General features: G+C 53.9%; 6 protein-coding genes across 12 annotated transcripts; 3 read left to right on the top strand and 3 right to left on the bottom strand.

Moving 5' to 3' along the window:
- The first annotated feature begins 14,344 nt into the window (after positions 1 to 14,344).
- Positions 14,345 to 38,146, top strand: RASA4B (RAS p21 protein activator 4B). Of its 5 annotated transcripts, none has more exons than XM_047089415.1 (22): positions 14,418 to 14,466; positions 18,339 to 18,543; positions 19,313 to 19,369; positions 21,399 to 21,507; positions 22,026 to 22,087; positions 23,236 to 23,368; positions 24,940 to 25,021; positions 25,541 to 25,672; positions 25,918 to 26,009; positions 27,275 to 27,392; positions 27,648 to 27,798; positions 28,054 to 28,118; positions 28,428 to 28,540; positions 28,782 to 28,974; positions 29,191 to 29,328; positions 29,870 to 30,014; positions 30,373 to 30,539; positions 32,592 to 32,729; positions 33,730 to 33,865; positions 35,390 to 35,510; positions 37,298 to 37,362; positions 37,503 to 38,146. In XM_047089415.1, exons 3-22 carry the CDS (start codon positions 19,354 to 19,356, stop codon positions 37,622 to 37,624), a joined length of 2,298 nt encoding a protein of 765 aa, XP_046945371.1. In that variant the 5' UTR covers positions 14,418 to 14,466; positions 18,339 to 18,543; positions 19,313 to 19,353; the 3' UTR covers positions 37,625 to 38,146. The 5 variants fall into 5 exon arrangements, with proteins under 5 accessions (XP_046945370.1, XP_046945374.1, XP_046945372.1 ...); XM_047089417.1 differs by having other exon boundaries at positions 21,394 to 21,507; XM_047089414.1 differs by lacking the exon at positions 18,339 to 18,543 and having other exon boundaries at positions 14,345 to 14,466; positions 21,394 to 21,507.
- A 1,865-nt stretch (positions 38,147 to 40,011) lies between these two features.
- On the top strand, positions 40,012 to 43,494 carry POLR2J (RNA polymerase II subunit J). Its single transcript, XM_047089428.1, has 4 exons — positions 40,012 to 40,118; positions 41,232 to 41,321; positions 42,523 to 42,697; positions 43,289 to 43,494. The coding sequence occupies exons 1-4, from the start codon at positions 40,066 to 40,068 to the stop codon at positions 43,322 to 43,324; spliced, it is 354 nt and encodes a 117-aa protein (XP_046945384.1). The 5' UTR covers positions 40,012 to 40,065; the 3' UTR covers positions 43,325 to 43,494.
- A 279-nt stretch (positions 43,495 to 43,773) lies between these two features.
- Positions 43,774 to 54,605, bottom strand: LRWD1 (leucine rich repeats and WD repeat domain containing 1). 2 transcript variants are annotated; one of them, XM_047089422.1, is made up of 16 exons: positions 54,535 to 54,605; positions 50,301 to 52,853; positions 49,499 to 49,733; positions 49,282 to 49,398; positions 48,695 to 48,835; positions 48,350 to 48,454; positions 47,968 to 48,090; positions 47,766 to 47,880; positions 47,459 to 47,568; positions 47,065 to 47,272; positions 46,488 to 46,560; positions 46,260 to 46,400; positions 44,873 to 44,964; positions 44,337 to 44,492; positions 44,123 to 44,235; positions 43,774 to 44,042 (listed from the first exon to the last, which is right to left on the bottom strand). In XM_047089422.1, exons 2-16 carry the CDS (start codon positions 50,771 to 50,773, stop codon positions 43,902 to 43,904), a joined length of 2,343 nt encoding a protein of 780 aa, XP_046945378.1. In that variant the 5' UTR covers positions 50,774 to 52,853; positions 54,535 to 54,605; the 3' UTR covers positions 43,774 to 43,901. The 2 variants fall into 2 exon arrangements, with proteins under 2 accessions (XP_046945378.1, XP_046945377.1); XM_047089421.1 differs by lacking the exon at positions 54,535 to 54,605 and having other exon boundaries at positions 50,301 to 51,080; positions 52,117 to 52,773.
- A 1,244-nt stretch (positions 54,606 to 55,849) lies between these two features.
- On the bottom strand, positions 55,850 to 71,030 carry ORAI2 (ORAI calcium release-activated calcium modulator 2). Its single transcript, XM_047089424.1, has 4 exons — positions 70,723 to 71,030; positions 67,219 to 67,506; positions 58,759 to 62,737; positions 55,850 to 58,519 (listed from the first exon to the last, which is right to left on the bottom strand). Exons 2-3 carry the CDS (start codon positions 67,441 to 67,443, stop codon positions 62,198 to 62,200), a joined length of 765 nt encoding a protein of 254 aa, XP_046945380.1. The 5' UTR covers positions 67,444 to 67,506; positions 70,723 to 71,030; the 3' UTR covers positions 55,850 to 58,519; positions 58,759 to 62,197.
- Positions 56,175 to 56,979, top strand: ALKBH4 (alkB homolog 4, lysine demethylase). The gene has a single exon (XM_047089427.1). It carries the CDS (start codon positions 56,175 to 56,177, stop codon positions 56,667 to 56,669), a length of 495 nt encoding a protein of 164 aa, XP_046945383.1. The 3' UTR covers positions 56,670 to 56,979.
- A 7,891-nt stretch (positions 71,031 to 78,921) lies between the features above and the next one.
- Positions 78,922 to 112,212, bottom strand: PRKRIP1 (PRKR interacting protein 1). Of its 2 annotated transcripts, none has more exons than XM_047089425.1 (6): positions 112,047 to 112,212; positions 111,267 to 111,345; positions 109,898 to 109,998; positions 102,400 to 102,485; positions 101,040 to 101,107; positions 78,922 to 80,069 (listed from the first exon to the last, which is right to left on the bottom strand). In XM_047089425.1, exons 1-6 carry the CDS (start codon positions 112,170 to 112,172, stop codon positions 79,966 to 79,968), a joined length of 564 nt encoding a protein of 187 aa, XP_046945381.1. In that variant the 5' UTR covers positions 112,173 to 112,212; the 3' UTR covers positions 78,922 to 79,965. The 2 variants fall into 2 exon arrangements, with proteins under 2 accessions (XP_046945381.1, XP_046945382.1); XM_047089426.1 differs by lacking the exon at positions 78,922 to 80,069 and adding an exon at positions 94,061 to 95,150.
- Between the last annotated feature and the right edge of the window lie 11,725 nt (positions 112,213 to 123,937).

Genomic DNA, 123,937 nt, shown 5'->3' with positions numbered 1-123,937 from the left:
CCTGCGCATGCTCTGTCTCTCCCTTTCTCTCAAACATAAATAAATGTTAAGAAGAAGAAGAAGAAGCTCTCTGAACCCCATCGACTAGGGTCTTTCTGGAGGCTCCATCACGGAGGCATGGTTGATTCAATCACTGGCTCAACTTGCAGCCCCTCGATCCTCGCCAGCGGTTGTCGCGGGGTGGGGGTGGGGCTGGAAGTTCCAACCATCTAAGCGCATGGCTGGTGCCTCTGGTGACCAGCCCCATCCCGAAGCCACCCAGGGCCCCCCCAAGAGTCACCTCATTAGCATGGGCTCAGGTGTGGTTGAAAGAAGCTTGTCTGAAAACAAAGGACCTTCTTGTCTCCCCTAACATTCAAAAACTTCTAAGACTCTTAGGAGCTCAGTGCTGGGAATCAGGAACAAAGATAATTAAATAAATACACACATTAGTTTGAGAGAGAGCAAGTGTGAGAATGGGAGGGGTGGAGGGAGAAAAAGAGAATTTTAAGCAGACTCCATGCTCAGCGCAGAGCTCGATGCGCAACTCGATTCCATGAACCCCGGATCGTGACCTGAGCCGAAATCGAGAGTCGGGTGCTCAACTGACTGAACCACCCAGGCACCCCAATATCATGATGATATCAGAGAGGGTCACAGACCGCCTTTGTGCCAAGCCTGTGGAATCAGACCCTTCCCCACCTTTGTGGTCTCCAGACTGGACAGAAGGGCAAACAGGTGACCTGAAAGTCCTGTCCCAGACAGAAGGCTGCCTGAGGCCAGAGTGGGGGTGGGGGCGTGCAGAGGGGACGCTGCAGGAGCGCATCCCAGAGGCTTGGAGGACAGGGACCTCTGACGGGACATCCCAGAGGCCCCCAGGGCCACCATACAACCTCCATAGCCAAACCTAGATCTGCCCCCAGACCCCCACCTCCTCCTGGTGCCCTGGTCCTCCAGGCCTCAGGCCAAATGTTGAAGCCCCTGATGAACCTCTCCCCTTAACTACAGGCCCCCGCTGAGTACACGCACCGTTTTTGGTGACAGGCACAGCCAGGCCCCGAAGCCGAAGCCATCTCCTCGGGTCCTGCCCGGTGCTGAGCTCAGAGCCCAAGCTCAGGGATGCGGAGAGCCCAGCACGTGTAGGCGGGATTCTCTCCCACCCGAGCTCCCGTGGAGCCTCAAACAGGCCTGGGTTTGCTTCCCTGAGCTCTTCCGGGGCCTGGAGCTCGGGGCTGGCTGGAGGGGGAGGCCCGAGCCAGGGTGGCCCCGTAAAGCTGCTGATCACGATCCACATGCAGCAGACAAGGAACCTCAGCTCTGGAGCTGTGTCGTGGGACCCGCTGTCGGGGAGAGTCACTCGACGGTCAGGGCCCTGGGAAGGTCTGTGCCCTGGCCCCAGCCCCAGCCCCGGCCCCCTGCCTGACCCTCCTGGCTCTTTTCGTCCATGAGAAGGACAGAAGAGACGGGCCACAGGCTCCCATCATCCCCTTCCCCGATCACCCACTCCTACACCCAGCAGACCCTCACTGACTTCAGGCTCGCCGGCACGAGACATGGAAACCTGGCCTCGTGGGGGCTAGGTATGCACAGAGGTAACAAGGGGACCTTTATGTGACGGAGCAGGAGCTGGTGGGGTGACACTGACCGCTGACCCACTCAGCATGCCTGCTGTCAGGGGCATAAACCTGGGGAACACGGGCTTGGGGACAATCGTCTTGAGCCATGAAATGATGTCCAGTGGGTCCCCATGTCACCTGCTATCAGGCTGAAAAACAGACAAATGGATCTGGGCAGGGGCCTTTTTCTGCCTTGCTAGCTGTTTCACTTTTTCTTTTCTTTTCTTTTTTTTTTTTTTTAAGTTTATTTTTGAGAGAGAGAGCGAGCTTGAGCGGGGGAGGTGCAGAGAGAAGGGAACAGAGGATCTGAAGCAGGCTCTGCACTGACAGCACGGAGCCCGACGCCGGGCCCGAACTCACAAACGGTGAGATCACGACCTGAGCTGAAGTCAGACGCTCAACCGACTGAGCCCCCCAGGACAAGCCATGGGAACTTGGCTCGCTTCCTGGAGGAAGCTGTCTGAGCCGGCCCAGAGACGGGCATGACCGTCTCCCAGTGGACACGGGATAAAATCAGAGAGCTGGCTTCTGTTCCCGGGTTGGGCTCAGTACAGGAAGAGGACAAAAATGGAGCAGACACCCAGACACCCAGCTGTCCCCTGCAGCAGGAACCCAGGTGGCCCTCGTGGACTGTCACGGGAATGTAGACGGCTCCACCCCCTCCTCCCTGCCCGTGGGTATTTGCACCCCATCTTTGGCACAGGACCCAGCTCCGCTGGGAACACTGGCTCGCACAGAGGGGTCTGAAGGCCTGGGTGGTGCCAGAAGCCAGGCAGGCAGGAAGGGCTGCGAGGCCCCGGAGAGGAGGGAATCAGCTAGTCCTGGAGTCCGGAAGGGGGCTGCTTCTGCATCTGACCCTAGCCTCTTAAACTCCCTGGGGGATGTTTCCACCCTGAGCCGCCAAAATGCACCCCAACTTGAGAGAGGGGTCTCTCTAGGGTCCCAGTCACCCAGTTGGGAGGCCTCTCCCAGGGAGGACAATCCAGCCAGGGGGGTGGTCTCCTCCACCCTCCCAGGATCCGTTGGTGAATCCCAGGCCAAGGAGCAGGTGCTCCTGGGATCCCCCTGGGGATGTGCTGTTTCAGGGGCCAGAATCTCTGCTTGCTGGGTGGGTCTGAGCCGCCCAGAGTCGGGTCTAAGGTTCCTATCAAGATGGCCCAGGGGCTCACATGTGATGGTCCCCTTGCCCTGCTGATGCTGTTCCCGCCTCCTGCCACCTTCATGGAGACCCCAAACCCTCCTGGCCCTTCAAGCCCAGCTTGTACGTCTCCCTTCTCCTTGTGGCCACCTGTGACCCCTTCACTGCAAGTTATTTGTCCCCCCTGAATCTCAAGGACTCCAAGAATATTCCCTGGTTGTCCATCCATCCCTAGTGGGGTGAAGGGTCCAAGAAAGATAGACGCGGAGCAGGGGAAACAGACAGGAGACGCAAACCACCCTTGTCAGCCACCCCTGGTCACTCCAGCCCAACCCAGCGAATGCCACCCACAGAGGGCTCGGTGAGTCACAGGAGGGACTGACCCATGGCACAGCACTTACTGGGTCCCAGGAACGGGCCGAACAATTCCCAGACGTGAACCCCTAAATCCTCAGGCAAGCCCGTGATAAACTCATTTTACAGATGAAGAAATGGAGGCATGGTGAGAGCCACCAGGGCAGGAAACACAGGGGAAGGGAACCCAGCTTGGGGTGGGGCAGGGAGGGTCTCAGAGCTTGGCTGGCGGGGATGGGGCTGGAGGGCTCCTGGAGGGGACTCAGGGTGCCCAAGGCTCCCACCCCTGCCTCTGATCTAGACAGCAGCTTGGGTGGTCCCCTTACCACACCCAACTCCCTCCCCCAGCTTCCTCAGCGGGAGGATGGGGCAGGGCTTTCCACTCCTTTCGGAAAGGTTCAAGAGGTTAATGAGAGCCAAGCACGGAACTGCAATCAGGAGATGAACATCTCGGAAGACAGGAACCTGGATCTGGGCTGAAGGCCAAGGGTGGGGTGGCCAACGGCATCTCTGGTCACGGAGCCTGACTACCCGCTGTCCCAGGGCCACAGCTGAGCCCCTCTGACCAGCCAAGGGCCCCCACGGAATCCCCAAGAATGTCAGAGACCCCTTCTCTTCCACTGCGCACCTGCTCCAATCAGGGTTATTTGGGAGGTGGGCCCTCAGGGCTGACAGACTCTGCTTGTCCCCAACTCACCTGCCTTGAGTCTAAGGCCTGGTTGACAGGGGTAAAGGGGAGAACAGGTTCGGAATCCCGCCAGGACCCTGGAGGGATCCCAGGCCTGTGTTAAGGTCCCAAGGCGTTAAGAGCGGCACACAGACTGGACCTTGAGTCTCCGTCTTCAGGCTTGGTCCCCAAGGTGGGGACATTTATCTCTTGACCTTTCTCCATGTCCCCAGCTGCCTGTTGTCCTTCCCAGGCTGCATGCTGGGCACCGGGGGCAGAAACAGCTTAGCCACAGTCCCTGTCCTAGGGGGCAGAGGGTAGCCAAGACAGAGGGGTGTCCTTTTGGGGGTAAGGAAGCGCTCTGTCCTTGCTGACCAGTCAGGCGGGCCCTTTGGCTGGGGGGGGGGGTGGGTTCATGAGGTGGCCGGAATGATGCCAGAGGTGTCCTTCTCTGCCAGACAAGGCTGAAGAATCTGGGCCGGTGGAGGAGACATCTGGTAGGTCCACTGGGCAGAGGTGGGGACAGGCGTGAAACGCCCTGGGAAGGACCTTAAGAGTTGACCCGTTTAGGATTCTACCCTAGGACCTCGCAATTCCACTCGGAGGTATTTCCCCAAGGGAAGTGAGCACTCGTGTCCAGCAGAAGACACACGAGCTATGTTCACCACCGTCTTACTCGTGACAGCCCCCAAACTGACCACGGCGCGGGTGTCTCTCCACGGGCCAAGGGAGAAGAAATTGGAGGAAATTGTGGGAAGCCAGGAACACAGTACATTCTGTATGGTTGCATCCATCTGAAGGTCAAAAGCAAGCAAGACTGTCAGGATAGCTGTTGTCTCTGGGGGAGGCAGTGACTGGACGGGGGCGCGAGGAAACCAGCTCGGGGCTGGGAATGTTCTAGATCTCTGTCTCGGGGATGGTTACCCAGGTGTGTGCATGTGTGAAAAATTAAGCTGCTCGCTCAAGATCTGTGTGGGTTTGGTGGCACCTGGCGGCTCAGTGAAGCGTTAGATTTCTGGCTTGTGGCTCAGGGCATGATCTCGCGGTTTGTGAGTTCGAGGCCTGCGTCTGGCTTTGTGCTGAGAGCTCGGAGCCCGCTTGGGATTCTGTCTCTCCCTCTGCCCCTCCCCAACTCGCTTGCACATGCTGTCTCTCTCTCTCTCTCTCTCTCTCTCTCTCTCTCTAAAGTAAATAAACATTAAAAAAGAAGAGATTTGTGTGTTTTACTGTAGGAGAAAGGGTCCGTGTTTATTCATGAGCCTCTACGGACGGCACCGCGGCCACAAGGCCCTGACCCAGAGAGGAACTGGTCCCCCCCCCCCCCCCCGCCCCAGGCCCGCCCTCACCATCAGCCAGGCTGCCCCTCCCCCCAGGCTCAGGCCAGAGAGACGTGGGCCAGGAAGAGAGCGCGTGGGGTCCGGCAGGGGAAGAGGGGACAGTCACACAGAAGGTGTAGGAGGACGGTGGAGATCCTGCAGGGGGCGGCTAGGGCAGGAGACCCCAGTGAGGCCGGGGGCCCGAGTGCCCGCTAGGCCCCAGGAGCAACCGGAGTGGAGGAGGGGGAGGTGGGGAGCACTGCCCGTGGTTGGGAGTGAGGGGTGTGCTGGAGCCTCTGGGCAAGAGTCAGGCTGAGAACCGGGAGCCGCCTCCACCTCCTGTGTCCCCCCCCCAACCCTGCACCTCCCTTCTTTACCCCAAGACCCCTGGTTCCTGTCAGCCCAGCCAGGGTCCTGTGCGGAGCGGAGCGGGGAGGCGATGGCGCCAGAAGCCACAGCAGGTTTATGTCCTGGCTGCGGCTGCCCTGCTCTCAAGCCAAGTTCCTGTCTCACACATACATCCTTCTCCCCTTGGAGCCGGAAGAGGCCCGGTCGGGGCCCAAGAGGCCAGGGTCTCCCCGCGATCATGCCGTCCCCACAATCTTGGGCCATTTCTGTTCAGGGGACACCCCGAGAGCTGGGCCTGGCCCCTTCATCCCTACTTCCTGGCCCCATCTCTACTCCTTCCAATCCAGCCCGGTGTCACCCCTTCCAGGAAGCCCACTCGGAACGCCGCCACCCTGTGTTAGGAAGGGTGTGCTTTGGTTTTCTTAGAGGCCCTGGCGGAGATCTGGACCCAAGACCGTGGACTCCTGGCCTTCAGCTTGCAACACCCAGGACTCCTGGTTTCTCACTCGCCTTGCCACGCCTCAGTTGCCCACTTTGGGGGTGGTGGGAAAGTAGTTTTTACCCACAGGGGCTGAGGCTGAGGGGGTTCACAGAAAGGGGCCTCTGAGCTCCCTGCTGGCAGCCACCCTCTGTCACTGGTGGGATCTCCATGCCCACAGGGTGCCTGAGGGACACCTGTCACCAGCCCTGTGCCTGCCTCGGCCCACCTTGGCTTCTTGCCCAAGACCACTCTCAGCCACTTTGGAAAGCCCAGAGGGACCCGCAGCCTGTTCCCACCCCAGCCCCCAACAAGGGGTCCCTGGGGAGAATTGAGGGGCCATATCGTCCTTCCCTCTGTCCCCACCTCAGTCCGGGGGCTAGGACGGTCCCCTCTCTTTCTGTATTTTCTCTTTCTGACTTCCTGTCTCTCGCGCTCTGTTTCTGAATGTTTTTCTCCACCTATTTCTCTCTCTGCCTTTCACTCCGGGCCGGGTCTTCTCTCTGTCCTGCCAAGGACAAGGACAGGGCCCCGCTAGGAGAGGACAGCTTTGTCAAAGCGACATCGCAGCTCCTTGTTTATACAGCAGATGTGATGCCAGCACTTAGGCCCGAGTTGTCTGTCTGTGGTTTCCTCATCCCCTCGCACTGAGAAAAGAATGTCCCTGACGTGCTCCGCACTGGAAGGTGCCTCCTGAGGTCTGGTGACATCAGCATGCCGTCTTCACAGCCACTCACTCTACGGGGTGCAGCCGCCACTGTCCCACTTTACAGATTAGGCAAGTGAGGCCCAGAGAGGCAGAGTTACTCGCCTAAAATCACACAGCAAGTCCTATTGGAGCAGTGGATTCAGGATTTGAACTCAGTGCTACAGCTCCAGTGTCCACACTCTTCACCACGGGTCTCAGTTTTAAAAACCGTATTTAAAAAAATATATTTTTTTAAATATTTATTTATTTTTGAGAGACAGAGCATGGGTGAGGGAGGGGCAGAGAGAGAAGGAGACACAGAATCCGAAGCAGGCTCCGGACTGTGAGCTGTCAGCACAGAGCCGACGCGGGGCTCGAACCCACGGACCGTGAGATCCTGACCTGAGCTGAAGTCGGACGCTTAACCGACTGAGCCGCCCAGACGCCCCTTAAAAATTGTATTTAATGTTCTCTGTCTACATGGGGTGGGTGGGGTGTCAAGGCCAGCCGAAAGAGGGGAAGCTGGGAACAGAGCCCCATCTGGCCTGTGAATGCCCTTCCACCTGCCCCCCAAGACTTCTCATGGCTGCTGAGTCCACACTGCCTGGCACACGGCTTCACTCGGCCCAGAGCCTGCCAGGGCTCCCTGCGGCCCCGGGCTCAGTCCAGAGCCCTGCGCCCGGAATTTGCGGGTGCCCAGCTGGGCCTCTCTGACCTTTGTGTGGGGGCGGCCCTCCCCACCTTCAGCACATCTGCCCAGCTTCTGGGATCCGCATTCCCTCTCCTTCCTCTGACCCACCGTCTCAGCACCCCCTTTGAGCTGCAATGCCCGAGTGCCATTGCCCCCGTCCTGTCTCCTCCCCGTAGAAGGGACGGTACCAGCAGCCACTGTGTGGGGGGTGGGGGTCGGGGGTGGCAGGGTGGCATGACAAGCCCTTTCCTCTGGGCAGTGACAGTTTTCCCCAGGAAGTGCTGTGGGCGTGGGCCTCCAGCTCAGGAAAATCCACAAGGTCTGGTTGGGGCAAATGCAATGGCTCCAAAATATTGAAACCACAAAACCGAAAACAATAGTAAATGTTTACTTAAGTTTCTTCTAGAAGTAACACTCCGTCAGCCTCACCCACTGTTACACTTAGTATTTTAAAACATGTCACTGTGCGTGAAAACAATTTGTAGGTCACATTTTCTCACTTTGGAAAAATCCCCAAGATTCCCAAGAATGCATGGCGTTTGTAGAAAAATCAAGGCCAGCAGCAAATCACAAGAGCTACTTGTACCCAGATAGCTTCAAAAACTAAGTTAGAACATTATTTTCAAATATGTTTATGGCCAAAATATACATATAAAGTTGGGGTCTATTTGCAATTTTTATTTTTTATTAAAAAAATTTTTTTTCATTTATTTTGAGAGGTAGAGAGCAAGGGAGGGGCAGGCAGAGAGAGGGAGGGGGAGAGAGAGAGAATCCCAAGCAGGCTCTGCCCTGTCAGCGCAAAGCCCGACTCGGGGCTTGAACCCGCGAACTGCGAGATCGTGACCTGAGCTGAAATCAAGAGTCGCCTGAGCCACCCAGGCGCCCCTGAACCAATTTTTTTTTTAAGCGCACTCTTCAGCGGTATCAAGTGCATTCACATTGTTGGGCAACCCATCTCCAGAACGTTCTCATCTTGCAAAACTGAAACTCTATACCCATGAAACAACAACTCCCCATCCCCCCTCCTTCCACCTTCCGGTCCCTGGCAGCCACCATCCCACTTACTATTTCTAAGAATTTGACGACCCCAGGTATCACATATAAGTAGAAGCATGCCGTGTTTGCCTTTTCATGGCTGGTTGATTTCACCGGGCGTGATGGCCACAAGGTTCATTCGTGTGGTAGCATGTGACAGGATTTCCTTCTTTTCTTTTTTTTAATGTAAACACTACCCCCAACGCGGGGCTCGAACTCACAGCCCTGAGATCAAGAGTTGCATGTTCAGGGCGCCTGGGTGGCTCAGTCGGTTGAACGTCTGACTTCGGCTCAGGTCATGATCTCTCGTTCGTGAGCTCGAGCCCCATGTCGGGCTCTGTGCGGACAGCTCAGAGCCTGGAGCCTGCTTAGGATTCTGTGTCTCCTCCTCTCTCTGCCCCTCCCCTGCTCATGCTGTCTGTCTGTCTCTCTCAACAATAAATAAACTTTTTTTTTAAATTAAAATTAAAAAAAGAGTTGATATTCTCCTCTAGCCTCCAGGAGTCCCTTCTTTGTTTGAGGCAGAATAATATTCCTGTGTGTGAGTGTGCATGTACGCGTGTGTGTAACATATTGTCTCTGTCCATTCTCCTGCCGATGGACATTCAAGTTGCTTCTATCTCTTGGCTATTACCAAAAATGCTGCAATGAACTTGAAGGTACAGATACCTTTTCAAGACCCTGGTTTCAGTTCTGTTGGCTAGATACCCAGAAGTGGGATTGATGAATCCTGTGGTAATTCTATTTTTAATTTTTGGAGGAACCTGGTATGGGTGCGTTTAATCAATTTTGTTCCAGTTTTACAAGGATGTGAGCGACTTATAACCTCGTATTCGTTTTTGGTACACAACACGATGATGTAACACAGGTATGCATTGTGAAGTGATCACCACCAGAAGTTTCCTTAACGCCCACTACCTCACGTAATTATCATTTTTTTTTTCTTGTGATGAGAACTTTTAAGATCTACGCCCTTTGCGACTTTCAAATACGCTACACGGTATTGTTAATTACAGTCACCAGGCCGTACGGTTAGATCCTCAGGGCTTATTTGACCTTATGTCTGGAAGTTTGGAACTTTTGACCAGCTTCACTCATTTCACCTGCCCCACACTGGGTGCATTTTTAAATGTTTTTATTGGGATGTGGAGTGGAGCCCTGGCTGAGACAGGTGTAAAAATAGCCCTGTGTGTGGGCAAGGCATTCAGCGTGCAAGCTGGGGGGGTGGTTCCCCAAGTAAAACTATTTTTCTATCACTCAATGTCATCTTAAAGTTTTTAAATTCATTTTGACAGAGGGAGAGAGAGCAAGTGGAGGAGGGGCAGAGAGAGGAGACAGAGAGAGAGAGAGAGAGAGAATCCCAGGCAGACTCCTACTGCCAGGGTGGAGTCCTATGTGGGGATCGAACCCACAAACCATGAGATCATGACCTGAGCCAAAACCAGGAGTCGGACACTTAACTGACTGAGCCACCCAGGCGCCCCATCACTCAATGTAATCTCGATCGAACACTCATTTTTGATCTCAAGGCTGTCCCTTGTCCAGGGCTCTTTCCCTATCCCTGTGGAGCCCGGAGGCCGTCACTGGTCCTGCCGGCCCCTTGCAAGGCTCCTCTGAAGCTCCAACATCCAGACTCTGCAACTCCAACACGTTCTTCTTCCCACCTTTCTGGTCCGCCGTGAATTGGCTTTCATGAGCCCTGGACACTTTTGACTGGCATGGGTCAAGATATTAAAACCTATTTAATGACCGGGCACCTGGGTGACTCCGTCGTTAAGCATCTGACTTTGGCTCAGGTCGTGATCTCACAGTTTGTGAGTCCAAGCCCCACACGGGGTGAGCTTGAGCCCCACATGGGGTGAGCCCTGCTTCTCTCTCTCTCTCTCTCTCTCTCAAACAAAACAAAACAAAAACCAAAAGACGTATATTTTATGACTGCTTTGGTATAAAGATGAACACAGTCCTGACTGGACTCATTTGTTATATATTCACTAGATTATATTCATTTTTTTGTCCTTCTAAAACATTTCTGTGGGTTCCTAAAAACAGGTGCGTGGAGATACTCCATTCGCCCGACCACGTGGGGCAGGGGCACAGAAGTTCAGGGTGGGAGGGAGACCCGTACGCTAACGCCTCAAAATGTCAGCCTCCTGTATCTCCAGCACCCACGTCCACCCACGTCGCTCCTCTGCTCCAAACCTTCTCTCCACGGGGAGCATTCCCCTCCCACCTGTGACCGCATCATGCACCGCCTCCCCATCCTTCCAGACCGGCTCAGTGTCACAGCCTCCGCGAGGTCTCCTGAGCCCACACCACCTCCATACCTCTCATTCATTTCTCCGCCCTCCACTTACCCACCCCTGCATGTCCATTTCTTCCCTTCAGCTGTGAGCCCCTTGAGGGCACGGACCGCAGCTGGCTGTTCTCTGGGTCCCCAGTGCCCAGCAGGCGGCCTGGCACACAGCACTCAGTGAATGCCGAACACATAAGCGGGCGGCCGAGTGAATGAATGAGTGAGTGAGCAAGGAGGATGGGAAAGGAGGGCAGTGGTCTGCTCCACAAAGGGGTCCGCTCTGCAGGCCTCCACAGACGGAGGGTCTGGGCCGATGGGGGAGCCAGGGCTGGGCTCCCCTCCCGGCCCCGCCCTCTGACTCACCCCTCCCCAGAGACCGATTTCTGGGAACACGCCGACAGCTTGGCTGGCCTCCCTGGCTGAATCCTCCGTGTTGACCATGTTCTGCCCCGGGAGTCCCCGCGTTCAGAGGCTGTGCTCCCAGGCTGCAAGGCCAAGGCCAAGGTGGCGCAGAGGGAGAGCAGTCATGTGTCAGCAGGGGGGGCGGGAGCAGCCCCCATACAGCCTCCTCCTTCCTTGTAAAGTGGGTGCGCTGCAGGACGCTGAGCACCCCGCGGGCGACTCTGGGGAAAGGGGGTGACAGCACCTGAGGCTCGGGGTGTCACGCGAATCAAATGAGAAACCTGTGTGGGTGGCATCTAGAGAAACCAGCAACATGGCAATTCGAGACCGTGAGGTGAATATCGTCACTCCCGGGGATGCCCAGCCCCTCAAGCCCCTTCCTCTCCGCAAGCCCCTCCTCCCTCCCCCCCCCAACCCATCTTCTGAGGTAGGTCCCTCCCAGGACAGATGTGTGCTGTCATTGGCTTTCCCAGCCCTGTGGTGACCAGGGGGGATGCCACAGTTCAGTGCAACACCCTGGCTTCCGGTGTCAGTGTGAGATGAGGGGTCTGTGGTTAGGGCCGGCGCTGGGGGTGTCTGCACAGAGTCACTTCCGGCATGTGCTTTGGGGCGTAGTTTTCGGCTGGGTGTGGCCTTTGGGCCTGGTTCTCTGGCCCTCCCACAGAATCTGTGACACGCTCAATGGCCTTCTAAGGAATCCCTTTCTGTTTAAATTAGTCAGAGCTGGTTTCTGTTGTTTGGAAGTAGAAACCAGGGCAGTACGGCCCAAAAAAGCTAAGGGGGGGGGGGTTGTGGGTGGTATCATTAAAGGTCTAGAGCCCAGACAAAAGGAGGGTTTGGTCTGTTCATGTTTGCTCTGCGTGGCACAGCACAGCAAGGAGGCCCAGCCCCTCTCTGAAAGCTCCATTCCAGAAAGGCCTGTGACAAACTGGAGGCTTTCTAGGGACAGTGACCAGGGCAGCGTGGGATCTAGAACTCATGGCAGGGGAGGGGAGCCTGGCTTGGGGCTGAGGCGGCTGGGGAGAACAGCCATGGTTTAGGCCTCGAGGGCCACTCTGGCAGCTCGGAGGGGTGGGGATCCAGGCCTTGTTCACATCTGGAACAGTCTTTGAAGATGGACAGGGCTGCCTGTGGAGGAGGTGGGCTCCCCAGCACTGGGGGTGAGCAGGGACTAGATCCTGAAGTGGACAAGAGAAGCCTGGCTTCAGGGCACCTGGGAGGCTCAGCAGGTTAAGCATCTGACTTCAGTTCCGGTTACGATCTCGCAGTTCGTGGGTTCGAGCTCCGCGTCGGGCTCTGTGCTGACAGCTCAGAGCCTGGAGCCTGCTTCAGATTCCGTGTCTCCCTCTCTCTCTGCCCCCCGCCAGCTTGCACACACACGTGCGCTCTTGCTGTCTCTCACTCTCTCTCAATAGTAAACTCTAATTTTAAAAAATAAAGAAAAACATATATGTCTGCTGTACCATTGTGACAGAGACTGTCTCCAGTAGGCAGTACAAAGAATTAGGGATGTGGATTCGTTGGAGGAGGGGATTTGTGGCTGGGAGAGAAGAAAGACTGACTCTTCATTGAAAGCATTAAAAATTTTTTTTTAATGTTTATTTTGGAGAGAGAGAGAGAGAGAGACAGAGTGTGAGTTGGGGAGGGGCAGAGAGAGAGGGAGCGAGAGAGGGAGACACATAATCCGAAGCAGGCTGCAGACTCCCAGCTGTCAGCACAGAGCCGGATGTGGGGCTTGAACCCACAAACTGTGAGATCATGAACTGAGCTGAAGTTGGGTGCTTAACTGACTGAGCCACCCAGGCTCCCCAAATGCATTTTTGTTATGTTTGTTTTTTATGTTTGAGAGAGAGGGGGAGAGAGAGAGAGAGAGAGAGAGAGAGACAGAGAGAGAGAGAACAAGTGGGGGAAGGGCAGAGAATAAGGGAGACAGAGGATCTGAAGCAGATTCTGCGCTGACAGCAGAGAACCCGATGTGGGGCTCGAACTCACAAACCGTGAGCTTGTGACCTGAGCTGCAGACGCTCAACCGACTGAGCCACCTAAGCACCCCTGAAAGCATTTTTTTAAAAAGCAATCTCTACACTCAAGGTGGAGCTTGAACTCAAAACCTCCAGGCCAAGAGTCACATGCTCTACCAACTGAGCCAGCCAGGCACCCTCTTTCTTTTTCTTTTCTTTTTTTTTTTAAAGGAAGCATTGTAAATATCCAACGGCTTTTGAACTTGGTAAATTGTGCGTGTGTTGTACAAATAACAAAATAGGAAAAGAAAACAGAAGGTAAGAGAAAATAGAACCTGTGCTAGGCACCCACACATAGTGTTTCCTGGGCATCCTTGACAGGTGTCACTGCGCCCTTGTTGCTGGTGATGAAATGAAACCAGCTCATGGCAGTTCAGAAAGCCACCCAGAGTGACCCAGCAAGGGAGTGGTGAAGCTGGGTCTAGGATCCAAGTGTGCAGTGATGTTTCAGACGATGCCCTCGGAGCAGGAAGGGCGGGGGGAGGGGGGACAGATGCCTAGGGCCAGTTATGGCTGTGCCAGTCCCAGGACTGTGACCTCTAGATCTGGGAGAAAACCGCGAGGGGCCAATTCTAGAAACCTGAGCTCCTCATCCAAGTTCCCACCTCGGGGGAGGGAGGAGGCGTTAAGTGAAGTGATCACTGAGAAAGCCCCCTCCTCACAAACAGGTTCTCAAAAAGAATCCTGGTCTTTCAGACTCAAATACACTGTCCCCAAAGCTCTGGACTGCCCTGGCTCTGGCTGCCTCCTTCTGTGTCCAGGTGGCTCTAACATAAACACACATATTGTTTGCTAAGTTCGTCCGATTGTTCATTCATTCATCTTACACCTACGCAGCGCGTCCCACGCTTCAGGCTCCGGTGGCCAGGGCTGTCCTCCTCGCGCGTCCCCTGCCCGCGTGTCCCCGCACTTGCCCGCGCCTCTGAGTACACACTAGGGCCCACTGCCCCCGTGCACCTGGGAACTGGCATTGGGACCACGCCCGCCGCCCACACATACCCGTGGCACGGGCCACCCGGCGCCGACCGTCGCCCCCTAGCCCCACGGCGCCCCCGAGCCAGCAGGGCAACAGATCTCGGCTCAGGCCCCTCCCATCCCCCCAGGCAGCCAATGAGCGCGGCGGCCTGGGCAGGCCCCGCCCACGCCGGGGAGTCCCGGTCGCCGATTGGCCCTCCGGGGAGCACTGGCCCCCGCACGTGGGGAGGGGGCGGGGGTGAATGAAGTGGAAGCGATTCCCCCGCCCCCGCGCTTACCTCCCGCGCCCGGCGCGGCTCGCCCCCCCGCCCCCCGGCGCCCAGTCCCGCGCTGGCCGCCCGCTGCAGCCGACCCCGGCGTCCGGCTTTCCCGGACCCGCATCCCGCGTCGCGGACCCGCGATGGCCAAGCGCAGCTCGCTGTCCATCCGCATCGTGGAGGGGAAGAACCTGCCCGCCAAGGACATGTGAGCGCTGCCGCGGGTGGGGGCCCCAACTTTCTGGGGAGGGGCGCTGCCCCTTGTGCCTGACCTTGCTGGGGTCCGCACGGCCCGCCCACAAGTGGAGCAGCGGCGAGGGTGTGGCGAGTGTGGCCGCGGTGGGGGACTGGAAGGGAAATGGGGACAGTTAAGATTTGTTGCAGGCACCGGGCAGGGGGTGACAGGGAAGGGCTGTGGACTGGGGAGGGGACGGGGGTCTATAGGGGCCTTAGTTAGCAGGGAGACAGCGAACGGCGGCTCAAGAAAGGAAGGGTAGAGCTTTAACAGGACAGGGGCTGAGCGTGGGGGAGACCTCGCTAGGAGATGCCTCAGTGAACTGCGGGGGGTGTGGCTGGGGGGGTGGGGGTGCCCCCTGGAAACTAGGGGTCTTCCTCAGTAATTCCGAAACCTTTAGTACCCGGGAGTGTGCACCTGAAACACGCCCCCAGGGCGGGGGGCTGTCCCGGGGCTTCCAGCTGCGCGCTGGCGTGGAGGGTGAACCTGCAGGTCAGGAGGCCGGTACCGTGCAAAGATGGGGTGGCTGAGCCATGCGGTGGCTTTACCTCCTCACAACTGCCCAGCAAGGCCGTTCTCATCGTTCCATTTTACAAATAAGGAAACTGAGGCTCAGAGACGTGAAATGCTGGCTCCAAACGGCTGGGCACCATCTTGGGGCCAGAGCTCCTAACCAACACCAACATCTAGGGCTCTCCCTGGTCCCTGGCCAGATTTGAGGAGGTTTTAGGGGCTCCTTGTCCCAGCCCCTTTCTCAGTAGGTTCCAGAGCTGAGTTGCCCCATCCAATCCTTGCCTCCCTCGCATACAGCCTTAGACAGCATCTTATCTCTGAAGCCTCAGTTTCCCCTTCTGTAGACTGGAGGTCAGAATCCCTTAAGCACAGGGGTGTCTGGCTGGCCCAGTCAGCAGAGCATGTGACTCTTGATCTCGGGATTGTGAGTTCTAGCCCCAGGTAGGGTGTAGAGTTCACTTAAAAATGAAATCTTAAAAACATAAAATCAAATCTCTTAAGCACAAAGCTCCAGGTGCGCTGGCTGCCTGGAGCAGGGTGTGGGGGAAGGGGAGCCCAGAGGCGGCACTGGGTCCAAAGTCTACTGTCCACTGGGTCCAAAGTCTACTGTCGGGAGCCCCCCTCCACACCCCTCCTCTGCCCAACCCCGGCTCCTCAGCAGGCACCTGGATGCGAATGGGGAGGGGTGCAGGAGGCTGGGGCGCGGGCATCTCTCCCATAGGCCCCTGGCCCCCGTGAATTTCCCCGCTCTCTCAGCGCCTTGAGCAGTTCTAGTTCAAGGCCCCCTGGGCCAGGCGAGGCCAGACTCAGCAGTTGCTATGGCAATGGGTGAGGGAGGGGGCTGCGAGGGCCATCTCCAGGTGGGTTTCTGAGCTTGTAGGTGGGGCGGGAGCTGAGCCTGCGGTCTCTGGGGAGAGCAGGCAAATGAACTCCGAGGAGGGTCTTAGCCTCCGGGCCCAGCCTCTGAGCACCCCCCTTGCTGGCACTGGTAACTAGGTCAGCTGGGCCTCCTCTGGCTGGTGGCTGCCGGGAGGAGCATCCCCTCCGTCTGTCACCTCCCCCCCCCCCCCCCCCCCCCCGCCATCCCCGCAGGCCCTAGTGCCTGGCCATAGGCTTTCCCCAGCCCTGGGTGGTGAAGCCGTGGACTTCGTCTACCAGGGGGCCAAGGTTCCGGCTTCTCTGGCCAGCCCTGCCTCTGCACAGCCGAGGGGCCTTGGGTCTCCTTCCCCGGGGGAGTGGCCACCGAGGCCTGTTGGTTTGCCTCCGGGATCTCTTTCCTTGTCCTGCCCCCCTCCCTACTCACCTCCCCTCACCTCCTTTCCTCCGCCCTCCCCTTAGTGGCTCTGACCTGTCACCTGGCTCTTAAATCTAGCTGTGACCCCGCCTCCCGCCCCCCGCCAGCCTCTCCTGGTTGGGCTCTTCCCCGCCCTGCTTTTGCACACGTTTAGGATCTTCTGCCTTCAAACACGCCCCTTCAGAGTCCTCCAGAAAACTCCTGGTCATCCTTCAGGACCCCTCTCAGACGTCTGCTCTGGCTTTCCCTGGTGCCCTCCGGCAGGGCTGTTCATTTGCTGTTTTGTGTCCTCCAGCGGTTTGGGGGCAGTTAGGATGAAGCCCTTGGTGGCAGCTGCTGCTTCTTGGCAGCCTGGGGGTGAGGGTAGGAACCGGGACACATTCATCTTGGCATTCCTGGGGCTCTGGGGTCGCCTGGTCCACAGTAGGGGGGGGGAATAAGGGGTGTGGAGGACCTTTCCATTTAATCCTTTTATTTGTCCTATAAAGTAGATATGCTCAATTTGTAGAAGGGGAAACTGAGGCTCAGGGTGTGCAAGTCACCTGCCAAGGCCACACAGCATTTGGGTAGGGAAGTCAGCATTCAAACCCACTCTTTCTGCTGCTGACAAGCCAAGAATCCTGGCTGGACCAAGGTTTCAGGCCTGCTGTGGGGCTCTGTGGGGACTGAGCCTTGCAAATGCCATGCAAATGATTTAGCTCCCGGATGTCAGGGGTTTGAAGATCACCGGAGGCCCCGCACTGAGTGCTGGAGGCAGGGGTGGTGGTGAGCCTGCCTCACTGTGCCTCATCGGCCTGTCTCCTGAGTAGCATCTCTTCCAGCCGGGACTCGCACACCTCTGAGGACGGGGAGCTCACTACCTTTATAGTGGCCCATGTTGACTGAGACTGTTCTAAGGAGGGAGACATCATCACACGGCCGTGGCCTGCCTCCCTGCCACCTCCACTCATGGGCTTTTCGTTCTCTTAAGGGCACAGAGCACAGCTGTGCTCCCCATCACCGACAGCTTTTAGAGCCCACCTGTTCCTGTTTTGTTTCCCTCTACCGTCTCCCATCCTTGGGTGCCTGGGTCAGCCAGACAGGAGCTAAGTCTCATAATGACTGGTGACTGGCTCCCACGCCCAGTGGCCCTGGGGACGGGCCCGGAACTATTTCAGGGTTTGCCCTGATCCTTCCCCTTCCACAGCCTGGAAACTGCCAAAGGCCTAAATATAGAGACCCTGCAAGTAGCCAGGCTGGGGAAGGAGAAGTCAGACAGGGGACCAGCCCAGGGGCCTCATCAGGGCAGAGGGCACTGGGCAGGGCCACAGGTCCCAGCAGCTGGCCAGGGATCGTGGTCGGGCCTCTGGCTTCAGCCCGCTCTTGACACCGGCCCCTCTGCCCCCCTGTGACCCAGCCACCCAGCTCACCCTGCCCCTGCACACGCAGGTCTGTCCCAGCCTCCGGGCCTTTGCCCACTCCAGCGACCTTGCCTGTAACACAAGCCACAGACCTCACTCTTCATTCAGAGATTCATTCGCTGAGTGAGAACTGCGCTGTGGGCAGAGCTGGGCTACAGGGGTGCCAGGGGTGAGGGCAGAGGCGGGGTAGAGGGGGTCCACCCCCCAGAGGCCTCGGCCCACACCGATGTCTCCCTCCTTCGGAGTTCCGGTGCAAACATGCACGCAGCTGCCGGGGCCCTGCCGCCCAGCCCAGCTCCTGGGGCGCACAGGGCCCTGATTGCTGGAGGCCTACGGCCCCCTGGCTTTGGGGTGGTGGGATGCAAGCTGGGGTGTTCCCCAGGGGCTCTTTGGAGGAGGGGGCTCCTAAAGGACAAGGGGAGGGGCTACAGGAAGAAGAGCAAGGCGTCTAGGGCGGTGCCAACATTTACTGAACCTCTCCCACTGGCTGGCCCTCTTCGAAGGTCAGGGCCCGAGGCAGCCGTGAGCCACCGTCGTGGCCCCACCGTGCCATGTGGGGAACTGAGTCTTGGCAGACATTTCCGGTCAGCATCAGGAGGACCTTTGGAGATGTTTGCATCTCGTGGCTTCCTCTGCAGGAAGGGCCCCTTCTGAGAAGGGAAGCAAGACTTGGAACTTCCCCAACCTCCAACAAGCAAATACACTTCCTTTTAATGGACACTGGTCCTGAAAGGCACTTCTGGAGACAGTCCTCACCCCCTTACTTGCCTGGGACCAGCCCTAGGCCTAGACCACCCCAGGAATCCCCCACCAACGGAGACCAGGGCGCCTGAGCAGTCCCAGGTTGGTCTGCCCCTTCCTTCTTTCCCGGGTGGCCGAGAGCTCGGGGGCAGACTTACATTTGTTCATTCATTCGTGTATCCAGGAAACATTCCTGGGACCCCTGTCCTCGCCCCTGGGGGGATGCAGAAGTGGCCCCTGCGCTCAGGTAGTCAGGTGGGGATGGCAGCTGAGGACAGTACTCACGAGCAGTCCCGGGATGGAGAGAAGATGGAGAGTTTGTAGGCAGTGGGACCCAAGGGGAGACCTTACTTCCTGCCTCTGGGACGGGGCAGGGCTCTTGGGGGGGTAGGTCGGGGGGGGGGGTTGGGGGAGGCTGAGGCTGGGAGGTGGGCCTCGCTGTCCAGGCTGGGGAGCAGCAGTAGCAAGGGGTAAGGGTTCAAGGGCTCAGAGGAGAAAACCGGCTGACTTGGGTGTTGAGGATAGGGGTTTCTCCAGCTTGCCCGGGGCTGTTCCTTGGGCACCGTTACAGGGCGGGGCGGGAGGAAAGGGTGGCAGGAAGAGGCATCCATTCATGAGCGGGGGGGGGGGGGGGCAGTGAGCCATTTCTCCCCTTCCCCTGCATCTGGGCAGGGGAGCCTCGGTGCCTCCCACACTGATGGCGGGGCACACGTTTTGGCCTGAGAGGCCTTCAGGCACCAGCCCGGGCCCTGGTACCTCAGACTTGATTGTCTTTCTCCTGGGGTCACCGAGGGGAGGGCTGGGAACCCCTACCCTCACCCTGCCTGCAGCTGGACGCCAGTCCGCCCCTCCCTGGCCTTCTGTCTTGCAGCACCGGCAGCAGCGACCCCTACTGCATCGTGAAGGTGGACAATGAACCCGTCATCAGGTACGGGGGTGGGGGTGGGGGTGGGGGGTAGAAGGGGGAGGTCTCGGAGCATCTAACCCCTGTCCCCCGCCCCCACCCCCAATGCCCTGACACACCCGCTTGGAGGGGAGAAAGACCCGACCCGACCAGGAACTCCTCATGCTAATGACTGACCTTGACGCCCATCCAGGGATTATATCCAAGGGCTTCTCACCAACTCTGCCCTTTTTTTTTTTTTTAACGCTTATTTATTTATTTATTTATTTATTGATTTATTATTTTTTTATAAACATAGGGGCACATGTGTCCCTTTGTTTTTTTTTTTTAATTTATTTTTAATGTTTATTTTTGAGACAGAAAGAGACAGAGCATGAGTGGGGGAGGGTCAGAGAGAGAGGGAGACACAGAATCTGCACAGGCTCCAGGCTCTGAGCTGTCAGCACAGAGCCCGATGCAGGGCTCGAACTCACAGACCGTGAGATCTTGACCTGAGCCCAAGTCGGAAGCTCAACCGACTGAGCCACCCAGGCGCCCCTAACGTTTATTTATTTTTGAGAGACAGACAGTGAGCGGAGGAGGGGCAGAAAGAGAGGGAGACACAGACTCCGAAGCAGGCTCCGGGCTCCGAGCTGTCAGCACAGGGCGCGACGTGGGGCTTGAACGCACGAACCGTGAGGTCATAACCTAAGCCGAAGTCGGCCGCTTAACGGACCGAGCCACCCAGGCGCCCCGTTTACAATCTTTACAGCCCTCAAAAGGGACAGAGGATGATGATTAGGACCAGCAGCTGTCATTTACGGAGTACAGTCTGCCGGGCCCTGTGCTACACCTTTTGCAGCCCGTTTGAAAGCTTACAACGAGCTGGCTGTGATATTATTAAATCGCGTTTGCAGATGAGGAGCCCGGAGGCTCAGAGAGACTAAGTAACCTGCCCAGGGTCACCTACCTAGGAGGTGGCAGATTCGGACTGGAACCCAAATCTGGCGGAGCCCAAAGCCAGAGCTCCTTCCCCCTCCCCGGCCCTTGCTCCCGCTTCCTGAGAGACTCCCACAGTGGTTGTACCCCAGAAAGGCTGCTCCAGCCTGGGGGCCCCAGCCTGTACCCAGAAGGGCCACGTCCCCTGGGTGTGGACAAAAGGGCTCCACGATTCTGGGCAGGGCCTTCGCGGTCTCGTGCCCTCCGTGTCCCGGACTTCGTGGCCAGAGCCGCCCCCCTGTTCCGCCCACCTGAGCGCCCACGGCTGACCGCCAGCCAAGGCTGACAGACTCGCGGTTCTTCCCCCCACTGCAAACAGGACCTCAAGTCTTTTGCCTCATTCCCTCCAAACCACGATACCAAGAGGGGGCAGGCAGGATGGCTCTGGTTGTCTCTGTGACAGACAGGGAAACCGAGGCTCCAGAGTTCAAGTTACCTGAGAAGTGGTTGGGGTGAAGGTGACGCCCTGAGCCTTCATCCGGGTCCTTGGGGGTTTCAGCTCTGCCCCACCCCCACCCCCACATGCCCTGCTGAGTCCCGAGAGCTGAGGGGCGCTGCCCTGGGGGTTTGGCCAGAGCTGGGTGAGGCTCTGCCCACGCAAGACCTCTCTGGGTCAGGCTCTGGACCGTGGCTCCTAGGCCCCCCCAGGAGGATTGTCTAGCTCCAGGGTCAACTTGGCCATCCCCCTGTTCCCACCCTTAGTAAGTCTGTTCAGCATCAGGAGCCAGGGTGAGGCTGGGAGGCCGGGCTTCTGGTCCCGGCTCTGCCACTGCCCCGTCACGGGACCTGAGGCCAGCTACGGCCACCTGTGGTCTCAGTTTCCCCAGATGGAAAATGGCCTGATGGATGCGGCCCTGTGCCCTGCCCAGAGCAGCAAGGAAGGTCAGGAAGGAATGATTAATGGTGGGCAGTAGGGTCTAGGACGAGGAAAACCATCCACTGGCAGAGCACTTGTTCCCGGGAGTGGAAGGAGATGTGAGGAAAGGTGGACTTAGGTCACACGGCCCCGTCTTGCCGTGGCCTGGGTCCTGCGGGGGGCCCAGACAGGTGCTGAGGGTCCTCTCCTGTAGGACAGCCACCGTGTGGAAGACCCTGTGCCCGTTCTGGGGTGAGGAGTACCAGGTGCACCTGCCGCCCGCCTTCCACGCGGTGGCCTTCTACGTCATGGATGAGGATGCCCTCAGGTGGGTGGGCCCCCACTCTTTGGCTGGGGCCCAGACCCCACCACCTGCGCATTTCACTGCTGGGACTGCTGGTCGCTTTGCATCCTCTTTACAGCCTGGCGGGAGGGGGAGCCCAGAAGGGTCTGGAAGGGATCGGGGTTTGAGCGTGTGGGTGTCTGTGGGGGCGGAGGGTTCACTGGGCTCACACCACATCGTACGTGTGCGTGTGCGGGGACACAGGCGCGGGTGTGCTGGGCCGCGCGTGGGGGCTGCGAGCTAGAGAACCCACAGAGCATGAGCTCGGCAGATGCGTGGGCACACGTGTCCATCCGTGCGCAGAAACAGGGCACATACATACCCACGAGAGGGTCCAGAATGCAGGGCCTACGGGAGGGTCATGGGTCCTGCTGCAGTAGGCTCCTGTAAGTGACGAGCGTCAGCCTCCCTGCTTCCCACAGGGCCCCTGAACTGGGCAGGAGGGGGGGTCCCGAGCCCCCTGCAGAGCCCTGCCCAGCTCTGGTTCCCTCTTCATCCTCCAGCCGGGACGACGTTATTGGGAAGGTCTGCCTTACCAGGGACACCCTGGCCGCTCACCCTAAGGGTAAGACCCCCGGGAGGGAGCCTGTGGCCCACTCTGGCCTCCCTCCTCTCTTGCCCCACTGCTCTGCTTGTCCCTGGCCTTCCCCCATTTCAGAGACGCTTCTTCTAGGCTGCTTCAGGGCCCATGCTCACGGAGAGCCATGTCTGCCCTCCCTAGAAGGGCCTCTGGCCAGCTCCGGCACCCTGGCCTCTGTGCCCTGGGCCCCATTCTGCCCCCTGGCTGGGACTGCACCCCCCTAGGGCCGAGGGGGGCTGCTAGCAGTGGGATCTGAAGCCTCGGCAGGCAGAAGAAGGGCCTCTCTGTGCTCCATTGCTGAGGTGTAGAGGCCCCCTCCTCCCGATCGGGCTGGCTCTTTCTGTACCCCTGGAGTCCCCCCAGCTTGGGCCCCAGTGCCACCGTGTCCTAAGCCTGTGAGGGGTCAGCCTGTGGCTGGGCTGGGCCCCTTTGGTGACTGCCGGGATGCTGACATTGTTTCCAGGGTCAGCTCTTTCCCAGCCTCACTGTGTGACCCGGGGCCTCCTCTGGGCTGGGTCCCTATCTGCCAGGGAGGGTTCAGGCCAGGAGCTCTCAGACAGTACAGGTTCCGCTTGTCTGAGTCCCCGGGACTCTCCCGGGGCCTTCCCGGCACGCACCTGCTCCTGTCTGTGAGGCCGGGCAGGCATGCGGGCGTGGGGGGGACTTTGCTGACTCATGGAGCCTCTTGGCCCCTGCCAGGCCAGAGGCCTTTCCTGCCCGCTGCCCCCAGCAGCCCCTCAGGGTCCAGTGGCCCAAGTGATGCTGTTCCCTTGCTGCTTCCCCGTCTGGCCTTAGTTCCTCCTCCAGCAGCCCTAGACAAGAGCCACTGTTTTAAGTTGGAGAAACTGAGGACAGAGAAGGCAGTCCCGTCGTGAGTCAGGGTCAGAGCCGTCACATGCCTTGTGACACAACAGTAAGGACACAGGGGTCACCGGATTTGGATGCTCATCAAGCCTCTTCCAAGTGCTGTTGCTCAGCTGCTGAGCCTCAGTTTCCTCATCTGTCAGTAGGGACAACAGCCCCCGCCTCACGGAGCTTGAGGGGACCCCGAGGGGCCTGCAGAGGGGGCCGGGTGGCGCCTGGCGGGGCTGAGGGAGAGGGCCAGGCCCCCGGCTGAGCCACCAGCCCTACAGGTTTCAGCGGATGGGCGCACCTGACGGAGGTCGATCCCGATGAGGAGGTGCAGGGCGAGATCCACCTGCGCCTGGAGGTGGTGCCGGGGCCGCGGGCCCGCCGGCTGCTGCGCTGCTCTGTGCTGGAGGCCAGGTGAGACGGGAGGCGCCGGGGAGCGGGGCGGGGGGCCCCACACAGCTAGGGACACCGGCTAGGACTCCCGGTGTGCCGTCCCCCCCTCCATGTCCTGGCCCTGCACCTCCTCCCACGAGGAGGGCCTCGGACCCGAAGAGGTTTCCTGGGTGACCGCACACGGAAGGCTATGTCTCTTGGAGAAAGGGGTGAGGTTCTAATGGTGGAGCTTCGGGCATCACAGAGGGGACCCCAAACTCTGAACGTGCAGGCCCAGTGCTAAGACTGGGCTTCCGCTGCCTTTAACTCCAGTATGAACTTGACCTGATACAGCGTGGATGTGTAGTGGGGTCCTCAGTGGGCTGGGGGGTGGAAGGAGTTGCTGGAAAACTCCAGATGGGAGGGGCGGGGTTCTCTCCAGGAAGGAGGCTTGGGTGGGAAGGTGGGCCTGAGTCACCTGTGACAGGGTTCCCCCTCCCTCCCCACCCCCGGCTATTTTTAGCTGCAGGCTCCCCTCCCGTCTGGGCCTGAGTGTGAGTCACACACGTTCCATGAGAAGCGCCTTCCTTTCTGGCTCCAGCCCACCTCCACAGGGTCCTTGCTCGCCTCTGGGGCGGCAGGGTGGGGAGTGGAACCCCATGTGGGTGGGTGGCTTCCCTGGGAGGAAGATCTCTCTCCTGCAAATGAGGACTGTGGCTCCCCTGGGCTTTATTTTCTGTCCTGGGGCTGGAACGTGGAACAGCCACAAACACATGGAAAACTTGTGGGTGGCCGAGGCTCCAGCCTGGCCTCCGCTCAGCAGGTGCCTGGGTGGGAGGAGTGGTCTGTCCAGACCTCTCTGTAAAGTGTGAGGGGCCTTGGCCCCCGCCGCCCCCAGCTGAGACCCTGCTGGGGTCCTGAGAGGCCTACGAAGCTGCCTTTGCTGCAGAGGCAGAAAGAACGTTTCTCATCTTTCTGGGCAGGTCCTCAAGGCCAAGCTCTGGGATTCCTATTAGACGGTTCTGAGGAAGAAAAAAAACCAGGCATGAGAGGCTTTGAGCTGAAAATACCAAAAAGAGCAGAAGCTAATATTTATAGTAGATGGAAGAAGGATGGGCTTTGTTGTTTTGGCGCAAAGGGTCCTGAGCTGGGGGCGCCTGACCGCCCTTGGGCCTTGCAAAGGGCCAGCTGTGGAGACAGGGCAGGATGGCCTATCGGGGCTGCTCATGAACCCCCCCTGGCCCTGTGGGGCAGGCCTTCTAGAAGCCCATGATCTCAATTGTTGGGGCGATCTTCTCCATTCCAGTGACAAGGAAACCGAGGCTCAGAGAGGTGGCCCCAGCTCAGTCCTGCCCTGGGAACAGATTGGGGGTGGGGCGGCACAGCCCGGGCTGTTCCACGGATGCACTCGCCTCCCCCAGTCCCCAGAGCAGCAGCTAGTCCTGCCGAGTCAGAGGATCCCTGGTCTGGTGTGGGTGCCCCCGGAGGCCCATGGGGTGAACGCTGTGGGAATCAGGGTCCAGAAAAGGGAGGGGTGCTGTGCATGGTTACCCGGTGGGCCCGGATGACCCCCGCAACGGTCACGAGACAAGCAGATGCTCCACTTTCCCCAGGGACCTGGCCCCGAAGGACCGGAACGGTGCCTCTGACCCCTTTGTCCGAGTGCGATACAGCGGCCGGACACAGGAGACCTCGGTGAGGGGGCTGGGGAGGGGGCAGGCAGGCTCAGGGTCTGGCCTGGGCCCTCATCACCCGGGAGGTCAGGCTGGGACTACGGTCCCACAGAAGAGGCTTGGAAAAGCGGGGTGACCTGTGTGAGGGTGTTAACAGATCCCAGCCCTTCTGGCACCAACGCCCGCAGGCTGGGCCGAGACAGCCAGTGCGGGGTTCATCTGCACAGTCCGGCAGCTCCCCACATGGCTTTCCTCACCTCCAGCAAATAGCTGGGGTGGTGGGCGCAACCCTGGGAGGAGAAGGGGGTGGAGTCTTGGCTTCTTGGTGCCATCTGCCACCTTTTTGCTGTGTGGCCTTGGACAAGTGCCTCACCCACTCTGAGCCCCAATTTCTCCCGGTTTGGGGAAGATTTGAACAGGAAGTTTATACCTCTCCTGCTGCAAGGCCCCTGCAGGGATCCCACGTGGGGTGTTTGGGGTGGCCGGGCCTTGGGGGGGCCCCTTGGGGTCACCCCACCCCTTCTCACCCCGTTTTGGGCAGATCGTGAAGAAATCACGCTACCCACGCTGGAACGAAATGTTTGAGTTTGAGTTGGAGGAGGGGGCCGCGGAGGCGCTGTGTGTGGAAGCCTGGGACTGGGACCTCGTCAGCAGGAATGACTTCTTGGGCAAAGTGAGCACCCTGCCCCCCTTCTGGCTGCACCTGCCCCGCCTCCATTCCAGCACCACTCCCTCCTCCCCTCCTCCCCTCCTCCCCCACCCCGCCCTGCTGCTGCTTCAAAGGGGCACTCCCCAGGGCCGGCCACTGGTGCTCAGGGACCCCCGGAAGGGACTCCCCCAAAGGAAGATTCCTTGGCAAGGAAGAGCGCTGCGGGCCCCAGCCCCAGCGCGGTCCCCCTGCCTCTGCCTTGTCCCCAGGTGGTGTTCAATGTCCAGAAACTGTGCGCGGCCCAGAAGGAGGAGGGCTGGTTCCGGCTGCAGCCCGACCAGTCCAAGAATCGGCGGGGAGAGTGAGTGCCTGGGGCTCGGTGGTGGGGCTGGTGGGCTGGGGGTCCCCAGGGCAGGGGGGCGCGGGCAGTGGCTCCAGTAGGCGGGGCTGCGTGTGGTGGGGGGAGGGGCTGACGCAGCTCCAGGTTTCTTTCTGCGCTTGCCCGATGGCCCAGGCTCCGTTATCCCGGCCCATCCTGCCGCCTCTGGCTTCTCGCAGCCTTGGACTCAGCCCTGTCCTCCAAGGCAGTCTCCTGCTTTCCACCTTCTGGCAGATTCTGGAACAGGCCTTCAGCTCTTTCCCTTTGAGGGTTTCTCTGCAGACCTCAGACCATAGTTTGAGTCCCCAGAGCTCTGACTCTCCCCCCAAATTCTCCAGGAGTAAGGTTGCCAGATAAAATACAAGCTGTCCCCTTAAAGCTGAGTTTCAGACAAACAATGAATAATTTTTAGTGTAAGTATGTCCGTGCGATGTTGGGGACCGACTTCTACCAAAGATATTCAGATTTAACTGGGTTTCTTGTATTTTTATTTTGGTAAATCTGGCAACCCCCTCAAGGAAGCCCTCTGGCCTCCTCGCTCACCACTCAGCCCGGAAGTGGGGGATCAGCAGTGTCCCCCACCTTGGATGGTTCACTCTGTCTCTCTGCAGAGGACCCCAGACCCCCCATCCCCACCATCAGCGGGGCAGGGGCAGGGCAGGGGCTGAGTCCCGCAGCAGGCATTTCCATAGGACGAGCCGTTTTGGTGGCTTCTACTGTGTGTGAGGCCATGTGCTAGTGCATCACTTAGTGAACTGTCCTGTGCTTCTGGATGTGGGGGCCTTAGAGAGGTTAAGCCTTGGTCAGCACCCTCCCCAGAAGGGGTCTGAGCAGAGGAGCTTGGTAGTTAGATCCATTATGGCGAGTTGCTTAATCCCCTCGAGCCTCAGTTTCCCCTGGCAGGTTGTTATGACAGTTGGGGATTGTGTAGGTGGAGGAGCGGATCTCTGAGAGTTTACAGATTCAAAGCTGGGAGCCCCGCACGTCCATATGGGTCAAGCGCAGAGTTCAAGGCGTCTAGAAGTGACAGGGAGCCAGGCGGTGAAAATGGGTGGTGTTCCCCTGAGTTTGGAGGCGGGAAGGGCTTTCCAAGCAGAGAGCACCTTGGGGAAAAAGTGGGAGGGGTGCAGTGCAGGGAACCAAGGTGGAGGGCAGGCCCCAAGGGGGAGTATGGAGGCAGTGCGGGAGGGGGCACGGCCCAGGTGGCCTGGGTCCCTGGTGGAGAGGTCACAGGCTGCCCGTTCCAGGGGCAACCTGGGCTCCTTGCAGCTGGAGGTGCGGCTGCGGGACGAGACGGTACTGCCCTCCGGCTGCTACCAGCCCCTGGTGCAGCTGCTGTGCCGTGAGGTGAAGCTGGGCACCCAGGTGAGGGGGCCCCGGGGGAAGGTGGGAGGGTCCAGGGACAGCAGGCCTGTTCTCCCTGTCCTTCTAAACCTGCTCTGAAGAGCAAAACTCTCAGTTGTCAGGATGGTGAGGAATTAACCAATGCCCAGGGCCCCTCGCCATTCTGTGGGAAAGCACCCCTCCCCCTTCCCCGTGGTGGTCCCAGGCCCTCAGAGTGAAGGGTTTGGGTTCCCCTGTGCGTCTTCTGACCCTGCCTCTCCTTGCTGCCTCCTGCAGGGCCCAGGGCAGCTGATAGCACTTATCGAGGAGACAACCAGCACCGAATGCCGCCAGGATGTGGCCACCAACCTGCTCAAACTGTTCCTGGGGCAGGGACTGGCCAAAGACTTTCTGGACCTGCTCTTCCAGCTGGAGCTGGGTCGTACCAGTGAGGCCTGGGAGGGAGTGGCCTGTCTGAGGGTGTGGTGGAGAGGGGAGCCAGGAGCCAAGGACTCCAGAGATGCTGAGAGGGGAGAAATCTGGGAAGTCTTCCTGTAGGAAGCTGCCTGATCTGATTAGGGGGCAAAGGAAAGAGCAAAAGGCAGAGTTGGGGCAGTGGGCTGGGGGCTCCCAAGGTCCTCTGTCCTCCCCAAAGCCTGGTCCCTCTCTCAACCCCCCTACCCACTAGAACCTCTGCTTGTAGGTGAGGCTAACACCCTGTTCCGGAGCAACTCTCTGGCCTCGAAGTCCATGGAGTCTTTTCTGAAGGTGAGGTTGAGTGATATGTGCTCTTTGTTTCATAGATGAGGAGTTGCAGAAGGGCCAAGAAGCAGAGTGGGAGCTTAGATTCCAGTCTCCTGTGTCCAGGGCCCTTTAAGGCTAAGAATTGCCTTCATCCGTCCATGCAGTCATCCTGTGGCAGCAGTGTGTCGCGCCGTCCCCATTGTGTGCCCCGCTCTCTCCTGAGTAGACACAGCAGGCAGATGGTGTAGGGGGTGGCTGGGAGGTCAGCTGCAGGGAGATGGCAGGCAGCTGGAGGTGGGAGACGGGACCAACGCCACTCACCGCCGCCCCCAGGTGGCTGGGATGCGGTATCTGCACGGCGTCCTGGGCCCCATCATTGACAAGGTGTTTGAGGAGAAGAAGTACGTGGAGCTGGACCCCAGCAAAGTGGAAGTCAAGGACGTAGGGTGAGGCCGAGGGCGATCCCTGGGGGCGGGGGTGTCAGGCCCTTTATGCAAATGTATGTTTTTCGCCCTTTCTGCCTGGGCCTGGGTCTACCTTTCCATCGCTCTGCCCACCTGTGCGTTGCCTGTGTGCCCCTGTCTCCGCTGATGCCTTACTGCGCCTGTCTCCAGGAGCCCCTGTGCAGCCGTGTGCACGGGCGCTGACCTCGACCTTCTCTTGCGGGTCCCCTGCGGGCCAACGCAGGTGCTCGGGGCTGCACCGCCCGCAGACAGAGGCCGAGGTGCTGGAGCAGAGCGCGCAGACGCTGCGCGCCCACCTGGCGGCGCTGCTGAGCGCGCTCAGTCGCTCCGTTCGCGCATGCCCCGCCGTGGTCCGCGCCACCTTCCGCCAGCTTTTCCGGCGCGTGCGCGAGCGCTTCCCCAGCGCCCAGCACGAGGTGCGCCCTCTGCCGGTGGGGCCGGGCGGAGGGAAGAAAGCGGTGGGGAAGGGGGCAGCTGTGGCGCCCGGAGGCGCGGGGTTGGGGGGGGTGGGGCTTCGAAGCGCCTGGCGGGGTCGTGGGGAGAGGGAGAGGCGGGGACAGCACCAAAACCCAGCGGGCTGTTCCGAGCCCCGGCCTCGCGGAGTCCAGCCCCTGCTCTCCCGCACCCCCTAGAACGTGCCATTCATCGCCGTCACCAGCTTCCTGTGCCTGCGCTTCGTCTCTCCCGCCATCATGGCGCCCAAGCTCTTCCACCTGCGGGAGCGGCACGCGGACGCCCGCACCAGCCGCACCCTGCTCCTGCTGGCCAAGGTGCGGGCCCGTGGACACTGGCGAGATGCCCGACCGGGTGCCCGGGGGGCCCTTGCCTGGACAGCGGTGTGCCCCCCACTGGCTCCAGGAACACCTGTAGCACCGCACTTTATAGTTTGCAAAGCGTTTTCACGGGCACCGATCTCGTGTGGATGAGGAAACGGGTCTCCGAGGGGCAAGAGGTTCCCCAAGGCCGTGTAGCCTGCGTGTGAATAGGGGGCCTTGTAGCCCCAGCTCTACTGACTCCCAGGCTGGGGTCGTCACACCCAGTGGAACAGGCTGATATTAAACTTGCTGTGAAAGGCCAGCCGGTTGGGCTCAAGTAGCCTCGACTGTCGGGTCCCGAAAGGCTTCAGACTCCATGGGGTGCTCGGCGCCGAGTCCCAATGGGGATGGAATGGGCCTGTGAGCACTGCGTGTGCTGCCTCCACCTCTGCTTCTACAGTGGGGGTAGCACAGATTTGGTGGTGGGGCGGGGGAGGTTGCAGGGGTGGGCCCTTGACCCAGCAGAGCCTGGCCCTCGGCGGCTGTCCCCCCTCAGGCGGTTCAGAACGTGGGCAACATGGACACGCCAGCTTCCAGAGCCAAGGAGGCTTGGATGGAGCCGCTGCAGCCCACCGTGCGCCAGGGCGTGGCCCAGCTGAAGGACTTCATCACCAAGCTGGTGGACATCGAGGAGAAGGAGGGTGAGCTACCCCGGAGAGAGGCGCCCCGCGCCCCGCGCAACCGCCCCAGACACGCGTTTGCTCCGCCCCCCGGCTGGTGGCCCCGCCCACACCGGATCCTCCTCCGGCCCCGCCCACAGCCCTCCAGGTGTCGTCGCCCCGCCCTGTGTCTCCGGTCCCCACCTACCTCTGCGCCTCTCTGGTTGCGTCCGCGGCCTCTTGGTCATGTTTGCCCCGCTCCCTGCCCCATGGCCTTGCCCGCTGCCGCCTGTGCCCCTCGAGGCCCTGCCCCCTGCCTGCTGTTGATGTTTGCTCTGCCCGAGTCCCTGCTTCAGCTTGGTCTCGGCTCACATTTTGCCCTCCCTCCCTTGCCCGCCAGAGCTGGGCCTGCAGCGGGCGCTGAGCTTGCAGGCGCCGCCGGTGAAGGAGGGGCCGCTCTTCATCCACAGGACCAAGGGCAAGGGTCCCCTCATGTCCTCCTTCAAGAAACTCCACTTTTCCCTCACCACCGAGGCCCTCAGCTTCGCCAAAACGCCCAACTCCAAGGTGGGTGAGGAAGGAGGTGGGCAAGCGGGAGCACCCTGGAGGCACCTGTCCCTCCCTTGGAGCCCACCCAGGGTCCACTGGGATCAGAGAATAAAGCCGGGCAGGACCTTGTTTGGGTGGCAGCCACAGAATCTCTTAAGACTCACGGGAGGGAAGCTTCTCTTCCCCAAGGGCCGGGGGTGGGGGGACAGTGCTGCAGTGTCAGTCCTGGCTTCCTGGTGCATGAATTGGGTGGGGGGCTGAGGGGTGCTTCCGGGAAATCAAGGAATTAGAGAGGGTCTGGGAGGAGTCCTGGTTTCCAGCTCTAGGAAGGGTCTCAGTCCCTCTGAGCCTTGTTGCCTTGGCCTTCAAGTTGAGGATGATGGTCCCTATGTGCCAAGCTGTTGAAGGTAGAGGAGATGGTCGCTCTGAGGTGCAGCACCTGGGCCCTGCACGGGGCGGGATCTTGGCCAGTGGAATGACTGAAGGCCCTGGGCTGGTCCCTCTGTGCTTTTCTCCCAGGAGTGGCGGAGGGCATGCTTCTTGGGCAGACCTGCTGACCCCGAGCTGGGCCGACCCGGCCCCCAGTCAGTCAGGCTCTGGGGACAGTCTTCCAGGGATGCCCAATCCAGCCCTGAGCAGTCGATGGGGGAACTGAGCTCCCTGGGTGACTCCTCAGCCTGGGCCTCTCGCTTTCCAGCGCATTCCACTCTAAGCAGCTGCCTGGCCACTGAGTCCCCTCAGGATTTTCTGCAGCCTCAGCAGAGCCCAGCAGGACCTTCCCTCATCCCCCTCTGGGCTCAGCATTGAGCTCTGCCCTGTTGTGGACATACCGCCTATCCCCCTGTGCAGCACCACCCCTGTCTGCCCCCCTCCTGTCTCCCCGCCAGCAGGTGTACCCCAGAATGGGCAGCACATCCTCTGCCCTTTTCTTTTTTTGATTAAAAAAAATTTTTTTTAATGTGTATTTATTTCTGAGAGAGAGAGAGAGAGAGAGAGAGAGAGAGCATGAGCAGGGGAGGGGCAGCAAGAGAGACACAGAATCCGAGGCAGGCTCCAGGCTCTGAACTGTCAGCACAGAGCCTGATGCGGGGCTCGAACTCACGAACCGTGAGATCATGACCTGAGCTGGTCAGATGCTGAATTGAGCCACCCAGGCGCCCCTGATTTTTTAAAATTGAAAAAAAAAATTTTTTTTTAATTTTAGAGACAGCACATGTAAGAGGGGCAGAGGGAGAAAGAATCTTAAGCAGGCTCCACGGTGAGCATGGAGCCTGTGCAGGGCTCGATCCCACAACCCTGGATCATAACCTGAGCCGAAATCAAGAGTCACATGCTTAACCGACTGAGCCACCCAGGTGTCCCTCCATCCTCTGCCCTTTGGGAGGCTCTGCCCCAAGATGGCTCAGATGTGTGTCCCCAAGGCTCCCCTCCAGGTTTCCCCACTCCCCGCTCGTCACTGAGGCCAGCAGGGGTTGGTGGGCTTGGATGCCAGGCTGGGGGGTGTGGGTGTTCTCCAGAGGGCCGCGGGGACTGGTTATTTGTGTGCTAAGGGCCCCGGCAAGCTCTGATGGGAGAGACGAGGGGCTGGGGGCCGCTGGCACAGGTGGAGTTTCAGCAGCTTGGGGGCCCCTCGGGGATGTGGATCTGTTAGGCACAGAACTCCCCATCATCCCGTTTGTGTCTTACCATATTGGATGACGACAGGAGTGAGAAGGGGCCAGGAGGTGGGTTGTGACTCTTAGAGCTGGGCAAGGTAAAGGCAAGTTGGGAAATTATTCATAAGGGAAAAGGCACAGGGTCTGATCCCGGCAGGTGCTACCTTCCAGCCCTGGGGAATGCTGGGATTCCAGACAATGTTTCCCATGCTCAGACCTCCCGGGGCCGCCGGGAACCCTCGAGAGGCCAGGCATCGGTCACCATCTGTCTGCACTGCACCTGGCCGAGGTCACTCACAGAGCTGGGTCCTCTACGCCAACCCCCGCTGCTGCAGAAAGGGAGACTAAGGCCCAGAACTAGGAAATGGCGGGGCCCCGGCTGGGACCCTGAGTCTGCCCACTCCACCCACTCCAGAAAAGTACCCTCATCAAGCCGGCCAACATCCGGGCGGCCGAGAAGGTGGAGGAGAAGAGCTTCGGCAGCTCAAACGTCATGCAGCTCATCTACGAGGACGATGCGGGCAAGCCCCAGACGGTCTACCTGCAGTGCAGGGTGGGGGCCGTGGAGGGCCCTGGAGGGGAGGGGCGCTGTGGGAATGGCCACCTGGGGGGCGGCTACACGGAGGCCCCAGGGAGTCCCCTACCCCTTTGTTGGCCACATCGGGTCCAGCAGGGTGTGAGATCCGGCGTGTGTGTGTGTGTGCGTCTCGTGTGTCTGTGTCTTAGACTCGGGGCGCCGTGCCTGCCTTTCCCTGGGCCTGTCCGGTTACCCACATGTAGGTCTGTGCGAGGCCCAGCATCTGGACGTGTACGTCCCCATGATTTGGAGCTTCGTGTTGTACCTGTTTGCGGAAAACTGGATTTCTGAGTATGTGTGTTGGTGCCTGTGTGTTTGTGTGTGTGTATCAACACGTAATAATCACATGTTTACGGAAGTGTGTGGCCCCGAGTGCATGACCTCAAACCGCCTTCTCGTCTTTTCACATATTAACTCATTCACTCATCTAAAAAATATCTGGTGAGCACCTGCAAGGTCCCCAGCTGTTCTCAGCGGTGGAGGTTCAGCGGCAGGCGGAACACAGCCTTGCCCTGGTGGAGCTCGTGTCCCAGGGGAGCAGATGGATGTTAAATAAATATTTAAAATGTCAAGTGGTGGCAGTGCCTTCGAGAGCACAAACGAGACTTAGGGAGGGAAATAGGATGAAGTAGGCTTCGGTGGGGGGAGGACCCCCGACGCGTGGCATTTGAGCAGGGCCACTGTGAAGGAGGGACCATCTAGGGGGGACGCAGGGACCAGGAAGGAAGGCTGAAGTGGGAGGGGTTTGGCTTGTTGTGGGAAGTGACTGTCCCAAGCCACAGGGGGAAACAGTGACAGCAGGGCCACCACGTATCATCGGCAGGGGGTATGCTGCCCCAGGGACAGCGGAGGGGGCCGGTGGTGGCCGCGGTCCAGCCCACGCTTTGCGCGTTGGTCCACGTGCCTGGGAGTGCCAGGGAGGGAGGGCTTCCCGGAGGGGGTGACCTCTGACCGCCGCCCCCCGTGTCGCCTGTAGTGCGTGAACGAGCTGAACCAGTGGCTGTCTGCGCTGCGGAAGGTGAGCATCGGCAACCCTGGCCTGCTTGGCTCCTACCACCCTGGCGTCTTCCGCGGGGACAAGTGGAGCTGTTGCCACCAGAAGGACAAGTCAGGTGGGAGAGGAAGCGCGGGCCCCTACCCTGCACCCATCCACGCGGGGCCTTCGAGCCCTGGCTTGCTGGCCTGGCTTGGGGGGCCGCCTGTGCGCCTGCGGGAACTCGCCAGAGGCCGGCCGGCCCCTGCGGGTGCTCCAGGCAAGGAGGGTTCGTGACTGGCTGGTTTGGGAAATGCCTTGTGGTGTGTGTGCCGCGTGAGGGGACACGGAAGGCCCTGTGGTGGCCTGAAACCCAGTTGGGATCCCGTTTCTAACACCCTGTGACCCAGGGCTCCCTAACTCACTTGACAGGAAGCCTTGTCTTGCCCAGTGACTGAGGTTCTTGCAGAACCAGGGTTCCAAGGAACGCGCTTTAGGAATTCCTTGCTGATGAGGGCAAGAGAGGGCCGCGGAGTTCGCAGTCGGGTACCGGAGCTGTGGGCGGGGGTCCCTGGGCACTAGAGGGCTGGCTGGGAGGAGCCTCTGCTAGAACTTTCGGTGATGACGGAAATGGTATGTGTCTGTGCTGCCCGGTACTGAGCACGTGCTGGTCGTGAGCGTGTGTCTAGGCTTGAAATGTGGCTAGTGTGGCCCGGGAACTGAGTTTTAAGTTTGTTTTCTCGTATATAATTTTATTTTAGTATTGCTATTTTTTTAACGTTTAATCGAGAGAGAGCGGGAGCAGGGGAGGGGCAGAGAGAGAGGGGGGCAGAGGATCTGAGGCAGGCGCTGCGCTGACAGCAGAGAGCCCAATGTGGGGCTCGAACCCATAAACCGCGAGATCGTGACTTGAGCCGAAGTCGGATGCTCAACTGACTGAGCCCCCCAGGCGTGGCTAGTGGCTACCCTGTCGCACAGCTCAGTTCTGGAACTGTGACGATCTTCCCTTACCTCCGGCTGCTTCACAAAATTCTTGCTCCCCAGTCACAGAAGAGCCTCAGCCCTTGGAGCCCCCCCCGCCTCCAGGCCGGGCCCCTGGAGCCTGGCACGGGAGGCCCTCGGAAGCTGACCCACCCACTCTAGCCCGGGCCCGCGTGTGTGACTGAGCAGTGGTGGGTCTTTACAAGGGTGTCGCTGGTCGGTTGGCCTGACCTGGAGCCGTTGGCTTTGATCTTCTTGGTGACAACCCTCGTCATTGGTGAGGGGGGCTCCCCAGGGCACTAGGTGGCAGGGTCTGGTAGCCCATTTTATGGAGGCGGAAACTGAGGCTTACCAAGGGCCGGTACCTCTGCCAAGGTCGTAAAGCCAGCAAGTGGCAGGGCCAGCTCATTCCAAGGCACAAACCCCTCAGCTTCCCTCCTCGTGATCTTACGGTTCCAGGGCACTCCCTTCTTCCTTCCAGAAGGTTGTGCAGCTCCCACGCTCTGCCTTCGTGTGTCCCAGGGCTCGGGAGCAAATCCGAGGGATGAGCTGCTGCCCTCCTGGGGCCCCTGAGCGTATTCCTGTCCCTCTCCCGGCCTCAGTGTCCCCACCTGCACTCCCAGGAAGTTGGACGTAAGCTCTCACAGGGCCTGCCCACACCCTGCCCTCTCTGTGCCCCCAGATCTGGGCTGTGACAAGACCCGGTCACGGGTGACCCTGCAGGAGTGGAATGACCCTCTCGATCACGACCTGGAGGCCCAGCTCATCTACCGGCACCTGCTGGGCGTGGAGCCCGCGCTGCGGTGAGGGGGCCCGTGCAGCCCCAGGGAATGTGCCAGGCGAGGCCCAGAGTTGGGACTCGGGCTCAGGGCTGCTCTGTGTGGCTGGTCTCTCCCTTCGCATCAGGCCCGGCACGGGCCTGCCTTTGGTGGCCACACCTGGGGAGGGACACATAGGTCTCTGCGGCATGAGGCACTTAGGGCAAAGGTCCATGGGCTCTGGAAGCCCCAGCCTCCCAGCCTGTCCAGCCTTCCTGTTGTGCACTTGGGGCTCAGGGGTTGCCCTCGGCCACCTCTCCGAGTTCCTCAGCCACCTCCGTGGTGCCCTGGTTCCCAGCCCTGGCCCCAGCTCCCCAGCTCAGGAACCAACGGGATGCCTGCGCCCTACCCCACTGACTCAGAGGCTCTGGAGGACAAGGCCAGCATGGTGATATTTTTAAGCAACCCGGTGTTTCCTGAGAGTACTGCCTCCCCGAGTCTGCGGAATGGGGGCGGTTTTCTCTCCCACACTCCTGTCTCCGGGCCCTGGGGGAGGGGGGCTATGGTCCTTGCTCCTTCACGACTTGTCCTTGTTTCCAGCGGTTAACTCTCTTCCTCAAAACCCTTCAAAGCTCATGCGGTCAGATTAGAACCACTGGCCCCCTTGTGAGCCACAGTCACCAGTAGCCTCCAGGCCACCCTGCAGTCACCTCCTTTCTGCCGGTGCGGCCCTGTCACCAGCTCCCTCTCCACCCCTACTCTGGCCCCCTTGTTCAGGGACTTCATCCTCCACCTCCAGGATGAAGCCACCACCTTGTCTGCTCTGTTCCTGGGACCCACGGTTACCCCCATTTAAGCCAGGAAGTGGCAAAGGTTTGAACCCAAGCAGCCTTGTGTTCGGGTGGTCCCAACACGGGACCAGGGCTCATAGTCCCAATCACAGCACCCTGCCTGGAGAGCCTCTCCCACCTCCAGAACGCCTCGGCCACCCTTCTCATTGCGCCCACCTCCTTGCCACCCACACCACCAGACCTCCTGCCTCACCCGCACCTCTGATCCACTGACACGGTGGCCTGTCCTCAGCCCTGCTGTACCCACTTCCCATGGCTGCTGGTACCAATTACTGGACACTTGGTGGCCAGAAACAACGCAGATGTATTCTCTCGTGGTAAATGTCGAATAAGTAAATGAACAGAGCAGGTGAGGGCCTGGACCGACCCCACAGGACCTAGAAGGCATCTGAGGAAGAGGACCCCGTTAGATCTTAGCACAGGGACACCTCTCTTCCAAAACAGATCAGGGAGACCATCCAAAGGGCCAAGCCAGTCAAATTCCTAACTAAGGAACTTCAAGCCTGGGGTCCACTTGGCCGCCCACTCTCCCTCTGTGCAAACTCACAGGACTGTACCCAAGAGGGCCCAGGGTGGCCCAGGTCTGGTGGACCCCGGTTAGGAACCGTGCTTGAATTGTCAGTTTCCTATTTCCAGAAGAAAGAAGCTGGTTCCACAGCCAGTTAATAGTGGGGACTTTCAGGCCCCAGTTGGCCCCTTTCCCCAGGGCCCTCTGAAATAGGAGTGGTGCCTTCTGATGACCACCGCCCCCCGCTCCTCCCCCTCCCCCCCCCGCTGCCCCGTTTTGGAAGTGGGGAGGACCAGAGGAGGCTGGAAGAGGAAAAGTGCCAGGGGACCAGGGGACCAAGACCTGGGCCTCTGTTTCTTCCCCACAGACTGAAAGGGTCAGCCCCCCAGTCCCAGGACCTCGTCCAGCTCAGGGGGGTCACCCAGCCTTCCTGGCCAGGGCACCAGGAGCCCTCACTCTGTCCTCCCCCGCAGGGAGAAGCACCGGGAGCCGAGCGCGGGCATAGAGGCGGGCTCTGTGCTCACAGGCCCTGGTGGAGGTAGGTCACCCCCCCCCCCCCCCCGTGTGGACTCTTGCAGGGGCCCGAGCTCCCTTCAGGGCTACTATGGGCGGGGTCCCACTCCCAGGGGCTCTCTGGCCTTTGGCCCCACCTTGCCCCCATCCCGCATCTGCCTCCAGCCCCTGAGGACCCACTGGCCCAGCTGCTGCAGGTGCTGCGGGACCTCCAGGAGGCCCACAGATCCAGCCCAGCCAGCTCACCGCCTTCCGAGCCCAGCTGCCTCCTGGAGCTGCAGACGTGAGGCCTGCCCCACACTCCCTGCCGAGCCCCCTGACCGGTGCTTGGAGACCCCGCCCCCCGCCCCCATGTGCTTCTGGCTCTTCACTTCAGTCCCCCTCCCTGGGGAGCAAGGCTCAGGGCTCTCCTGGGCTGGGTGAGTCCGAAGGGACCAGGCAGCAGGGGGTCCACTGTCACCCACCTCAAGTCTCTAGGGGACTTGGGGAGCTCCTGCTTCTCCGTGAAGCCTGGCTGCTCCCCGCGGGCCCTGCAGCCCTCGCTGCTACTGGCCCAGACTCTGGGGACCCCTCCTGCCCAGGACAGATCTAGCCAGAAACCACCCCTAGGATGGCCCCTGCCTGTTGGACTGATGCTCCTTGGGCCCAGAGAGGTGGGAGGGGACACGGATCCTAGGAGGCTAGGCCTCGACCTCAGCATCCCCTTCGCTCCTGGCCACCCCCACCTGCTCCCCTGCGGCCACTGCCTGGGCCCCCAGGAGAGCTTCGCGGTGCTCTGTCGCTGACAATAAACCTGCTGTGACTGCCTGGCCTCTGGGGTCTTGTGATGGGGGTCGGTGGAGGGAGTGGGCCTGGGGACTCCAGTGGCTCTTGTGGGTGGCCAAGGACTGGGGCCACCAGCATAGCCTTTGTGTATCCCTTCTGTCTCCCACCCCCAAATCCCGGGGGGATTCCCTCCTCCCCACCACTGTTGTCGCCACCACACCCCTGGGTCCCACGGCTCCATCCCCCACGGGCTCCAGAGCCTGACTTGTCTCCCCTTCCCTTCCTGGCATAGGGGGTGCTGAGGCTGCGCCGCCCCCCGCCCCCCAGCAGCGTCTGTTCTCTGGCTGCTTCCTTAGGGCCTCACACAAGTCTGCACACCTGTCGAATCTCCTTGGGTTTCAAGAACCTTGTGGTCAGGGACTGTGGACCCCAGGGTCTGCTGTGCCCTAATGAAGAGTGAAGGGGAAAGAGGTGTGCACTTAAGGGGCTGCCACAAGTAGAAGCCCAGGCTTTAACCGCATACACGCGGCCCCGTAGTGTCACCCACCACCCTCTCCTCCAAAAGGGTCCTGGGGTGGGGCGGCTGCTGCAGCCCAAAGGGGGTTACAACAAAGTGCCTGGCCGTGTACCCTCAGGGTCTCTCAGGCAGGGAATGAGGTCCCGTTTGGGTGAAAACGACATCCCCTTTTCCCCTCACCCCCGCCCAGAACAGTTAAGTAGCAATCCCTGGTCCAAACTTTCCCAGGATGGCCCAGAAGGGCGGGTTACAGCCTCAGGGCATTGTCACCCTCCTTGCCTTTCATTCCTCCCCACCTACTTAGCCTGGTGTGGCCTGGCTTGCAGGCCGGTGCCAGCCTCCACTTCCTCACCCCAGGGGCCCAAAGCTCAGGAGGCAACAGCCCCTCCCAGGAAGTGGTGTGGAAGCTCCGGGTTTCCTTGGGGGCTCCTCCGCTGCTGAGGCTTCGGTAGCTTATGGGAGACCCAGGCCCTTGGTTCTGCCAGCTCAGGCAGGGCCTTTAAACAGTAGTAGGGGCGCCTGGGTGGCTCAGTTAAACCTCCGACCTTTAAGTTTCCGACTTTGGATAGGGTCATGAGCTCCGGGCTCCTGAGTTCAAGCCCCACGTGGGGACCTCTGCTGTCAGCACAGAGCCCACTTTGAATCCTGTCCCCCTACCCCTCTCTCACAAATAAACATTAAAAAAAAAAAAAAGATTAAATTGGCTTTGGGATAGATCTCAACAGCAGTCATTAAAAAACCAAAAACCCCTAAACCGTAGTCTGCCGAATACCAACCAATGAAAACGGACTCCTACACTTGCCCCTCCAAGCTCCTCTCTCCCCCTTGGATACACCTGTCCCCAGCCCTTACCCGCTGTCTGGCTAACAAGCTCATTAGGCCACAAGCCCGCTTGGCCAGCCAGGGACGGCACAGCCGGGGGCCCGTGGCAGGCGGCCTTGGCGGGGGCTTCACAACCCACTGGCCCGGGGACCGGGAGCCCGTGAGGCGTCTTCCGCCCCCCGCCGGCCACAGCTGCCCACTGCGCCCTGGCTCCATCCTCCGAGGGCCTCGCTGGGTACTCCGAGGGCACATCTCCAAAGAAGGATCAAGGGGCACGGGGAAGCGGAGAGGGGCACATTGCCACTTAGCCCGGAGAGGCCCTCTCAGCACCAGCAGAGCAGCTGCCAGCACCGCGAGCGGAGGCCGAAGCGCGCCCACAGGGGAACGAGCACAAGGAACCGACTCCGGGTTTACGCATGCGCAGAACCACCAGCCCCCGCCCCCGCCTTCGGTCCCACGGGCTTTTCTCGTGCCTGCGGTACATCCTCCGGGCCGATAGGGGGCAATCAGCCGGTCTTCACGCGGGTTCGGCCTGGCCGGAGTAACCCGGAAGCAGCCTCTAACCCGGAAGAAGTGGTGTTATAGGATTCTGCCGGCGGCGGTGGTGGCGGCTGCGACGCTAGGATGAACGCCCCTCCCGCCTTCGAGTCGTTCTTGCTCTTCGAGGGCGAGAAGAAGTAAGTGGAGGCGGGGCGGGCCGGGGGTCGCGGGCAGAGTCTGGAGCTCCTCCGGCTCGTCCACTGCCGGGAGGACGGAAGCAGCTTTTACTGGGCGTCCCGTCCGCTTCGCCCTGCGTACGCCAAACTTGAGACTGCCCTGCCGGGCGGTGGTGAATGTCTCCATTCTGCAGAGGAGGAAACTGAGGCTCAGAGAGGCTGAGTAACTGCCCCGGCACACAGGAAGTGGCGGTCTGTATCGGAACTCAGGGTACCTGATGCCAGAGTGCTTTTCCTCTGGGATCCGACAGCCTCCTCATTTCTCTTCCTGGCCGCCGCTTTCATCCTCCTGATGCAGCCAGAGTGATGACTCCTAGGCTCTAGTCCGATCTTCACTCGCCCGTGGGGAACCCTGGGTGACCCCTTGCCTGCAGGGGGAAGGAGAAGGGTGTCTCGTGGTCTCAGACTGGGCTTGGCTCCTGGATACCCCACTTAACGTCTCCATACCTTTGGGCAAGTGACTTAATCTGCTTGAAGCCTCCTCTGGAAAATGGGCTTCTTGCTGTATTCAATCACAGGATTTTCTCTTAGGGGAGCTTAACGAGGTAATTTACGGAAAGCCAATTAAGCATCGGCTTTTCCTTCTCTTAACAGCCTGGCATGCAGGGAGGGCTCTGTGGTCTAGCCCTTACCAGCCACTTAGTCTCCCTTGGGAGCAGAGGCTGTCCACTGGGGCCCATTTTGCCCCCCAGGGGGGCTTTGGCAGTGTCTGCATTTTTCGTTGTCATGAAGGGGGTGCTCCTGGCAGTTAGTGAGTAGGGACCAGGGATACCGGTCGTGTCCTGCGGTGTACAAGACAGCCCCCGACAAAAACGAATTATCCGCCCTTAAATGCCAGTGGTGCCAAGGTGGAGGAACTCTGCTTTAGGAACAAGGAACAGTCCAGAGTAGGTGAGGGTCCCGGCAGAATCAGGGCGTAGCCACCCTGCGCGCTGAGTCAGAGGTCTTTATGGTTGAAGAGATTGAGGAAGGCTTCCAGGAGGAGGTAGGATTTGAGCCAGCGTTGAAGGGCAGGGTTTAGACTTGGGGGAGGAGAGACCCTGTTCCCCATCAGTTGCTCTTGTCTCTTCCTAGGATTACCATTAACAAGGACACCAAGGTGCCCAATGCCTGTTTGTTCACCATCAACAAAGAAGACCACACGCTAGGAAACATCATTAAATCGTAAGTTCCAAGGCAAAGGCTCTTGGGCAGTGTTTAGGGGGCTCTCTGAGGCAGAGCAGAAATTCCAGATTTCCTGGTCTTTCTGAGCTACTGGAAGATCTGGGTGCTTGTTCTGGCAGCTCACACGTAAACGTGCATTTTCTGCAGGACACTGACCCGTGTCGGTTCACGTAGCCATGTTTCTGTGTTGGCTCATCTAGCTGAGGAAAGGAAGCGAACGCGCAGGGAGCCAGAGGAGAGCAGACCTACTTGTGTTTTGGGGCTGGGCACGGAGCAGCAGTCAGGATTAGTGGCCCCCCACCCCGGCCACCCCGGTTTGTCACGGTGACCTCAGTAACACCTGGCATGCAAAGATAACACGTGCCAGACTGTAACGTACAGAGTAAAGGAAAGAGGTGGGAGAGAGGCTGTGGTGATCTGGCGCCCCTGTGGACAGAGCGCGGATATTGGTTGGTGGGTGTTTGTTTACGCCGGTGAGATCCCGGCCAGATGCGATTGCTGTTCCGGCCCAAGGATTTGTTTCACTGATGAAAAGCACTATCGGTGAGGCCGGGTCTTTCCGAGGTTTGAGGTCGTGGGCAGGAGCCTGCCCGGTCTCCCGGCTGAAAGGAGGAGGTGGACTTGGCCGCCTGTCTTCTCTCTGGCCGAGTCCTGCCCTGAGCCGGGTGGTGGTGCTCAGGCCCTCCTGGGGCCTCGCCGCTCCCATGCAAGGCGAGGCACGTCCCCCGGGCTTCAGTTCACTTCGCCACAGCCTTGCAGAACGGGGCCCTCTGTGTGTGGGCAGCAGCTGCCAGCCCGTGTTGCCCAGAGGACTTCGATTTCTCCCCCTGCTGCCTTTACTGCTCTCATCGGGCTGGAAGCCGGGCTTCGTATTTTGTGTTCTGGTTTACTGAATCCTGGCTGCCTAGGGAGGGCTCTTTTGACTTCCCTGAGGGAAGTTTTCTGGAAATCCTGCTTACCACGTGGGATTCCCACAGATGTGTTTATGAGAGGCTTCCCCATGTGGTCTATCTTCGAAGCGTTTTCTTTCAGGATTTTTTTGGGGAAATCAAGAGCAGGGAGCCACCTGGGGTCAGCCCCCCGGCTGTATTTGCTTACAGGTTTCAACCCAATGGGAAGATTCCTTGGTGATAGGCCTGGTAATCCCCAGGGGTGCTGGGCTCAGCCTCCCTGCGTCACACTGGCCATCTGTGTGTCCCAGACAGCTGCTGAAGGACCCCCAGGTGCTGTTTGCGGGCTACAAAGTCCCCCACCCCTTGGAGCACAAGATCATCATTCGGGTGCAGACCACACCGGACTACAGCCCCCAGGAGGCCTTCACCAATGCCATCACAGACCTCATCAGCGAGCTTTCGCTGCTGGAAGAGCGATTCCGGGTGAGGAGCCAGCTGTGCGGGGGGCGGGGATGTTCTCGTGCCCACATCCGGGGCAACCATTGGGGGCAGGTGGTGACCGAGCAGGGATGTGACTATAGTCTCGAGCAAGTGCGGACTAAGGGGTTATGGAGCCTGCTGTCTGCACGCATGGGTGGGACCTTACTGAGGGCTCCAGGCTTTCCTTGGGTGCTCTTATGGCCCCTTGGGGCTCCTCCCCCAAGTCTTCTCTGTGGTGCCGGCTACTCTGGTTTGTAAGGCCTGGCTGCTTCCAGGGCATTTCTGGAGGGGGCAGCTCATCCTGGGGTGGGGGTCCCATAGTTAGGGGGGATGGCCACACCTGTCCCTGCAGGGGGGCTCAAAGTCTAGACCCAAGATAGAGCGGGAAAGATCCACGGCTTGTCAGATTTTAACATCTGTGTCATCTGCACCTTGCACAGATGGGGTGGGGCCGCTGCTGACTGCCCGGCTCCCGGGAGAGGGGCCAGGGTGGCAGTTCCCTGGCAGACCTCTGTCAGGGACCCTGGGGTTGTGTTCCTGGCACCCAGCCCCGGGCCTCTCCGGCTAAGTGCTCTGCTGCCCCTCTCTGCTCAGGTGGCCATCAAAGACAAGCAAGAAGGCATCGAATAGAAAGCTGGAGGGGTCTTGCTTGGCACCTGCACTGGAACCTTCTCCAGGCCTCAAGTAGAGAGCTGCTTCCCCAGCTTCGGGGACATCCTGGTGAGCCCCTCCCTCCAGAGCCAATGTGTATGTACATAGAGTCTGTTTTACCTTCCAAATAAAAGTGTGGCAGGAAGAGACCTGGATGTGGGCTAAAGCAAGGTGACCACACAGCACGTGGATTGCGAGGCTCCATGGAGGTAGATGACCTCTTGCACGGTTACTCTGGGGCTGTATTTCAGAGTGGAAGGCTCAGAGTTTTGTCTGAGAAGGTGGCGCGATCCCTCATTCTAGACCAACAACAGCAAAGCTGGGGGGGGGCCAGGGAGGCAGTGCTTCCAGGAGTCCCTCAGCTGCCAGGTCCGCCTGCCCGTCTCAGACTAGGAACGCCAGACGGGGCCACAAACCGCTCTCCAGTCTTCTCTTAAACAGTAGAGACTTTAATAAAAACATTCGCCGATAAAAAGCTCCCTGTCATTAGCCCCAAAGCTGAATAAGTTAAGTTGTGTCCCTGGTGCTCCGCGACAGGCAGGAGGCCCTGCTCTGGCTACGGTCTCTTCCAGATGGCCACGATATTGGAGTCTGTCAGAGCGGTGAGGTAGGTAAAGGTGGGGTTGGCCACCACTGTGTTCACCATGGTCTTGGTCACCATCTGGCCGAGGGCCCAGGGCTGGGGCCACTTAAGGATCTGGGGGGAAGAGAGGGGGGCTGGGCTCCCACTTCCTACACAGCAGTCCCGGCGGCAGGAGAGGGACTCGCGGTGCCTACCTGCGTCGGGGCCTGCGGAGCTGCTGGCAGTGGAGGCTGCTGGGTCAGGATGTGCCTGACGTCATAGACCCACACGTTGCCCTCCTCGTCTCCACACAGCACGATGCCCTCATCTGCCAGGACACACACGTTGAGATCGAAAGGTGGGGCAGAGCTCCGGGAGGTGGAGGGCGGGATGGGGCGGCTGGGGGGGGGGGGGGGGGAAGAGGCTCACCAGGACAGGTGCTGAGCGAGAAGTAGGCCAGCTTGGTGGGTGACCACTGCAGCCGAGCCAGGACCACCACCGCTAGTGTGGACTGCTTGCCCCGGCCCACCCACGTCTGGCTCCAGCTCCATAGGCAGATGGTGCCCAGGCTGTTCCCCTTGGAGGCTGCGGGCGAGAACTGGGGTTGGCCCTCTCCACAAACACTTCTGTCGCATAGCGGGGACCCCTCAGGAGCCCCTAAACCCCAGCCCAGGGAGGGGCGCCTGAGTGGCTCAGTCGGTTAAGCATCCGACTCAATCTCATCCCAGGTCACGATCTCACAGTTGGGGAGTTTGAGCCCCACGTCGGGCTCCGCACTGATGGTGCAGTGCCTGCCTGGGATTCTGTCTCTCCTCTCTGCCCCTCTCCCGCTTGTGCTCTCTCTCAAAATAAAAAAATTTTAAACCAAAAAACCCAGCCCAGGGAGAAGCGACCCACAAAGGCCTTACCGGGGCCTATCCTTGGTTCTCAGGCAGCCAGGCTGTCCCTGAGCAGGGCTCACTCACCCACGACATCCTCATTCACAAACGCCAGCCCGTCCACTCTCCGCCCTGGTGCCTCCGAGCCCTCGGAGAAGACAAACTCCACCTCACACACCCTGCGGGGCAGCAGCAGATGCCGGTCAGCTACCCCTGCATGGACAGGAGCCGTGTGCCTCTAGACGTGCCCTCTGCCCCAACTAGGAGACGCGACAAGATCTGTCCCGGGCCCTGGAGAGGTTCGGCTTTGCCCTGGAAGGGGAGCCAGCACCTCTGGGGACACGGCCACAGGTGGTGGGAACTCAGGAGCAGGAGGGGCTGGTTCTCCCACCCCATCCTGGGGGGCAGGGCCGGGAATGGTCTGGAGAGGCAGGCAGTTCTGGGCCGGTGCCGGGAGCCAGAGGGTGGTGGGAAGTGACTGCTGCACTTTTCCAAGCTGAGAAGCGTATGGGGTCGACGCTGCTTGGAAAGGCCACCCGGCAGCTGCCCACGGTCCCCGTGCCACCTGGAGCCAGATAGGCGGCTGAGGAGCAGCAGACCCATCTGAGGCGTGGGCCACCACAGGGCTTGGACCCCAGACAGATGTGGGTGGGCAAAGGGTAGGGGGCAGGCCCAGGGCTTAACCAGGTGTGGCACAAGGCCACCACAGGCACTGGGCCAGACAACTGCTCCAGCCCGTGCTGAAGCTTCTGGGATTTGCCTCCATGTAGCAGCTGCCTCACTCCTGTCACCCACCTCTAAGGTTCTTCCCAGGCCATCGACTGCATTTAGGACAAAATTCACAATCTTACCGGGGCCGACGGCCAGTGGCCCCGGCCCGACCAACCTCACCACCTCCTGTGCCATCTCCTCCAGCTTCCCAAGCTGGGCCAGACCTCCCAGGTCAGGCAGCTGTCCCCACCCTGTGCACAGGCTGCTGCCTCTGTGTGAGCACCTCCCCCTCTGCCTGACTCCCTGCTAGGCTCACATGGTACCTTAGTCTTCCTTTGCACCTGACCTCACACCTTGGGGGTAACTGGCCATCTTTTTTAATGCCTGTCTCTGCCACAAGGCTGTGAGCCCCGCAAGGGCAGGGATGCTATGCTGAGCTCAGTCTCTGGCCTACCGGGTGGTACAGATGAGCCCCGCGTCTCCCCATTGCCCTCAAAGGTGAGGTGATCACAGCTCAGAGAAGTGACCCGGCCCGGTCCCCCTCCCCCCCACTGAACACCAGGGAAGGAATGGGTCACGAGGCTTTCCTCGAGAGACTGGCAGGAGGTGGGGACAGACCAGACTTGGGAAGAGGCCCCTGAAAACAGCCTCTGGCTGCCCAGAACAGGGCACAGCTTGGGCACCACCCCCGGCAGTCCCGCTCAGGGTCAGACGTCTGGACTGGCCGCGGCCAGGCTTTCGAGGCCTCCCGGGCCGGCCTCACCTCCTCTTCTGAGGCTGGTCCAGCCGCACGTCCCAGCAGCAGCAGCCACCCTCGCAGCCAGCCAGCAGGTAGGCCTCCGGGCAGGACGCCACAGGGCAGAGGCGCAGTGGGATGGAGGCAGCATCGAGTGTGAGCAGCTGGCTGCCGGCAGGTGGGGAAGAGTGTGAGACCGCGGCCCTGTGTTGGCGCCCCGCCCCCCCACCCCCCCCCACCCCTCAGCATCATCACCTGGCCTGGAATTCATAATCGTGGTTGGGCACCCCGACGTCCCAGAGGATGATCCGCTTGTCATAGGAGGCCGCTGGGCAGGGGATGGGAAGGGGAGAGGCGGCTCTGAGGAGGCCCTGCTTCCTCCCGCGGACTCCATTCCAGGCTGAGGCCGTGGTCACAAGGCCAGCCCGAGGCAGGCCGGGCCACAGCTGGGCCACGGAGGGCTCGAGTGCCTACGCTGCCTACCTCGCCCTAATCTAACGTGCCCCACGGCAGGCAGCCATCTTCTTAGGCCTCTGCTCACACATCACCCTTGTCTGGCTTACCACTCTTGGGGGGCAGGGGTGTCCACCCAGGTCACAGAGCAGCCCAGGCTGTGGGAAAGCTTCAAGGCCATGGAGCAGCTGGGGGCAAAGCCAGGATCTGACGCCCTGTCAGTCGTCCGCAAAGCCACGCTGTTTCTACTACGGCCAGAGCAGAGCGTGGCGCCAGCCATGAAGCCCGCCAGCCGCAGGAGCTCCCTACCGTGCTGGGGAGGGCGCACTGAGGCGTCTGGGTGCTGGGGACACCGCAGGGGTGTGGGAGAGGGTCTTACTGAAGAGGTGGGTCTCGTGGGTGGGGCTGAAGCAGAGGGTGGCGATGGCCTTCTTGTGGGCCCGGATGACTCCGCAGCAGAAGCCAGCACGCACGTGCAGCAGCCGGACCAGGCCCCGCAGGCCTGCAGCCGCCAGCACACTCCAGCGCTTCTTGTGGCCTGCCTGCGTGACCACTGTCAGGGCGGTCCAGGCCACCGAGAAGAACTCCTGGGGGAGAGGAGGGAGAGGGCGTCACTAAGGGGCAGGGCTACGTGCGCACGGTGCCTGCTAGGTCAGGCCTGCGGCACTGAAGCCCGGCAGAACAGAGTCACCTAGCGAGCGGGTGGCCGAGCCTGGGCTCCCAACCCCGGCACTCTGCCCACAGTCCCGCACGAGCAGGGCCCCGGCACTCACCTCGCCAGGCGCCTTGTACTTGTGCAGTACGATGCCCGTCTGGCAGTCTATCACACACACGGCCTCCCCGCCACACGTGGCCACGGTCTGTGATGTGGCCCCTGCCTGCCCTGTTGTGAGGGGTCAGCCTAAGTAAAAGCGTTTCCTGTGAGGTTTGCCCCAGCAGCTCCTTCCTGGCCTTGACGACACTTCATGAGCTGTCTCTCGCAGGTCCCCCATCCACCGAGGCGGCCCCCTGACCAGAAAGCTTGTTCCTGCTCGTTCCCTTGGCTGTCACCCTGGCCCTGCCTGCCCCACAAGGATGTACCCTCCTCCCAGGCCGGCTCGAAGGCGCAGGCCCAGAGCTGGGTCTCCAGGTCCCGAGGGCTGTTGTTCTTGCTGTGACACTGCAGAAAGTGCAGGGGCTCCAGGTCCAGGGCAGGCTGTGGGGGCAGAGGTGGGGTTCACAGCTGCCCCAGCCCTCACTCCCTGCCAGCTGCCCAGCTGCTTCCTGGCCCCTGCGAGCTTACCTGGCTGCCATCGGAGCCCATGGGGCTGCCCTCCACATGGGCCGGTGGGGAGGGGCATCCCCGCTTGCTGGGAGACAAGCTGAGTGAGACGTCACCCGATCGTTTCAAGGCCATCGGTCTGGCCTGTGGAGGGGGTCAAGGCTGGGCTGAGAAGAGCCTGGTGACCATGGGCCCATCTGCCCAGGGCTTCCTTCCTCTGCATCACTCTCCCATGGGTGTAGAAAGCCAGGGTTGGCCCAAGGTCAGCTTGAACTCGCCCAGGCATCAGAGGCCATCTCCTGGGCTCATTTCCAGGACCCCTCCCCTTCCCTCCTCTAGTCTCCCTAGGCGGGAAAGGCCAAGACAGGCCTGTGGAGCCTTGAGAGCTGCATGATACACCTACCCTGGGCTCCTGGGCGGCTGTGGCTTTTGAAGGCCTCTCCGGGATGCCGGTCTCATGCACCTGGGTCCCACCAGAGGCCACCAGCGCCTCAGATATCATCTGCACCTATGTGGGGCCGGGACATCAGGAAGCTGGGTACATGCAGTCCTAGGGGCCCCCAGCCCCTCCCCAACTGCTGGGACAAACAGCCTGTGCTTCCCATGCAACCATTAAGTCAGCCTTCCCTGACCCATGCCACTCTCCCATAAATCCTTATGGCCAGAGGCTTCCAGGGCAGCTGAAGGCATGGGAGCCATAGAGGATCTGGGAGAACCAACTCCCAGCACAGCAGGATGAGGGCCATACCCGCCACTGGGTGAACTCGCTGAGGGACTCAGGCCCATAGCGGACGTTCCTGACTGCGGACTTCACAAAGTCAGCCTGGGCCTTCTCTGCCTCCTCCTCTGGGCTCCGTGTGGCCATGAACTTCTCCCAGTGAGCGGTGACCTGCCACCAGAGGGACCAGATTCAAGCCCAGCCCACCCCAGATCTCCTGGACCCTCTGTGGAACCTCTGCATCCAATCTTCTGGCCCCAATTGTCTCCACCTCACTGTCTCCTGGAAGTCTCACTGAACCACAGCCTTCTTAGCTGCAGCATACGCAGTCCTAAACAACCCACACGTGAGCAATTGGCCCAGAGTAAGGTTACTTGAAAGTGTTTTAGCCTCCCTGGCCGGGCCCCGCTCCCACACCTGGAGAGCCAGACCTCTCAGGACGAGAGACCAAGCACCACAGCCAGGCTCAGAGCAACATGTCAGGCTAGGACATAAAGGCCACTCACTATCAGGGCAGAGCACTCCCGTGACCCTCACTCGGGGTTCCCCCAGTGCTGCTCATTCCTCAAGGTCCCCAAGCGTTTCCAAACACCAGAGAAGCCTGCTGGCTCCCTTACCCTGCTGGTCAGCTCCCGGTTTAGGTTCTCCACCTGAGAGGAAGTGGAGGAAGCATCCTTGCCATTGACCTTACGGAGCTTGGGCAGGAGAAAGGAGACTTTCAGGTTGTCACTGACCTGGGGGATGAGGGAGAGTGGCTCAGTGTCCACCTGTGGCTCAGCCCAAGCGTGCCGGCCCTGGGTACGGGGCAGGTGGGGGAGAGGGTACCCTACTTACAGTCAGGAAGGGGTTGCCTTCCAGGCTCAGCTCCTCAAGCTGCGGGAATTGACACAAGGCAGTGACGTCTCCCAGCTGGTTGTTGGCGCAGCGGAGGATGCGCAGGTGGGACAGGCCCAGATTGGCGGGCAGCGTCTCCAGCTGGTTGTTGGAAAGGTCCAGCTCTTGCAGCTGCGTCAAGCGGCTCAGGAGCTTGGGGTCCAAGTGCTCCGAGAGCAGCTTCAGGCCAGACAAGCTGGGTGGGGGCAGACAGGGAGGGCTGAGGGGAGGGGGAGGGGAGAGGAGGAGCCCCCCCCCCCCCCCAGGACAGTCCAGGGTGCCTCCGAAGCCTTTTCCAGCAGAGGATCACCTTCGTGCACAGCTTTTCCTTCTTAAAATCTAGTAACTACTTTACAACTGAGTACAGCTGGCACCTCCAGAACGCTTTCCCTCATCCTCTATGGGAACTCCTCTGTGCTGCCCTGGGCCTCGGGAATTAGCTCAACAGGTTGCTCAATACCCTTTCTGCAGGACTGTCTCCCCCTAAGCCTGGGCCCCCTTCAGGGAAAAGGCCACTCAGGGCCCAGCCGGCCCCTCTCATAACGGCAGCCTTGAGTTTGGCCCGAGTGATCAGCCTCCGCCTAACCGACAAGGCGATAACGGGGCCAGGGAGGGAGTGGGCATGGGTCGCAGACTTTCTTCACTCCCAGCGGGCGACGCAGGCCCGGGTGGCGGGCTGTGTGTCCCCCGCCCCACCCCCCACCCCCCCACCCCCCCACCCCTCGGCCCGGCGGACCCCCGTCGCCCCCGGCCCGCCTCTTACTCCAAGCTCCGGATTTTCCCCAGCCGGTCGCTCTTGGGACGCCCCCGCTGCATGAGCAGCCGCGCCGAGAGGGGGCCCATGGCGAGGAGACGCGACCCGCGCTGGCCGGTCGACGGCACCGGCGTCCGGGCGAGTCCGTGCCTCCTGGAGACCGAAGTTAACGTCCGCTGCTGGCGGAGCTCTGGAGGCGGCGCCGCGCGAGCCCGTCGGGGGCGACGACCGGAAGGAAGCGGCCCGGCGCACCTCGTGCCCCGCGGGCTGACTACGACTCCCAGCGGCCCCCGCGGCCCCGCGCCTGCGCTTTGGCCGCCAGGACGCGGCGATGGCGGCTGCGGCGGTGGCGGCCCCCGAAGTCCTCCGGGAATGCGGCTGCAAGGGCATCCGGACCTGTCTGATCTGCGAGCGGCAGCGCGGAGGTGACCCGCCCTGGCAGCACCCCCCGCAGGTGAGGGTTGGGGGAAGGGCCGTGCCATAACTCCCTTCTTCAGATAGGGAAACTGAGGCCCAAACTGGCTACGAAGATGGGCCCCGGTTCAACCCGTGTCAGAGACGCTCGCCGTGGGGGCGTTGCAGGATCAGATGAGTGCTTTGAGGGGGGTTTGGGTTGGGGAAGGGGCTGGAGTGGGTGCCATCTGACTGCAACTCCCCTCTGAGCCCTGGGGGTGGGGGGTAGTGTGACAGCGGACCTCCACGTAACCCCCGTGGGGCCAGGAGCTTCACGGAGTGGGGAGACGAACCGGAAAGAGGAAAGGATGCCGAAAACCAGGCAAGGCGAAGGTCCTAGAAACCGTTGGGCAGAAGTGGGCAAGGAGGAAATTAATTACAGTTAATTAATGAAAAAGTACTTAGAACCTTTGAGGTGGGCGAGGACATTTCCACTGGGGGAGCTGCTTAGATAAAGGCCTGGGGTAGGTGCGTGTGTTTGGAAGGAGGGTGATGCTTGGGGGGTGGTCAGTGGGGCCTGATCACAGAGGGCTCTGTGTGTGGCTGCTGGATAGCCTGGATTTGTCCCGAGGGCCATGGAGAGCTGCTGAGGGTTTTAAAGGAAGTTAACACGTGAGTTTTAGAAAGATCCTGGGAGGGGGAGGGGAGGATAGGAAAGTATGGAGCCTGGGAAGCCAAGGAAGAAACTGTCACAGTGTCCCTGGCAAAAGGTTGGAAGGGTCAGTGGGAAACAGTATGGTGATTCCTCAGTAAATTAAGAGTAGAATTACTGTATGATCCAGCAATTCTGGGTATACACCCAAAAGAATTGAAAGCAGACACTTGAAGAGAGATTTGTACACCCACATTCACAGCAGCCTCATTCCCAGTAGCTAAAAAGTGGAAGCGATGTAAGCATCCATCAGTGGATGAGTGGATAAACAAAATGTGACACAATATGTACAGTAGAATATTATGCACCTTAAAAGGGAAGGGCATTCTGACACAACATGAATGAATCCTGAGGTCATTATACTGACTGAAATGTCAGTCACAAAAGGGTAAATGTTGTAGGATTCCACTTATATGAGGTTCAGAGAGTAATCAGATTCTTAGAGTCAGAAAGTAGAATGATGGGTGCCTGGGCCTGGGGGAAAAGAAGGAGTTGTGGTTTAATGGGTACAGAGGTTTGCTTTTACGTGATGAAAAAATGCTGGAGATGGGTGCACATCGTGAAGGTTTGGTGGTGAAGGCGGTGAATACGTTTTACGTATATACGTATATATATACACGTATATATATGTATATACGTGTATATATATACGTATATACTTACATGTGTACATATATGTACATATGCGTGTGTACATATATATACTTTTTTTTTTCTTACCGCAATTAAAGCGTGAAAAGTGCCAAAAGTCTGAACTTTGCCTGTGACCATGGGTGTGGAGACACAGGGCACTGTGGGGTAGCACCTGCTCAACTTGATGTCTGTGGGATGAGCAGAAGGTCCAGGATGGCTCCCTAACTGTAACATGTCCTCCATGTGAAGTGCTAGAAGACAGAGGACAATGGGGTGGGTAGCAACGGCCATGAAATGCAAAAGGGGAGGGAGCAGAATTAATTGGGCAGGGAGGGCTTCGTGCTGCCACACCGCTGGGACAAAGTCATGGCCAACCCAGCTGGGAGCTCCGGAGCAGACTGACTGGTAGAGGAGTCCCATGTTGGGTATGAAAAGCCAGACCTGCGCTGAGTCATTGGCCGGGGGCTGCCTGGGACCCGGATGGTCTCTGGCCGAAACCTGGGGCAGATTCTGAAGGCACTGCAGCAGGAGGGGGTCAGCCGGGCACTCCTCCAGGATGACTGGCAAGTTCTCTCCTTCGAAGGGAGATTGAGGCAGTGCCTGTGCAACCACAGAGGAGGGCCGGGCCCGGAGTCCTCCCCACCTCTCCCTCTAGCTGTCCAACGTGCTCGCCCTCCGAACAGCTCCGGGGTCCTTTCCTTTAGACGCTGGGGAGGGCAGGAGACACCCCACAGTGACGCTAGAACAGTGTGAACTCGCGGGCAGCCTTGGGCTGTGCAGCCTTCAGCCGGTTCCTTAACTTCATTCGTCCTGGGTCACCCCATCTTTAAAACAGAACAGAAAATGGTTACATGGATGCTCTTCCCACCTACAGCTGAGGAATGTGACAAAGGAGAGGGCCCCAGGCAGGGCTTCTGCATCACTGCCTCTCTCAGCCTAGTCTGGACTCCAGCTGCTTCCCAAAGTGGCACCAGGGGAGGGAGAAGCTCTCGGCAGGGGCCGCTCCTAAGAAGGGGCCTCCGGAAGGTGCACACACAGTGTGAGGAAGGGCTTCGGCGGCTCCAGGTCCCTCGTCTGTCTTTTGCAGAAAACACACCGCTTCATTTACTACTCTGACACTGGCTGGGCCGTGGGGGCTGAGGAGTCTGACTTTGAAGGCTGGGCCTTCCCGTTCCCTGGTGTGACGCTGATAGAGGACTTCGTGACCCGGGAGGAAGAAGCTGAGATGGTACAGCTGATGGACCGGGAGCCTTGGAAGCTCTCCCAGTCTGGACGGAGGAAGCAGGTAGGATGGCCCAGAGCCGGGGACTCCAGGAGGGCCAGGCTGGCTGGTCAGAGAGGAGTCACCCTGCTGGGCCCCTGCACACTCCTTGCCCCGTGCCTTGCTCACCTCCCTCCCAGCGCCTCTCTCGGCAGCCACAACCCGTGACACCCCCTCACCAGGGCCGCTAGGGGGCGAGCTCCTCTGACCTTGGGGCTCTGGCAGCTGGGGCGTGGGTGTGCTGGAGGGAGGGGCGGAGGGAGGGGCAGAGGAGGGCCCAGCCTGCTCCGCTTCCCCAGACGCACCAGACTCGGTGAGGCGGGGTGAGGCGGGGCCGTAAGGCAGACTGGTGCCCAGCTCAGAGGGTTTCTGGAAGGCTGCCGCTCGCCTTCCCACCAAAGTCCTCTCCCCATCCGTTTCGAGATACTTGGGCCTCCGAGTCCTGGGCCTCCTCTTTGTCAGGAATGACAGCCCCTCTTTTCTGCAGCCTTGTCGGCCAGGACCTGAGAGCCATCCATCGGCCACCTTCTCTCCTTCCCTCCCCCTCCTGTGGGCTTTTCCGTCCCCACTTCGGTGCCTGGCCAGTTATCACACCACTTCCTCTGCTGCTCCTGTGCCCTTTCGTCCCTCGCTATCCTCCTTCCGCTAAACCACAGCCCCCGTCAAGTCTGGCTCCTCTCGCTGGGCGCCTCCCAGTCCTGGCTCTCCAACCCTGAGCTGGGCCGTCCTGCTCTGGAGGTCATGCCAACCTCCCCCAAGGTGGCCCTTTTGCGGCTCTCCTTCCAAACCTTCCCTTTCCCCCCCGCCGGCTCTCCGCCGAGCCCCCTCTGACTCAGAAGATGCTGGCGGGTGTTGCTCCCCTCTCTCTCCGACATTAGTTTTGCCTCAACTGGGTCTTTTCCACCAGACTGCCAGTAAGCTCTAGCTCTCTCCTCTGCGGCCCGATTCCTCAGAAGAGTTGTTTATTCCGTCTCCAGCTCCTCTCCTCCTGTTCCGCTTACTGTACTCAGCACTTCCATCCCGGCCTCTGCGCCCTAAACCCTGTGGCCGACTTTCAGGCTCAGTCCTGGGGCCTCTTCTCTTCCAGACGCCCCCTCGCCGGGCTCCATGAGTCACGGCTCTGACACGAGTGTGTGTTTGCGACTCCCACGTTCGTGTCTCTGGCCGGCTTCTCCCATTTGTCAGACCTGAACTGAGCTTTGAGTCTTCATCCCCACCCCCGTGCCCCCCTGTAGTGTCCCCACCTTGGCAAATTCCAGCTTCCATCTGCTCAGGCTGGCAACCGTGGAGCTTTCCAGATTCCTCGCTGTGTCTCATTGGTAATCCCCATCAGCTCTCTTCCTTCAAACATACTCGGGATCTGAGAACACAGCACCCCTACCACTGCCACCCCCTTAGGTCCCAGCCCCCAGATCTGTCACTGGGATTCCCACAGGAGCTTCCCTTACCCCTCTTCTGTCACTTTCCACTGGAGAGGAAGGTGACCCCCATGACGCCCCCTCAGATGGACTCACTGCTCTGCTACAAATCCACCGGGCCTTCCACCCCAGCCTGGGCTTCCCCTGCTGCTTGGTGCTCCTGGGATGTCCCCACAACAGCCTGCTCGGTACTCCTGAGATGCTCCAGCGTCAAGCCCTCCCTTCTAGCCTGCCACCGCCTGGGGGACCCAGCCACTCAGTCGTGCCAAAGCCGGCAGGAGAAAGATGTTTCCACCAGACATTGCCCCCCTCCACTAGAGGGGGACTGCAGGGGCCAGGAGGCGGTGGATAAATGCTCATCCCTTGGGCCACGGGTCTGAGGTGTATTCCAGAAGCTTCCTCCCTAACACTTGTTTTGGGGTTATTTTTTTTAGATAGAACCCACACACTGTAAAATCTGCCCATTTAACACCTATGGTTTGTTTTGGTATGTTCATAATGTCACACAGCCATCTCCACTGCCTTACTTCTGGAACGTGCCCATCACCCCAGAGGCAACCTGTACCCATTAGCAGTCGCTCCCCATTCCCCTGTCCCCTGGCAACCACTAATCTACTTTCTTTCTGGATTTGCCTGTTCTGGATATTTCATGCAAATGGGATTGTATCACATGTGGCCTTTTACGTCGGCTCCTCTCACTGACCATAACGTCGGCCTGTGTCGGTGCTACGCTATTTGCAGCTGGACAAACAGCTCCTCCGTCGTGTGGCTCTGCCACCACTGCTTCATCCATTTGTCCGACTGCGGACACTGGGTTGTTTCCGCTTTCTGGCCATTGTGCCCTAGTGCTGCTTTGAATGCCCACGTGGCAAGTGTCTGCATGGCCGTGTTTTTGGGACTGGGCGTGGAGCTGGGAGTTTGACTCCTGGGCTGTGTGCTAATTTCTCTCTCGTGGTTCTGATCCCCAGCTTCGATCAGCTTGATGAGGCCGCCTCGGGCTAGCCCGCCCTCCCTCGCCGCTCCTTCTACCCACGTCCCGACCCCTTGGTCTCCCGTCCCAAAACACCCTACCTGCATATGGGCCTTCTGTCTTTAGCTCTGCTTTCGGGGGCATGTAGTCTAAGACATCCCCCTGAGCACATCACGTCCTTTTCCTGCTTTATTTTCTCCCTTAGCGTTTACCAACGTCTGAGTGTTGGCTGTCTGTCATTGGTGCAGGCCTCCTGCTGCTGGAGAGCAAGATCCTGATCCACGGAGTCAGGAGGTTTTGCTTGTCTTGGTCGCCGCGATCGGATTCTTCAGCCCTGGTCTGTGATAGCCATTCCTATAAACTCAAGACGCTTCTCTGCTTCTTTTTTGTCCGCCCCCTTCAGGACTATGGCCCCAAAGTCAACTTTAGGAAACAGAAGCTAAAGACCGCTGGCTTCAGAGGCCTCCCCAGCTTCAGCCGGGAGGTGGTGCGGAGGATGGGCCTGTACCCCATCCTGGAGGACTTCCGGCCCGTGGAGCAGTGTAACCTGGACTACTGCCCTGAGCGGGGCTCGGCCATCGACCCCCACCTGGACGACGCCTGGCTGTGGGGGGAGCGGCTGGTGAGCCTCAACCTCCTGTCCCCGACCGTGCTGTCCATGTCCCGGGAGGCGCCCGGCAGCCTGCTCCTCTGTCTGGCCCCATCCGGCTTCCCGGAGGCCTTGGTGGAGGGTGTGATGGCTCCCAGCAGGTCCGTCCTGTGCCAGGAGGTGGAGGTGGCCGTCCCCTTGCCCCGCCGCTCTCTGCTCGTGCTCACGGGTGCCGCGCGGCACCAGTGGAAACACGCCATCCACCGCAGACACATCGAGGCCCGCCGCGTGTGCGCCACCTTCAGGGAGCTGTCGGCCGAGTTCCGTCCCGGCGGGAGGCAGCAAGAACTGGGGCAGGAACTCCTGCAGATCTCTCTCTCCTTTCAAGGGAGACCTATGTGAGCCACCTCCCTGGGGCCGGGAGCTGGCGCTGGGCCTGGCCAGGGCACCGGCTCCAGAGTTGACTGCCTGCCAGGACGGAAGGGCGGGAAGCCCAGCACAAGGGGCTTTCTCCCCAGCCGATTAGCTTTTCAGAGAAGACTGCTCAGCACCCTGACATCACGACAGCGTGAGCCCTGCCCGGGAGCTGGTTGTGATGGGAATGCGCCTCGGGTCAGTCCTCTTTGACCCGCACCGCGGCCGCCTGTGTGGCTTGTCACAGTTTGAGGGCAGTGGGATCGTTTGAGCTTAAACACGTTGGTACCGCCTGAAACCGTTTTCTCCTTTATCCCTCGCTCTTAATGAAGTTCCCTGATAGCCCATTCTCCAGTCCTTTCATTTGGGAAGTGAGTTGGAGAACAGAATCGACAGAACATTTGAAGTTATGTCCGACTTCAGAGCTGGTGATGGCCTCTGAGCCAGGCTCTGCCCAGGTCATGCTTGATCCCAGGGAGGTGGGCGATGCAATGAGGAGAGGGAAGTCTCCGGAGAGTCTGGTCCCACCTCCCCATCCCATGCTGTTAAAAAGTAGGGGAAGGCGCAGTGTAGTTCGCTTCCTGGCGCTGGTGTTTTGTGGGGTGCTCACCTTGGATGCTCAGCCAGCCCTCTTCTGCTTATGAGACAAAATATACTCGCTAGCCACGTGCTCAGTGCCAGACTTCGGAACCAGGGCCCCATCGTAGCCCAGAAAGGTTCATGGTAGGCACTGGTCTTCATTCTAGAACCTTCTATCACCTGTCACGTTGGGGGAGTCACTGGCCACCACACACTGTGAAGTGGCATTGATCTGGGGACCCATGGAGAGGCTGCTGAGTTTCCAGTGGCTATATGAGCCCGGCTGCAGGGCGGGTGGCTCCCTAAGCTCACTTGGAGCAGGAGGGTAGAGGATAGCTTCTTCCCAAGGTCGTGACCCTCCCAGACCCCGCACTGGGCATTTAGATGTAGGCCTGCCGGTGAGCAACGCAGTAGGCTTGCAAGCTGGCGAGGGGGGGGAGGGGGGGGTCTACCCCATGGGGCCTGTGAGGCCTCTGCCCTGACAGGCTGGGCCTTGGAACACCGTGCACGCGGAGCCTGCAAGGTGTTCTGCCAATGAAGGGCTCCACGGGAAACGTACATCTGGGAAACTGCACACCCAGGCCTGCTGGGGAGAGGCCCGTTAGGGCCGGGAGAGCCACTAAGCAAAGCAGCCCACTTCCCCCAGAATCACCCAGTGCTTGCCAGACATCTGACAGTGGGCCCTTCCTCCAGCCCTACCGAGCGCACCTCAGGTCCACCTGGTCCGCACAGTCCGCAGAGCCCACCTCGGGACGTGCATCGTGTCACGTTCAAACCGGTGACCCTGCATCGGGTTTGTTCTTGAAACTACACCATGAAGACCATCAGATTCCGTGTGTCCACCTAAGCATCCACTGCTTGCGCCCTCAACTAGGATGGGGCTGGGGATGGCCAGGTTGGGCGGTTCAGCCACTGCCTGAGGGGTAGTAACCCTGTATTTCAGGTGGCCGTTTCTGCAGCCAGCGTGCTCTCAAAACACCACACGTGTGTCGTGCAGACAGTCGTGTCTGTTGCAATGGTCTGACCGTCTCAGGCGACAGGAAGGGATGAGCCTTATGGGATTGTATTCCTGTGGAAGCATCCGCTCTGAGGGTGGCTTCCTGCACGGTATTCCAGAGTAAGCCAGGGAGAGCTCAGCTGATACTCCTCAGCCTGGCTTGTTTTGAAAGATGTTAAGGAAGCTCAGGGCCATTTGCTTGTTTGGAGCTGGGGGCTGGGAGACGCTGAGCTCTGTCCAGGAAGCATCCTCTGGGTTATCCCTGTTGAGATGGATATCCCTGTTTGTACCGTCCCCAGTAACCGTGGGGGCGCTGGAGACATCGGGGTTGGAAAGCGGGTTCAGCAGGTTCTAAAAGGGTCTAACAAGGAATCCCGGCTCGGTCCTGTGCCACTCACCCCGCTGAGCCCCTACACCCGGCTCTGTGGCCCCTACCTCTCCACCTACTGGGGGCAATGAGTCAAGACTTCGATGAGCCTTCTGTGGGTTGGCCGCACTCACTGGGAAATGGTCCACGGAGTGGGCTCGCTGGACACAGGCTTCTTTAGACCCGGGGGGCCTTGGAAGTCATCCTCCCGAGCTGCAGCGGCAGGGCCCCCCTCGGCTGGCAGAACCTGTCCATACAGCAGTGTTGGTTGCTTTGCACACCTGATTCCTAGGAGCCGCTAGGTTCAAGGGCCTGCAAGTTAAAAATAATACAAGACATCTTTTCCTAGGTGGAGGCCTCCGTGGAAAACAGTTACAAAACAGAATGGGAGCTTCCTCATGAGTGTCACTGGGGCTGTGGGAGGGATTCCTGCTGCCTGGCTGGCTGGACCCCGCAGCCACAGGTACCTGGGATGGAAAAGGCGCCGTGAGACCACAGCTTCAGCAGCTCCCCAGCGTTTTCAACTGGGGGATCTGGGGACCTTCAAACCGACCCCTTCAGCACTTAGCCCTGAGGCCGTCTCTTGCTGTGTTTCTGGAAAGGGAGAGCCCGCTGGGGAAGGGAAGCAGCAGAGATGCCCCATTCTCCCGGGGCCCCGCCAGAAGGGAGCTTCGCAACGTGCCCGGGTCCAGGCCCCCCCACTTGTCCATTCCAGAAAAGTCCACCGCCCTGGTCCGGGGAGACACATGGCCGGTGACCAGCGATTAGGAAGAGGCAGGAGGGGCTTCAGGAGAAGCAGTCTTCCAGGATGCATCAGACACTAGGGGAGAGCCAGGGGCTTCACAGCTTTACCTGTTTATTCAGCTCACTCCAGGGCAACTGTTTTAAAAACCCACACGCGGGACGGGGGTTATGTACACCGCACGTGATCTCCGCAGCGTCATGCATAATGAGTCAATCAGCGCAAGACGGAACAGCCGCCGACACCCGGGCTCACGCGGTTTTAGCCTCAGCAGGCTTTCCTAGAAGACACTAGGATACGTCCTGCCCTCGCAGTTTCTAAAATAGAAACACCTGGAGTTTTGAAACTTCTGGTCAGGTATTAAATGGAGACCGTGTTCCGCTCTGGAAAGGGCCCCAGCGTACCTGTGGGGGAGGCTCCGCTCAGAGGAAAATAGGGCAAGCCCACGCCGGCTCCGGGGCAGCCTGCGTGGCCTCACCACCCAGCGGCCGCTGCACTTGGAACGCTTCACAATCAGGTTAAGCCTCCAGAAAGTGACTTTCTAGTTTGTAATGTGCCTTGCCCTCCCCCCAACCCACCCCGCTGAGTCGTGTCTGCAGCTCCAAATAGCAGCTGGTCCCTCCATCTCCCCAGAAGCTCTGGGGCCACCAGGAAGGTTCCCTGCTGACCACCAGTCCCCAGACCATGGTCCTCTCTGTCCCCACAGAAATTCCTCTGCTTGCCCCCTGCCTCTGGGAGCTGGGAGAACGCTCTGGATGAAAGAGAGCAAGAATTACACTCTTCCAATCATTGTTAAAAACGAGATGTGGCACCTTTCCTGCCCATGTGCCAGTCACAGGTAACCCAGTGTGTAGCCCTGTGCAGTCAGGCCCGAGGCTCTGCCCATGGAGCAAGCATTAACAGCTGGCTCCTAGCTGGAACCGGGGGGTGCTTTCTAGTCTTGGGAGCTTGGCACATCTGGTGCACTTGGGGCGGAGGCACCAGATGGCCCAGGACAGTGAGGCCAGCATGGCCCCTCTCAAAAGGCCCAGGCTGGAGGAAGGGCCTACTGCCCACTCCCAGCCGTGGGGAGAAGCCAGCCTGTCTTGTCCAGGACAGAGTGGCTGTCTTACAGAGACGCAGACACAAAGCAAATACACAGTAAGCCAGACAAGCCTTTTCAACAAGGCCCCAAGAAAGAACAGACATGCACCAGAGAGCAAGCAAATTAACGACAGACATCTGCAGGATGCAAGGAACACGCCCTTTGGAAGATGCCAGGCTCTTGTCCAGGCTCCCACAATGTCCCGACTTAACAACGGTTGATTCTCGGCACAGCTCCCAGGCAGCCCCTTGGCATTTTGGTTACGTGTTAAGGTTTGTGTCCTCAACAGTGTGTCACATTCCCAGCAACCTCCGCCAGGCCAGCCAGGATTTCTTGGCGTGGGCGACTCAGACCCCACAGAGAGTAAGCTGTCCACAGAAATGCCATCAGAGCATGACGTCCGAGGACTATGAAAACAAAAGTCTCCCTCTCTAGGTGGCTGTTGGCCAGTGTGGTAAGCCTGGTTTTTGAAAGCAGCTCAGGATGTGGCATGCTTCCCCCTGAGCTGAGCTGTAGTATGTATGTGCATGACCCAAGAACATGGGCTACGGTCTAATGAAAACAGCAGAACCCACGCTGCACAAGGCCCGGGAAGTGTAGGAGCTGGGCCCCTGCGTGGGGCTGGGAGGACTGGGGGTTGCTGCAGGGGAACACTATATGGGGATTCGCCTTCCATTAGAAGCGGGACCCGCATTTGCCCAGGGCTGGCCAATGGCCTTGTCTAAACAGAAAGTCCCCCAGGCTGCCCCCTCCCGCCTCCTGGGGTCACAAGGCAGCAGGGAGACAGGAAGCAGGCTCTGCTTCCTGAGCAAGTGACTTTGGCAGCCATAGCCTGGAGAGGCAGCTGACTTGGGCTCCAAGGCCATTTTGTAGCCCAAACATGGAGAACTCTGGACTTGAGCCCTTTCCCCGACCCAGTGGCTTTGTTGGGTCATTGTGACTGGGCTCCAGGCTGGCTAGAAAGAGAGAATTTGAGCCCAGTGTGCCTCAGAGCACCCCTCAGTTAAAAGTCTCCTCAAGAGGGCCTTTCACACGGGATGCCCACAGATGTGCCTTGCCAGCCCCAGCAGGCCTCCATCCTTGGATGTCTTCCCAGGGGCCTGACAAGTCTGACGGCCGGCTGAGCACCGGCAGCACCAGCTGAGCAGACCCGTGCTCCAGGTTCCTGCCCTCCTCCTGTGAGCCAGGCCACTGATTCCCCCCAGGGCAGCAGAGGAAACCACCAGGCAAAGCTGTGGGTCTGTACCCCATCTCATCAGACACCCAGCCACCAGGAGACCCACCTCACGTGTCACCGGGCAATCCCTTCTCTGAAACTCTCTGCCCTCCCCTTGCTCTCCCACCTCTGCTGGCCGCCTGTTCCACGTGTCTGAGATTGCCCTTGCCCATGACGCCTGGGTGCTGCCTGGAGCCCTGTCCCCTGCCGCAGAGAATCCCCAGGCCCAAGGACTCAGGTTTTTGTTTTTTTTTTGTTTTTGTTTTTTTTTTTTTTTTTCTCTCAGCTCTTGGCAACAGAGTCTCTCTTTTAACTACAGATTTCCACTTTCTGCGGGGGCATCATCCAGCCAGGTTCTCCGACATGAAGACAGGGACGAGACTCTGGTCTGGAACTTTCTGGCAGTGCCTAGGCAGCCTTGTCAGGAAGCCCCACGTTCCCGTGTGATGCTCCCCAGAAGGCAAGCAGCTCATTGCTGGCTCCCGGGGGGTGGGGGGGGCGCTGCTGGCCTGTGCCCGGGGCGCCGCGCCCTCACACGACCTGCAGGCTGCGTTCGTGCCCGTCCAGCTGCACCTTGAGCTTGTGCAGCTCCTCGATCTCGCGGTTATGCCGCTCGGTTTTGTGGCGTACCAGCGAGCGGTAGAAGTGGATGGTGAAGACCACAAAGATGAGACCCACGGGCACCATGATGATGGTGGACACGAGCGCGGCCTGCCAGCCCGTGTGGCCGCCGGGGCCGGGCGGGGGGCCGGACTGGCGCCGCGCGTCCACGGGCAGGAACTTGATCCAGCAGAGCAGCACCACCTCGGCCAGGAAGAGCAGGATCCCCAGCACGGTCGAGAAGCCCCAGGCCAGCTCGATGTAGGGGTGCATGCGCTCGTGCGGGGACTCGCTGATGGAGTTGAGGTTGTGGATGTTGCTCACGGCCTCCACGTTGGGCAGGATGCACGTGCTGATGAGCAGGGCAAAGAGGTGCACGGCCACCAGCACCGTGGTGCAGGCGCTGAAGGCGATGAGCAGCGGCCGCGGGTACTGGTACTGCGTCTCCAGCTGCACCTCCACCATGGCCACCTGCAACGCAGAGCAGGCGAGGCTGGGCCGGGGTGCCCGCAGCCGCCCCCCCACCTCCCCGTGCCGGGCCCACTCGGGGCAGAGGGCTCCCACCTCACTGTCCACATACTTCCAATTCTCCTGTTTTCTGATGAGCTAAAGGACACATCTCACTAAGGAAGAATCCAGAAAATGCAGGGGAGATTAAAGCACAAGGTGGGGGGCGGTGGGGCTCACCCCCCGGGGGGGCCCTCCCAGCCCAGAACTAAGAGTGTACCTGGGGTACCTGGGGTACCGAGCTCTGACCCAGGAGGCCACCCTTCCCTGGGAACAGGTGGCTTTGCTGCTGACTTAGCTGCAAGACAATGGCTGTTTTTCAAAAACTAAAAGCTAACCTTTCAAAAAGTAAAAAAAAAAAAAAAAAAAAAGAAAAAAAAAAAAGAAATCATGGAGGCTCCCGTGGGTCCCCAGGTTCCCAGACTCGGAGGTGCACGCCCAGACAGCCTCACACAGGCCACAGGGTGCAGCTCACAGCCCTAGAAGCCCCGGGGGAGAAGCCCGCATCTCAAAGGCCAGGAATGGAAACAAAAACGAGGGCAACGTTGAGGGGGGGAGGCTGTGGGGAGGGGGCTGGGCTGGGCAAAAAGCTGAGTCATCAACCGCAGTCACAGGAAGCCCGGGCCAATAGGTAATGCCTGAGATGGATAAATCGAGAAACAGCAGTCTGGAGAAAGTTTTTCAGAACCAAGAGCCTGAGGGCGCCGTAGCTGTGGGGGGGCGGGTGGGCAGCCAGGGTTGCTGGGATGGCTTACCTGCCCTGCAGCAGCACTTTGGTTTTAAACTGCATGCACGTATTCATTTTGATAAAATAAAAAACACTTTTTTAATTAAAAAAATTAATTTATTTTGAGAGAGCGAGCACAAGTGACGAAGGAACAGAGCAAAAGGGAGAGAAAGCCCAAGTGGGGGAGGAACATACAGGGAGGGGGAGAGCGAGAATCCCAGGCAGATTCCACACTGTCAGCGCAGAGCCCAATGTGGGGCTCGAACCCACGAACCATGAGATCATGACCTGAGCCGAAACCAAGAGTCAGACGCCTAACAGACTGAGCCACCCAGGTGCCCCCGACAAAAAAAAAAATTTTTAATCCATGACCCCAAGATCAAGAGTCACATTCTCTACCAACTGAACCAGCCAGGCGCCCCAAAACTAATTTTAAATAAAAGGGAAAAAAGACCCACAGAGGGAACCAGAAGCCCCAGCCTCGCTCTGTAGTAGTGAATGTCTACAGCCAGTCAGGCAGGATTTGCTCACCACAGGCCCTAAAGGGCATTCACACTACAGGCCGGGCAACGGGCAACGTGGCCCTCCCCCACTTCCCCCAGGGCAGACCCAGGCTACTGAGAATTCCCTCTGTGGCCTGGCATTCCCCTGCCCCTCAGCACAGTGGACCACCCCCAGCGGATGGTGCAGTCCAGGCCTGGCAAGGACTCCGGGGCTCACCAAGGGTCTTCCCCCACGTGCCTACAGGTAAGAAACCAGACCAGTCAAGGAAGGGGGACGGGGAGGCAGAAAGAGAGAAGGCAGAGGAAGGCTTCTCCACCCACTGCGCTCGCTTCCTAGATCCGAGCCATCTTCTGTTTTTACATTTTTACAAGAAAGACAACTTCACAACTTCTAGCAAGTCCTGCCTCCTAGAGTGAGAGACTCATCCTTTCAGCACAGATGGAACATTTGGTTGGTAAAAAGAAGATACGGCAGTGCCAGTGGACCACAGCTGAACAGAAACTCAGAACTGACCACTGCTCCATACAGTTGCCATAGGACACGCGTTGAGGGGGTGGTCTTTTCTCAGTGACCCCTGTGGCCTGGGCAGGCTCTCATTACCACAAAGGACATGGCTCAACAAAAAGGCGTTGTAAAACACAGAGGGCATTGAAGTAAGAAACAAAGATAATTAAAGGGCCTGCAGTAGGAAAGCAGTTTTGTTCAGCCTCATGGAGAGAAAAGGCCGAAAGGCCATTTTTCAATGTGTTTATGCAAAGATTTTATGAGGCGGCCACGGTTCACTGGCTCTCTGTGTTAGCAGAAGGATAAACATGAACAAACGGGCTTAAGGTTAGGCACAAATGCTCGCTGTGGGGCAAAAGAACAGCTTTGCAATTCTAATCGGGGACACGTAGCAAACGGACTCTTCACTTTTTCTTGGCCCGCCCTTGTTCAGCCATGGTTTCCACTGTTGAGATCCTATCCGATGATCTGTGTTGGTCTTTTTTCTCGCAAGCTGCTCCACAGTCTGAATAATTACCTGGCCTGCAGGTGGCGTGTTAATCTAGTGGGCCCACTGCTGCTTTCCCACCCCTGGTTCTGCTGCTTTCCAGTTTTCACCATTACCACTGAATGTCCGGTGCGTATTAGGCCGTGGCCGCCCCCATGAGAGGAACCTTCTAGAAGAGAAGGTGAGGGCACCACATGGCTTCTGAAGTGTATCCCAGGTTGCTTAAGGAAGCATTTACTGGTAGAGGAGATGCCCCATAAATGTTGAAGAAACGAACGACTGATCACTGGCAAGTGTGACTGCCATTGCCGAGCTAAGGACAGACAGCAACCTGCAGGATGCATCCAGGCCCTGCCATCCTGGTCTCTGCCTGCGGTCACTATCTTCAACCTAAGACCACTTCGTACCCCTGCGGGCTGCCGGTAAGTGTCAGACTAGTCCTCCAGAATTCGATCTAGGTTTTAGAACCTTATGCACAGGGCCTTTAAACAAGCAGTTTGGGAGGCTTCAACTTGGGTGAGCCTTTCGTTGGCTGGGGAAGACCGCGAAGCTTCTCAGAGTTTGGAGATCTGAGTGTTGGGAAGGCGGGGGTCTAAGAAGACGGCTGCAGACAGGAAGTGACTTCGGAGACCCGGGCCCCGCGCACAAAGGAAACTGTCTTACTGCATCACATGACGCAGCACTTCTCACAGTGTGTTTTCCAGAGTTAAAAACACAAGCGCGAGCCAGACAAACCTAACCTGAGACTATAATTCTGCCATGTGGAAAACAAGCCTTCATAGAGTCGTTTAAACTTCTTACCCGCATTCCGTACAATTAAGCTTGAGAAAACATTCTATCTTTTGCATGTGATGGAAACCACAGGAAGAAAATAACTATATGCCAAAGTTGTGCAGCATATGATTTTATGCTTTTGGTGTTATATTAAAAATAAATAAATAACACAATACAACACATAAATAAAGCCTTTGCTTTAAACTACTGACCTGGGGGTGCCTGGGTGGCTCTGTGAATTAAGTGTCTGACTCTTAATATTGGCTCAGGTCATGATCTCACAGTTTCTGGGATGGATCCCCAAGTGGGGCTCTGTGCTGACGGACGCATGGAGCCTGCTTGGGATTCTGTCCCTCTCTGCCCCTCCCCCGCTTGCATGTTTGCTTTCTCTCAAAATAAACATTAAAACATTTTTTTAAAGGGGCACCTGGGTGGCTCAGTTTGTTAAGCATCCGACTTCAGCTCAGGTCATGATCTCACTGTTCAGAGTTCGAGCCCGGTGTCGGGCTCTGTGCTGACAGCTCAGAGCTTGGAGCCTGTTTCAGATTCTGTTTTCCTCTCTCTCTCTGCCCCTCCCCTAATACTCTCTCTGTCTCTCTCTCAAAAATAAACTTTAAAAAAAAAGGGGGGGGAGGTGCCTAGGTGGCTCAGTCAGTTAAGCATTTGACTTCGGCTCAGGTCATGATCTCGCGGTCCGTGAGTTCGAGCCCCGTGTCGGGCTCTGTGCTGATAGCTCAGAGACTGGAGCCTGCTTCGGATTCTGCCTCCCTCTTTCTCTGCCCCTCCTTCACATTCTCTATCTCACTCTCAAAAATAAATAAATAAACATTTAAAAAAAAATTTTTTTTAAAAGAAAAAAATTATTTCCACTCAATGGAGAAGAAAGAGGGGTGGCCCTCCCTGCGTTCTCACTCTGAATCCTGGCATCTTCACCTTCTGGGACAATTCCCTGAAGGGATGTGAGTCAGGGACTTTGAGGTCAACAGGTGACATGGCCCTTCTCAGGGCCCGCAGTTTGGCCCAAGACTGACTCCTGTGCTGGGGAATGACTCAGAAGGAAGGCAGTGGCCTGGCAGCCAGGAGTCAGGTCAGAGGCTCTGCTTCGTCACCCCAGAGGCCACATTTGGGGGGCATCTGCGTCCTGAGTTGGGCCAAACTGAGCAAACCCCAATCATTGCAAGAGTCCTGCTCAAATCCTTCAGATTTTCCAAAGTCTTGAGGGGTGCCCAAGGTGGGAGCACACAGGGGGTACTTCTCTCCCTGCATACTGAAGCTACTTTGATTACTCTCAACCTCCTTGCCAGGTAACTGCTTGGGGACCATCCTTGGCAGCCAGCCTGTCTGCCAGTGGGGCCTAGAGGGAGTGCTTTGCTCCCTGAAGCATCATAGGATCTCGACAGCAAAAGCCCATTTTGCAGGCCGCGTTCCCCACCACGTGTCTGCACTCACCATGGCGAAGCCTGACAGCAGGGCAGAGGTCCGGCTGGAGGCCTTCAGCTTGGCTCTGCTCAGGTAGAGCTTCCTCCAGGAGAGCGCCTGCACAGAGTGGTGGTTGGACGTGACCAGTTCCAGGTAGCTGCGGCGGACCCAGTCCCGGTAATCCATGCCCTTGTGGCCGGGTTCAGAGCAGGCAGGAGTGGAGGGGTCCACAGGCACGTTGAGCTCGGCGCTCATGGTGGGAGCCAGGCTGGGGGCAGGAGGCAGATACTCTCAGGCATCCCAGAGGGTTCCCGGGACCTGGAAAAGCCAGAAGCCAAGCAAGTTGACCTTCTCTGGGACCTGCTGTCTATACCTGACACTGGGGGGTAGTGGGAGTATGGGACCCTGATCCCTAACACAGGACCGTGGGGCCCATCTGTGGGAGAGGAGGGTCAGGAGTACACTTCCAGGAACCACCACAGTGTCCACTGTGCCTCCCTCCACAAAGCTAGAATCCAGCCTTCCATCCCTATGTTAGAAAGGCTCCAGTCAAATGTGGGTGAATGGAATTCTAAGGTCAGCCCCAAAACACCTAAGGAACCTTCCAATCTGTTGCTATCCTCAGGGAATAGGGAGCTACAGCATTTACAGAGACCCTAGGACCTAGTGGCTAGGCCTGGATTTTAATCTACCATGTGATCTTGAGCACGACATCTGAACCTTCTGACCTTGTGCATCTTCAGACGGGGGACATCCCCACCCTTACAAGGCTCTTAAACAAAATAACAGACCCAAAGACTCAAAACTGCTTTTCAGTGTCTAGGGTCCAACCACAAGAAAAAAAAAATAATAATTCCAAACAGCAGCTAATTTCTCAAATCCAATTTAAATTTTAATCAGCGCAGTTCACCCCCCAAAATACTTGGTTTATATAACTGAAGGAAAAGCCACATCCAGGCTGCGGTGGAAACCCTGAGCAAAAGGAAAAGCTGAATCTACCAACTGACATGAGCACATGTTACAGAGAAACGGAGACCAGAGACCTCTGCGGTCATCCCAGGTAGATATCAGGTTTGACAATAACACGGAATGAAGATCAGAAGGGCCGATCTGTCAAGACTTGTGAATTTAAACCCAAATCTCCACTAATCCAAATAGGGGATTGGCGGTCTCATGTGGCCCAAGGGAACGGCCCGCGCAGCAGCACGCCAGGATCGGTTCTAATTAATCTGCAGGGCAGACTTCAAGGGCATCGGCACCTCGCAGCTCACTTGGCATCAGATGTGAACTTGTATGTTCAGGCCCGCATAGGCCCCACAAAAAGCCAACTTAAGGCTATTACAAACAGATCAGTGTTTCTAGGTCCCAGGGAGCAGAGCTGGGGGTGGGTAGGTGGTAGAAGGGGTGTTTACCAGGGTCAGTGGCTGTGGAAATGCCCCAAACTTGATCTATCCACACCAATCTCTGAAAGGGTTCTATGGGAGGGTCCTAGAGGTGGAGAAGAGCTCTCTCTTTTGGGGTGCCTTCCTCTTTGTTCTCTACTAGGCTGCAGAGGTACAGCTTTTACTGGCCAACAGGACCCTGGGGAACAGTTCTGTGTTCTCCTATTTCTGCCAGGGGATACCAATTACTAGGTCGTTTCTAGGAAAGTTGGCTTGGGAGCCCTGGTCACTGCCCCATGCCCCTGTCTGCAGCCAGAAGCATTGCTTTCCAGCTTTTCAATCACTGGACCGTCGCTTCCTTAGGGGAGAATTAAGAGAAACGTTGCTCACTAACTAATCCATTGGTTAGCACCAAATGATTTAGAATGGCATCATTTGGAAATTGACTTTTCCTCTTTTCTTTATCCATACATAACAGAAGCCAGCCAACAGGTATGAGGAAGACAGCATATGGCAGGTGGATGGGTGAAAGGCACAACCTTTGCCCTCACAGAGTATCCACCTCTCCATTCTCCACCCAAAAGACACTTCTTACTGGGCTTTAAGGTCAGACTGCATTTGGTACTTAGGCATCAGAGATGAAAACGGTGAGGATCCTGTGAGTTGGGTGGGGAAGCAACATAAGGGGGGGATTTTCACCCGATGAGCTAAATGCTGCTTTCGTGGAGGGGGTGTGAGGACAAAGGAGCGACTTTGGGCAGGGAGAAGGTCCCTGCTAGGGAGCAAGGACAGGAGTCAAGGGCATAGGTAGTAAAGGCAGTACTTGCAAAGAGGGACCCTCCCTCAAAGACGAGATTCTGCCCTCATGGGAGGGTTCTGAGAGGCAAGGGACGTGGCAGGAAGGCTGGCTGCAGAGGGAGTCAGGGAAATGTAGGTGGAAAGCAGGATGTGGTAAGTGTGTGAGCCCAAGGCAGCCCAGGCAGTGTGACCGTGCTGGACTCTACGGTGGTGCCAGGCTGCAGGGGCTTTGAAGGAGCTAGTGAAGGGAGCAGCAGCCTGGGGTCGGTGTGGTCTGGGTGGTTGTCCGCTGAAATGTTTGGCTGCCCGGGAGGAGCAAGAGGACCTGGTTGCCTCCAAAGGGTGAAAAGACAAGCCCAGGGGCCATCAGTGGGCCTGGGCTGGGCTCAAGTTGGAGGGTGGAGAGGGAGGGCTTTGGGGGCCATGAGGGCTGACACTGGCCTCTGGGTAGTGCCCGGGCAGTCTTGGCCCTGCAGATGTCCTCTGAGTGGCAGGGAGTGGAAGGAAGGGCAGGCTGTCCGTCTGCTTGGAGTGTGGGTCTTGAGGCAGGCCTGTGGGTCCTGGAGATAGAGAGGCCACTTCCTGCTGAAGGAGTAGCCTGGACTGGATTCATATCCCACCTAACCGTCCCAGTCCAGGTGTCCTACCTTCTGCCAGGCCTCCTCCCCCTGCCCCAGGAGAGGCAGAGTTCTCACACTCTGGGCTGGGGTAGCGGTGGGGTGGGACAAGATGAAAATTGACATCTCTGTCGGGTGACAGAGGCTTCAAAGGATGCCCTCCTGGCTAAACTTCACGGAGGCTTTTTTGTTTGTTTTTTATATGTAAGGAGCAGTCAGAAAAAAAAGCTCTTGAAGAATAATGGTGTCTCTAAAGATGAGCTATTTATTCTCCTTGGCAGGCCTGCCTGAAACATTTCTAGGCGGTAGGTTTGGGGTTTGCCTGTCCTAACTTCCTTTAAACATCTGGGGCATGAGCAATGGCGAGTCTGACTCTGTCACACCCGCGCGGGGCGGGGGCGCAGGGGCCCCCGCAGCCTCCACAGGGTTCCCCCAGAAGCGTCTACCTGTATCTCTGTCCCTTCCCCTAGGAAAGCCTCAGTAGAAGCAGGACCCGCACTCGGCCCCTGTTCTGGACTTCCAAGTCTTCTCAGCGCCGCACTCCTCCCAAGGATCCCTTAGGGTTGGGGTCACCTGGCCACCCTCCAAATCCGAAGCCACCCCATCCCAAACCAGCCCAGGAGAAAGCCCACCCCCTCCCCCGCGTCGAGTCTCCCATTGCAATTTTGGTCCCCCAACAGGGCGGGGTACCTCCCCCCGCCCCACTCCGCCAACCGCCCCCCACGGTCAGCACTCACCGAGCTGCCCTGCCTGCCGGCCGGCTCCGCTCCCACTCAGGCTTGTGGCATGTGGCGTGGCCGTGTTGCCCTGTGGCCCCGTGGCCCGGCCGGGGCGCTGAGCAAGGCCCCCTCCCTCCTTCCGTGCGTCCCGCCGGGTCCCCCCCTCCCCGGCCCCGCCCCCGCGGGCTGCCCCACCCCCGCAGGCCACCGCAGCCGCTGCCAAGGCAACGGCGAGCCGCCGTCACGTGGCTGGCCCTTGGGGGCGCTACGGACCACGTGATCTGGCTGGCCGGGAGGGGAGGGGAGGGGCGGGACTCGCTGCCCCTCCTGCCTTACACCCCGGCTTCGGGGATCCGTTCTAGCCAGGACCACCCGGCCGGAAGCCGGGGAGCGGAAACCGGTAAAAGGTGCGCATCTCTCCCGTTTCCCCGGCGGGCGTGCCGTGGGCCACAGTGCACTCGGATTGGCGCTGCCGCGAAGGGGGCCGGAAGCCTGGGCATCCCTCGCTTTCACCATCCTCCCTTCCTTTTCCCCCCAGCCGCGCGGGCGCCCGGCCCTGACGACGGAACACAGGACGATGTGGTAGCGCTTCTCTGGGTCCCTGGATCTGGACAACAGGTCCAGGACAGGGTGAGCCCTGCTCGGCCCGAGTGCGTGGGTCTGAGTAGAGGAAGGGAGCACAGAATCCCCAGGGTGAGCCGCAAAGGATGCCCAGGACTGGCTGTGGGCCAGGTGGAGGGCTGGGGAGAGACCAGAAGGGCACGCCCCGTGGGGAGAGGGAACAGGTATCCCATTACCAGGCCACAGGGCGGGTGGGTGTGAGGTGAGTGCGGTAAAGGGCTGGAAGGTGAGGCTCTATTTCGTAAGGGTTCAGGCAGCCACACCCGCTCGCCAGGGTGGACCGTGGCACTCCGTAGAGTGTGCAGGAGCTGGTCAGGTGGTCATCCGCCGCACCCCCTACCCACAGGCCCAGGGAGACACTTGGGGTCCTAGGCTGGGTGCAACTTGCTGGGCCAGTGATAGACCTCCACCAAGCTGTTATACTGAGATCTAAAACAGGAACGTTTTTCAGGAAGTGCACACGATAAGAGGCAGGATGGATTCATATCAACCCCTGTGCCAGAGGGCCCCTCACAGTCCTTCCCCACAGTCCTTCCTGCGTGCCCTACATAGGATTTTTCCATCTGTCACAACAGCATCTGACAGTGACACATTTATCCAAATGAAAGAAAAATTCCACTCGTGTCAACCATTCCAAGTTTTCTGACAATTGTAAGAGGAGAGGTTAACGGATGTCAGGCCAAATCCATTAATCTCTCAAGGCGCATTTTAGAGGCCATTGCTGAGAGCCAGAACGACACCTTTTAATCCAGGAAGACACTTAAAAACAGACCACAGCATAGGGAAATCCCAGGGTCTGATTACCGACCTTCCCCCATCAACGCACACACATTATAGATGGCTATAGGAAAGGGATCATCTGAATTTCACAGGGCAAAATCCTCAAAAAGCAATATCTCTTTGTAAAATGATGTGGAAAACAGGAAGACGACACTTGGTAAACTAGAGTAATTGCATCACAGATGAACATTCTTTCCACAACAGAGTCACTTGCTTAAGTTTTCACCGTTGGGAGTCTGATCTGACTGCACATCCTTTAGAAGGTTTTCGGTACTAGTCAGTGATGCCTCCACCCTCAAGCACATCTATCCAGCATGTCTGGACAAAAGGAAAATCTAAGTCATAATTACCTGTGCTTTTCAGAGTCCATTTCCTAACCAAACACAGAAAATGGCTCCCCCCCCCACCCCCCGCCTAGACGAGTAAGGAAGGTGCTGGCACCATGCTGAAAGGTGGTACAAATTACAATACTAATAGTTGGAGGGCCCCTCAGGTGCACAGGTAGTTGAGCGTGAGTTACACAGAAGTGAGGGAAAGGCCCACAGGGACCAGCCACCCAGTTGGGATGTCTGGGTGACAGTCTGGGCTGTGATTTCCCTGTTTGGCCATGGCAAGTTGCTCCCTTGCCCAAGGCCTAAGTTTGAAAAAGACCAATTCTTGGAGGCACATCCCAGGGGCCTATCGCGTTCATCTTCCCCATCAGTGCATACCCTTATTCAGCTAAGACTGTAGCCCTGCTGTCCCCTTCCCTGAGTCTTCTCATCCAGAGGGCCTCTCAGCTGCCCTGGACTATGTAACCAGTCCGGACAGTTCTGTCCCCTTGGCCATATGGCCGAGTCCTCGTCACTACCCCTTATGAGATCTTCAGTTCCCATCTCTCACTTTCTGACCCTTTCTCACCCAGTCCTCAGCCGACCACCTCGCTTCCTGGACTCTGCTGAGACCCGCTTTTTGCCCCCAGCCTCCTTTCTGACTCAGCCTGAGCCCTCACAACCTCTCCTTCCACCACGTTCCACTTCACGCCCAACTTCTCAAGTGACCTGTCCTTACCATCTCCTTCTCGGCCCCTCTGCAGCTGCCTGCCAGCATGGTGCTGACTCTGGGACAGATGTCAGCCGTGCCCTTTTCTGTCTTTGGGAACCCGTCGTTCCAGCTAGAAACATCTCTTTCCTTGTTCTGGTGACCTCACCTTTTTTTTTTTTTTTTTTTAAACCTCTGTGCAGTCTCCTCCTCTTCTGTCCCCTAGATGTGGATGTCTTTCCACTTTCCCCTGACTGGTTTCATCCATTCCCCTTGTGCCAGGCAGCCTGTTGACTCCAAATGGTCACCCCAGCCCGGCAGGGCGTGGCCCAAGGGCCCCCACCTCACCATGCTCACAGCTGAATTCCCCATCTTCCCTCACATGCCTGCTCTACATCCTGGGTTACCTGTCAGGAAGTCCCAGCAGCTACGCAGCTGGTGACATTACAGATCTGTCATTAATGATTACTCCCATCCCCATCCAGTCCTGTGAAGTCTCCCATTTGTCTCCACAGGTCTCAGACTAATTCAGGCCCTCGTCACCTCTGCACTGTGTTACTGCAAGTGCCTTCCACCTGTCCCCTTCCCATCTAATCTGCACACTACAAAGTGGAAAATTCCCGTCTCTCCCCTGCCCCCACTGAGCCCTTCAGTTTTCCCTGGGGCCTTAGATCAACTCCAGTCCCCTCACCTAGTGACTGAGGGCCATGACAGGGCATCTGCTTCTCCTCGGCTTGGTTTCTTAGAACTCCTGCATTACTGGGCTACCCAGGAGCTCAGCTCAGACCTGCCCTCATCCCCGAGGCCTGGGTCACATGCCACGCTGTACCCTGTGCTGTGTGCAACTGTGCTGACCTTTTTCTTGTCTGTGTCTTATCAGATCTGGAGCTCCTTAAAGGCAAGGCCTGTGTCTTGCTCACATCGTCCCCACTGCTGAGCCAGGTACACTCAGGAAACCTTCAGATTAAGCTTTCAGTCACGTTCAACAATTTGCTATATTCTGTGGAAAAAGAAAACTGCTTCAGGACTTGCGCCGGGGTGTTCTCTTGACTGAAATATATTAAAATACGGTAACGGTAGCTCACTTTAATCAAGTGTGCCAAAGACTAAACATAAGTAAACTTCCACGGGGGGAGGAGAAGGCACACCTGTCCTCACAACTCTCCTTCCATGCAGCCTCGAAACTGATTTAGCGATATTCCCATTCCCAAAAGCAACATCGCTCCTCTAACTCAATTAAGTAACACGCTTTTTCCAGAAGGGTTAATGCTGAAAACAGGAGAGTAAGCTAGCAACAGTCCTTGATAGGTTAAACCAGTGTTTCTGAAGGGGGGCCTGTGGCAGAATCTGCTGGGGTGCCTGTCCCAAATGCCTGAGCTGCCACGAGGTGGTCTCTGGGGCGCGGTCGGGGAGTCCAGATGTCAGAGGTGGGCTCCGCGGTGGCCGGGGCCGTGGCACCAGTGGCCTCCGGCAGACACGACCACGTGCGCCTGTTCAGGCTCTTCCTGCCGTAGCGGCCATTTTTCCGGTATGAGCAACTTCCCCGCCTGCTTTCCGTCACAGATCTGCTCAGTCACCCCTCATTTATCGAACACCCGTGGTGTCTCGGGCACTGTGCTGGCACTAGAGGTACAGCAGAGGACAGAGCAGTCAGGTCCTTGCTCTCGTGGTGCTCTGAGGTGGTGAGGGGAGGGGTGCTAGTGGGGCAGGGTACAGACCAGTAAACGAGATGGATGCTAGGAAGAGAATGGAACAGAACAGGGTGGGCGGAAAGCTGAGGTCCGACAGCACAGGAAGAGGCAGAGCAAGAGGGGAGTGGGGTATGGACCCGGGCTGAGGCTCCAAAGGGAACCTGAAGCCACAAACCCAGAACACATCAGCGAGGATGGTATTTGAAGCCCGGGTCAGGTTAAGATGTCCTGGGGCCTGGGTGTCGATGACAAAAGGCAGCGCACTGGGTCACCCAAACATTTAGAGTTTGAGCAGAGAAGCCAGCCAGGGAAAGGCAGGAAGAAAGGCAGGAGGCAGCACTGTCAGAGATGCTGAGAGTTCAGGCTTCTCTACTGTGCAGATGCCTCCACGGGCTGGATGTGGTGAAACTGAAGGCTTTCAGTTTGGGGGTGAAACCTTGCAGAGGCGGAAGAACTCTGGGATTTGGGCTGAGAAGGGAGGAGATAAATGGCGTGGTAGGTGCAGGAGAACCTGGAGCTTTGCTCTGTTGCCACAAATGGGAGACCCCAGAACTGCTGGAGGTTGTTGGGGCGGGGGTGGGGTGGGGTGGGGGGACAGTGGCTCCAGCGACAGGGAGGGCGACCAAGGCAGGTGTGTGAAGTCCTGGGGCATGAGGGCTTGGCCTGAACTCCTGCTCTCTCTGCTCTAAGAGAGCTACTCGCTGAAGGGGGAGGTGCTGTAAAAGCACCTTTCAGATGGTGGGAGATGAGCCTGTTCGGGAAGACCTAAGGATGGGTGGGGGGGTGCCGGTTCCCAGGTGACACCTGTGGTCTTGCATGCCAAGCGGGACTGAGGAGTTCAGCTCCTGATGCCTGAGATAAGTACCGTTTGCGCAGGGAACACACCAGTCAAGTCCAATCCCCTGCATTAGCAAACACCACTCTCTGGAAGCCCAGGCTCGCTCACATTTGACACATACACAGCCGGTTCTCATTATTCCTGGTAGTTCCATTCTGCAAAGTCACTGTGAGCACTGAGTGTTAGTGACTGCCCGGCCGCTGCCATCTGGGGAAACATGGGACTTGGTCACGTCAACTGATCAACACATAACCTTGTTTTATGTGTTTGTTCAAAAGCACTCCTGGTTGGGGGTGGCTGGCTGGCTCAGTCAGCAGAGCATGCGACTCTTGAGCTCGGGGATGTGAGTTCAAGCCCCACACTAGCTGAAGAGATTAAGAATAAACTCTTTAAAAGATAAAACTAAAAAAGCTTTCGTTTATATTGATTAACAACAAACTTGCAGCCAACAGCACTGTAACTCATGCCCGGACAAAGCTTACGTAAGGAAAGCACATCCTGGCCTTCTTGCTCTTAGGACACTAGACAAAATACTTCGAGCACTATGCTTCGGGGCCGTTTTAAAAATGGCAAAATCGGGGCGCCTGGGTGGCTCAGTCGGTTAAGCATCCGACTTTGGCTCAGGTCACGATCTCGCGGTCCATGAGTTCGAGCCCCGCGTCGGGCTCTGTGCTGACAGCTCAGAGCCTGGAGCCTGTTTCAGATCCTGTGTCTCCCTCTCTCTCTGACCCTCCCCCGTTCATGCTCGGTCTCTCTCTGTCTCAAAAATAAACGTTAAAAAAAAAAAAAAAAAGGCAGAATCAAGAAAAAGCCAAAAAAACTGTTACTAAATGATGTGTTTGAGCTGAACAAGAAAAACAATGTTTTTTCTTGAACTCAGCTGGGAACAGGGCATTAGGCAACTCCGATTTCTCACCACTCTGTGCCTGCAAATGACCACAGAGCACCATGAGTACTGATCTTAGGGTTACAAATAAGTGTTAATGAACAGGAGACTTCACAAACAGAACCTGTGAGTGGGTAAGGGGCAACTATGTTTAATTTTTTTTTAACGTTTATTCATTTTTGAGAGACAGCATGAGTAGGGGAAGGGCAGAGAGAGAGAGAGGGAGACACAGAATCTGAAGCAGGCTCCAGGCTCCGAGCCGTCAGCAGAGCCCGATGCAGGGCTCGAACTCACGAACTGTGAGATCATGACTTGAGCCGAAGTCAGACGCTTAACTGGCTGAGCCACCCAGGCGCCCCTGGGGGGGCAACTGTATTTAAAATTATCATATATAATCACATGTACGCATGTGCAGGCATGCACCAGGAGATTACTAAAGAAGCAGCCTTCCTCATCAGGGAAATATAAATCAAAACCACACTGAGATACCACCTCACGCTGCTCAGAGTGGCTAAAATGTACAAATCAGGAGACTATAGATGCTGGAGAGGATGTGGAGAAACGGGAACCCTCTTGCACTGTTGGTGGGAATGCAAACTGGTGCAGCCACTCTGGAAAACAGTGTGGAGGTTCCTCAAAAAATTAAAAGTAGATCTACCCTATGACCCAGCAATAGCACTGCTAGGAATTTACCCAAGGGATACAGGAGTGCTGAGGCTTAGGGGCACTTGTACCCCAATGTTTACAGCAGTACTTTCAACAATAGCCAAATGCTGGAAAGAGCCTAAATGTCCACCCACTGACGAATGGATAAAGAAATTGTGGTTTATATACACAATGGAGTACTACGTGGCAATGAGAAAGAATGAAATATGGCCCTTTGTAGCAACATGGATGAAACTGGAGAGTGTTATGCTAAGTGAAATAAGCCATACAGAGAAGGACAGATACCATATGTTTTCACTCTTATGTGGATCCTGAGAAACTTAACAGAAGACCATGGGGGAGGGGAAGGGAAAAAAAAAAAAGAGAGGGAGACTCTTAAAAACTGAGAATAAACTAAGGGTTGATGGGGGTGGGAGGGAGGGGAAAGTGGGTGATGGGCACTGAGGAGGGCACCTGTTGGGATGAGCACTGGGTGTTGCATGGAAACAATTCGACAAGAAGTTTCATATTAAAGAAAAAAAAAAGCGGCCTTCAGCCTATAGCTCTGGCACTAAGAGAGCAGTGCACGGGCACCCCTTGTCACTAGGTCTGGGCCGCACACAGCATCTCCCCAGAGCAGCACAGTGCTGTGGTGCAGGGGCTAGAATGGTGGGTTCTGGAGTCACACTGCTGGGATTCAAATGCCAGCTCTACACTTACTGGCTGGGTGACCTGGGCAAGTTTCCAGACCTGTGTTCATGAATCTTGTCTGGTAAACCTATAAGGCCATCTAATCAGACAGAGTATTCTAATACGAGTACGTTGGCTGGCGCAGGGCTGTCTCGTTAAGTGCTCAATAAGTGTGGGGAGGAAGTCCGAATTCCTGTACCTGAGGTTTCCTGACATGACCAAGTTATGCACACCTGTGTCGATCAATTTCAGAGTTTTCTCCACCCACAAGCCAATGAACGAGGACATTACTGAATGATTCTCCCCTCATCATGGTTTTTTTGAGGCGGGGGGGGGGGGGTGTCTCTCTCTGTATCTCCCACTCCCTTCTCAATGATGACACCTAACTGTTCTCTTTTCTCAAACAATACACTGAAGACCAAGAGTCATTCAACCGAAGGTATGACAGCACCTTAAAAATCGCCAGAAATTGCCACAGACATTTCCTAGCTAAACATCCTCTTCTGAAATGCAGTAAAGGTGCAGAACATAAACCTCCAGTCTGGCACCCTGTTACCTGCTCTGGCACATGCCGCCCCATCCAACACAATCTGCTCTGCTGTGTCACTAAGCTCTTGACCAGGTGAACCGGGCAGAGGTGGTGTCAGAACTGGAATCCTTAGGTCTTTGGGTTCCAAGCTCTGGCACCCTCAACAGCCTCCAGGGCAAGCGAACACCCACAAGATCCAGGCTGCAGATTCAAAGCGAGAGTTGTGACACACATCTTGTGGGGAGATAAGGAGACCAACGGCTCAAAGACAGTAGACAAAAAACCAGCACAGAACTAACCAGCCAGTTCCTGATGAGAGAAACACAGGTTCCAAACGTACAGCCACGGGGCGTGCCCATTTATTAGGGCTGATTTTCCATTTCAGCTTCCTGGGAAAGAAAAATTCCTGTGGCTTGAATTGCTTAAAGGACAGAAGTTATCACAGATGTCGCCCGGCTCAGGGCGGGGCCGGGAAATCCATACCGCAGAAATGAAAAACAAGTAGAATGTTTCTTAGTTTCCCTTCACTCAAAACCACTGTATCTTTAATTCTATCAAACTCCATAAAAGGCACAAAATATACTTAGAAACTTGGAATTGGAGATAAATCATCCAAAAAGTGAGCAAAGGCTCTCATTCACACCATCTCTGTCCCTCCCGCTGGCCTGAAAGGCTGCCCCTGGCCACCTCCCACTTTACTTAGCCCCCCTTTTCTGCAGGATGAAGACACAGCTTTTGGTTACCACCCCCCCCACCCCCCCCACTTCTGGTTGGGCCAGGACTCCCCATACTCTGCTCTGGTTCAGCCCAGCCTGGATTCTCAACCTGCTTATTTTTCTTGTTTTCCTCAAAGCTCTCTTCACACTCCAAGTCACCCTTCCTATGGCTCGGCCCCCTGGTTAAGCCCCCCATCTCCCCTTGCACACGTGTGGGGCTTCCCGATTCACACCTGTGGACAGGGGGCAGCCGGGCGGCAGCACGTATCACAGGGTACAGTCTGCCCCGCAGCTGAGGGAAATGGCGGTCAAGCACCCTGCGGTGCACCGTTGGCCCCAGAGCCAAGGCCATTTCCTTCAGCGTGGAAAACAGGTCCATGTTACAGGACCATCCCTGTCACACCATGTCCCAGCCTTCCCTATAGCTTCTGAACAACATTTCACAGGTCTGAACACAATCTAAGATGTTTCTGCTCTTTACTAAACATTTCTTTCACAGAAGCCTAAACTCATCACTGTCCAAATAGCAGAACAGGGATCAGGGGCAGCAGGTTACACATCTTCCCCATCAGCAGGAACATGAATGAACTCTGCTTGGCAGCCCTGAGTGTCCAAGAGACAGTGTCCAACAGACGGTCCTCTCTGTCCCACAGGCTCAGAGTCCTGCTGACAGGTGGGGCTGGGAATGATCAGGAGGGGATCCCACTTGCTTCTCTCCAGCAAAGCGTTGGGAGGGAAACTGAGTTGAAACACACATTCCTTTTCCCTCGGGTTGTGTGGACAGTTTCCTGAGGTCCTGGTCACAGCATGGGTTAGGCCGCAGAGAGCTGCTACAGCAAACACTGTCATCGACCCAAGATGAAGCTGGGCTGCTCCTCCTCCTCCTCCTCCTCCGTTCCAGACGCTTCCTCGGAGCTACTGGATGGCTGCTCCTGGGACTGACCAGATCCTGTAATCACATGACGTTTGATTAGAGACATACAAATTCACCCAGAGAAGCAAAGGGCACTTTAAAAATGGAGGAGCACTGAGGAAAAATTAGGATCTGCAGTTTGCTCTAGAACAATGCAGAGCTTAGGGGCACCAACCCCTCACCCCCCACAGTAAAAAATCCTTGTATAACTCTTGACTCTCCCAAAATGTAACTATTAACAGCCCACTGCTGACCAGAAGCCTTATCAATAACATAAACAGTCCATTAACATATTTTGTATGCTGGGGCGCCTGGGTGACCCAGTCAGTTGGGCGGCCGACTACAGCTCACGTCATGATCTTGGGGTCTGTGAATTCGATCCCCACATCGGGCTCTGTGCTGACAGCTCAGAGCCTGGAGCCTGCTTTGGATTCTGTGTCTCCCTCTCTCTCTGCCCCTTCCCTGCTTGCTCTCTCTCTCTCTCAAAAGTAATAAATATTGGGGTGCCTGGGTGGCGCAGTCGGTTAAGCGTCCGACTTCAGCCAGGTCACGATCTCGCGGTCTGTGACTTCGAGCCCCGCGTCAGGCTCTGGGCTGATGGCTCGGAGCCTGGAGCCTGTTTCCGATTCTGTGTCTCCCTCTCTCTTTGCCCCTCCCCCGTTCATGCTCTCTCTCTCTCTCTCTGTCCCAAAAATAAATAAACGTTAAAAAAAAAAAGTAATAAATATTAAAAAAAAATTTAAAAAAATTTTGCATGTTACATGCATTGTATACTGTATTCCTACAATAAAGTAAGCTAGAGAGAAAAAATGGTATTTAGAAAATACATTTATAGTGCTGTACTGTAAAAAAAAAATCCATGTCTACATGGACCCATGCAGTTGAAACCCAGGTTGTTCAAGGGTCAGCCGTAGTTGTTCCCGTACAGTAGAGCGAGGGGCCAGAGGGGGTCCTCATGTCCATCAGTCCCTCACGCCACTTCTCGGGTATAAAGGGTCGGTCACAGAACTGCTCTACCACTGCTGGCAGGTGGATCTCCTCCTTGTGAAGAAGGTCCAGGAGCATCCATAAAGAGAGCCCAACACCCCATCTAGTGGGCCTGTCTTTTTTTAAAAGGCAATTCATTTTTAAGGTATTATAAGGTATTCATTTAAAAAATTTTTTTAACATTTATTTATTTTTGAGAGACAAAGAGAGACAGAGCATGAGCAGGAAAGGGGCAGAGGAAGGGAGACACAGAATCCGAAGCAAGTTCCAGGCTCCAAGCTATCAGCACAGAGCCTGATGTGGGGTCAAATTCACAGACCACAAGATCGTGACCTGAGCCGAAGTCGGACGCTTAACCGACTGAGCCACCCAGGCGCCCCATAAGGTATTTTTTTAATTTATTTTTTTAAATTTACATCCAAGTTAGTTAGCATATAGTGCAACAATGGTTTCAGGAGTAGATTCCTTAATGCCCCTTACCCATTTAGCCCATCCACCCCTCCCACAGCCCCTCCAGCAACCTGTTTTTCTGCATATCTAACAGTCTCTTATGTTTTGTCCCCCTCCCCATTTATACATTATTTTTGCTTCTCTTCCCTTATGTTCATCTGTTTTGTATCTTAAAGTCCTCGTATGAGTGAAGTCATATGATATTTGTCTTTCTCTGATTTCACTTAGCATAATACCCTCCAGTTCCATCCACGTAGTTGCAAATGGCAAGATTGCATTGTTTCTGATTGCCGAGTAATACTCCATTGTATATACAGACCACATCTTTATTGGTTAATCCATTGATGGACATTTGGGCTCTTTCCGTACTTTGGCTACTGTCCATAGTGCTGCTATAAACATTGGGGTGCATGTGCCCCTTCGAAACAACACACCTGTATCCCTTGGATAAATACCTAGTAGTACAATCGCTGGGTTGTAGGGCAGTTCTATTTTTAATTTTTTGAGGAACCTCCATACTGTTTTCCAGCGTGGCTGCACCAGTTTGCATTCCCACCAACAATGCAGAAGAGATCCTCTTTTCTCCGCATCCTCGCCAAATGTGTCATTGCCTGAGTTGTTAATGTTAGCCATTCTGACAGGCATGAGGTGGTATCTCTTTGTGGTTTTGATATTTATTTCCCCGATGATGAGTGATGTTGAGCACTTTTTCATGTGTCGGTTGGCCATTTGGATGTCTTCTTTGGAGAAGTGTCTATTCATGTCTTACGCCCATTTCTTCACTGGATTCTTTGTTTTTTGGATGTTGAGTTTGATAAGTTCTTTATAGATTTTGGATACTAACCCTTTATCTGATATGTAGTTTGCAAATATCTTCTCCCATTCCATCGGTTGCCTTTTAGTTTTGCCGATTGTTTCCTTCACTGTGCAGAAGCTTTTTATTTCGATGAAGTCCCAATAGTTCATTTTTGCTTTTGTTTCCCTTGCCTCCGGAGACGTGTTGAGTAAGAAGTTGCTGCGGCCAAGATCAAAGAGGTTTTTGCCTGCTTTCTCCTCGAGGATTTTGATGGCTTCCTGTCTTACATTGAGGTCTCTCGTCCATTTTGAGTTTATTTTGTGTCTGGTGTAAGAAAGTGGTCCGGGTTCATTTTTCTGCATGTCGCTGTCCAGTTTTCCCAGGACCACTTGTTGAAGACACTGTCTTTATTCCATTGGATATTTTTTCCTGCTCTGTCAAAGATTAGTTGCCCATATGTTTGTGGGTCCATTTCTGGGTTCTCTATTCTGTTCCACTGATCTGAGTGTCTGTTCTCGTGCCAGTACCATACTGTCTTGATGATTACAGCTTTGTAATACAGCTTGAAGTCTGCCTCACTGCTTTTTATATGCCCCCCCGCCGCCCAGGTCTGTCAACATGGCAGGGCGATGTCCCCGGCCAGCCCTTTAGCATTTAACACTAGGCTGACAATGCTCCTGTGGAGGTCTCAAGCTCTCACTACAGTCCACAAAAGGATTCGAAAACTGTTTTGCAGAGGGCTCTGCCCACAACAAACAGGCCAGCTTCCCCGCTCTTCCCACAGACCCAGAAACCTTCTCTCTTGACACTCCACGTGCAGCTCTGAATTCCAGTGCTTCCCCGGCACGACTGCCGGTACCCACAGTGCAGCTGAGCTGGCCGACAGCAGAGCAGAGAGACAACTTATTCCCAACTCCTCCTCCTCTCTCCTCTCCGCGGGAGCAGGGCAGTGGGCGAGAGCTGGAACAGCAGAGCCAGAGCCACCAAGGCAGCCGGGTCCTCCAGCCCCTTGAGGGCACAGTGGGCTCCCCGGGCCCGCCTACGGACCTCCTCCCTGCAGACGCACAGGAGCTCAGTCCAGCACCCCCAGAGCACAAGGCACCCGAAGCTTTGCTACGCTGTCATCACCGCATCAGACAGAGAGCTTCAAGGCAGGAGGTGTGGGGTGCCCAGGACACAGCAGAGCCTACGATTCACCCGCACACCCTGGGACGCGACACTAAAGAGCACTCACGGCAGTGGGTGGAAACCTCTCAGATTTAATGACTTTCGGGTATTCCTCCTCCTCCTCAACCTCCTGCCAAAAGTACAAACGGTGAGCACTGAACACCTCTCCACGCAGCGCCTTGCTTCACTCTAACAGAAGTCTCTGGACAAGTCCCACGACGAGAGATCCAGTTCGCAGATGAGGAACGGGGTTCAGAGAGATTAAGTAGCTGCTACTCAACGTGTCATCATCGGTAAGACCCAGGCCTCCAACCTGACTGATTCTCTAGGACTCGGCCTACCTTGCATGCACAAGTGCACAGGGAAACTGAGGCAAAAGACTAATGAGGAGACAGGAGTGAGGTGAGCACACTGAGTGGATAAGCAGGGTGTGGTCTGTGGTCTGTGACTGGAATACCAGTCAGCCTTAGAAAGGGACATCGTGACGCCTGACAGACACCACATGGAGAAAACTTGAGGACACGACACTAAGTGAAATAAGCCAGAGAAAAAGATACCTCTGGGTCCTCTTCTGTGAGGTGCTCAGAGTAGTCCAACTCTCAGAGACGAGAGTAAATGGGCGGTGCCAGGGGCTGGCAGGAGGGAGAAGGGGGAGTCAGGGTTGAATAGATACAGTTCCCGTTTCACAAGATGAAGAGTTCTGGAGACGGATGGCGGCACCATGAGAAAGTACTTAACACCACTGAACTGGTTAAGATGGTAAATGTTAAGGGGCGCCTGGGTGGCTTAGTTGGTTAAGCATCTGACTTCGGTCACGATCTCACGGTTTGTGAGTTCGAGTCCTACACTGGGTGAGCTTGGGCCCTGCTTCTCTCTCTCTCTGCCCCTCGTGGGGTTCTCTCTCTCTCTCCACCCTCACTCACTTGCACACTCTCTCTCAAAAAAAAAAAAAAAAAAAGGCAAATGTTATTTCACCACAGTTAAAAAAAAAAAAAAAAAGAGAGAGGGAGAGACGCATACCATGGAAAGACGATGAAAAGCTAGAGATGGACTGAAAACCCGGCTCTGAGCCCCAGGTGCTACCCCTCAGCTCTCTGAGCACAGCACTCAACGGAAAAGGACGTTATTTCTATGGCACACGGCGCGATGCCTACAAGACCTTGGACACTCGGTCTCCACCCTGAAGAACAAGGAGGCAGAGTCTTTGCCGCTTGTAGCCCATTCCCCACATACCAGCTGGGAGTCCTGCTCTAGAACGTGGACTCCAACGCGGAGCCCATATTCTGTCCGTCTCAAGGCTAAGAACCACCAACCACTCCTGCACAGGTCTGAACACAGGACAGGAGCACAGGATTTGATCTTCCACTCTGATCTTTTTTTAAAAATTTCTATTTAAACCTATTTTATTTCTACTTTTTATTATTTTTTTAAAGTTATTTTAAGAGAGTGAGCGAGAGACAGCGCACATATGCAGGAGGGACAGAGAGACAGAGAGACAGAGAAAGAGAGAATCCCAGGCAGGCCCTGTGCTGTCAGTGTGGAGCCCAACTCGGGGCTCGATCTCACTACCTGTTGAGTTCATGACCTGAGCTGAAATCAAGAATTAGATGCTCAACCAACTGAGCCATCCAGGTGTCCCTTCAACTCTGATCTTGAAGAAACCGTGAGACGCTGACTAACCTGGGTGTTTGTGCAATGGGTGTTTTGGAAGCCTGAGATGCTAACAAGAAGAGGAGGGCTCGAATCATCCCTTGTGATGGAAAAACCCCTGAAGATGTGGTACCTCACCTAATAGTAAACACAACTGATTCCTATGTCAGGGTCTAGAAGCGTTGCTCTCAAAGAGGAGAAACCTAGGAGTCTGGTGCACATTCGAGTCCTTTGGTAATTCAATAAAATTATTTCACTCGCTCCATCTTTCAACATAGTAAAGAAATAAAAAACGAAGTGCTCATTACTACTGTGTTTAGTATCTAGGACCTAAGAATTCAGAAAGATGCTGTCCCAAATGAAAACAACGAGACACCACAACACACACCCCAGAATGGCTCAATTATGCAAACTGACGCTACCAATTGCTGGCGGGGATGTGCAACATTGGCAGCTCTCACTTGCTGGAGGGATGGCGACACGGAACAGCTGTTCTGCAGACCGTCCATCAGTTTCTTATGCGGCTACACGTGCTTATCATGTGACCCAGCAATCACCTCCTAGGTACACAGTCAACTGACCTGGAAACACATCCACACAAAAGTCACACAGAAGTGTTTGTAGAGGTTTTCATCACGATCACCAGAAACAGAAGGCCACCAAGATGTCCTTTAATAGACGAATGGACAAAGAAACCATGGTGTATCCGTACGACGGAATGGTGGAATACTATTCCACAATAAAAAGGAATGAGCTATAGAGCCGGGCCAAAGCATGGATGGATCTTAAACGTATTTCTCTGAGTGAAAGAAGCCAGTCTGAGAAGGCTGCGTGCTGCGGGACCCCGGCTATCTGGTACTGTGGAACACAGTGAAGAGATCGAGGCTGCCAGGGAATGCGGGTGGCAGGAGGCTGGAGAGGTGAAGCACAGGGGATTCTTTTTAAGGCAGTGAAGCTATTCCGTGTGATACTGTAATAGTGAACACGTGACGTCGTGCCTTCGTCAAAACTCACAGAACTTCACAGCACAAAGAATCAATCTTAACGTGTGCAAATGTAAAGAGTTATTTAGGATGTCAAGGATCCCAGGATGAATGCAAAAAGTGGCACATGAATCCAACTGTATAACAAATGGAGGAAACAACCTCTGTGAAGGGGGTGGGGTGCCGCCCCGACGTACTTTTGGATACGGCGGTGTCCGTAAGACCAAAGGCAAAGGAACTGTGCGTAACACTGCACCAGCTGATAAAAGTTGTGTTGCACGGGTAACCGGTTACCAATTCTGAGCCACGATCCACGTCCATGGGAACTGAACAACTGAATAACTGAACGGTAGGTAGTAGGGGCCAGGTTACTCACTGTCACAAGTGGGAGGTCATAGGCAAACAAGTGAGAAGGCTGGAATGATCCATGTGGCAATGAATTAGGGTTGGAGACATCGAGATAAACTCACCTTGAGTGAAATATAGATTAATACGGATGGTTATATATAGAAATAACTATAAAAATGCATTTATACACTGGTCAGTACACATGCACTTTTCCTTGGCCTACAAACAACCACACCCCAGTAGCGAAGAGCACACCTAACCCCCAGATCTCGGTTTGTACTACCGTTCCCCAATAAAACAAACCAAGACTCCTCAGAGAAATGGCTGCTTCTAGGTCTGGGGCAGGAAATACACGAGGTAAGTCTGGAATAGCTTGTAGTGCCAGGAAGAAAGGAAGGAAGGAAGGAAGGAAGGAAGGCAGGAAGGGAGGAAGGGAGGAAGGGAGGGAGGAAGGGAGGAAGGGAGGAAGGGAGGAAGGGAGGAAGGGAGGAAGGGAGGAAGGGAGGAAGGGAGGAAGGGAGGAGGGAGGAGGGAGGAGGGAGGAGGGAGGGAGGAGGGAGGGAGGAGGGAGGGAGGGAGGAGGGAGGGAGGAGGGAGGCAGGGAGGGAGGGAGGGAGGGAGGCAGGGAGGCAGGGAGGCAGGGAGGCAGGGAGGAAGGGAGGAAGTGAGGAAGGGAGGCAGGGAGGCAGGAAGGCAGGAAGGAAGGCAGGCAGGGAGGAAGGGAGGAAGGGAGGAAGGGAGGAAGGAGGGAGGGAGGAAGGGGGGAGGGAGGGGGGAGGGAGGAAGGGGGGAGGGAGGAAGGGGGGAGAGGAAGGAAGGAAGGAAGGAAGGAAGGAAGGAAGGAAGGAAGGAAGGAAACCCCACCTAAATCCCACAATAACAGGAGTATGTAAAAGGGACACAGGAGCCAAAGCAAAGTGCCCCCAATGGCCAAAGCTATAACAATTTGAGTAACAAAATAAATAAAGTGGTACTGGATTCGACCTAAAGTATAAAATAAATATCCACAAGTCCATATTGATATAAATAGACAAACAGGGGAGAAGGGACAAATCTGTGAAGGATTTCCAATAATTCATGTAGCATTCCCACCCACACAGAGAGGGTGCATAATCCCCCACTCCATACGTGCGGGCTGCACATAGTGACTTCTTCCCAAAATGTACAGTGTGGGAAGGAGGGAAAAGGAGTGAATTTACAGTAGGCAATCCTGACAAGCACTGCCTCAGCCAGGTGATCGAGTTCAATACATCAATAGTGCCAGTCATCTTGACAGTATACAGCCTTGACATGATGTCATTAAGAATGGAACTTTACTGGGGCGCCTGGGTGGCGCAGTCGGTTAAGCGTCCGACTTCAGCCAGGTCACGATCTCGCGGTCCGCGAGTTCGAGCCCCGCGTCGGGCTCTGGGCTGATGGCTCGGAGCCTGGAGCCTGTTTCTGATTCTGTGTCTCCCTCTCTCTCTGCCCCTCCCCCGTTCATGCTCTGTCTCTCTCTGTCCCAAAAATAAATTAAAAAAACGTTGAAAAAAAAAATTTTTTTTTAAAGAATGGAACTTCACCTCTTTGGCCTTCCTCCCCAAAATAAGTTAACTCCAGTCTCATCATGAGAAAAATATCAGACCAATCCCAATCGAGGGACACTCTACAGGACACGAGACCCTCAAAACTCTCAAAGGCAAAAAACAAGCAAAGTCTGAGAAACTGTGACTGAACGTAACGTGATATCCTAGGTGGGATTCTGGAACAAGAAAAAGGCATTAGAGGTGAAAACTAAAGAAGTCTGAATAAAGTATGGACTTTAGCTAATGTATCTATCAATAATTGGTTCATTAATTGTGACAAAGGAATGGTTAACTTCAGATGTTAATAACAAAGGAAGCTGAGTATATGGAAAGCCTTTGTACTATTTTTGCACTTTTTCTGTAAATCTAAAACCATGTTAAAAAGTTTTTATTAAAAAAAAAAAAAAGGACACTGTACCACATTCATGGAACTGGGATTACAGCTGAATAGTGTTGGGAGGAAGAATTTCTTCTGCCCTTCAAGGTCCCTCTAGCTGGATTAAGAATCAAATTGACATGGGACAGTAATAGGAGAAAATCAAATTTAGTTTTGTCTGTATGGGGAATCCAGACAGATACAAAATTCCAGGAACACGCAACACGAAGGTTTGAGTGACATCCTGAGCATAGGAGAGGGCAGGAGCCTGAGGATACAAAGAGGCGGAAAAACCGTTAGCAGGAAGGTAATAGGAGATGTTTGGAAAACAAAGGTTGTCCTATTGTGCAGATAATTTCTTAGGTAATGAGGAATCTCTATTAATAGCTCTCTCTCTGACAGAGCAGGCGGTTGAGGGGGGAGGTAAAGAGCTTTTCCTGAATCTGCTAGGTTTTGGTTGCTTTTAACTTACGAAAACTAGTAACAGGAAACCTCACCAAAATGGAGTTGAGGGGTTTTGGCAGGGGGAGGTCTCACACCCTACCATTCAAGGTCAGCTGCAGACCCAACAGGGAGAGATGGGCTTGACTTTGCACGTGGTTACTACTCTTCTATCCCAGGCAGAGGAAGAAATGCTTTACTGTGTATCCCCCCCAAAAGCCCAGCCACTGAGAAGCCACCATACTTTGAATTCTCAGTTTACTCCACTGGACTTCCGGTTTGTAACGGCCTTCCCAACTTACCCCTGTCCTCTTTAAAAAAGCATTACCTCGCCTTTGTTCCCCAGACTTGGCCTATGGTTTTCTGCAGCTTGTCTGCCCCGACTGCGGTTCTTTTCTATTTCCAAATACCCCCTTTTGGCTGCTAAGATAACTAGCAATTTTTTTAAAATGTTTTTATTTATTTTTGAGACAGAGAGAGACAGAGCATGGGCAGGGGAGGGGCAGAGAGAGAGGGAGACACAGAATCTGAAACAGGCTCCAGGCTCTGAGCTGTCAGCCGAGAGCCCAACGCAGGGCGCAAACTCACGGACTGTGAGATCATGACCCGAGCTGAAGTCAGACGCTCAACCACCTGAGCCACCCAGGCGCCCCAGATTACTAGCAATTTTTATTTTTAAGGTTAACAAACTCAAAATAATGTTCCTGCCAACGTGCCCCATCTTGGGACAGCCCGATCCTGGCTCCTTCAATAGACAACTACATTACAGGATTTAGCAGATTCTATAAACCGAGTAAGCATGTGCAGCACCCTCTGGGAACAAGGTGGAGGGGACAGTTTGGTTAGGTTGAGGAGGGAGGTTAGGTAAGGCTTTACAAAGAGAGAAAACATGGCAAGAGGAAGGTGGGGGATGACTACAAGCCCTTTGGGCAGAGGGGGATTCAGGGGGCGGGAAAAAGGAAAGAACAGAGAGCCCAGAGCGCATGAAGTGAGGTGGAGAACAGAGGGGTACACCTGGCGAGGGCAGAGAACCGCTGGAAGGGAGTGGCCAGACCCAACTGGTGGAGAGGCTGGAAAGGAAGAACAGGAACGCGGGAGCTGCTGACTAGATCTCAAGCAGGGTCACCTCGTGGGTAAACATGGAACGTGGAGCCACATCACCTGGGGTCAAATCCTGCCCTGTCCCCTCCCTCCCTCCGGCTCTGTGGGTGCCAGCACTGTTTGGTGCCTAAGGTCCCTCAACTGTAAACTGGGGATACCACAGTGCCTGTCTCTCAGGGTCGTCGGGAGGGTCATGTTAGTATTCACAAAGCTCGTACAGCTGGGGGTACATAATAAATTTTCAATAAACGTTAGCCATTGTTATAATTTTTTTTAAGTAAACTCTACCCCCAGGGCTTGAACTCATGACTCTGAGATCAAGAGTCACATGCTCTACCGACCGAGCCAGCCAGGTGCCCCTGGTATTACATAATGTTAAAAAAGAAAAAAGAAGCCCAAAATTGAGTCATTTGCCGCCCCTCCCCCCAACGACAGCAAACAAGACTTAATGACAGTTTCAACCTATGCCAGGAATGTGACTTTTAAACAGTGGACCTGAAATTTCCAGATCTACACGGGAGAGGTCATCTGAATGATAAACACCCTGCCATTCCCTTTTGCCCTCCCCACAAAGATTTCCCAGCTTGAAACAGTCCTTTCTTTTCTTTTGCTTGTATCTTCTTGCCTGACCCTCCTTCCAATAAAAACCTTCCATTTTGAACACCTCCTGGGGGCATCTCTCCACTTGCTAGATGGGATGGTGTCAGTTTCATGAATCGCTTAAAATTAAGCCAATTTGATCCTCAAATTGACTCAGATGAATTTTGTTTGAAGTCACATTCTTATCCATGCGGAGGAACATAAAACTTTTTTTTTAGTTTATTTATTTATTTTGAGAGAGACAGAGCAAGCAGGGGAGAGACAGGGAGAGAAGGAGAGACAGAATCCCAGGCAGGCTCTGCCCTGTCAGCACAGAGCCCAATGCGAGGCTTGAACTCACAAACCGTGAGATCGTGACCTGAGCCAAAAGCAACAGGCAGACACTTAGCTGACTGAGCCACCCAGGTGCCCCTGGAGGAACAATTTTTTAAAAGCCAGCACTGGCAAGGATATGGCAGAAGTGTACCCCACTGCATTCTGTAGGTGACAGAAACAACTGGAACTACTCCTTTGGGAAGTAGCGTATTTCAAGAGGCACGGAATCTTTTTAGATTCGATGATCTAGTAATTCCCACTGCTAGAAATGTATCTTAAGGAAATAAACCATAAAGGGGGAAGGGAGACAGGTATATAATAGTTGCTAACGTGTCTTCTAAAGAAGATAAAAAACAAATCAAGCTACTGCCCTAACAAAAGGGAAAAAGGTTAGATGTATCATAGCACGTCAACTGCTGGATGTCATCAGTCACTGAAAAAATTAGGAAGGACTGGAAATTCTCACCATATTAAATAAAATAAAGCAAAACAGAAAACTGTTCATACACTGTAACTACATACAAACGACACGTGCATGTGGCAAGAGACTGAAGCAAAAGAACAGAAAAGAGGCTTTACTAGATAACATTTGAGCTGTTTCCATTAGTGCTATACTATTGTTTACATAACATTTTAAAATCCAGGAATCTGACTTTATTCACATATTTTAGGAATACTAAGTAAATGCCACTGAGTGTAACTGAAACGGATACTTTTTATTTTTTGCTTCTTTACTTTTTATTTTTATTTTTTACTTAAAATTTTTTTTAATTTTAGCTTTTTAATTTTTTTTTTATATTTTATTTATTTTTGAGAGAGAGAGAAAGAGAGAGAGAGACAGAGCACAAGTGGGGGAGGGGCAGAGAGAGAGGGAGACACAGAATCCCAAGCAGGCTCCAGTTTCCAAGCTGTCAGCACAGAGCCTGACACGGGGCTCAAACCCACAAACCATGAGATCATGACCTGAGCCAAAGTCAGATGCTCAACTGACTGAGCCACCCAGGTGCCCCAACTTTTTAAAGTTTATTGGTCTTTGTGATCTCTGTACCTAACATGGGGCTTGAACTCATGACCCCGAGGTCAAGAGCCACAGGCTCTTCTGACTGAGCCAGTCAGTGCCCCAAAACTAGTATTAACTTTTTAAAAGAACAAATGAAAGAATAGACTAGGAAAAAAAAAAAAAATCCTTCCTTGTACTACTGAATTGTAAGGATGTGGGAAAATATTTATGAGACAATGTTATGTGATAAAATTAGAATAACTATAAATATAGCATTTATATAAATGGATTTATATAATATACACTTAAAAACTGGGATTAAAAAACATGTCATTACAGTGTTAAAGTCACTATTTTCAGTAAGGATTAAAGTTTTTTTGTGTGTGTGTTTTCTTAATGTTTATTGATTTTTTGAAAGAGAGACAGAGTGTGAGTGGGGGAGGGGCAGAGAGAGAGGGAGACACAGAATCCCAAGCAGGCTCCAGGCTCTGAGCTGTCAGCACAGAGCCCGATGCGGGGCTCAAACTCAAACCCCAAGATCATGACCTGAGCCAAAGTCGGAGACTCAACCAACTGAGCCACCCAGGAGCCCTAGGATTAAAGTTTTGACTTTATTCTTTTCTGCATATTCCAAAAATTTTTATTTTTTTAGTTATTTATTTTGAAATCCAGAGACAGTGTGAGCAGGGGAGGGGCAGAGAAAGAAAGAGAGAAAGAGAGAGAGAGAGAGAGAGAGAGAGAGAGAGAGAGAGAGAGAGAGAGAATCCCAAGCAGGCTCTGCACTGTCAGCACAGAGCCCGATGTGGGGGAATTCACAAAATTGTAAGACCATGACCTGAGCCAAAACTGAGAGTCAGACGCTTCAATGATGAAGCGACCCAGGCCCCCAGATTTCTTTTTTTTAATCAATTGATTGATTAATTTTGAGAAAGAGAGAGTGAGTGAGTGAGCACAAGTGGCAGGTCTCGAGCTCACAAACCTTGAGATCATGAACTGTCTGCATATTCCAAAAATTTCTAAAATGACCATATATTATCTTTATTCTCAAAAGACACAATACGAATAGTTTCTCAACATAGCGCATATAAGAATTTTGGCACTGAAACAAACAGTTCAATCCAAAACATATATTGAGTTCCTTCCGAACACACCAGTTGACGTGAGTCTTGACCGGGGCAATTTTGTCCCCCCTCCCCACTGGCAATGTCTGGAGACCTTTTTTTTTTTTTTTAAGTTTTATTTATTTTCAAGAGACAGCGTGTGGGGGGAGAGGCAGACAGAGAGAGGGAGACAGAGAATCCCAAGCAGGCTCCGCATCGGCAGTGCAGAGCCTGATGTGGGGCTTGAACTCACAAACCGTGAGACCATGACCTGAGCCAAAATCAAGAGTTGGATGCTTAACCGACTGAGCCACCCAGGCACCCCAGTCTGGAGACCTTTTTGATTGTCAGTAACCTAGGTAACAGTGGGTCCTACTGGCCTCTAGCAGGTAGAGTTAAACATCCCACAGTGAACAGGATATAGCCCCTCCCAGCAAAGAATTCTTCAGCCCAAAATGTCGATAGCAGGATAGCACAGAGGATGAGAAACTGCTCTTGACATACCTAACAACAAATCACCTGAGGCCACCCTGGGTTTCTTTGATAGGGAGGCCTATGTCAGGACAAGTAACATTGGTGTTAGAACACATCGTTTCAGGGGTTCAAGGTTTCAAAAATCCAGATTGGCTTAATGCCATCCCGTGGTGTTGTTCAGACTGCACTACAGGGTGTCTTCACTGAATTACTGGACCGGCAAGGACAACAAACGGGGAGATTTCCTCGTGAACAACAGAATGGAACTCGTAGCCAGCTGTCCCTTGCTGCTTTTTAGAAGGGCCTAAAAAGCTGGAACGATTTCAGTCCAAGCCCATCAAGAACCCAGCGGTGCACAGAAGCCACCTTGTGGCACAACTCGGTATCACCACATTAAGTTTCTATTCATTTCTTTTTTTTTTTTTTAATTTTTTTTTTTCAACGTTTATTTATTTTTGGGACAGAGAGAGACAGAGCATGAACGGGGGAGGGGCAGAGAGAGAGGGAGACACAGAATCGGAAACAGGCTCCAGGCTCTGAGCCATCAGCCCAGAGCCTGACGCGGGGCTCGAACTCCCGGACCGCGAGATCGTGACCTGGCTGAAGTCGGACGCTCAACCGACTGCGCCACCCAGGCGCCCCTCTATTCATTTCAATCAGACAACAAGAAGATCTATTTTGTCTTTCACAATATGAAAAATAAGGAAGGAAACTGAGAAGGCACAGTAAAAGGCACACACACTGTCTTCATGACCTGCACTCTATCCTGCTCACTGGTACCAAGCACACACAACCATGTATTATTACTGATCACTGTTTAGTACGTACAGGTGCTAACTTCACAATTAAGCGTAAGAGGAGGGCCCATGAATCTGAACAATGATTTTCAAATTTGTTGGTCTGCAGCCCATAGCTGACACTATTCTTTCAGAATATGAAAGAAAATTTCACAAATACTTAACCAGAGTGTGATGCACTCTGACAATTTCTAGTCTGTTCTATTGATGTCTGGAAAAATGACAGCTGCAGCCTCAAAACTAACTGCATGACTTAGCGAGTGAAGATCACACCCTCGGCTTGAGAAAACACCGTGTTACTGTGGTGTGACTCCAGGATGTGGCATTATGACAAACATCTGTCTTTTTGATAGAACTGAAGTTTAAGACAGGCGGAGACCCAGGGAGAGGGCACAAGGCTGCTATAAAGAGGCTGGAGGCTCCAGATGAAATCTCCCAGAAAACACTAAAGCCTGCTGTAAGATCTCAAATACACTTCATAGCCTTGGGCAAATTAAAGAAAGGCGACAAAACTGTATGGTCAGGTGCACCAAATGTCTAGAAGAGGTTAGAAAAGGAGGACTCAAGAGGCCCCAGCTCTGTGATGGTGCCACTGGTCCCCTTCAATTATAGAACCGATTACTAAAAAGTTTATATGCCATTCCAAAGACCCAATACAGGTTCGTTCAAGTTTAAGTGCAAACTAACACCTGTTTCTTGTTCTGAAAGAGTTTTTAGACTCACTGGTGAGGGACCACCCCACGCCCCCAAATATAGTAATTACAGCAAGGCATTTGGCAAAGTTATCAAACTACAGAATTTTAGATCGAGAAAGAGCTTATCAGTTATAAGCTAAAAAAGAAATTTCAAATAAGAGAACCCAGATGTTTGAGGTCAGGGTGAGCCAGAGGGAGAGCTAACTCTAGAACTTACCTCTACTGTACTCACTCCATGATCTCATATTACCACTTAGTTTCTTATGCCACGTCTGTTGATAAGAGGAAAGAAGAGGGAGTCTGGTTGATTTCTTAGTGGGAGAATTAACTCCACACTAAGAGTTTTAACAAACCAGTTCCTGCCAGCCTACAAGGAGGAACTCTCCTGTGGATGTTAAAGGGCTCTGGCCCCCATCCAGGCTCAGTCTGGTTCAACATTTTTATCAATGACAAGGGAATTATGTTTATCAAATCTGCCTATGACAACATCAGAAAGACATGGTAGGCAACATGCTGATTTCAGGATATGAATTCAAAAGGATTTTGGAACCTCAATCAACAGAGCCAAGAGCACCAAGTTAAAATGCAAAAGAGCTAAAGTCCGTGTTTGAATTAAAAACAAAACAAAAAACAAATAGAAGGTTCCAGGTAAGATAAAGCAAGCACACGGACTCCTTCTCTCCACTGAATATAGTGACAGGACAGAATGATGGACTCTTGAGAAGCAAGCAGACTGCGGAAAAAGACCAGCCTACAAAGTGCCACTGGAACGGTTTTGAATTCCTAGGGTTTTTCCCCACTCCAGTACCCCTCAGTCCAGACTCAGATGTTCAACATGCAGAAGTGAAGCCTGGGCGCAGACAGAACACAAGAAACCCTCCGCTTGTAGTCTGAGGAGTAAGAAAGGGGGTTCCCGATGCTCAGAGTAAGGGAAATTCTGTGCTTCTTTGTTCTCCATTCTCTCACACCCTAGCTCCCAGGCCATTCCGCCAGAGTCACAGCGGCAACAGCAACTGCGGCGGCAACGGGGGCCTGCTGGCACAAACACTTCAAAAGAGGGGAGCCTTTCTCTCTCATCAGAGGAGCTGTGGGTCCTAAGATAGCCGGGCAAGCCTGCCGCTTTCCCCCTCCGCCCTGGATGCAGGGGCAACTGGAGGAAGGACGAACCAGAGTGGTAACTAAAGCCCCGGCTTTCTGCCTCGAGTTCTGAAAAGGAGAGTCCTAGGGATCCGGAGAGTACAGGAGCAGTCACGGAGAAAAAGATTAGAACCTCCCGAATCCCTGGGCTCACGCTGACAAGCACACGTATGGATGTGGCCCTAGTCATCATACCAAATGCTCTGAGAACCCAACCGACACTGGAGCCGCAACCACAACCTACAGGAGGCTGGCGAGAACCAGGCTGCCTGCCTGCTAAAATAAGTATCAACAAGACCAAAGCCTCATGATAGAATATTCAAAATGCCCAGGATACAGTAGACAGTTACTTGACATATGAAAAATCAGGAAAATCTCAACTTGCACGGGGAAAGACAATCAACAAATGCCAATGCTAAGATGACTTACATACTGGAGTATCCAAATACTTTAAAGCAGTTGCTTAGAAATCTTTCCGGGAAGAGTGAACACTCTTGAAATGAATGGAAAGAGAGAAAATTGCAGCAAATAGAAGGCATATAAAGAAGAATCTACTGGAAATTTCAGGACTTTTCTGAAAAAACACAGTAACGGAGATAAAAAAAAATCCATTGGAAAGGATCAACAGCAGAATAGATGGCATAAGAAAGAGATAGTTTGAAGTCAGATCAGTAGGAATTATCCAATAGGAAGACCAGAAACAAAAACGATTGAATAAAAATTTTTCCAAAAAAAAAATTTGTTTTTAATTTAATTTACATCCAAGTTTGCAGCATATGGTGCAACAATGATTTCAGGGGTAGATTCCTTAATGCCCCTTACCCATTTAGTCCATCCCCCCCTCCCACAACCCCTCCAGTACCCTCTGTTTGTTCTCCATATTCAAGAGTCTCTCATGTTTTGTCCCCCTCGCTGTTTTTTATATTCTTTTTGCTTCCAAAATTTTTCCAAATTTGACAAAAGACAAACAGGCCTACAGATTGGAGTAGCTCAGTGAAATCCAAACAGGATTAAACCAAAGAAATCCATGTGCAGACCCATCATAATCAAACTGTTGACATCTAAAGACAGAAATATTAAAAGCAGCCAGATAAAAATAATGATAGAACAATCTCAATAGTTATAAAATTTTCATCAGAAACCATGCAGGCCACAGAAAGTGGCATGGTATTTCTAAAGTGCTGGAAGAAAAAACTGCCAACCCAAAAATTTTTTTAAGTTCATCTATTTGAAAGAGGGGTAGGGGGAGAGATTGAGAGTGAGTAAGCGAGTGCAGGCAGGGGAGGGGCAGAGAGAGAGAGAGCAGGCTCCACAATGACAGTGAGGAGCTCAGACAGTGAGATCATGACCCAATGTGGGGCTCGGACTCACAAACAGTGAGATCATGACCTAAGCCAAAATCAAGAGTCAGACACTTAACCGACTGAGTCACCAAGGTGCTCCCGAAATTTTATATCTAGTGAGAATGTCCTTCAGGAACAAAGGTGATATAAAGACAGCCTCATATGAAGAAAAGCAAAGAAAATTCATAGCCAGCAGACCTCTTCTAACCAAATGACTGAAGGAAGTTCTTCAGACAGAAAGGAAATGATGCCAGAGGTAAGCTTGGAACATCAGGGACAAAGGAGGAACAACAGAAATGTAACTATCTGGTTACTATTATTATTCTAGACAATTCTCCTCCTGATCTTCAAAATGTACTGGATGATTGAAAACAAAAATAACATTATCCACTAGGGTTTTCAATGTATGTAGATGTAATACATAAGACAACCACAACATAAAAGGTCAAGAGACCTATATGGTGACAAGTTCCTACATTCCACTTAAATACCGATTCTAAGTAGACTGTGAAAGGAGTACATATATAGCAAGCTGCAGAGGAACAACTAAAAAGCTAGAAAGAGGGATATAGTTAAAAACACAATACATTAAAGTGAGATACAAAAATGTTCAAATAATACAAAAGACAGAGAAAAAGAAACAGAGAAATACAGAAGGAACAACAGAAAAACCCCCAAATAAAATGGTAGCCCTAAAATCCAAACATACCAATATAAAAAGGTAGAGACTCTAAGAATGGGGGGGAAAAAACCCATGACTCAAACATCTGATATCTACATGAAACATATTTATTCAGAAGAAAAAATTTTTTAAGTTTATTAGTGCATTTTATTTTTAAATGTTTATTTTTGAGAGAGACAGAGGCACGCGCACAAACAGGGGACGGGCGGAGAGAGAAAGGGAGACATAGAATCTGAAGCAGTCTCCAGGCTCTGAGCTGCCAGCGCAGAGCCTGACACAGGGCACGAACCCACAAACTGTGAGATCACGACCTGAGCTGGTTGTGTCAGACACGTGTCAGACACCCAAGTGTCAGACACCCAAGTGACCGAGCCACCCAGGTGCCCCCAAGAAACATTTCCAATATAGGCAGGGTAAAGTCTAAAGGGATGGAAGCACTTTCAGAATGGCAGAGTAAGGATCTCTAAAAATCTGCTCCTCCATAAAAATAATTAAGAACATCAACAATTGTCAAAACCAACTTTTTCAGAACTCTGGAAACGCTCCTCGGATTGTTCAAGAAAAATGGCTGAACCTTGGTAAGTACAGCAAGTTCTGTGGCATTCTAACGTCTCTCTCTCACCATATCCAAGGTAGCCCTCATCACCACAGCAGTTGTGGAAGCCAACCGCCTGGCAGCCACTGGAGGAAGTAAACTGTTGGAAGGTCCTCAGAAGTTCCATACTCAGAGCACTGTCCCTACGTGAGCTGTCTAGCTGCTCCCCAGAAACTTCCACTCCCAAGGCTTATCTTCATTCAACCTTAGGGCAAATAGCCCTTTCTCAAGGGTGGTCGTCAAAAACAACCAGTGGCAACTGTTTAACATTGCAGCTGCCTAAGGTATTAACAGCTGGAGCAATCAAGAAATCCATCAAAACCTGAGGAAAAGTTGGGACTTTAGACAGCCACATGCAGAGCTGTGTACATGTCTAAGAAAGACAAGTGATGGTCCTAATCTCACCTCTGGCTGACCTTGAAGCTCTGTGCAAGGAGGGCATGAAGGCTAAAGCAAATTGTGAACCGCCTGCCAACACGTTGAAGGCATGTTCCTACAGATACATAGAGCCCCTTGGCAAAGGCTGTGAGACTTGGAAGTTCAAAGAAATCTCTACTCTTCAGCTGACCACTAAGCTAACAAAGCAGACTCGATAAAGAATGCAGGCTTTACAAAATTAGCTCAGGAAATTCACTAAACACTAAATAATAGCAATGACAACACAAAAAATAAATCACCTAGAGCCAAGGACCTTTCTATATCCTGATGTCATGGGTCCAAGTTACAATACCTCCTTCAATATAACATGAGACTGGCTCGGGGCGCCTGGGTGGCTCAGTCGGTTCAGTGTCCGACTCTTGATTTTGGCTCAGGTCATGATCCCAGGGTCATGGGATCGAGCCCTGCATCAGGCTTTGCACTGAGTGTGACGCCTGTTTGGGATTCTCTCTCCTTCTTTCTCTCCCCTACTCACACATGCGCTCGCTCCCTCTAAAATAAATAAAACAAAAAACCAAAAACCATGAGATTGGCTCCTGTGCCCAATCCTCCAGCCCTTGGATCAGTACTGGATGTTCCTGTGTGTGTGGGGAGGAAGAGGGCTGGGAAAGTAATGAGGTGGTTTCTTTCAGGGATGAGGTCCTAGCAATCATATTTCAGTGTTATAAAAGAAATGATTCTAAGAAATGGGGAGGAAGAGTCTAAGACTATACCATACAGAGGGTGTCACGCAGTACATTTACAAACCATAAGGAAACTGATCCTGGAAGGGACCAATCATATTTAGTGTGTCAGTGAAAGTCTGACTTTATCTTAAGACCAAAACTCACAACCGTCTAACCAGGAACCATGCCTAGTCAATCAGGGAACAACCACCAATTCAGTAATGTGTATGCACTTGTCGTTTTTTGGTCTCTTAGCATCTTTGGTCCTTTCCATCTGAGGCCCCTCTTTCCCGGGTTCTCAGCTCAGGGGCTCTCAGGGGAGCGGCTGGCACCTCTGGCCATGTGGAGTGCTCAGAGGTGGACAGGACTGGTAGCACTGTGGGACACTGACACGTGACTCACCCCTATTCCTCCTCGTTAACAAAATCTCATCCCAGTCCAGGGTGGCAATGTACCCGGCTCCCAGGGATAAATCATGACAGGTGAAACACGGTCACAACAGTTCGGTTTTCTATTCGTCTAGCCTAATAGCAGCAAGGGATGGCAAAGTGACCAGTGAAATATAAAATGCCATCTGTTGGGCACTTCTGGGGGATCTTCTGCTCTTCTGTTAAAATACCAGCATCCCCTGCACTTCTCTCCCCTTTGGACACAGGTATGATGCGAGGAGCCACAGCAGCCATCTCACACCCACAAAGTAAAGGCCAAGAGAAGTGCAGGGCATACTGGGCCTGCCACTCCTGAGCTGCTGAACCACAAGAGGCTGCCACCTACCACCAGATTTCTTATTAAGTGAGAGAAATGAACTCTTCTTTAACTACTGCTAGTTTTCTGGTTTTTTTTTTTTTTTTATAACCCACAGCATTCTTAACTGACTTGCCAAGTGACTCCATCAGGGCCAAAAAAACACAAAAGCACTTTTGCGAGGGACATCCCCTCAGTCTTTCCTACTGGACAAGAATGAGGCATGGTGCAGCCCCGGGTACCTCACAACCACAGGGAGGACAAGCACCTGCCTGAGGACAAGGAGCCAGGGGACAGAGGGAGACAAAGAAGGCCAGTAACATCACTGAGCTCATTTACTAGCCATCCCTGAAGGGAGGTCTGTCCTGACTTAATGCCAGTCAGCATCTTTCTTTTTGCTTACACCAGTTAACATTCTGACACTTGCAATTAAATGCGTCCTAACTCATGGAAATAAGTCCTCGTGTCTTCAGTGGCCAGCCAACCAGCTCCAAACTCTAAATCTCACTCCTGATAGGTGAGAAAGATCCCAACCAAGAAAAGCAGGTACCACTCACCTTCTTTTTGTTTCTTCTGTTCAAGTTTCATCTTCTTTGCCAATAATTTCTTCTCTTTTAACTTCTGGCTACAAATATAAAATAAATCTATTAATTCCCCCACTACCTTACTATATATTTTAGAAAACAAACAACTACTTATGGAATGTTTAAAGACCTTATAATTACACAAACACTACAATAATGAAATGGAAGAAATACTTTCTCATGATTCTGCTACTCCAACACCATCAACATTATCAAGCTGTTTTCTTCTTGAATCAAAATGAAACAACCTTTCAGAGTCTTGAGGTGATTAAAACAATCTCAGAAATATTGGAGAGATTTTTCATTCCAAGATGTTTAGGGACTGTTTTTATTTATTTATTTTTATTTATTTTTTTAGGTGACACTTCATTACAGCCATCAGCAAAGGTCAGATTTCCGAAGCTGGTGAAGGCTGGGCAGCATTTCCATGTGAAATGTTACAGCTTTACAGGTTTTGTTTCTTATTTAATTCTACATGCAGAAACTGGAACATGATAAAAGAAAAAATACAAAACAGAAAAAAAGATGTAATCAAGTTGTAGCATACAGATGTGCTCTTTAACTACCTTTACTATGCCTATTGGAAAGCAAATGAAAAAGAACTATCCCAATACACGAACAGATTGCCAGAAACAGACTAAGAATTAAGGACCGTTCAGGAGCCCCTGCGTGGCTCAGCTGGTCAAGCGTCTGACTCTTGATTTTGGCACAGGTCATGATCTCATGGTTAGTGAGTTCGAGCCCCACGTTGGGCTCTGTACTGACAGTGTGGAGTCTGCTTGGGATTCTCTCACCCCTTCTCTTTCTGCCCCTACCCTGCTCGTGCTCTCTCTCTCTCAAAATAAATAAATAAAATTAAATAAGTAAGTAAATGAATAAATAAGAATTAAGGACTGTTTTCAGAATCCTGCTCAGCTCTTTAAAGGTCGAGGGAGTATTTATTAAAACACACACACATGCAGTCTACACGCTCACATGATGTCACTGAGGGAGGTCACACACCCTACTTTAAGGAACAAGCTAAGGGAACCTTACTCACAGCATATTGTTAAACTTGGTGTTAAAATACAGAAGGGAAGGAGACCCAGAAATCCATGTGAGCACCAAAGTGCTGACCTGAGCTATGGAGAATCTGTACGGGGGAAGGGGGATGTAGTGGTAGTGACTTAATCTCTTCTCGGTTATTGGAAGAAAGGCCATTCCTCTACTGGGTAACACCTAAGACCTTGACAGGTCATAAGGTGAACTTCTGACCGCAAGGACGACTCATTCCCCAGCTCTCACGTTTCTGCCTTTAAGTTTCATCGGTTATGAGAAGCCACAAAGCCCTTACCGCTTTTTTCGGCGCTTTGCTGTCTGCTCTTCTGCAGCAATTTTATTTCTCTCCAGTCTCTTCTGAAACTCTGCATCCAATTTTTGCTGTGAAAAAACACATCATTTAGACACACTCTGGGCTGGGTACGGGAGCTCTGGAAGTCACACCACTGGGGGTGCCATAGGCACATCCGGGTCTCTGGGGCCACTGTAACCATTAAGAGGATGCCCCCAGTATCTGGCTCTCCGATGGCGAAAGTTACTTTGTTCCGTAGGGTGGCAGTCATACACAAAATACGAGAGCATGAGAAGGTGCACACTGTGTATTCCCTGAAGGCAGAGGAAGAATTACCGGCTACGTAGCCAGGGCCTTGGCTAGTGTGACATTGTGATTTATAGTAAGAAACGTATACAGCTGACCTTTGAACAACACAGGTTTGAACTGTGCGGGTCCACCTACATGCAGATTTTTTCGATAAATACAGTCCAGTACTGTATTTTCTCTTCCTCGGGAAGAGAAACATTCTTTTCTCTAGCTTATTTATTATTTAACATTCTTTTCTCTAGCTTACTTTATTATAAGAATACAGTATATAATACACGTAACCAAATATATGTTAACTGACTACATTATCAGGCTTTGGGTCAATAGTTAAGGCTATTAGAGTTTTAGGAAAGTCAAAAGTTATATACAGATTTTACTGCATAGTGGAGGGGTTGGTGCCCCTAATCACCTGCTAATAGTCAATTGTATTTGGTCTTCATCCATTACTTCTGGAACGTGGTTCCAAAAGCTCCTATAAATTTCCTATTCAAGAGCCACAGGGGCACCTTTTATTATAATACTTAATTATGTTCCCAGTTTCTGAAACAGCTCCCAAGAGAAAGGTGAAATGGTGTCTTTTTTTTTTATAACAAGCCCCTTTTCAACCACAGGAGTTTAAGTTAACGAGTGAGTTCTGGAAAGCCCTTAAGGAGGAGGGCTGGTCACCAGGGTAACTTTCAGCCCCACCTCCTGTGCTCCAGGGAGGAAGAGGAGCTGCAGGCTGAACTAACTGCCAAATGCCAATGAGTTATCAATTGTGCCTTAGTAGTAATGCCTCCAAAACCCCAAAAAGATGGGGTTCAGATGGTTTCCGAGTTGGTGAACATGTGGAGGGGCTGGGAGGGGACAGAAGCTCTGTGCCCCTTTCTTCCACCTGGCTTCTCCTGAGTTCTGTGAGTCCCTCTGAGCAACTTAATTGAACCTGAGGAGGGAGTGGTGGGGGACCTCTAATCCACAGCCAGTCGGTCAGAAGGACAGGGGACAACACCTGGGCCTGGGACTGGCCTTTGAGGTGGTTGGGGGTGGGGAGGCAGTCTCATGGGACTGAGCCCGTTGAACATGTGGCATTGGACATTCTTGCCTGGTGGATGGCATCAGGATTGAGTTACACTGTAGGATGCTCAGCTAGCGTCACAGAATTGCTTGGTGTGAGAGAAATCCCCACATACTTGGTGACCAGAAGTGTCAGAAGAGGAGCAGAGAACTGAGAGTAGAGGAGACACACAGGAGCACATTTTTTCCTTACGGTGACCTGGGCTCACCAGATGGAACAGCCAGAGAGGTGGAACCATGGGATTTTCAAGTCCTAATGATGACAGTCATCAGGTGACCGATTCCACAGCAAGACAACACCCAGTGCCATCACTGCTACTAAGCACATACATGTGTCACACAGGAATACGTGAGTGTACACACGTCCATACGAAGCCAACCCTTGTATTATCCCTTCCTAGCAGCTCCCTGTCTCTGAGCCTTTGTTTTCTCACCTATAAAATGGGGAAAAGACCAATTCCTCTCTCCCAGAGCCTTTAGAAAGGATAACATACGATAACCTACTAGAAAGCACTTGTAAACCACAAAGATACAATGATCTAAAATGCCATCTCTGAGGCGCGTAGGTGGCTCAGTCGGTTAAGCGTCCAACTTTGGTGCAGGTCATGATCTCACAGTTCGTGAGTTCGAGCCCCGCATCGGGTTCTGTGCTGACAGCTCGGAGCCTGGAGGCCTGCTTCGGAGTCTCTGTCTCGCTCTCTCTGCCCCTCCCCCACTTGCGCCGTCTCTCTCCCTCTCAAAAAATAAAATTAAATTAAAAAAAATAATAAAATGCCATCTCTTTCTTCTAGTCAAAGCCTTAAAGGTCAACAGAGTAAATAAGGGGCCAGCAGAGGACAAGGTGGCTTCAACCCCTCTGCTGGCCTGCACTGCCAGGGCTGTGTGGCTCTGCTTAGAGTGACGCAGAAACTCTCTGAGAGCAGAGATCATGAAATAAGAGGAGTCAGGACGCCTGGCTGGCTCAGTCCAAAGAACGTGCAACTCTTGATCTCGGGGTGGTGAGTTCCAGCCCCCCGCTGGGTACAGAGATCACTAAAAAAAATAAAATAAATAAAACAGGGTACCTGGGTGGCTTAGTCAGTCGAGCGTCTGACTCTTGATTTAGGCCCAGGGTTGTGGGATGGAGCCCCGAGTTGGGCTCCGCGCTGAGCACGAAGCCTGCTTAAGATTCTCTCCCTCTCCCCCCACTGGGCCCTCTCCCCCACTCACACTCTAAAATAGAAAGTAAAAAATAATAAATAAGTAAATAAGAAAAAAAAGAGAGAAGGGTCTCCTTTCAAGGAACTCAGTTCCGATTAGAGCACCAGAAAGCAAACGACTTAAAAGGAAAAGCATGTGGTCTGTTCACAGCTGGACCGTAAACTCACTCTGCTGCCGGAGCAGCTGCAGCCAACAAGTGACCCACCGGAGCCCCGCCGGGCTTGGCAGGACTTGAGCTCACCACGAGCGGCACCACGAGCTCTTTCAGTGGCGACGCCCTGTTAGTCACCGTGAAAGGTGAGGACACCCTTGCCTCTTTGTTTCTTCTAACCTCAGAGCCTGTCTTTCGCCGTGTGAAATAAGAACCTGCGTGTCTGTGTGGATTCAAGGTCTGTGAAACATTTTTCTGTATTTTCCCTGGGTCTTTAATCAATGTATAAAAACCAGACTAGCTGATGGTAGCTGAGCCAACAGCCTGCTCTGTTTCCTTCCCTCTAAAGTAGTTTCAATATGTAAAGTAGTTTCAAAATGAAGCAAAAGTAGCTTCAGATAGTTTCTACATAGAGTTTTATTTATTCTTGGTAGTGGAAAACCCACTACAGGGACCAGGTAGAGGTGTGACCAGCCACCAGAAACTCCCCCCTAGAACTGAGAATGCCACATCCAGAGGACGGCAGTAGCTGGAGAAGAACCACCAACAGCTGGGGGCCAAGAGAGACGCAGGACAAGCAAACAGCAGGTGAAAACCACCACGGCAAAGATTCCCTTCTGTTACAAAATCATAAAGGTATTTTTCAAACTCAATTTTTGGCCATTCCAGTAAATTTTTACATATTTTCTTCTGTATCATATCTATCCCTTTAATAATTTCCCTGGTATTTTATGTTGGAAAATTTCCAACATAGAAAAGTTGAAGGAATCATACAGTCCGTATACCCACCACCAAGATCCTACAGTGGACATTTTGCTACTTGCTTTAGCACACACCTGTCCACCTATCTATCCCTCTATCCTTCCATCAATCCATCTTATTTCTTTTTAACACATTTCAAAGTAAGTTGCAGACACCAGGACATTTCACCTCTAAAGATTTAAGCATGCATATCATCAACTAGAGTTTAATATTTGTTAACGGTTTTTCTGTTTTTTTCCACTTAAGGTAATACATACAAGAAAATGATCAAATCTAAAGTGTACAATGTAATCACACCAGAAAGTTCCCTCGTACCTCTTCCTATCCAACTCTCAGAAACAACTATTCTGATTTTTTTTAAAATGTTTATTTTGACAGAGTGAGAGAACTCAAGAGAGAGCTCGAGAGAATCCCAAGCAGCCTCTGCTGTTAGCATAGAGTCAGGTGCGGGGCTTGAACCCACGAACCGTTGAGACCACGACCTGAGTGAAAATCAAGAGTCGGACACTTAACCAACTAAGTCACCCAGGAGCCCCTGATTTTTTTTTTTTTACATACATTAGTTTTCCCTCTTGTAGAACTTCATATAAATGGAATTTTACAGTGTGGTCTCTTTTATGCAAGGCTTCTTTCACTCAGCATATTTTTTTTTTTTATTTTTATTTTTTCAACGCTTTTTATTTATTTTTGGGACAGAGAGAGACAGAGCATGAACGGGGGAGGGGCAGAGAGAGAGGGAGACACAGAATCGGAAACAGGCTCCAGGCTCTGAGCCATCAGCCCAGAGCCTGACGCGGGGCTCGAACTCACGGACCGCGAGATCGTGACCTGGCTGAAGTTGGACGCTTAACCGACTGCGCCACCCAGGCGCCCCATCACTCAGCATATGTTTTAAGAATCATCCACACTGTTGTATATATCAGTAGTTTATTCCTTTTTATTGCTAAGTAGTATTCTATTTTTGTGAATGATTATTTTAATGTTTGTTTGTTTTTGAGAGACAGAGCATGAGCTGGGGACAGGCAGAGACAGAGGGAGACACAGAGTCTGAAACAGGCTCCTGACTCTGAGCTGTCAGCGCAGATCCTAATGCAGGGCTAGAACTCACAAACTGTGAGATCATGACCTGCATTGAAGTTGGACGCTTAACCAACCGAGCCACCCAGGTACCCCTTGTGAATGATTATTTTAAAATTTTAAAGCATTTTATTTCCTTTATATAGGAAGAAGTTCTACAGTGAGTTAATTTTTTTTTAAGGAAATTATTGGAAAATCACACACTGTTGCCCAAAGTGGTTTCCTCCTTTATAAAAAGCAAATAAGGGATACCTGGGTGGCTCAGTCAGTTAACTGTCTGACTCTATCTCAGCTTAGGTCTTGATCTCAAGGTGGTGACTTCACAATACAAATACATATCATTTTAAAGCATGTGAATCTAGGGGCGCCTGGGTGGCGCAGTCGGTTAAGCGTCCGACTTCAGCCAGGTCACAATCTCGCGGTCCGTGAGTTCGAGCCCCGCATCAGGCTCTGGGCTGATGGCTCAGAGCCTGGAGCCTGTTTCCGATTCTGTGTCTCCCTCTCTCTCTTCCCCTCCCCCGTTCATGCTCTGTCTCTCTCTGTCCCAAAAATAAAAAAAAAAAAAAAAAAAAAAAAAAAAGTTGAAAAAAAAAAAAGCATGTGAATCTCTAAAATACACAAACGGATTCCATGAAAAAATAGGCACCATAGTCAGAGTGAGGAAAAGGTCCTACATTGCATGGTGTAAGATTAAGAATGAGAGGTAATCTCTCATACATGTTAAAAGGAGAAATCAGGGGCGCCTGGGTGGCTCAGTCAGTTGGGTGTCTGACTTCAGCTCGGGTCATGATCTCACGGTTCACGAGCTCAAGCCCTGTGTCGGGCTCTGTGCTGACAGCTCAGAGCCTACAGCCTGCTTTGGAGTGAGGGAGGGAAGGAGGGAGGGAGGGAGGGAGGGAGTGTCTCTGCCCCTACCCCACTCATGCTCTCTCTCTCAAAAATAAAAACATTAAAACAAAATTTTTTAAATAAAAAAATTAAAAAATTTAAAAAGGAGAAACCAAATGTGGGAATCACAAAGAATTTGCCAAATAATATTTGGTTTTTATTAATTGCCAGGTTGGAAAATAGAAGAACCCTAAAACATCAGGATTTTTTCTGATTTTTACTAATAGTCAAGAATAAAATATAAAGGAGCACCTAGCACCACTGCAATAAAAAAACCCTTAAAATCTTGGGGGCGGCTGGGTGGCTCAGTCGGTTAAGTGTCCGCCTTCAGCTCAGGTCATGACCTCACAGTTCATGGGTTCGAGCCCTGCACCAAGCTCTGAACTGACAGTGTGGAGCCTGCTTGGGATTCATTCTCTCTCTCTGTCCCTCCCCAACTTGCACTCTCTCTCAAAATAAATAAACAAACTTTAAAAAAAACAACAACAACAATTTAAAATCTTTGGGGCACCTGGCTGGCTCAGTCAGTAGAGCATGCAACTCTTGATCTCAGAGTCATGAGTTTGAGCCCCACGTTGGGCATGGAGCCTACTTAAAAACAAGCCCCACCAAAACTTAAAATCTATGAACAAATATAGTGAGATAAGTATCAAATCTCCATAAGTCATCATTGAGAGACACAAAAATTTTTAAACAAAAAAAGATAAAAGTTTCTAGAGGGGATAACTAAACACTATAACATCCATTCTCATTCAATTTAAGTGACAGATTCAACTCAATTCTAGTAAAAAAAAAAAAAATCCAACACAATTTTTGGATAAATTGTGTGGATAAAATAACTCCAAAACTCTCTCTGAAAAATAAATAAAATAAGCGAAATGTCCAAAGAGCATTTTTTAAGAGCAATAAAAAAGAGGTTTCTGGCCCTTCCAGTCAGGTAATAAAAACCTTAATAGTTCTTTAAAAAAAATTTTTTTAATGTTTATTTACTTTTGAGACAGAGCATGAGCGGGGGAGGGAGAGAGAGAGGGAGACACAGAATCCGAAGCAGGCTCCAGGCTCTGAGATGTCAGCACAGAACCAGACGTGGGGCTCGAACTCATTAATTGTGAGATCATGACCCGAGCCAAGGTCGGACACTCAACGGACCGGGCCACCCAGGCATCCCTTATGATACAATTTCTGATTTTATTTTTGAAAAAGAGACAGACACAAAGCATGAGTGGGGGAGGGGCACAGAAAGAGGGAGACACAGAATCTGAAGCAGGCTCCAGGCTCTGAGTTGTCAGCACAGAGCCTGACACGGGGCTGGAACCCACGAACCATGAGATCATGACCTGAGCCAAAGTCAGATCCTTAACCACCTGAGCCACCCAGGTGCCCCTCAATTTCTAAAGCCATTCCCAATTCTTATTTGACACCTATCATGAAGAAATGCCAGTCTCTACGCTAGACAACTCAAAGTAGACACACGCACACACACTATCCACACTAAACACATAGCTGACTGGAATTATAGGCATTCAGCCAAAAAGAGAACAACAGAATTAGAAATAACTCAAGTGATGCGGGACATCTTGCTTTCTATTCCATTTCACGGCAAATGGCCTGGAAGGGAGAGAGGTCTCTGCTGTCCTTTCTGCCCAACTGGAAGTCTCCCTTCTCTCATACATCTCCCAGCGGGAGCATCTTGATGTGCTGAATCTGACCTAGGACTAACCTGGATTTACTTGACGTCTGTTTCCCATGCTGACTTAAGAAGGCAGCCTTCACACCAGGTGTATCTTCTCTTCTTTAAATGCCTCTTCCTGGGGAGCCTGGGTGGCTCCGTTAAGCGCCCAACTCTTAATTTCAGCTTAGGTCACGACCTCATGGTTCCTGAGATCGAGTCCCACATCAGGCTCTGTGTTGCAAGAGCCTGCTTGGGACTCTCTCTTTCTTTAAAAAAAAAAAAAAAAAAAAAAAAAAAAAGCCAAAAACAGCAGCAGCAGCTTTTTCCTAAAAGTCCCAAGTGTACATTGTCCAAACCCAAGGGCTCAGCCAACCTTGTCACTCACTGACCTTCTCAGCCATGGCATCCATGTAGTCCTGTCGCTGGTACTCTCTCCGGCGTAGATGCCTGTACACGTGGAACTCTCCACTGCCAGCCCCAGCGCTGGAACCTATAGCCAGGAGAGTCCAGAGTTCTTAATGAAATCCAGTTACCGACACGGGTGACCCTTGATCAAAAAGGACCAAAAAAACAAACTGGAAGTAATGGAAAGGACCATGCCCCACTGAACTCCAGAATCTAGCAGTGACTTGCATAGTGTCGGCATCATTAAAGAATTGTTGCATGAATGTTGAAGGGGAAGTCACTAAAAATTCCACCCTAACACAGTAGTAAGAGGAGAAACAGTCTGCAGTTAAGTGACCAGGAACCTAGAAGATCGCTTAAGACCTTTCCCTCCCCTGCCAGATGACTTCACACTTGACACGCTAAATTTCTACTGAGCTGAAAAGATGTCCATGTATATTAAAGGAAAAAGGTAGGTTACTAAATAGTATGTGTAGAATGGCCACATTTTTAAAAATAATTTTTCCGGGGCGAGCCTGGGTGGCTCGGTCGGTTGGGCATCCGACTTTGACTCAGGTCATGATCTCACGGTCCCACGGTCCGTGAGTTCGAGCCCCGCGTAGGGCTCTGTGCTGGCTGCTCGGAGCCTGGAGCCTGTGTCGGATTCTGTATCTCCCTCTCTCTCTGCCCCTCCCCTGTTCACGCTCTGTCTCTCTCTGTCTCAAAAATAAATAAAAAAATAAAAACGTTAAAAAAAATTAAAAAAAAAATAAAATAAAAATCACTTTTTCTTACACACGAGTGATTTTGACAAGGGGAGTTTAGAAGGCTGTAGCAGCATGCTACAAGGCGAATGATGGAATTATGGGGGTTCAAAATTTTTCAGACCTCTGTTACTTAGTTCTCTTTATAATCAGTATGTTAACTTACAACCACCCAAAATAATAAAGCTATTTCCAGTTAGATTTTAAAAAATATGTTATTTAAACAATGCAGAAGGGATTCCTGGGTGGCTTGAGCACCTGACCCTGATTTCAGTTCAGTCTTGGATCTCACAGTTCCTAGGTTTGAGCACAGAGCCTGCTTAGGAATTTCTCTCTCTCCCTCTGTGCCTCATACCGCTTGCGCTGTTTCTCAAAATAAATAAACTTTTTTTTTTTAATTTAAATTTTTTTTTAAAATACAGAAGAAAATTCTGTAATGCCAAACTGTAAGCAACAATACCCCTTTGCTGTAAGTACAAAGTTACCGAAACAGTGAACTTTTTTTTCCTATTATAGATTTAATTAAATGTTAACTGCAGGATTTTTAGATCTACGCTTCAAAAACTATATTTACACACACACACACACACACACACACACACGACATTACCCATTACATCTCGAACAAATTCTGGGGGAGGCCGGGGTGCCCATTCACTCATTTTTTCTGGAATCGGAACTGCTTTGTCCTGCAACATTTAAATACAATAGCGTTTTTAAGCACAAACCTGATGACAATCACATCTCTTAAAACCAAAGCATTTAAACTGGATTGGTGAAGAAAGGCTGCTTTTGCTCCTTGGACCTAAAGCCGATTTTCTTCGCTGCCTTAGATTTACTTCATCCCATACATCTTGGGGTAGATCTACCACAGCCCGTGGCCTCGCCAGGGCTACACTTAACTTTCCAAAACAAAACTCAGAAACGTAACTCACCATTTATGGCTGGAAACTTCTAACCGTAACTCTACTACATGCGGAGTCAACCCTTTCTAGCCAAAGGTGTAAGAGACCTCACCCAATTATTTTTATGACTGAGGGAGTGATTTGCTCCGGGTGGCTCAGCTAAAGTCTTTCTAACAATCAGTGCTGTTTAGAAGTTAATAAACCCTTGTGCTAACCCATGAATGCTATCGTTCCAGTCAACGCTTCTGTTCACATAAAGTTAAACTCGAAGTGTCTAAAAGCACCCTCATCCGGGCTGGGCTCCAACACAAGGACAGAAGAAGCTCAAGGTCTGCGAGGTAGCCTGCTCCTTCCTAAGGGCTGGCCCTGGGGTTCGGGTACTCAGTTCCTAAGTCTGGAGGTGGGAGAGGTGGGCCCGCCGGTCCCCAGCAGCGCCGTAACGGAAGGGGACTCGGAGGAGGAGTGGAACCAGTGCTTCGTCTCACCGGGTTCTTCATGAGCCGCTCCAGCTTGAGCTTCTGCTCTTCTGCCGCATTCTTGGGGATGACGAGCGCTTGTGGCTCTTTCTTGGGCCTCGGCGGTCGCACCGAGGAAGCAGCCGAACTCGCCATGACAGCTTTCCAGTTCCCCACGGCGAGCGGCGGCGGTGGCGGCGCGTACTTATGACGACAGAGCCGCGCGCAAGCGGGGCAAGCGCAGTCTTCTCGCAGGGCGGGGCTGGGGCGGAGTCGCAAGCCGGAAGCATCCTGCTGAATATTCATGAGCTCGTGGCCGAGTAGGTTGTCTTGATCAAAGCTGTTTGCTTTCGTTTCCTGTGTTTGTACAAATCAAGGCAGCCGAGAGCCCAAGTTCCTATGGGAGAGGTGGCCTTGCACGCCGGAGGGTGCGACCCCAGTCGCCCTCTCCAGTCCGCGTACGCGTCGTGGCGCTGCCGGGAGCCCTGCTAATGGCTCTCAGCATCCCCTCCTGCCCCCGGGCCTTTGTCCTGGCCGTTCCTCGGGGATGGTCCACTCTCCCATTTATGACAATCTTATGAGAAAGAGAAAAGGGCCCTTCCCGTCTGGGAGCTGGCTTGGCACTTACAGCTAGACCTTGATGTCCTCCTGTTGGACGTAAACAATTTCCCAGAACACCGACCTCACACAAGGCATAAACAAGACTGCTCTGTAATCATGTTTGAAAGTAGATGAAAACAGGAATATTGTTGAAACCTCATTCTGGCTCTTATGAGTAACTACTGCTTCTTTAAAGCATTAGCCTCGGTTCACTTTATTTTATTTATTTCTTTTTCTCTATTTTTCCTTTTTCTTTCTTTTCTGTTTTTTTCCCCCCGGTTCTCTTTAAATATTAAGACAGCCAGTCATGGAATTGTGTTGCTTCCTGACAGCACCTAGAGTTAAATCCACTTACTTGAACCCTCTCCCAAATCACTTCACCCAAGCACAAGTGCTATAAGAAGTCCTCTTTCACACCCCCTTGTTGAAGTCAGTGTAGTCTCCTTTCCTAAAAGAGACAACAGACCAATTGTTTTTTCAACTGCAGGTGTATTTCTGCTGGTCCTCACACTTGCTAGTTTTCTCTTGTATTTGTCACCAGCTAAAGAATGGGCATTCTATTCACTGCCGAGCATTCTATTCACTGCTGTATTTCGACATCTGGGGCAAGGACTGGCTCACAGCGAAGGACACAATTAACCTTTGCTGATGACCATGGGATCCTGGGGGCCAGGCACCTCAGATACTAATGTTGCTGCTGTCTGCACAGCCTGCTCATCCAGGCAGCTCTCTCACTGACTGTCCCAGTCCAGCCAGGTGACCCCGGTGACAGGGTGTTTTGTTAATGCCTTAAAGCTATTCCTGGCCCCCCGATAGTGGGTGGTTTTCCAGTGACCAAGGGTGATGAACTAGAAGTCCTTGATTGGCCTATGACTGTCACCGGAACCTAGGGAGAGCCTGACCTGGATGTTGTCATGGACACATGACCTCCATCATATACCCCAGCCACCCAGGTGCCTCACTTTTCCCCAAACGTACCACACACAAAAAAAGACTTTACCTGGAGTGTCTTTCTCTCCCTGGAGAACTGCCCTACACCCTTCTTAACTTTGTTTAAATGCTAACTCCTCCACGAAGCCTCTTCTGATTGCCCCCCTGTTCCCTCCTCCAGGCAGTCAGTTGCTCCCTTCTTGGTGCTCTCCCTGCTCTGGGTCCTGATGGCTGGCATATGGTAGTTAGCACAGCGTGTCCTCACCATCTGCCTACCCACAAGTCTGGGAGGAGGGTTGAGCCAGAATGCCAGCATCTAATCCTGGCCTCGAGTTGAGTGGTGCTTCCAGAATGCTTGCAAAACAGGAATTAGGGAAGGAGGAAGGGGGGCGGGGAGTCAACAATTGCCTGAAAAAATAAAGAAAGAATGGATGTGTCAGTGTGATAACCAAGGGACGGATGAATGAATGAAAAAGGAATTTCAGTGAGCCTGAAAAAGAACGAAGGAACACTCAATAAATAAATGGATACTCCAGGAATGAATGAATGCATGAGATAGTGGATCAGCTGAGTTAAGAGCCAGGAGAGCAGCCGTCTCTGTCACCCCTCCACCTCCGGGTCTGGCACAAAGCTGGTGCTTGGCAGATAGCTGCTGGATGGAAGTTAAGTCAGTGAACGGAGTGAATGAGTGCACAAGGGTGGGGGGCATGTGGGTGTGATGGAGCTGGTAATTACAACCTCAGTGTCTAAGCCTAGTCTAAGTGTGTCGACACGCTCATCATCCTGATTTACAGATAAGGAACTGAAGCCCCGAGGGCTGAGTGATTGGCTCAGGATTACACGCAGACTCAAACCCAGCACTCTGGCCCTAGGTCTGTGAGGGCCCGATTGATCACGTGACTCGTGGACGGCTGGACCAAGGCCCCCAGCAGGCCTTGGTGGGGTCCCTCCATGTGGCACCCTTCTAGGGCCGAGGCCAGATTTGAGGTCCTGCTCCCTGGGGGGAAAGGGTGTCTTCCGGCTCCCACCACTGGCTGCGCCACGAGAGTGGACTCTGACCCAGAGTGCCTCCTCTGCTGCCACCAGAGGGCAGCAGAGCTCTACCCAGGTGCACCTGCTGGCCTGTGCCCCTGAAGCCCAGGACCCCTGGGGATGCTTTGGAGTCTGGCAGATCTGGTGACAAAGTTTGGCTCCGCCTATTCCGGAGCGTGGGCTGGGGAAGCAACTTAACCTCTAGAAGGTTGTTCCCTCATGCACGAGTCAGGGCACAAACCCACCCTTGACACTTTCTCGTGAATAAAACGATGTGACGGATGTTCAGTGCCTCGGCATTCGGTGGCCACATATCCCCCTTTGGTGCCAGGATGGAGGGGTTTCTCAGGATGCAGGACTTTCGGTGTTAAAACCAGGAGAATCTCGGGCACACTGGCAAGTCAGTTACCCTAGCTGGGTGGGCACTCCTACTTTTAATCCTTTGAGTTGTGGTTGGTGCTTAAAGAACTGAAACACCAAAAATATTTATGGCTATTCCATAATTTGAGTTTCTCACTGAGTTAGTGAGTCAGTGGTCTTCCCACAATGGTCCTGCCAAACATGACAAGAGGAAAGTTCCACCAAGGGGAATAAAAACTAAGGTGGAATACACCCACTTGGGAAAAGAGTTTGTCAGTTTCCTATCAAGATAAACATACATGTACCATATATCCCAGAAATCTCACTCCTAGGGCACCTGGGTGCCTCAGTCGGTTAAGTGTCCGACTTGGGCTCAGGTCATGATCTCACAGTTTGTGGGTTCGAGCCCCACCTTTGGCTCTCTGCTGTCAGCATGGAGGCTGCTTCAGATCCTCTGTCCCCCCTCTCTCTGCCCCTCCCCCGTCTCAAAAATAAATAAACATTAAAAAAAAATCTAATCTTTTTTTTTTTAAGGTGTGGGGGGGGTGCCTGGGTGGTGCAGTTGGTTGAGTCTGACTTCAGCTCAGGTCATGATCTCATGGTTCATGAGTTCAAGCCCCACATTGGGCTCTCTGTTGTCAGCATGGAGCCTGCTTCAGATCCTCTGTCTCCCTCTCTTTCACCCCTCCCCTGCTTGTCCATGCTCTCTCAAAAATAAATAAAAGCATTAAAAAAAAAAAAAGAATCTCACTCCTAAGCATTACCCTAGAGAAATGAAAATATGCATCCAGTGAGAGACCTGTATGCAAATAGCTATAGTAGCTTGATTCATAATTGCCCCAGACTGGAAGCAACCCAAATGACCATCAAATTGTGATATATCCATACAGTGACGCACTTCTGAGGAATAAAGCGGAAGGAACTATTGATATTTGCAACCACATGGATGAATTTCAAAAGCATTATGCTTAGTGAATGAAGCCAGGTTTGAAAGACTACAACCTGAATGATTCCATTACTTGACATTTTGGAAAAGCCGAAAACGATGGGGACAGAACACGGATCAGTAGATGGCCAGGGGCCAAGGGCAGGGGGAGGGGATTGACTGTCGAGGGGCCAAGGGAACTTTTGGGGGTGATGAACGTGGTATGTCTGGATTGGGCTTGTGGTTATGTGAACACACACATTTGTCAAACTCATTGAAGTATATCCTTAAAATTTTTTTTTTTAATGTTCACCTCTGAGAGAGAGACAAGAGACAGAGCACGAGCGGGGGGAGGGGCAGAGAGAGAGGGAGACACAGAATCTGAAGCAGGCTCCAGGCTCTGAGTTGTCAAGCACGGATCCCAACACGAGGCTCGAACTCACGAGCTGCAAGATCACGACCTGGGCCAAAGTGGGATGCTTAACCGACTCAGCCACCCAGGTGTCCCAGTATATGCTTAAAAAAGATGAATTTGGGGCACCTGGGTGGCTCAGTCGGTTGAGCATTCAACTCTTGATTTCCACTCAGGTCACGATCCCGGGGCTGGGGGATCGAACCCCATGTGGGGCTCTGGGCTGAGTGTGGAGGCTGCTTGAGATTCTCTTTCTCTCTCTCCCTCTGCTCCTCTCCCCCACTCACGCTTGCTCTCTCTCTAAAATAAAATAAAATAAAATTAAATTAAATTAAATTAAATTAAATAATTTTTAAAAAGAGTGAATTTAAGGGGTGCCTGGATGACTCAGTCAGTTAAGTGTCTGACTTTGGCTCAGGTCACGATCTCACCGTTTGTGGATTTGAATTCTGCATTGGGCTCTGTGCTGACAGCTCCCAGCCTGAAGCCACTTCAGATTCTGTATTTCCCTCTCTCTCTCTCTCTCTGCCTCTCTCCTGCTTGTGGTCTCTCTCTCTCTCTCAAGAATAATTTTTTTTTTATATAAAAAAGGTGAATTTACGGGGCGTCTGGGTGGCTTGGTCAGTTAAGCATCTGACTCGTGATTTTGGCTCAGGTCATGACCTCGCGGTTTGTGAGTTTGAGCCCCGCATCGGGCTCTGCGTTAACAATGCGGCGCCTGCTTGGGATTCTCTCTTTCCCTGTGTCTCTGCCCCTCCCCTACTCATGCTCACTCTCTCTCTAATTAAATAAATCCACGTAAAAAAATACAAATAAAAATGTAAAAAGGTGAATTTGATTGTGTGATAATTATACTCCAGTACACTCGACATAATAAACAGAAGTCACCTGCCAGGTTACAGAGGTGCCAACCCCCTATTGTCTGGGTGGCTTTCGGGAGCGCTGCCAGCTTTGAGCCCATCGTGCTCACCTGAGGCAGCTCAAACCCTGTATACGTGCCCTGCTCTGGCCTGTCCAGAGTGGGGCTAAGGGCTCGGGTGGCAGCAATAGGTTTTCCAAAGCCCAGAGGCCAATGTGGATGGAGCCCCCATGTTTCCGCCTCTGGGCCCCACACACCCACAGGCCAGGGTCCTGGCGGCTCCGGCTGAGGCAAGTCAGCCCCCAAAGCCCAGGGCTCTCTCTGACCCAGGCCACACTGAGCAACGGTAGGAGGGGCTTAGAGCAGCAGGTGCACAATCCCCATCCTCCAGAGCTCCCCGTCTGACTTACTAAAGTACCTTCCTATTCCTGAACTTGGACTCCTAAGGTTAGGGGACTTCAGTCTGCTGGTTGAAGGACCCAATGGGAGAGATGAATTGCCCTATCTGGGTCGGGCCATCATCTCTCCCCTTCCGACACTATCTGCCCCACCTGTGTCCCTCACACCTTCCCTGGGTGGCCGTCCACGAATACATGTGGACCGCCCACAAATCTGCGAAGTTCCACATGCAAGGTCACATTCAAAACACCCCCAGCCCAACGATAATCAGAGTCGCTAACTTTGGCGGGTACCTTCCCATACGCCAGGCTCTTTGTGATGGGGTCCTATGCAGTATTTCACGCAGAGCTTCACAAAAACCTTCTGAGATAGACACTATTTTAAACTTTTATCTTGTGAGATAGAACACACACGCAGAAAATTGTACGCAGACAAAACACAGCTCGATGAACGAACACAAAGCAAACACCCATACAACACCATTCCCGTCAAGGGCTAGAACACAGCCCACGGGCCACTCCCAATCGTCCAAATCACGACTCTGTTCCCCCTAGAGGTAACCACTCTTCTGGCTTGAATGGTAACGGCTTCCTCAATTTTCTTAAATCTTTATAGTTTCACCATCTAACCATATGCCTCTAAAACTCATGTGGTCGGTCAGATGTTTGAAACTCGACATGCTCGGAATCAATCAGAACGCATTTTAAATATCTTCCTTCCACTCTGTGTTCACCTGCTTACTTGTTTACTGCCATCAGTTGTCAAAAAGGAGCTCCCCGTTATTCTTTTTATGTTTGTTGATTCTGAGAAAGACGGAGTGCTTGAGAGTGGGGGAGAGGCAGAGAGAGAATCCCAGGCAGGCTCTGCGCTGGCGATGCGGGGCTCGATTTCGGGAACCATGAGAACATGACCGGAGCCAAAATCAAGAGTCAAACGTTCAACCTACTGAGCCACTCAGGTGCCCCAGCTCTTTATTCTAATGTGGTCAAATTTATCGCCATTTCCTTTGGTTAGAGCTTTTTGTGTCCCATTTAATTTTTTTCCTTTTTTTTTTTTTAAATTTAAATTTTACTTAACCTACAGGGCAATCAGTACTGGTGTCAGGAGTTGAGTTCAGTGATTCCTCACCTACCTACAACACCCAGGGCTCATCACAATAAGTGCCCTCCTTAGTACCCATCACCCAGTTAGCCCATCCTCCACCCACCTCCCTCCCTCAACCCATAGTCTGTTCTCTGTCATTAAGAGTCTCTTGTGGTTTGTTTCCCTCTCTTCTATTGTGCCCCCCAATCCCGTATGTTCATCTGTTTTGTTTCTTAAATTCCACGTAGGAGTGAAATCACATGGTATTTTTCTTTCTCTGATTGGCATATTTTGCTTAGCATAATACATTCTAGCTCCATCCACATCATTGCAAATGGCAAGGTTTCATTCTTTTTGATGGTCAAGTCATATTCCATTATATATATATATATATATATATATATATATATATATATATCACATCTTCTTTTTCCATTCAACCATCAATGGACATTTGGGCTCTCTCCATAGTCTGGCTGTTGTTGCTATGAAAATCAGGGTGCACGTACCCCTTCGAGCCTGTATTTTCGTATCCTTTGGATAAATACCTAATAGTGCAATTGCTGGATTGGAGGGTAGTTCTATTTTTAGTGTCTTAAGGAACCTCCATACTGTTCTCCAGAGTGGCTGCACCAGTTTGCACTCCCACCAACCGTGCAAGAGGGCCCCCCTTTCTCCACATCCTCGCCGACACCTGTTGTTTCTTGTGTTGTTCATTTTAGCCATTCTGGCCGGCGTGAGGTGCTATCTCATCGTGGTTTTGATTTGTCTTTCCCTGACGATGAGGGATGTTGAGCATCTTTCCATGTGTCTGTTAGCCATCAGGATGCCTTCTGTGTCCTATGTGAAAGGTTTTTTTTTTCTTTTATGTTTATTTATTTCAGGAGAGAGAGAGAGAAAGAGGCAGGGGGAGGGGCAGAGAGAGAGGAGAGAGAAAACTCTACGAAGGCTCCGAGCTGTCAGTGTAGACCCCCACGCGGGGCTGAATCCTGAGAACCATGAGACCACGGCCTGAGCCAAAATCAAGAGTTGGATGCTTAACTGACTGGGCCGCCCAGGCACCCCTTTCGGTGTCCTACTTTAAGAAATTCTTTTCTTACCCACTCCGTTAGCTTGCCTTTGCCATTTGGATCCGTGATTTACCTAAAACTGTTTCCAGGGCTTGAGGTAAAGTCAAGAACTAATTTCGCTTTCTGGTTATCTCATTATCCGGTTTCCCCAGCATCGCTTACCGGAAAAAACTGCCTTTCCTCACTGTTCTTGTCCTTCCCTTCAGATCTTCCCGACCCGACTTTTATTATGGGCCTTGCCCCTGGAGCATGGCACTTGTCTTGCTTCATGCCCTGGGGCCCACTGGTACTCACGCGGATCCAGAGCTGGTCGCGGAAGGGAGTTAACGTTACATGTGGGGTGCTTGACCGATGGGGACAGGAATTGGTGGATAAATGCTTCTGTCTTCCGCTCCTGGAGTGGAAAATTCTGAGATGTGCTCTATGGGGCTTCGCAGAGGGTCCGAGTTGGCTTCAGCCCCAGAACGCCCACAGCGGGGAGCAGCTCAATCAATCTCTCTTGGATTGGCGCTTTCTCTTCCTTGTTTCCATCTTCCTTGTCCCCTACTTTCTGTCACCCTGGGATCGCTTCCCAAAATAAATGACTCATCCTTCTGGATGGAACCCAGGCCAAGACAGTTGGTAGTAGAAGTGACTCAAGAAAGCGGCCCCTCAGGATGGGATTGTGGGATTGGGTTGTGCACTGGGCAGGCTGTGGGAGGGGTCGGTGGGGGTGGTGACAACCCCCAGCAGGCAACAGCAGCGTGATCGCTCCTGCTGTCTCCTGTGATAGATGGAGCCAAGACCCAGGTGGAAGGTGTGTTCGCTCATGCGCCTTGATGGCACTTGAAAGGCTTAGGAGAGGGGCGCCTGGGTGGCGCAGTCGGTTAAGCGTCCGACTTCGGCCAGGTCACGATCTCGCGGTCCGTGGGTTCGAGCCCCGCGTCGGGCTCTGGGCTGATGGCTCAGAGCCTGGAGCCTGTTTCCCATTCTGTGTCTCCCTCTCTCTCTGGCCCTCCCCCGTTCATGCTCTGTCTCTCTCTCTGTCCCAAAAATAAATAAACGTTGAAAAAAAAAATTTAAAAAAAAAAGAAAGGCTTAGGAGCAATGGAAAGTGTGAGAAGTACGCTGTGGGCTGTTTCCTGTCAACTGCTTCAGAAGGGCCGAAAGAAGAAAACGCAGGCTCGGGTTGGCCGACCACGAACTCAAGGCAGGCTTCGAAAGTCAGAAGGCATCCAAAGTGACAACGAACCCCAGGTAGACAAGATGGCTCGTCTGGTGCTGGTCATTCAGCTTCTGTCTGAAGCCACTCCGGTGTCTGTGCATTTGGCTCAGAAACAGGTGTCTACGCAGGAGCGGGGCACAGCTGCACAGAGAATGGAAGTTCAGGTGCAGTCAGAGCACCGTGAGATGGGGGGTAGTCTTGGGCATCGCCTCCCCTTCCTGGGGCTCTTGGTAGCAGCTGAATTTGCATGAGCTTTATTTGGAAGCCTTCTACCCTCTGCTGATTCATATGCAGCTCAGGTCAACTCGCACTCTCTGTATTTGCACCTTTGTCTCTTGAAGCTGCCGCAGAGTGGGAGGGGGCCACGTGAGGCACCTGACGATTCTCCCTGCGGAATTTCCTTGTGGGGACACCTCCGCCTCCCCGGCTGGCCCAGTGTGATCAGCAGGGCGGGCACCCTGTCCTTAACAGCTCCCATCCAGCCGCCCAAGGAAGAGAGGCGACCAGTCGCACAGGCTGCGTCTGTCGTCACCTCTGTCACCTCCAATGGTTGACATTCCGCTCTCACCACCTTCATCCCGTCTCACAGCTCCAAGCTTTGGAAGTACAGCAACTTTGGTTTCAATCCAGGATCTGCCACTTACGGGTTGTCTGACCCTGAGTGAGTCACCCATCTTTCGGAGTCTCGATTCCTTATCTCTAAAATGGGAATAATGACACCATCTCATGGGATGGCTGTAAGGGCCAATTAAGATCAAATGTGTGAATAGGGCACAAGCTGGCATTCATCTAATGGAGGCTGGACTGTAGTCGCCACCCTCGCCAAGGTCAAGCCTGCCACCTGGGCTTTGCATCCTTTTTTCCCGGGACCCTCCAGCCCTGGCTCCACGGGGGAGTTCTTTTTCTGTCGTTCTATCCCTCCTTCCACATATAAACATGCTCCAGACTCGACGTCCCCGTGCAGGGGCTCTCCTTCTCCTCACCATCCAACTTGTGCTTTTTGAAAAGTTTAATTATGGTTATAAAAAATAGTCCTAAGAAGAGCGAATACAAAGTGATTCCCACGTACTCATCACCTAGCTTCAACACCTGCCAACACTTTCGTTTCTGTCCCTGCCCCCACCCCACCCCCACTGGAATATTAGCGAATTCCAGACATCATATTGTCTTATCTGTAAATATTTCTGCATGTGTCCCTAACAAATAAGGACCTTAAAAAAAATCCGTAATACCACTATCACACCTAACAAAATTAACAAGAATTCTTTTATACTTAATACCCAATGTTTTCATATTGCCAATTGTCTCAAAAATGCTGTTTTTTTTTTTTTTTACAGTTGGATGATTTCATTTAGTTCCTACATCTTATCTATGTCAGTTCCCCTCCGTTTTTTTCTTAAAACATTGTTTTTTTTTAATCTTTATTTATTTTTGAGAGAGAGACAGCGTGTGAGCGGGGGAGGAGCAGAGAGAGAGGGAGACACAGAATGCAAAGCAGGCTCCAGGCTCTGAGCTGTCAGCATGGAGACCGACACGGGGCTCGAACTCACGAACTGTGAGATCATGACCTGAGCCAAAGTTGGACGCTCAACCGACTGAGCCACCCAGGCGCCCCATCCCCTCCCATTTTTCTTTTTCATGACAATTATTTGTTGAAGAAACAGAGCATATATTCCTGTAGATTTTCTCAGTTCTAGATTTGGCTAAATGCGTTCTTTTCTTTTTCTTTTTTAAGTTTATTTTTATTTATTTTGAGAGACAGAGAGCGAGCAGGGGAGGGGCAGAGGGAGAGGGAGACAGAATCCCAAGCAGGCTCCGTGCTGTCAGCACAGAGCCTGACTCAGGGCTCAAACTCATGAACTGTGAGATCATGACCTGAGCCAAAGTCAAGATTAGGATGCTTAACCAACTGAGCCACCCAGGTGGCCCCCCCCTTTTTTCCCCCAAGTGTTCTTTGACATGTTCATCTATCCCCGTATTACAATAATGTTTTAAATAAACTCATATTTAGATCTAGAGACGTGGTTGGATTCAAGTTCAATTTTTTTGCTTATTTGTTTGATTCATAAGAAGTTCTATGTTCTTTCCATCATCTCACTTCAGGACTCGCTTTTAGTCATGATAGGATTGATTGGGGGTTAGAAGCTGGCAGGCTAATCCATCCATTATAAAGCTCCAAAGACCTGACCTAATGGTTTTTGCAGCCCGTGGTGGTTGTTCCTGCATCCATTATTTCCCTGACTGCTATAAGACGTTGAATTTTATCATTCCTTATGCATTTATTAGCTGGTATTTTCCTCTAAAGAGCTTTCCTCATTGCCCATCGGGTTATCTTGTAGAGATAATGCTATCGAAGCTATAACCCACATCTCTTTGGCTGACCTTTGAGTTTACCGCGTGCCCTGAGAGCCACCGTCCGTGTCTCTCTGCTCCTGTGGATGTGGCACGCCAGTTGCCAAGAATCTCACGTATGTTGTAGTCTTAGATCCTGAAGGATATGGGGGCAACGGCAATTCTGTGAACTGTGGAGTTGGCTGACTTTTCTTTACCGCCCGAGAAAACTTGAAGGAAGAAAATAACAAGCTCAGGACAGCCAGTGGAACCCAGCACGGAGACAGTGCCTTGATGCAACCCTTAAAGGGACTTCTCATCTCCAGTAGCTGGAGGCGAGTCAGTGCTGAAAACCAGAGCCAGCAGGAGAAGATGGAGAAAAAGCACCAGAGTACTAAGAGTTACTGGCTGAGAAATTTCTAAAATTGATGAAAGGTATGAATCCGCATATTTAAGAAGCGCAGTAAACCCTAATGGGCTCAATACCGAGCAAACCATACCTTGGCATATCAAAGTCAAACTTCAGTAGACTGAAGAGAGAAAGAGAAAATTCTTAAACAGCCAGAGGAAGAGGGCATTTTAAATTCAGGGAAACAAAGGGGCACCGGGGTGGCTCAGTCAATTAAGCGTCCGACTTCAGCTCAGGTCATGATCTCACGGCTCCTGGGTTCGAGCCCCGTGTCGGGCTGTGTGCTGACAGCTCAGAGCCTGGAGCC

This window comes from Lynx rufus, unplaced genomic scaffold, assembly GCF_022079265.1.
Source record: "Lynx rufus isolate CCGP_SWC_20201006 ecotype Redwood Valley unplaced genomic scaffold, mLynRuf1.p SCAF_27, whole genome shotgun sequence".
NCBI lineage: Eukaryota > Metazoa > Chordata > Mammalia > Carnivora > Felidae > Lynx > Lynx rufus.
This window is presented reverse-complemented; position numbering and strand designations above follow the sequence as displayed.

Coding starts and splice junctions, on each gene's coding strand:
- PRKRIP1 (XM_047089425.1), bottom strand. CDS start 112,172: ATGGCGAGTTCGGCTGCTTCCTCGGTGCGACCGCCGAGGCCCAAGAAA. Junction 102,486..109,897: donor TGGATGCCATGGCTGAGAAG/GTCAGTGAGTGA, acceptor GTTTTTTCACAG/CAAAAATTGGATGCAGAGTT. Junction 80,070..101,039: donor ACAGAAGAAACAAAAAGAAG/GTGAGTGGTACC, acceptor ATGTGATTACAG/GATCTGGTCAGTCCCAGGAG.
- POLR2J (XM_047089428.1), top strand. CDS start 40,066: ATGAACGCCCCTCCCGCCTTCGAGTCGTTCTTGCTCTTCGAGGGCGAG. Junction 40,119..41,231: donor CTCTTCGAGGGCGAGAAGAA/GTAAGTGGAGGC, acceptor GTCTCTTCCTAG/GATTACCATTAACAAGGACA. Junction 41,322..42,522: donor CTAGGAAACATCATTAAATC/GTAAGTTCCAAG, acceptor TGTGTGTCCCAG/ACAGCTGCTGAAGGACCCCC.
- ORAI2 (XM_047089424.1), bottom strand. CDS start 67,443: ATGAGCGCCGAGCTCAACGTGCCTGTGGACCCCTCCACTCCTGCCTGC. Junction 62,738..67,218: donor TGCTGTCAGGCTTCGCCATG/GTGAGTGCAGAC, acceptor TCTGCGTTGCAG/GTGGCCATGGTGGAGGTGCA.
- LRWD1 (XM_047089422.1), bottom strand. CDS start 50,773: ATGGCACGGCCCTTCCCCCAACCCTCACCTGCGGGGGGTGCTGCCAGG. Junction 44,965..46,259: donor GACCAGCCTCAGAAGAGGAG/GTGAGGCCGGCC, acceptor GCTGCCCCGCAG/GGTGTGTGAGGTGGAGTTTG. Junction 44,493..44,872: donor TGTGAATGAGGATGTCGTGG/GTGAGTGAGCCC, acceptor TCTCGCCCGCAG/CCTCCAAGGGGAACAGCCTG.
- RASA4B (XM_047089414.1), top strand. CDS start 14,402: ATGGCCAAGCGCAGCTCGCTGTCCATCCGCATCGTGGAGGGGAAGAAC. Junction 23,369..24,939: donor TGCTCTGTGCTGGAGGCCAG/GTGAGACGGGAG, acceptor CACTTTCCCCAG/GGACCTGGCCCCGAAGGACC. Junction 26,010..27,274: donor TCCAAGAATCGGCGGGGAGA/GTGAGTGCCTGG, acceptor TGCCCGTTCCAG/GGGCAACCTGGGCTCCTTGC.
- ALKBH4 (XM_047089427.1), top strand. CDS start 56,175: ATGGGCCTGTACCCCATCCTGGAGGACTTCCGGCCCGTGGAGCAGTGT.